At 45.5% G+C, this 144,179-nt stretch overlaps 2 long non-coding RNA genes and 1 other non-coding gene across 3 annotated transcripts; 2 read left to right on the forward strand and 1 right to left on the reverse strand.

Annotated features, from left to right (window-relative positions):
* Positions 1-35,683: 35,683 nt before the first annotated feature.
* Positions 35,684-38,228, reverse strand: LOC135968645 (uncharacterized). The gene is made up of 2 exons (XR_010583550.1): positions 38,100-38,228; positions 35,684-35,798 (listed from the first exon to the last, which is right to left on the reverse strand). It is a non-coding gene; the product is annotated as an uncharacterized lncRNA (long non-coding RNA).
* A 593-nt stretch (positions 38,229-38,821) lies between these two features.
* On the forward strand, positions 38,822-98,126 carry LOC123570276 (uncharacterized). Its single transcript, XR_010583548.2, has 4 exons — positions 38,822-39,207; positions 86,626-86,747; positions 92,655-92,706; positions 93,545-98,126. It is a non-coding gene; the product is annotated as an uncharacterized lncRNA (long non-coding RNA).
* On the forward strand, positions 87,489-87,591 carry LOC123570440 (small nucleolar RNA U13). Its single transcript, XR_006694618.2, has one exon. It is a non-coding gene; the product is annotated as a small nucleolar RNA U13 (small nucleolar RNA).
* Positions 98,127-144,179: the final 46,053 nt, after the last annotated feature.

A 144,179-nucleotide genomic window follows, 5' to 3' on the forward strand; every position in this document is an offset into this window, starting at 1 on the left:
CTGTGAACATTTATTGCCATCATGGGATTCCTTCACCAATAGGCCTTGAAATTCAGAAAAAGTTAAAGAAAGATTGGAGACTTGGTGGCATGTAGAACTTGAAATTCATGACCTTCAGGCCTGGTGCAGTAATTCCAGCACTTTTGGGAAATAAGGCAGGAAGATTGCTTGAGGTCAGGAGTTTGAGACCAGCCTCAGCAACATAGTGAGACCCCATCTCTACAAAAAATAAAAATAATTAGTCATAGAGGTGTGTGCCTGTAGTCCCAGCTACTTGGGAGGCTGAAGTGAGAGGATTACCTGAACCAAGGAGTTCAAAGCTTCAGTGAGCTAGGATCACACTACTGTACTCCAGCCTGGGTGACAGAGAAACACCCTGTCAAAAAAAAAAAAAAATCATGATCTTCAGAATTCCCAAGGATGGTTGGGAACTTGCTCAGAGAGATATGATTGCAATTTGCAATGCATCAGAGACTTGCCAAGGGATTGCTGCACACTGGCTCTAGGCCAGCCCCACACCAAGCCCTTGAGAGGGAAAACAAGATAGGCTTAGTCTATATTGGACACCAAGAGCTACCAGGAGCTCTCATTTTCCTTAATCTTCCCTGAACTCTTTGAGGCAGGGCCTGTTGTTACTTCTGGTTTACAAGAAGAAAACTGCGGCTTGGAGAGGTGAAGGAAATTGCCTGAGACTAATGAGCTGATAAATGGGAATGCCAGAGTTTGAACCCAGGCTTTGTGACTCAGCATCTTGAGAGCCTACTACTGTATTTGACTTCTTGTTACAATCTAGTATCTAAAGCAATTTGTGAACAAGGCCATATCTTCCTAGTTGATGGAATGCCGACTATAGGTGTAAAAAGCTTTGATTAACCAGAACACTTGTCAAGTGGACACTCCTAGTTAATGAAGACCTTCTGTTAAGAAAAATGAGGGGGAGAAGGAGGAGAGCAGATAGTGGTGATAAGGATAATAGCTTTTATGGTTTGAATATCTCCTCCAAAATTTATGCTGAAATTTAATTGTCATTGTGACAGTATTAGGGGTGAGTTCTTTAGGAGGTGATTAGGTCATGAGAGCAGAGCCCTCCAGAATTGATGAATGCTGTTATCTTGCACGTGGTTTAGTTATTAGTGGGGTGGGCTCCTGGTAAAAGAAGAAAGCTCAGCCCTTTTCCCTCTCTCACTCCTACCCTTGCTTGCCTTTCTGGTTTCCTTCAAGTTATGATGCAGCACAAAGGCCCACACCAGGTGTTGATGTCATGTTCTTGAACTTTCCAGCTTCTAGAACCATGAGCCAAAAAACAGTCTTAAAAAAATAAATTATCCACTCTGTGGTATTCTATCAAGGCAAAGGGACTAAAACAGTAGTCAACCTCCGTAAGGACCTACTAGGCTAAATGATGGCCCTGCAGAGATGTCCATGCCCTCTGATCCCCAGAACCTGTGATTATGTTACCTTACCCAGGCAATGAAAACTTTGCTGATTTAAGTTAAGGATCTCGAGATAGAAGAGCTTCTCTGAATTACTTAAGTGGGGAAGATATAATCACAATGGCCCTCAAAAGAGGGAGGCAGGAGGATCAGAGTCCGTGAAGGAGATGAGATGATGCTGTGCCACTTGCTGGCTTTGAAGATGTGGGAAGGGGTTGTGGGCCAAGGAATGACAAACAGAGGTAGGGAAACAGATCTCCCCTAGAGCCTCCAGAACAAGCCAGCCTTGTAGACACCTTGATGTTAGACTAATGACATGGATTTTGGACATCTGACCTCCATAACTAAGATAATACATGTGTGTTGTTTTAAACCAGGAAGTTTGAGATAATTTGTTACCACAGCAATAGAAACCAATACAATGTGCTATATATCAGTGCTTCTAAACCACAATGTGCAAACAAATCACCCAAGGTATTGTTAAAATGCAGGTTCCTGTACAGCAAGTCTGGAGTGGAACCTCAAAGTCATCATTTCTAACAAGCTTCTAGGGGTGCTGAAGATGCTACTGTATAAGTCATGCTTTCAGAAGCAGGGCTTTGCACAATAATATCTCCCTTAATTGTCATAACAACTATGAAGTAGCTTTTAATTTCCATTTTACAGTTGAGGAATTGAGACTACTACAGTTTAAATAACTGATCTAAGGCCAGAAAGATAGTAAATGGCAAAGCATGACATTGAATCCGGTTTAATCAGAGATCAAAACCAACATCCAAAATAACATGAACATCCAAAGAACACGAATAATGTAAATCAGGGAACAACATCATCATTTTCACGTGGACACTGGCAAACTTTCTCTTCTCTGGGATAAAAGTGGAGAAGGTTTGAGATGTGCATAGCAGTTATTGGTTGGTAGCAGCAGGCCATGATATGATTCACACATTTTCCTGCTCTCAGAGAAATGATCACTCCATTCACACATAAAAAGAGCCTGAGGCGCAGTGCTTTTAACTTACCTCCAGCAAAGGCAATGCTTAGTTTTTAATTGTGTGACTTCAAAGCCAACCTTTATGTTTGAGGGATTAAATTAGTTATAAAGAACACTGTAGTTTTGTTTTGTTTTGTTTTTTCCACTCTGCAATGTTTTACAATGAGACCTTTTGGAATTCTTCTTCAGATTGTTAAGAAACAATAGTACGTACGTGGAAACTCTTCAGCTAGAAAGCCCTTATTTATTTATTTATTTATTTTTGCTACCATCTTCGGGAGCTTTGCACCATGCCTGGAACTTATGCTCACTGTAGTTTTCACTATAGTTACATCAAAAGTTCCTTGAAAGTAGAGTTGCATTCTCATATTCATATCATCTGTACCTGGGTTTTCCATACATACAATTAAACATGAGCCATCGTTTGGGTTTAGAACATGCAGTAACTGTTTCTCCATATCTTTGCAGTCTTCTTTTGGAAACACCAGGTTGCGAACCTCTGCATTTGACAGCAGAAGTCCACAGTTTAAACCTTGGGTCTGTCACTTTCTTACTGAGTAGCCATAGCCATGAGGTTTCACTTCTCTGAGCCTCAGTATCCCCAGAGGCCAAACACAGAGGAGCAAAGGACCAGGGACATGTAAAAGTGCTTTGAAAGCTCTAAAGCAATAAAGAAGTTTGAGTTAAAACTCCCTCTAGTGTTTCGTCTGCAGTAAGGCGGCATCAAATGTGTGTATAAAAGTTGACCTTTTCAGGCCGGGCACAGTGGCTCACGCCTGTAATCCCAGCACTTTGGGAGGCCAAGGCAGGCAGATCACGAGGTCAGCAGATCGAGACCATCCTGCTAACACAGTGAAACCCCGTCTCTACTAAAAAAATTACAAAAGATTAGCCGGGCATGGTAGCGGGTGCATGGAGTCCCAGCTACTCTGGAGACTGAGGCAGGAGAATTGCTTGAACCCGGGAGGCGGAGGTTGCAATGAGCCGTTATCATTGCAAAGGTTGACCTTTTCCTGCTTGAGTTAGTGAAGCCCCATGAACACTCCTGGTTCTTTCTCTAACACCAGCATTTCTTACTAGGATCTCAGAGCTCCTGATATATTAGTTTTTCACAGTCCTGAATTGAAGGAGAAGTTGAGGGCAGCATTCCAGGGCAAAGTTAGGTCACCCAGATTTGCATCTTTCCACTGGTCTTTTCTAACCACGTGACCATTAAGAAAGTAACATGTGCTTTGAGCCTGGGTGCCGTCATCCACCTTATAAAGATAATATCAGTGCCAATCTTACCAGGCTATTTATATACAGTACACCATGGCTGGCAACAGACAGCAGTCAGCAAATGGTACTTACCAATGGTGGATCCCAACAACATTGACTTGATTAATTGAGGTCTAACTTTGTTTTTTTTGTTTTTTTTTTCTTTTTTTTTTAAATTTATTTATTATTATTATACTTTAAGTTGTAGGGTACATGTGCATAACGTGCAGGTTTGTTACATATGTATACTTGTGCCATGTTGGTGTGCTGCACCCATCAACTCGTCATTTACATCAGGTATAACTCCCAATGCAATCCCTCCCCCCTCCCCCCTCCCCATGATAGGCCCCTGTGTGTGATGTTCCCCTTCCTGAGTCCAAATGATCTCATTGTTCAGTTCCCACCTATGAGTGAGAACATGCAGTGTTTGGTTTTCTGTTCTTGTGATAGTTTGCTAAGAATGATGGTTTCCAGCTGCATCCATGTCCCTACAAAGGACACAAACTCATCCTTTTTTATGGCTGCATAGTATTCCATGGTGTATATGTGCCACATTTTCTTAATCCAATCTGTCACTGATGGACATTTGGGTTGATTCCAAGTCTTTCTATTGTGAATAGTGCTGCAATAAACATACGTGTGCATGTGTCTTTATAGCAGCATAATTTATAATCCTTTGGGTATATACCCAGTAATGGGATGGCTGGGTCGTATGGTACATCTAGTTCTAGATCCTTGAGGAATCGCCATACTGTTTTCCATAATGGTTGAACTAGTTTACAATCCCACCAACAGTGGAAAAGTGTTCCTATTTCTCCACATCCTCTCCAGCACCTGTTGTTTCCTGACTTTTTAATGATCGCCATTCTAACTGGTGTGAGATGGTATCTCATTGTGGTTTTGATTTGCATTTCTCTGATGGCCAGTGATGATGAGCATTTTTTCATGTGTCTGTTGGCTGTATGAATGTCTTCTTTTGAGAAATGTCTGTTCATTTCCTTTGCCCACTTTTTGATGGGGTTGTTTGTTTTTTTCTTGTAAATTTGTTTGAGTTCTTTGTAGGTTCTGGATATTAGCCCTTTGTCAGATGAGTAGATTGCACAAATTTTCTCCCATTCTGTAGGTTGCCTGTTCACTCTGATGGTAGTTTCTTTTGCTGTGCAGAAGCTCTTTAGTTTAATGAGATCCCATTTGTCAATTTTGGCTTTTGCTGCCGTTGCTTTTGGTGTTTTAGACATGAAGTCTTTGCCCATGCCTATGTCCTGAATGGTACTACCTAGGTTTTCCTCTAGGGTTTTTATGGTATTAGGTCTAACATTTAAGTCTCTAATCCATCTTGAATTAATTTTCATATAAGGAGTAAGGAAAGGATCCAGTTTCAGCTTTCTACTTATGGCTAGCCAATTTTCCCAGCACCATTTATTAAATAGGGAATCCTTTCCCAAATCAATGAATCCAGGAGTTGGTTTTTTGAAAAGATCAACAAAATTGACAGACCACTAGCAAGACTAATAAAGAAGAAAAGAGAGAAGAATCAAATCAACGCAATTAAAAATGATAAAGGGGATATCACCACTGACCCCACAGAAATACAAACTACCATCAGAGAATACTATAAACACCTCTACACAAATAAACTGGAAAATCTAGAAGAAATGGATAATTTCCTGGACACTTACACTCTTCCAAGACTAAACCAGGAAGAAGTTGAATCCCTGAATAGACCAATAGCAGGCTCTGAAATTGAGGCAATAATTAATAGCCTACCAACCAAAAAAAGCCCAGGACCAGATGGATTCACAGCTGAATTCTACCAGAGGTACAAGGAGGAGTTGGTACCATTCCTTCTGAAACTATTCCAATCAATAGAAAAAGAGGGAATCCTCCCTAACTCATTTTATGAGGCCAACATCATCCTGATACCAAAGCCTGGCAGAGACACAACAAAAAAAGAGAATTTTAGACCAATATCCCTGATGAACATCGATGCAAAAATCCTCAATAAAATACTGGCAAACCGGATTCAGCAACACATCAAAAAGCTTATCCACCATGATCAAGTGGGCTTCATCCCTGGGATGCAAGGCTGGTTCAACATTCGCAAATCAATAAACATAATCCAGCATATAAACAGAACCAAAGACAAGAACCACATGATTATCTCAATAGATGCAGAAAAGGCTTTTGACAAAATTCAACAGCCCTTCATGCTAAAAACGCTCAATAAATTCGGTATTGATGGAACGTACCTCAAAATAATGAGGTCTAACTTTGTTTCCGCATCTCTGTTGGATAGTTTCCTCATCTGGTCCACACTCAGCTTCCCTAAGAAAATTCAAGGTCCAGCATCTTCTGAAATTCTCTAGCACCTCATTTGCATAAACCAAGTGTAAGAATTATTTGGGCAGTGGGGGAAGACACAAAATGCTTACTTATATTTCTGCCTTAGTAGAACTGATGATGACAACAGGAAAACAGCCTTACTTTTTATTAATGCATAACAAATAATTAAAACATTGAAAACCAACCTTACAGGAAGTTTACAAATGTAGAAAAGAAATGAAGAGTACTCTGGAAATATAGGAGGTGATGTCCTAGTTTGTTTGTCTGAAACAAAAATGTTCTGTCTGTCTGCAATTCCCTATTAGCAAACCACGTGGAGAAAGATGACCAGGTGAGTTCTGACTATTGACTTCCTCCCGTTCCATTGAAAAGAAAGACATTTAGGTTTTTTGTTAATATTCACGATTGGACTTCTTATGGACTTGAAACCTCCCCAAGGGGATTAAAACCCCACCAACATTCCACATCTAAAGCAAACATTTGTTCTTCTATGAAGGGCTCTCAGAGGCATGTTTATTGTCGAGGTCAATATCTTCTGCCCTGACTTTCCCTTGCCAAAACATGCTTCCAAAGCATCAGATCTGACACTTTGTTGCAGCGTTTGCAATTTGACAGTTCTGCTGCTTTCATCCGTGGACAGCTAGCTTGCTAGTTTTATTTTGCACTTCGTCTTTTTTTTCCAATCAATAAAGCTGTATGAGCAGTGTTTAAGATACTACAGTAGATACTGAGGCTGCCAGATAGTACATGCTAATTAATTTTTAATTATGGCTTTAATTTTATATGATGCCATTTAATTTTATTAGATGTATTAAAGTGAAGCTGTCAGATCACAGGATATACTGCTTGGGCCAGGGTGAGAAATGTCCCAGGGGCTGCATGCAGGTGTGTGACATCATTAAGAATGTCGTAAGTGGGTGTCTGCTGGAACGTGCATATTGTGCACATAAATGTCACATATGCCTGAGCGGATGAAGCAGCTTCATCTCAGGTAACCTGTGAAGTGCTGGAGCCACTTTGCTCAGTGCAGTTCAAAGACTGCCTGGGACACTGAGCTGTAATGTGGCCTTGGTTAACTATGGTGTTTTGCTTTCCTGAGACTCAGATTCTCCGTCAGTAAACTGATCAGCCTTTGCTTTTGCTTTTTGGAAAAAATAAAAAGCAATACACTAGCTATGATTGTTAGCATTAACCTCCCTGCCCCTAGAAATTGAAAGGAAAGAGGGAGGGAGGGAAAGAGGGAGACAGGGAAAGAGGGAAGAAGGAAAGGAAGGAGAATGAGCTCTAAAGGCCAGTGTTGGTGCTTTGCTCCATCTCCTGGGATTCCTTCCCTTGGCTTTCATTCACTTTATCTTCCAACAGCCCAAACACTGCCTTCAGGTTAGGGCCACTTTACCTTCAAGAGCAGAGGGTGGAAGTGTGTTTGTACCACACCCACAAATTCCCAGGTGTAATTTATATCCCAGAGTCCTCCTCAGCATCAGGCTGCAGCTGTGACTTCAGAAGCACCATCTTTGCTGGGCTCCTCCTCTTTGAGTCCGCTCCCTGACGTCCTATGGGGTTCCCTAGAGCATATTTTCTTAGTAAATTCCCTGTATACAAATCCCTGACTCAATAAATGTGGGAAAGTGTGCCTAAGACAGGGAAAAAGAACTGGGAAGACAGATCAGGTCACAGGCCAAGAAAAACCTTTATCCAACCATGGCAGGAAAAGCAGAGACATTTTACACCAGACTTCTTCATTAATTGACGCGTGTGTGTGTGTGTGTGTGAGTGTGTAGATGTGCGTGTGTGTGCTGAATGCTGAACGCTGTTCTCTCATTATAGCAGGCTTTAAAGCTCCCAACAAAGGAATCAAGAGGGATGGAATGGCACTGAGATAACATCCGACTGTCTGATAGAAACGGTGCTGTCAGAGGGAATCTGTATTCCTGTGCAAGAACTGCTTGCCTGGATTTCCAGGACTGGCCACAAAAATGCCTCATGGAGTCAACCATAAATCAAACAGAAAGGACTCACCTGCATAGAAAATAGAATATGTAGCTTCCTATAGTGAAACATAAATCAACTGGGCAGAGCAATGGCATAACATTGTATTGCATGTGCTTCAAAATGGCAGAGAAACGTGCAAAGTTACTTACTATCTTAATTTCTGCCTTGCTTCATTTCCATGAGGCAGAAGCAACACACTCTTCAGACACATGGAATTTGGAAAGACTTCTGTCAAGAGATCTTTGATAGTCATACTTATGGCTTCCTGAGAGACATCCATTCAAGGAGGCTTATTTTGCTGCCTTCTTTCTGCTGATCTCTTTTGATTCAGATGGGTGATTCATGCTGTCTCCTCCAGGAAGCCCTTGATCTTCTGGATAGAATGAATGACTCTCCTGCCATGTGCCGTCCCACTTTGATTGCATTTTTCTTGAGGCATCGTGTCCTTACACTACTAGCTGGGTACACGTTTGTCTCTTAAAATAAAACTCTTCTCAATGCATGCATTCATTTAACAGACAGTTACCAAGCACACTGAATGGTAAACATGCAGACCATTCATTCAGACACGCTACTCTGTCAGCTGTGTGTCCACGCACCTTCCAAGCACGGGGTTATCAGAGGTGAACAAGGCACTGAGGCTCCTGCCTGGGGAAACCTATACTGAGGGGAGAAAGTCAGTAAATGAAATAATTCCTGTGGGTGATAAGAGCCACAGCAGAAATGAAATAATGATGTGATAGGAAGTAGCTATGAGGAATTTAATTGCTTGACAAGTTCTTCTTGCCCACTGCAGCCAGGAAACCATTCACCGAGACCGTGGTATTGCCGTAAAGAAAGCTTAGTAGACATGAAGCCAGCCACATGGAAGAGGGAGTTATCACTTAAATCATCCTCCCCAAAGCCTTGTGGAGGTTAGAGTTTCTCAATGATAGTGAGCAGGGGAGGGAAGTGGGAATGTTGATTGGTTGGGAATGCAATCATAGGGGTGTGAAAAACAGTCCTCATGCACTGAGTTCACCTCTGGGTGGGGCCACAGGACCAGTTGAGTCCTGAGTCAAGGGTCTAGGTGGAGTCAGTTGGTTGCCAAAACTGCAAAAGTCTGAAAAGGCATCTCAAAAGGCCAAACTTAGGTCCTTCAATAGTGATGTTATCTACAGGAGCAATTGGGTAGGTCACAAATGTGACCTCAGAAACAGTGGCTGGTTATTGTTACTATGCCTACATCTTAGCAGAATTCAGTGCCTCATAATCCTAATCTTGTGGGCTTTCACTTGTTTTAAAGGTGACTTCGTTTTAAGAAAGGTTATTATCATCCTTGCTTTAAACTATCAACTAAATTCCTTCCATGGTTAGCCTGGCGTATGCCCAGGAATGAGCGAGGACAGGCTGCAGATGAGAAGCAAGATGGAGTCAGCCATACTAAGTTTCTCTGATTGTCATATGCTTTGCAGAAGTGGTTACAGGAACTGGGGTTCAGAAACAGTTTAAGGAGGGGACATTTTAGCTGAGAATGAGGCAGCCACGAGAAGGGGGTGCAGGGGAGAGTGAGCCAGGGAGAGGGAAAACAATTGCAACTTCCTGGAACGGGGGAGGAACAGTATGGCTGAGGCCTGGGGGCTGGGTGAAAGTAGGCAGGAAATAAGGTCAGGAGGGTGGGCAGGGATCAGCCTGGCAGGACCTTGTGTCCCTGGGGAGCAGCTTAGCTTGCCTGTGCCAAATGACCAGACTGGACATCTTTTTTGTGTCCTTTGAATGATCTGTCCTTGAGAGATGACCAGAAAGATGTGGCCAAGTACCTGGATAGTTTCAAGTGCTGTCAGTTAACAGGTAAGGACATGTCAGAGAGTAGGCCACCCCTTCAAGCTGGCATCATTCCCTTGACTAAAGCTTTGAGTGGAGACCTATGATTTCCACAGTCAGAAGACACGCTAGACAAAGGGCGTCCATCCAGTCTCAGTCCAGGGTGTGTACTTTCCCCACAAGGCTCTCACTCCAGATCACACTCTCCAGACTCATATCCTAGCCTGATATTTTTTTTGTTGCTTCAACTCAGAAGTAGTGACTGCATCTTGCTGACTTCTATGCCAGGTGCACAGCAAACACTAAATCAGGAGGTGCAGACTCACATGCTCTGTGGGGCCAGGTAAGTGGCATGGACGAGCAGGACCTCAGCATCTGGGAGGAAGACCAAAGACCCAGGCAGAAGGAGGAGTCTTGCTGACCACTCAGACATGTCAACCCAGCACTGGCAAGACTTCTGACTTCTCATAGAAGCTGGAATCCCTGTGAGTATATACATTCCTTGGATTCATAAATATTGATAATTAGTTCACCTTCTTAACACTGTGTGTGTTAAATATGTCTATTCATCAAATAATAAGAACAAACAGAGTAGTAAGAAAATGCCGGGGGCGGAGCAAGATGGCCGAATAGGAACAGCTCCAGTCTCCAACTCCCAGCGCGAGCGACACAGAAGACTGGTGATTTCTGCATTTTCAACTGAGGTACTGGGTTCATCTCACTGGGGAGTGCTGGACGATCGGTGCTGGTCAGCTGCTGCAGCCTGACCAGCGAGAGCTGAAGCAGGGCGAGGCATTGCCTCACCTGGGAAGTGCAAGGGGGAAGGGAATCCCTTTTCCTAGCCAGGGGAACTGAGACACACAACACCTGGAAAATCAGGTAACTCTCACCCCAATACTGCGCTTTAAGCAAACAGGCACACCAGGAGATCATATCCCACACCTGGCCGGGAGGGTCCCACACCCACAGAGCCTCCCTCATTGCTAGCACAGCAGTCTGTGATCTACCGGCAAGGCAGCAGCGAGGCTGGGGGAGGGGCGCCCGCCATTGCTGAGGCTTAAGTAGGTAAACAAAGCTGCTGGGAAGCTCGAACTGGGTGGAGCTCACAGCAGCTCAAGGAAACCTGCCTGTCTCTATAGACTCCACCTCTGGGGACAGGGCACAGTAAACAATAACAAACGCAGCAGAAACCTCTGCAGACACAAACGACTCTGTCTGACAGCTTTGAAGAGAGCAGTGGATCTCCCAACACGGAGGTTGAGATCTGAGAAGGGACAGACTCCCTGCTCAAGTGGGTCCCTGACCCCTGAGTAGCCTAACTGGGAGACATCCCCCACTAGGGGCAGTCTGACACCCCACACCTCACAGGGTGGAGTACACCCCTGAGAGGAAGCTTCCAAAGCAAGAATCAGACAGGTACACTCGCTGTTCAGAAATATTCTATCTTCTGCAGCCTCTGCTGCTGATACCCAGGCAAACAGGGTCTGGAGTGGACGTCAAGCAATCTCCAACAGACCTACAGCTGAGGGTCCTGACTGTTAGAAGGAAAACTATCAAACAGGAAGGACACCTACACCAAAACCCCATCAGTACATCACCATCATCAAAGACCAGAGGCAGATAAAACCACAAAGATGGGGAAAAAGCAGGGCAGAAAAGCTGGAAATTCCAAAAATAAGAGCGCATCTCCCCCGGCAAAGGAGCGCAGCTCATCGCCAGCAACGATCAAAGCTGGACGGAGAATGACTTTGACGAGATGAGAGAAGAAGGCTTCAGTCCATCAAATTTCTCAGAGCTAAAGGAGGAATTACGTACCCAGTGCAAAGAAACTAAAAATCTTGAAAAAAAAGTGGAAGAATTGATGGCTAGAGTAATTAATGCAGAGAAGGTCATAAACGAAATGAAAGAGATGAAAACCATGACACGAGAAATACGTGACAAATGCACAAGCTTCAGTAACCGACTCGATCAACTGGAAGAAAGAGTATCAGCCATTGAGGATCAAATGAATGAAATGAAGCGAGAAGAGAAACCAAAAGAAAAAAGAAGAAAAAGAAATGAACAAAGCCTGCAAGAAGTATGGGATTATGTAAAAAGACCAAATCTACATCTGATTGGGGTGCCTGAAAGTGAGGGGGAAAATGGAACCAAGTTGAAAACACTCTTCAGGATATCATCCAGGAGAACTTCCCCAACCTAGAAGGGCAGGCCAACATTCAAATCCAGGAAATACACAGAACGCCACAAAGATACTCCTCGAGAAGAGCAACTCCAAGACACATAATTGCCAGATTCACCAAAGTTGAAATGAAGGAAAAAATCTTAAGGGCAGCCAGAGAGAAAGGTCGGGTTACCCACAAAGGGAAGCCCATCAGACTAACAGCAGATCTCTCGGCAGAAACTCTCCAAGCCAGAAGAGAGTGGGGGCCAATATTCAACATTCTTAAAGAAAAGAATTTTAAACCCAGAATTTCATATCCAGCCAAACTAAGTTTCATAAGTGAAGGAGAAATAAAATCCTTTACAGATAAGCAAATGCTTAGAGATTTTGTCACCACTAGGCCTGCCTTACAAGAGACCCTGAAGGAAGCACTAAACATGGAAAGGAACAACCGGTACCAGCCATTGCAAAAACATGCCAAAATGTAAAGACCATCAAGGCTAGGAAGAAACTGCATCAACTAACGAGCAAAATAACCAGTTAATATCACAATGGCAGGATCAAGTTCACACATAACAATCTTAACCTTAAATGTAAATGGACTAAATGGTCCAATTAAAAGACACAGACTGGCAAACTGGATAAAGAGTCAAGACCCATCAGTCTGCTGTATTCAGGAGACCCATCTCACACGCAGAGACATACATAGGCTCAAAATAAAGGGATGGAGGAAGATTTACCAAGCAAATGGAGAACAAAAAAAAGCGGGGGTTGCAATACTAGTCTCTGATAAAACAGACTTTAAACCATCAAAGATCAAAAGAGACAAAGAAGGCCATTACATAATGGTAAAGGGATCAATTCAACAGGAAGAGCTAACTATCCTAAATATATATGCACCCAATACAGGAGCACCCAGATTCATCAAGCAAGTCCTTAGAGACTTACAAAGAGACTTAGACTCCCATACAATAATAATGGGAGACTTCAACACTCCACTGTCAACATTAGACAGATCAACGAGACAGAAAGTTAACAAGGATATCCAGGAATTGAACTCATCTCTGCAGCAAGCAGACCTAATAGACATCTATAGAACTCTCCACCCCAAATCAACAGAATATACATTCTTCTCAGCACCATATCATACTTACTCCAAAATTGACCACGTAATTGGAAGTAAAGCACTCCTCAGCAAATGTACAAGAACAGAAATTATAACAAACTGTCTCTCAGACCACAGTGCAATCAAACTAGAACTCAGGACTAAGAAACTCAATCAAAACCGCTCAACTACATGGAAACTGAACAACCTGCTCCTGAATGACTACTGGGTACATAACGAAATGAAGGCAGAAATAAAGATGTTCTTTGAAACCAATGAGAACAAAGATACAACATACCAGAATCTCTGGGACACATTTAAAGCAGTATGTAGAGGGAAATTTATAGCACCAAATGCCCACAAGAGAAAGCAGGAAAGATCTAAAATTGACACTCTAACATCGCAATTAAAAGAACTAGAGAAGCAAGAGCAAACACATTCGAAAGCTAGCAGAAGGCAAGAAATAACTAAGATCAGAGCAGAACTGAAGGAGATAGAGACACAAAAAACCCTCCAAAAAATCAATGAATTCAGGAGTTGGTTTTTTGAAAAGATCAACAAAATTGACAGACCACTAGCAAGACTAATAAAGAAGAAAAGAGAGAAGAATCAAATCGACGCAATTAAAAATGATAAAGGGGATATCACCACCAACCCCACAGAAATACAAACTACCATCAGAGAATACTATAAACACCTCTACGCAAATAAACTGGAAAATCTAGAAGAAATGGATAATTTCCTGGACACTTACACTCTTCCAAGACTAAACCAGGAAGAAGTTGAATCCCTGAATAGACCAATAGCAGGCTCTGAAATTGAGGCAATAATTAATAGCCTACCAACCAAAAAAAGTCCAGGACCAGATGGATTCACAGCTGAATTCTACCAGAGGTACAAGGAGGAGCTGGTACCATTCCTTCTGAAACTATTCCAATCAATAGAAAAAGAGGGAATCCTCCCTAACTCATTTTATGAGGCCAACATCATCCTGATACCAAAGCCTGGCAGAGACACAACAAAAAAAGAGAATTTTAGACCAATATCCCTGATGAACATTGATGCAAAAATCCTCAATAAAATACTGGCAAACCGGATTCAGCAACACATCAAAAAGCTTATCCACCATGATCAAGTGGGCTTCATCCCTGGGATGCAAGGCTGGTTCAACATTCGCAAATGAATAAACATAATCCAGCATATAAACAGAACCAAAGACAAGAACCACATGATTATCTCAATAGATGCAGAAAAGGCTTTTGACAAAATTCAACAGCCCTTCATGCTAAAAACGCTCAAGAAATTCGGTATTGATGGAACGTACCTCAAAATAATAAGAGCTATTTATGACAAACCCACAGCCAATATCATACTGAATGGGCAAAAACTGGAAAAATTCCCTTTGAAAACTGGCACAAGACAGGGATGCCCTCTCTCACCACTCCTATTCAACATAGTGTTGGAAGTTCTGGCTAGGGCAATTAGGCAAGAGAAAGAAATCAAGGGTATTCAGTTAGGAAAAGAAGAAGTCAAATTGTCCCTGTTTGCAGATGACATGATTGTATATTTAGAAAACCCCATTGTCTCAGCCCAAAATCTCCTTAAGCTGATAAGCAACTTCAGCAAAGTCTCAGGATACAAAATTAATGTGCAAAAATCACAAGCATTCTTATACACCAGTAACAGACAAACAGAGAGCCAAATCAGGAATGATCTTCCATTCACAATTGCTTCAAAGAGAATAAAATACCTAGGAATCCAACTTACAAGGGATGTAAAGGACCTCTTCAAGGAGAACTACAAATCACTGCTCAGTGAAATAAAAGAGGACACAAACAAATGGAAGAACATACCATGCTCATGGATAGGAAGAATCAATATTGTGAAAATGGCCATACTGCCCAAGGTAATTTATAGATTCAATGCCATCCCCATCAAGCTACCAATGAGTTTCTTCACAGAATTGGAAAAAACTACTTTAAAGTTCATATGGAACCAAAAAAGAGCCCGCATCTCCAAGACAATCCTATGTCAAAAGAACAAAGCTGGAGGCATCACGCTACCTGACTTCAAACTATACTACAAGGCTACAGTAACCAAAACAGCATGGTACTGGTACCAAAACAGAGGTATAGACCAATGGAACAGAACAGAGTCCTCAGAAATAATACCACACATCTACAGCCATCTGATCTTTGACAAACCTGAGAGAAACAAGAAATGGGGAAAGGATTCCCTATTTAATAAATGGTGCTGGGAAAATTGGCTAGCCATAAGTAGAAAGCTGAAACTGGATCCTTTCCTTACTCCTTATACGAAAATTAATTCAAGATGGATTAGAGACTTAAATGTTAGACCTAATACCATAAAAATCCTAGAGGAAAACCTAGGTAGTACCATTCAGGACATAGGCATGGGCAAAGACTTCATGTCTAAAACACCAAAAGCAACAGCAGCAAAAGCCAAAATTGACAAATGGTATCTAATTAAACTAAAGAGCTTCTGCACAGCAAAAGAAACTACCATCAGAGTGAACAGGCAACCTACAGAATGGGAGAAAAAAATTTGTGCAATCTACTCATCTGACAAAGGGCTAATATCCAGAACCTACAAAGAACTCAAACAAATTTACAAGAAAAAAACAAACAACCCCATCAAAAAGTGGGCAAAGGAAATGAACAGACATTTCTCAAAAGAAGACATTCATACAGCCAACAGACACATGAAAAAATGCTCATCATCACTGGCCATCAGAGAAATGCAAATCAAAACCACAATGAGATACCATCTCACACCAGTTAGAATGGCGATCATTAAAAAGTCAGGAAACAACAGGTGCTGGAGAGGATGTGGAGAAATAGGAACACTTTTCCACTGTTGGTGGGATTGTAAACTAGTTCAACCATTATGGAAAACAGTATGGCGATTCCTCAAGGATCTAGAACTAGATGTACCATATGACCCAGCCATCCCATTACTGGGTATATACCCAAAGGATTATAAATTATGCTGCTATAAAGACACATGCACACGTATGTTTATTGCAGCACTATTCACAATAGCAAAGACTTGGAATCAACCCAAATTTCCATCAGTGACAGATTGGATTAAGAAAATGTGGCACATATACACCATGGAATACTATGCAGTCATCAAAAAGGATGAGTTTGTGTCCTTTGTAGGGACATGGATGCAGCTGGAAACCATCATTCTTAGCAAACTATCACAAGAACAGAAAACCAAACACCGCATGTTCTCACTCATAGGTGGGAACTGAACAATGAGATCACTTGGGCTCAGGAAGGGGAACATCACACACTGGGGCCTATCAGGGGGAGGGGGTAGGGGGGAGGGATTGCATTGGGAGTTATACCTGATGTAAATGACGAGTTGATGGGTGCAGCACACCAACATGGCACAAGTATACATATGTAACAAACCTGCACGTTATGCACATGTACCCTACAACTTAAAGTATAATAATAATAAATAAATTAAAAAAAAAAGTGCCAGGCATTCTTGGAAGCATTTCCACATATAGCAACCTAAATAACCCTGACAACTCTCGGAGGAGGCACCAAGAGTGCCTGGCACTTTTTAATAACTTTGTTTTCATGTTACTCTGGTGTTACTTAGGGCATAACATTTTCACTAGACTTTCTGGAGAATATAGCCAGTTATGAGTGATCCAACCCTCTGCATCACTATCTAGACAAACTGGATGCCCTCTCACACATGCACTAGTCTGCATGGAGAAGTACTAAAGTTTTAGGCTTGGACTCATGTTCCTAATTTCCTCTTTCTAGTGTATTAAGAGATGACAGGCATTTTAATTTTCCAAAAGCAATGCTAGTATTCAGCAGCCACAGGCTACGTCTATCACACGGTAGAATAAATAGCAGAACTACAGTGGTAGGAGGTGTAAGTGAATTCCTATTGGACCTCTCCAATAAGTTGTCTTTTTTGTGCCCTGGGCACGTCTCTTGCTTCACCTTAGCATCTCCCCTTCTGTAGAAAACAACCCTGCAAGGTGGAGATGATTGTGCTCATTTGCGGATGAGAGGATGAGCTTTGGAGAGTGGCTTAGCTTACCCGAGGACACCAAGTTAGATCCTGTGACCCTCTCCACCGTACAACCCTTTTGAGATGTCTTTTTAGACTTTTACAGTTTTGGCAACCAACTGACCCTACCACCCACACCCCAGACCAATGACTCAACTGGTCCTGTGGCCCCACCCAGAGGTTAACTCAGTGCGTGAGGACTGTTTTTCACACCCCTGTGGTTTCATTTCCAAGTAATCAACATTCTTCCTTCCCTCCTCTGCTCATCCAACTATTCTTGAAAAACTCTAACCTCCAGTGCCCCATTCACGTGGCATCTGGGCTGTTTCAGCAAGGCAGCATAGGCCATCATGAGCTCCATCATGCACCTGCAGAATGACCTTGGGTTGTACAGTGGTTAGGGATATAGGACTGGGAGGCTAACTCTAGGCTCTGCAACCTTTGTGTCCTTGGGTAAGCGAAGCCACTCTGCAAAGCTCATTTCCTCATCAGTAAATGAACATAAGCATCTCTACCTTGCAGGGATGTTTTCCATGGAAGGGGAGATGCTAAGGTGAGGCAAGAGAGGTGCCTGGGGCACAAAAACTGACAGTAGCCAGCCCTGCACTGGCAGAAGTCTAAGAGTGAGGGTCTCCTTACATTTCACGCCCAGGGCAGCACCCTTACCTTACCTCAGCAGGCCCTGAAAGTGGTGGATGGTGCAGGTGGAGGGCTTCACTCTGCTAGATTCCTAGGAAACACTTAATGATTGCTGGTTGCAGTTGGATGACCCTTAAGGATCTTATCTGCAAAACGAGAATGAGGCTGACAGTACAAAGCAACTGCCTCTGGGCTTGTGAGGACCCCATGGAATATCTGAGATAAGGCCACTTGGCATGGTGCGTGGCACACAGTGGGAACCTGCAAAGGGCATTCCCAACCCCCTGGGAAGCCCTGAGCCTCCCGCCTCATGAACCAGGCCAGACCGTCATCGGGCACTGTGAGTGCCTGGAGTTGATGGCAGCCATGGCTCCTTTCACAGTGCGCTGCCAGTACTGAGGATGCTGTCTGGATGTGTCCTTCAGCCTGAAAAATAGCTCTGAGTGATAAAACTTACTGCCCGATTTCTTGCAGTTGACACACAATGCTGCCAAAACAGCAGATTTTGAAAGGAGAGAATTATACAGGGATGTGTTTCCTCCCTCAGAGCATTCTGGGAAACGCCATGGTACCACTGCTTACCTAACAGGTTAGGGCAAAAGGGAATACAGGTGGGGGACTTGGGGGAATGGCTGTGATCAGTGCTGCCAATTCCCAGCTGCCGGGCTGCACCTCACCCAAAACTGCACACCCAGTACGTGGTGCTGTGCCCCGGAGAAAATACCCACATACACCACAGACACCTTTCCCCATCCATTTGGCCCGTATTTCTGGAGTGTGAGCTCTGCGTCAGGCAGTGGGCTAGGAGCAGAAACAGAATGGTACGGCCCTCGTCCCTGGGCAGCTCACAGATGAGACCAGCACTTAAATCAAGGCAGCACACGATTCACTGCTAAGAGGGAGAGACAGACAGGTGTGCCGCACAGGCTCTCCCCTGCCAGAGTCTAAACTTCCCAAAGCAAACACCTACTCTCTACATCTGTGCTTGAGTAACCAGAGCTGAGGGCTCAATTGATGGCCAACAAAAATCTGTCAATTAAAAATACAGTGAGCAACAATGCAAGGGACTCCAAATTTAGAAACCACAATGTAAACAGTCACCAGATAAAGAATCATTTATAGAAAGAAACTTTACAAGTTTCAAGTACTTGCCACATGGTCCCTGTAAATCCCTACCGCCCTCTCATGGTGTTTAAAAACAAAAGAGATGCTGGTGGCATCCATAGTCTTCCAGAGCCTGGAACCTGGCAAATCAAGTTGCCCTTCCATGTGGGGAGTCAAGGCCATGGCAAGATTTAGTGCAAATTCATACAAATTATCTTGCTGTGAGACAAAGAATTAGCCCTTCTCGGGAGAGCTGTGCCTCCTCAGGGGCTTTAAAAAACAAAAACAAAAACAAAAACAAAACAGTGGCCAGAATAGTGGTAGCAACCAAGACACTCTGGAGGTGACTGTGGCTCCAAAGTACAGTGGGGAGACCAGTGGGTGGGGAATGACCTTCTGGCTGGGTTGGGTCCAAGGCTGCTCATTTCCTAGGACTCCGTGCAGGTCATTCCAGCCACGAGCTTTGGGCACATTTCCAAAGCTGAAATCTCCATCGCGGCTTGGGAAAGAGGCCAGGCTCTTGGGCCTCCTCTGTCAAAACAAGGTTGTAAAATGAGTCTGCTGGTTTCATACTGGGATGAGAAGAGGAGCGTGCAGAAAGTGAAAAAACAAAAATTAAAGCTCTGAAGAACGTTGAAGAATTGAGCAATTACAAACATACGAATGGATGCATTAGGAATGACAGTCATAATTATTCCCTGAATTTATACAACCTAGACCACTTTGCATTTCACGCATATTATTTCATTAACTCTCATTTTAATAGTTTAAAATTGAGTTTGTGTGTGTGTGAGTTTTCCTGGAAGCTTCATAACCATGGTGGGTGATTTTCACAGTACCATGGAAGCCTTTGCATAGGTTTTATAAAGATTAGTCCTAATTCATGAAGCAAACAAACATCACAGAGGGAAAAACATTAGCCTACTGCTCCCTGTCCCCGGAAATCCATGTTGCCCGTTGGAGCTCCCACAGGCTCTGCTTGGACTTGCCTTCCCCAAACCCCCAACTTCCGCGCCAGGGCTGTGCGCCTCCTTCTCACATCCTCAGGAATCCCCGCAAGACCCATGCCTTGTCATTTATTTCTGAGCCTCTGTGGCCTAGTCCAATGCTCGTTAAATGTACACATGAATAGCTAATAAGCGAGCGAATATGAATGTAATGTATGCCATGGTGAGTGAACACTAAGGTAATGAATTCTGTGGCAGAAGTGAGTGGATACTAACGTCGTGAATGCTGCTGTATAATAAGAAATCTACTCGTGCTTTTTTCCAGTTCTCGTCTTAGAGTTCCTAAGACCCTTGAAAATTTCTGAGTGATAGGTGCATCTTTTCTTTTTCATAATCAGCCCCTTTCCATGACGCCTGAATTTATGCTAATGAAGGGACTTCCAGGGCACCTAGATCTTCTCAGGGTGGGGCTGGTCCCCAGAGAGGCCAAATGCGTTGAACCCTCAACCCCTTGAAGACCTCTGGGAAGGAGTAGGGGGCAGACTGGAGACTAAGCTCTGTAAAAAACTCTTCAGCAACAAGATTTGATGAACTTCTGGGTTGTTGAACACTTGGAGGTGCTGAGACGGGGGCACACCCAGAAAGGGCATGGAGGCTCCAACCTAAACCTTACCCTGTGACTCTCCTCCTCTGGCTGTCCATCTGTGTCCATGACGACATTCTTTATAATAAACCGGTAAACATGCTTCCGTGAGTTCTGTGAGCCGTCCCAGCAAATTAAGCAAACCCAAGGGAGTGGTGGGAATCCCAGCTTACAGCTAATGGGTCAGACGCAGAGATGGCAACTTACTACTTGCAATTGGTATCTGAAGTGGGAGCAGCCTTGTGAGACTGAGCCCTTAGACTGTGGGATCTGACTCTTAATTCCAAGTAGAAGGAGTCAGCACTGAATTAACATACAGGACACCCAGTTGGTGTTTGCTGGAGAATTGCTCGGTGTGTGGGAGGACGCCCATGCATGTGGCCACAGAAGTGGTCTGTGTTGAATGTGAGAGTAGAGGAAAAGAGAAGTTTGATTTTTTCCTTGACAAATGCCCTTTCCATATTTTCTTCGTTAGGCAGTTGTTTTACCTTTGAGGTGCTTAAGTCATACACTCCCAGCTAGAATGTCTCCCAAGAGCAGTAACTTTGTGTCATGCTTTCCTGTCTGGCTCTTTCTGCATTTGATAAAGTGATTGACAGATACTAGGTGCTCAATAAACGTCTGTTAAGTTAACTCTGATTTTCTCATGGTTGGAACAGCTATCATCAGAGAACACTGAGAGAGACATGTTTAGGAGCCTCCATCCTCTTGTATACAAAAGAGGATCTTAGTGTAGGTTCCCCAGAAGCAGATCTTGAGATGAAGATTTGAGGGCAAGTAGTTTATTTAGATGAAGTTAGGAAGAAAAGGGAAAATCACCAATCAGGTGTATGCTATGGAGCCAGCCACCATCATGGGCGGGTTCCCATGGGGAACTCTGGGAGGGCACACAGAGTTTTCCCAGTTGAAGGGCCAGCGAGCTGGGATATTTCTCCACTGGCCCCTATAGGTCATTTTCAGGCTGCTCCTAAGGGTGCTAATGCTCAATCACTTCAAACCTGGTAGGGTCCTAACAGCCAGGGAAAGGCTTCAGGTAAAAGAATGCAGGTCCTGGCTGTTGGAAGTCAGAGCAGAGAGCACCGGAATGAGGAGTCCTGTGGGAAGATGGGAGGACCCTGATGGCATCTGCTACAACTGCCTGTTAACTAGGACCCACGTGGTGCACGGGGCCCAGACCTTGACTGTGAGTCTAGGACTCCAGCTCAGGGTAAGAGCTGTCAGGATTTTGCCTCTCTCTTTCCTGCCCCAGGACAAACAGGGGACTCCTCATCTCTCTCTGGCTCCAGAGCTTCATGGCAGGAGTAAAAACTGTCTGCCAGGGCCCGGTGGTAGAAAGGGGAACACCAGCTCAGTATTCAGGGGTCCTGTTTGCGTCTCAGCTCTGCCTTTAATGAGCTGTATGGCTGGATCAATGGCTCACCCTCCCTGGGTAGAGACTGAAGGCAGTTGGTCCGGTTCATAAGAGCCCTTCCTTTTTGCCCTGGTCCTGGGCAGCAGACTGTATGGTTCCCCTCTCTGGATGGCCGTCTTTCTCCACGGATATTTTGTGTTATCATTATTATTAATGAAGCAAGGTCTTGCTCTGTTGCTCAGGCTGGAGTACAGTGGTGTGATCACTTGAGGTCAGGAGTTTGAGACCAACCTGGCCAACGTGGCAAAACCCCGTCTCTACTAAAAATGCAAAAATTAGCCAGGCATGGTGGTACATGCCTGTGGTCCCAGCTACTTGGGAGGCTGAGGCAGGAGGATCACTTCATCCCAGAAGGTGGAGGTCGCAGTGAGCCAAGATTGTGCCACTGCACTCCAGCCTGGGCAACAAAGTAAGACTCCATTTCAAAAAACAAATTACCCAGTCTCAGTTATTTTTTTATAGAAACAGGAGAACAAACTAATACCTTTAGGTTTTAAGATAAGCTGAAAATAAAATAACTCAAGTGGGATTCAAAGTAGTCTTTGGAAACTAAAGACAAAACTACCATTCGACCCAGCAGCCCCACTACTGGGTATATACCCAAAGGGAAATAATTCATTTTATCAAAAAGACACCTGCATTCATGTGTTCACTGAAGCACTATTCACAATAACAAAAACATGGAATCAATCTACGGTAAACTGGATAAAGACAGCGCAGTGTGGGACATATATGCCATGGAGTACCCTGCAGCCATAAAAAAGAATGAGATTATGTCCTCTGCTGTAACATGGATGGAAATGGATGCCATTATCCTAAGTGAATTAACACAGGAACAGAAAGCCAAATATTACATATTTTCACTTATAAGTGGGAGCTAAACATTGGTTACACATGGTCATAAAGATGAGAGCAACAGACACTGGGAACTACTAAATGGGGCAGGAAAAGAGGGGGGCTGAAAAATCATCCATTGAGTACCATGCTCACTATGTGGGTGACGGGATCATTTGTGGCACAAACCTCAGCATTGTGTAGTATACCCATGTAACAAACCTGCACCTGCACCCCTTAATCTAAAATAAAAGTTGAAATTATTTTTCTTAAATTAAAAATAAAATGGTCTTTGGCATTTGGGGCCTATTATATTAGTTTTTTATAATTTTTTTTTGCATCTCTACTTTCTTAAACCAAAAAATAGAGATCTATCTGCTGGTTGCCAAAATCCTGTTAAATATAAGGATAAACCAATTTAAAGGAACATTTAATCACTTAAAACTAGAAACCACCCTAGATTAAAATAGCAGGAGGAAGGGAAGTCTGATCTGCATACTTCAGTGAGGGGCCTGACCTGCCGTTTCTAAAGCACCACTTCCCCCGTCCCCACCACACCTCACTCTCAGGGACTTTTTCCTACAATTATTTGGTGGCTTCCTCAGTCTTCTGAAATGCTCCCTCCCTTAATATCTCAGGTCCTGGCTCGGGTAACAGCTTGGCAGTGAGGCCTTTCCTGACAAGTGTATATAAAACACACACACACAGAGGCACTCACAGGCGCTCACTCACACATGCACTCTCTCACACATACACACCCAACACGCACAGACATATGCACACTCACACACACGCATACATACACACTCAACACACTCACACTTAGAAATGCACAAGCACACACACAGTCACACACACGCACTCACACACGGTCTGTCTCTCACACACACACTTACACACATGCACTGTGTTCCCTGCTTGCCTCAAGGTTTTCCATGGTCTTTGTTTGGTTCCTCTCCCCGCAGGCTACACACTGCACATGGCCCAGTCTCAGGAATCAGGAACACTCTGGCACCCAAAGATGAGCTTTATTATTGTTGCCGGAGAATAGGTGTCTCAAGCCAGGAGACGGGGACCCATACTTTTCTGTATGGGGAACCCCGGAACCCTGGAAGCCCACCCTCCTCTGTGAGGGGAGGCATGGGAACCTACCCTTTTCTGTGAGGGGGACCCCAAGGACACGACCTCCTCTATGTAGGAAGCCCTGAAAACTCACCATTATCAGTGAGGGGAACCCTGGGGACAAGCCCTCTTTTGTGAGGTAAGACCTGCGGACCCGCTCTTTACTGCGAGGGGAACCGCTGGGATCTGCCCTCCTCTGTGAAGGGAGCCTCAGAGACCCAATCTTTTCTGTGATGGGAGCCCTGGGGACCTGCCCTCCTCTGTGAAGGAAGCCCTAAGGACACACCCTTTACTGTGAGGGGAGCCCTAGGGACCTGCCCTCCTCTGTGAAGGAAGCCCTAAGGACACACCCTTTACTGTGAGGGGAGCCCTAGGGACCTGCCTTCCTCTGTGAAGGAAGCCCTGGATCGGCCTTCTTTTGTGAGGGAAGCCCTAGGGATCCACCATCCTCTGTGAGGGGAACTGCAGAAACCTGCCCTCATCTGTGAGGGAAACTCTGAGGACCCGCCCTCCTCTGTCAGGGGAGGCCTGAGGACCCACGCATTTGTCTAAGGGGAAGCCCAAGACTCGACCTCTTCTGTGAAGAAAGGATTCACCATTTTCAGTGAGGGGAGCCCTGGAGACCAGCCGTCTTCTGTGAGGAAAGACCTGGGGACCCACCCTTTACTGGGAAAGGGACCCTGAAGACCCACCCACCTCTGTCAGGGGAGCCCTGGGGACCTGCTCTACGTTGTGAGTGGAACCCTGAGAACCCACCCTCCTCTGTGACAGGAGCCGTAGGGACCCACCAGTTTCTGTGAGGGGAACCCCAAGGACCTGACCTCCTCTGTGAAGAAAGCCCTAAGGACCCACCATTTTCTGTGAGAGGAACCCAGGGATAAGCTCTCTTTTGTGAGGAAAGACCTGGAGACCCACCCTTTTCTCTGAGGGAAATCCTGGGGACCCTCCCTCCTTTGTGTGGGGAACCCCAGAAATTCACCCTCTTCTGTGAGGGGAGCCCTGGGGACCTGTCCTTTTCTGTGAGGGGGAGCCCCTGGTTACCCGCCCTTCTCTGTCAGGTCCTCCTAGGGACCCGTTGTCCTCTGTGAGGGAAACCCCAGGACCTGGCCTTTTCTGTCAAGGGAACCCCAAGGACCTGCCCTTTTCTGTGAAGAGAACTTGGGAATGCGCCCTCATCTGTGATTGCCTCCGCCTGGCAATGAGCTTCCATAGAAGGGCAATTCCTCTTTGCCCTTCCTTATGACATGGCCCTCCCAGACGTTTTTAGGATTTACCCCATTTTTAGGATTTACCCTGGTCTTCTGCACGGCCCTTTCTATCTTGTCCTTCCCCTGGGCAGTCCCTCCTCAGTGACTGTCTGTCCCCCTTGAACTTTCCTGTCAGAATCTGCAGGGGTCAGCCGGGCGCGGTGGCTCACGCCTGTAATCCCAGCACTTTGGGAGGCCGAAGCGGGCGGATCACGAGGTCAGGAGATCGAGACCATCCTGGCTAACACGGTGAAAACCCGTCTCTACTAAAAATGCAAAAAATTAGCCGGGCGAGGCGGCGGGCGCCTGTAGTCCCAGCTACTCGGGAGGCTGAGACAGGAGAATAGCGTGAACCCGGGAGGCGGAGCTTGCAGTGAGCCAAGTTCGTGCCATTGCACTCCAGCCTGGGCGACTAAGCGAGACTCTGTCTCAAAAAAAAAAAAAAAAAAAAAGAATCTGCAGGGGTCACAGAAGGGGTGGACACCATCCTGCCTAAGGCCAGGACCATGACCCTTGAGTCCAGGAGTCTTACAGCTGACAGTGGGGTCAAGGGGGAAAAAAAACGAACAAAAAAAAACACCTCAGGCTTGGAACTTCCCATCATGGAGTTGTTAAAACCGCACGGGGACTTCTGGTGACAAATCCAGGAAGCAGCAACAGTCCTTCAGAGCCAGCAGTTGGCACACTAAAGAAATCCCGGGATCTCTGAGTGGCCTGGTATGGATTCCCCCTGAAGCCCCCGTTTCTATGTTGGACCTGTTTAAACCTCCACACTGAAACTCGTTTTTGCACTGATCATTATCAATATGGAACACAGGTGTGGGCTGAGCTGGGCGGGTTAAGGAGAGCTGAAGGGAGGATATGCCCACATGAGAAAGGTCTCTGAGATTAGAACAAGCCCCTGGTCCATCAGGAAAGGAAACAGAAATGCCAGAAAGGCAGGAAAATCTGGATTTGGAGAGGACTTATGCCAGTTTCTAGATCTGGATTCGGAGAGGACCTATGCCAGTTTCTAGATCTGGATTCAGAGAGGACCTATGCCAGTTTCTAGATCTGGATTCGGAGAGGACCTATGCCAGTTTCTAGATCTGGATTCGGAGAGGACCTATGCCAGTTTCTAGATCTGGATTCGGAGAGGACCTATGCCAGTTTCTAGATCTGGATTCGGAGAGGAACTATGCCAGTTTCTAGATGTGGATTCGGAGAGGAACTATGCCAGTTTCTAGATGTGGATTCGGAGAGGAACTATGCCAGTGTCTAGATCCGGATTTAGAGAGGAACTATGCCAGTGTCTAGATGTGGATTCAGAGAGGACCTATGCCAGTTTCTAGATCTGGATTCAGAGAGGACCTATGCCAATTTCTAGATCTGGATTCAGAGAGGAACTATGCCAGTTTCTAGTTCTGGAGTCGGAGAGGAACTATGCCAGTTTCTAGATGTGGATGCAGGGAGGAACTATGCTAGATTCTAGTTCTGGAGTCAGAGAGGACCTATGCCAGTTTCTAGATCTGGATTCAGACAGGACCTATGCTAGTTTCTCGATCTGGATTCAGAGAAGAACTATGCCAGTTTCTAGATCTGGAGTAGGATAGGACCTATTCCAGTTTTTAGATCTGGTTTCAGAGAGGAACTATGCTAGTTTCTAGATCTGGAGTTGGAGAGGACCTATGACAATTTCTAGATCTGGATTCAGAGAGGACCTAAGCCAGTTTCTAGATCTGGATTTGGAGAGGAATTATGCTAGTTTCCAGATAGACATGATGAAAACTGCAGGGTCTGCTTCTACATCTCTGGTGTTGGATCTCCACAAAACCTAGAACAGTGGTCTGGAACACTGGGATGGACATAGTCCCTCAGAGCTTAGGCTGGCAAGAACTGCACACACCAAATCGTCAATCGTCACTCCCAACTCAGGACTGGCAGGCACCACAGTCTCCAGTGCACAGGACAGTGCAAACACCACAGTCCCACACAGCCCAGGATGGTGCAGACACCACAGTCCCACACGGTCCAGGATGGTACAGAGGCCACAGTCCGACGAGGCCCAGGACGGTGCGGGCACCAGAGTCCCACAAGGCCCAGGATGGTACGGACGCCACAGTCCCACATGGCTCAGATGGTGTGGACATACCTTTCCCTTATTCTCCAGGACTGGGCAGACCCCACAGCACCTCACAGTCCAGGCCTGTGCACATGCTACATTCCCCACAGCCCAGGTCTATGCAGATGCTGCCTCTTCTCACAGCCAGGACCAGACAGACGCAGGAGTTCCTCTCAGTTCACGAGTGGGCATCATTGTAGTGTCTTCCAACTCAAGACTAGGGCCAGAGGGATAAGGAAGTGGCTGAAAGAGGCCTTGTGATCAGAACTGCGAGCATTCAGAGTGTGCAACGTAATGACTGAAGATCAGTCAGAACCCTGTAGCTCTGCAGATGTCACTGTGGACAGAGGATGCCCAAAGGATAAAATTGAGTCTTGCAAAATTAAATAATACTCTAGGGAAAATTTCTGGATTAATTTTATCTGGAATTAATTATGATGATCATTTTTGCAAAGACTGTTACAGAAAAAATAGATTTTTATCCTTGTGCACATTTGGATTTTAAGAAATTAGAAGAGCCAGGCTTCGACATCGTCCTGGGCTCCATAATCCCCTTGCATCCATGTTAGAAGTTCCCATCTGGAGCACATGGGGAAGGGTACCCTGAATGTGCCTCTCTGCCACCCACTCTGGGGACTGTCCCCATTGCCAGGAAACTTTGGGTTCTTTACCCCTCCATATGCAAAGGAAAACCTTACACAGAAATCAGCCTTCTGTCCCCACACAGAAGCCTCATCACAGGGCTTCCAGAGGCCCTCAGGCAGGTGGACGCTGGAGTTTCCCCTGGGCTGATCAGCAGCCCGCTTCCACCCCAAATCCAGTCCCCCGGCTGCCTGTGACAAGAGAGTCCTTCATGCTGAGTGCTGCTCTTGTTGCACGTTTTTCTCTCGGTGTTTAGACAGAGACCGTGGATTCAGGTTTGATTAAACAGTGTGGGCCCAGAAAAATCAATTAGCAAGCAGAGTGATCCACAGTAATCAGGATTAGTGCCATCTACTAAGCTCCCACGATGTGCGAGGTCCCCTATGAGGGCCTCACTGTATCATCTCCCTTCATCTTAATGAGATGAGATGGATATTATTATCTTTCTCACATTACAAATGAGTGAGAGGGTAGAGAGAGGTTAATGCAGAATTGCTAAGTATCTGATCAGGATTTGAAAGCAGGGGTTTGCAATTCCGTAGACCTTGCACTACACTTGTGGGGTGCAGCCAGGCATCCCTCACATCTTGGTGACCTCAGGGAGTTGCCAGGATTGAAGTCCAAGACCCACCCTTGTTGGGGTTGGGGGGCAGCTTGTGAGCAGCCTGGAATGAGCCCCACAATTGAACTGTGCACCTTCCTTCCCACAAGTGGGTAATTTTGGTCTCCTTCCTTGTTCCAGCTTTTGCTTTTGTTTTTTAATTTGAAATAACAACATCCAGTTGGCAAAGCCTGTGGGGAGAACCATTTTATTACTTTTTCTAAATATAATGGGAAAAACTTGCCGACCCAGAGCTCTGTGGCAGGAACAAATTGTGCAGGGTCTGTTAAGAAGAGGATAGATGTGCACCTGGGACTCCAGAGAGGGGCTCCCAGGATGGGCTTCTGCCAGAGGCTGATGTCCACATTGTGTTCTCTTCCGATGCAATCATCACGTTAGAGGAAGCATGAGAATTTTTCATCAGCTGTGTTTAAACTTCATGATGCTACTTGCAAAGGAGGGGCTCTGAGTCCTGACTCACATCACACTTCCTCCAGGAAGCGCTCCCTGAGTTCCAGCTGCCCAAGTACCAGCGTTCTGCATTCAGAGGTTCGGTATACACTACCTCACACACTGGCGCCGTCTTTAGCATCTAACTCTGTCTCTCCAAGTTGTTTTCCGGGGAGGCAGAAACTAGCTCTCACCTTCTTTTGCCCACCCCCTCAGCACCTAGCAGTGCCTGGCATGTTTCAGCCCTCAGCAGTCACTCGTTTGGTAGCAGTCATTTGTTTGGTAACAGTCACCTGAATCCCAAATCTTGCTCTGTAAATGGGAACGATAATACATATACACCCTTTAGGGCTGTTGGGAGGATGAGGGGCAAAGCACATAAAGCATTTATCACTTTGCCTGTATGTAGTAGGCAATTAATTAGTGTTGACTATTATAATGTGTTTCAGAAATGAATAGCTGCAAGCGGAGCTCAAGTTGTCTTCCCTCGGGGGGGGGATTATGTCTCCTGGAACTCTACGGAGGTCAGTCGTCTGTGTTATCATTTAACTTTCTTATCGATCTGAATCCACCTGCTGATGAGATGTTCTGGTGATGCTGCCCTGGAAGGTGTAATTAAAATTAAAGCAAAACCAAACAAATACATTAGAGAGGAGAGAAGCGAGGGCTGGGAGTGACAGGGAGGCAGGTTGGAAATGCAAACGAGGCTTTGCTAAAATAGTCTCCACGGCTGGGAGAAGGAAGAAACCACCCAGAATCTAAGGGTTTTCTAAGAGACGGTAACGGCAGTGAGGAGGGCCGCTGGGGAGGACTCACAGATCCAGGTGAGCTGGGTCTGTCAGGAGCCTTTGCTGTATCTAGTGGCCCAACTCGCTCGTAGCATAGAAGGCAGGAGGGGGTGGGAGAGATGGAGGGGATGGCAGGAGATCCTAGAAGAGGTGGCTGTGTTGTGTTTTTCTATCTTCAAGGTCACATATATGGTCTCCCAGAAAATCGACACCAACCCCTCGCTTAGTCCACATACTCCAAGTAGGCTCTGGGGCCCTCTGATTCAAGGGGCCTGGAGCAATCAGCCTTTCAGATAGCCCTGGAGATGGTGATTACTTCGTGGCACATCTTGTAACCCAAGCAGGTCCCATGAGAATGTCCCCAGGGTGAGCACAGGTGCTACTGGGAGCAATGACTTTTTCCCCGTGGACTGGATGCTGTGGGGATCGGGGAACGGTGGCCTTTTAAATCCTTTATCCAAAAGCCGAAGCCCAAGAGTCAGGCTGGGAAACCGGGTCAAGAGAGAGACATGAAGTTCCAGTGACTTTTTCTTTTCTGAGTCCCTGGATCAAACCACACCTGACAGTCACATATGTGTTTGGTTTTCTAGTTTTATGAAACAGTAAATCTGCTTTGTTCTTGATCAGGCTGTAGTGAATTTACTTTGGACACTAAGTGTTCTGAGGCCCCAGGCCCCAGGAGGGATAGAGTAGATTGGTTTGCCTGACATCTGTTCCAGTCTTTTTCTAGTGGGTGTTCCTTTACTGCAGGGGTGGGGGAAGCAAAAGCTCCAACTCCAAGGCCCCTCCCAGCTATAGGGCTCTGTATCTGATTGAGGTTCCACCAACCAGGTGTTGTCCTATGAGACTTGACTTGCAGCCAAGTTACATGAAAGAGGGGAGGCAGCCACTTCGCTGGTTTGTGTGCAGCGGGTGCAGGGGTGCCGCTTGATGCCCGTATCACTGCCGAGCTGGTGGAATCTGGAGCTGGTGCTTAGGATAAGACATGATGATTCACCTCCTGCCTGATTATAGCAAACGCAGCATGCAGGGTTCTGGACGGGCCAGTTCTGCAGTGAGGTCCTGGTTCCCAGTCCTACAGAGCCTGCCCCCGCAGGCCTTCCAGGGGTTTTGGAAGCACCTCATTTCCAGTATTCACCCCCTTTTCTTGAAATAGCTGGAGTGGTTTCTGATTCCTGCATCGGCATCCTGACTGATACAGCAGCAATTCTGCCGCTGGACATGGTGTTGGCCTTCCGTAGTCAGGTGTTAGCACGCCAGGGTCCGCGACCTAGGGCGTCTTACTGTTTCCAGGTGGCAGGAGGCTGGCAACTGCTCCCTGAACCCCCAGAAGTATAGATGGACTGTGTTTGTGATGTGTGGCTCCCAGCTGACCCAGATTTGGGGTGGAGGAAGGAGAGATAAGGAATGGAGGTGGGTGCAAAAGAATAAACTGACTGAACTTGAAAAGACAAAATGCTGCCATTAGCATGGACCATTCTCCCCGTGTGCCTCCTTGGGGTTTGGGAAGAACAGGAATTGAGTCGTTCTGAGTAGCCTCCACAGAGGCATCCTAAAGGCAGATGTATCCAGGGGTCCTTGGCCATGGTACAAGCCTGTCCCACTCCAGAGGAGGAAGACAGCAGGCTGGAGGTGGGTTTGGGCTGTTTCTCAGGAGTCACAATTTGGGATCACTGGTACAAAGCCAACTTCCTTACGATTTCACATGCAGTGATTGGCACCACCCATGCCCATATCAAACAGCTGAGAACACAGCCCCAGGTATGTCCCAGCTTTCTGGGTCTTCTCAGATATATGGGTTGTTCCTGAGATCACGAACAGGGCACTGTGTTCTCACAGGGTAGTTGGGCCCCGATATTTGACACTTCATTTACATTTGATTTCAAGCTCCAAATAAAATCCCTACATATAAAGGTTCTGCAGATTCACTGACTGGACGCACTCTTGACTCCCTGCTAGCGTGCCTTACTGTACAGTAGGACAATGGTCTCTGAGAGTGGGCTTTGAAACAGCAGGCTCAGCATCACCACGGAACTTTTTTTTTTTATTTTTATTTTTTTGAGACGGAGTCTCGCTCTGTCGCCCGGGCTGGAGTGCAGTGGCCGGATCTCAGCTCACTGCAAGCTCCGCCTCCCTGGTTTACGCCATTCTCCTGCCTCAGCCTCCCGAATAGCTGGGACTACAGGCGCCCGCCACCTCGCCCGGCTAGTTTTTTGTATTTTTTTTAGTAGAGACGGGGTTTCACCGTGTTAGCCAGGATGGTCTCGATCTCCTGACCTCGTGATCCGCCCACCTCGGCCTCCCAGAGTGCTGGGATTACAGGCTTGAGCCACCGCGCCCGGCCTGGAACTTATTAAAAATGCAAATATACGCCGGGCGCAGTGGGTTATTCCTGTAATCCCTGCACTTTGGAAGGTCAAGGGAGGTGGGCCATTTGAGGCCAGAAGTTTGAGACCAGCCTAGGCAACATGGAAAACCCCCATCTCTACACAAAAATTTAAAAATAAGCCGGGTGTGGTGGTGGGCACCTGTAGTCCCAACTACTCGGAGGAATCACTTGAGCCCGGGAGGCAGAGGTTGCAGTGAGCCGAGATCATGCACTCTAGCCTGGGCGACAAAGTGACACCTTGTCTCAAAAAAAAAAAAAAAAAAAAGCAGGTTCACAAGCCTCACCCCAAACCTTACGAAATGTTAGCTTTCTCATAGGGTTATTGCAGTGACTAAATTGAAACAAGATGTGTAACACATCTAGCCAAGAATCTGCAGTCACAGGGCTGACACTCTTCAGGTCTGTGTGTAAAGGTGCATGTGTGTGTATGTACATGTGTGTGTGCAAGTATTTACACACGTGGGTTAGTGTCTGTGTGTATGTGTGTGCATGTGTGCGTATCTGTGTGCGCAGTTATGTGAGTGTGTGTATTTAGGTCACTGCGCACACTGTCAGCTCTGTCTGCAATGGCTCTCTCTGTCCATGATGGACCTGTATTCATCTTTCAGATTTTTACTCAAGCATCCTTTGGTCTATTTGTCTCTGCACTCTTGTCTTGTCTTACTCCCCCCGGTACTAGCCCCTCTCCCAGAGCTTCCACCCTATCCACATTCGTTGTTTGCATGAGTAGAGTAATCCTTGTGGCTAGTCTGGGCCCCATTCACCCTTCTCCTGCTCATGGCATCCTGGTTTTATCTTGGGAAATGTCGTGCCCCCCAATCCTAAGCTGTGTGGTGCATTGGGACTGATCCTACAGCGTGTTGTCTGGGTTGATCAATCTTATCCTACTTCATGGCCACAGTGATTGATTCACAAGTGAGCATGGGACATGCGTGGGTCCAAGGAGGGTTGGTCTCGAGATTTGGGCTTGAAATATTGGCCCATTTTTGGTTGGGATGGGAGAAATCCTGCCCAAGCACAAAGCCAGTTTTGAATAAAGCAGAAGCAGGCAATGGAGACCAACTCCTGGCACTTTCTGAATGCCTGAATCTGTCAGTGACCACCTGTTAGACTCTGTAAGTGTATAGCTGTGTGAATTAACCAAGACCTTTTTTTTTTTTTTGTAAATTTTAGGGGATTTTTGTTCTTATGTTGTTTTCCCACATCACTCTGATTGTGGTTTCCACCACTTGCAAAAGAAACAGTTGGGTTTTGTGACCCTGTTAAGGGACCTGGCCTTACCAATGCCTGGTTCCTGCAAAATCCTTGGTCTATGGTAGATCCCCAGGAAATGCTGAATGATGGAACGAACGTCTACCAAAAGAGAAAGGCTGAGATCTTTTCCTTCAGCCTTTACTTCACCTCTTCAGCATGCATTCATACGGCACTGCCCATGCTCCAGGGCCCTCTCTGATGTGCAATTTGCCTGGCTGGCAAATTCCCCGGGCTACCTCAACCTGCACAGTATCTGTGACATCTCAGGGGATGAGCAGAAATGTCTGCACCCGAAGGCCAATCAAGGCCCCTCCACGACCCTCTGGGCTGAAAGCTGCTGAGCTCAGATGGCCGTGCCATGCAGCTGTCTGCTAACCATGCCCCACAGAGTGGAGCAGACACTTGTAAAAATGTCCCTCTGAAACTGGCTCTGTATGGCCCCAGCAGGAATTAATTTGCTATTGTAAATGAGATTAACCAGCCTGTCTTCCAAAACTCGTTTGTCCATCAGATGGCGAGGTGACTGGTGGCCAACCTACCAGGGGATGTTTTGGAGAGGGGGGAGCTCTCCACAGAAAATGGCCTTCTCTGTCCATTAACTTCCTTTTGAATTAGGATTCCTCTTGCTCACAGCAAACGTTGGCTCAAGCTTTGGGGCAGCTGCAGGACTGCTGTTAGTTAGGGGTAGGAGGCCTGCCTGGGATGGGCTTCTGGCCGCTCTCTGAAGGGTGGAGGGCATGACCCGGATGGTCCTGCCTGAGGAAGGAATCTCAGCCACAGACTGGGCCTTTTCTCTTGCGGCTGGTCAGGGGACTTAGAAGCCCTCCCCGAGTCTCTGGAAATCTTGGATCTGAACTCTGGGCTCTGGGCCTCTAAGCCGTGCTTCCCGCTCCACTGTCGCCTGGTGGGGAATATGGGATGAGGGAGAAGACAGGGTGAGGCTGGGACAATGGGGAGAGCATCGGAGGAAAGGAGGCCAGTGATGTTTCAGACCTTTTCTAAAACCATAGGTTGAATTATTGATTTCTGGCCAGGTGTGGTGGCTCAGGCCTGTAATTCTAGCATTTTGATAGGCCAAGGAGGGAGGATCTCTTGAAGTCAAGAGTTTGAGACCAACCTAGGCAACATGGTGAGACCCAGTCTCCATTTAAAAACAAAATAAAAAACTAAAGTGTTAAATTTCCAAAGCCATGTGTCTCTCTCAAACTCACTGGAGCAAACAGCACCTGGAGACTCAGTGCGGGAGCGCCTCTCCCCTCTACAGTTCCACAGACACCACTGCACTCCCAGCAGCATGGGCAGGAGCTTGCACCAGGAAAAGCTCAGGGATGTGCTGGCCCAGTCCTCTCTTTGACCCTTGAGGACCCAGGTCTAGGGGGGATTAAGAAATAGGCCATAGAAAAAATAAATGCAAGAGCTGAAGTGGAACTAGAATCTCTGTCTCTGGACTCCTAGCTCAGTCACTTTCAAGCTATTATTTAGGATTATCATTGGACTGCCCTGGGCCTCCAGTTTTCAGGAGTTTTTCACCCCACCCAGAGTTTTAAGGCACTCCTTGTGAATTACACAAATCATGGATGTGGCCCCGCTAGCGCTAAGCAATAAGTTGTCCTGCATCGCCCCCTGGTGGGCTTTTGAGCTATAGTCATATTGAATTTCTAGGAAGGACTGAAGTGGTTAGACCCTACCTCTATGATGCCTTAATTCCTCCAAGACTGTAAGATGGTCGGCTCCATCCGCGCACTCCCTCTCTCCCGCCTGTGTGGAGCGCCCTTCTCCTTTCTCAAACTGGATTTGATTATTATCCCAACCCTAGTTGCCTTTCTCAGGCACTCAGTTGTCTTTCACTGAACTCTCAGCAGAGTGTGGATCTAGGTGCACGGTGCTTCTGTTGGTCTCCATCCTAGCTGGGCTGCCTCCTGGGAAAAAGAACTTGACTGTTTGTTTAAAAAAATACATATATATACAGGCATGCAGTGTATAATAATCCCATCAGGGTAAGTGGGGTGTCCATCACCTCAAGCATTTACCTTTCATTGTGTTATAAGCAAAATACTCTTATTTTTAAATGTACAGTAAATGATTAACTGTAGTCACCCTATTGTGCTATCAAATACTAGATTTTATTCATTCTATCTATGTTTTTATACCCATTAACTATGCACACTCTCCCCTCCCCAACCCTTCGCAGCCCCTGTCACCATCCTTCTGCTCTCTATCTCTGTGAATTCAATTGTTCTACATTTTTAGCCCCAACAAATAAGTGAGAGCATGCAAACTTTGTCTTTCTGTGCCTGGCTTATTTCACTCCACATAATGACCTCCAGTTCCATCCGTGTGGTTACAGATGACAGGATCTCATTCTTTTTAATGGCTGAGTAGTAAGTACTCCATTGTGTCCATGGACCACATGTTTTTTTATCCATTCATCTGTTGGTGGCAGGTTGTTTCCAAATCTGGGCTCTTGTGAACAGTGCTGCAATAAACATGGGAGTGCAGAGATCTCATCAATAGCCTGATTTTCTTTCTTTGGGGTCTATGCCCAGCAGTGGGATTGCTGGATCATATGGTAGCTCTATTTTTAGTTTTTTGAGGAACCTCCAAACTGTTCTCCATACTGATTGGAAGTTTGTTGTTTTAACCTTATCACTGGATACTTAGCACTGGACACAGTGCTAGGGGGTAGATAAGGCACTCAAATATTTCAAGGGAGGGAGCAAGGAAGGCAAGGAGGCCAGAACACTCGGCTTGGACATCCTTGAGCCCTCCCCACACCTGGTGTACAGCCTGGAAGAATAGCATTAAAGCATGGATGGACAAGCAGATGGATGAAGAAATGACTTTCTCCTGGGGCTCCCTCCTGTCAGACTCACTCTTCTAATCTCCAGTGGCACAGGCCCCCCTTCTAATCTCCAGTGTCCTGCCCTAGTGCCTGTCCAGGACTAAAGTGGCAATCCTGGGACCCCATTGCCTCTGGTTTCCTGATGTGTCTTTTGCATATATTTTTTAAGACAAAGGATCCCAGAGATTGGGTATCCTATTTTTTTGGTTTAAAACGGTCAGAGGTGTTTGAACCAGAGTGACTCCATCTTGAATACGGGCTGGATAAACAGACACCGAAATCTGCTGGGCTGTTCCCAGGAGATTAGGCATTCTTAGCCACATGAGGTTCATGGTTAAAGGAATAGTTGAATTCATGCTGAGCAAACAGACCCAAGACTTAACAGACGCAGGAAATGTCCTAATGTCCCGATGTCTTAAGTACAAAAGCATTCTTAGTTTAAGAATAAGTTTCGCTTTAAAGATACAGATTCTTGTGAAGATGGTAGTTACACAAAGATGAGCAATCCTTTGACACAGCCCTGGAGTGGAGCACATCCCCCATGGCTTTTGCTTTGTTATTCTATATATAAACAAGCACTTCAGGTAAGATGGATGCGTTCCTCCTCTTGCCTTTGGGAGCGCCCTGCTCTGTCTATGAAGTAGCCCTTGCTTTATTCCTATACTTTCTTAATAAACTGGCTTTTGCTTTTACTCTGTGGACTTGCCCCCAATTTTTTCTTGTGCAAGATCCAAGAACCCTCTCTTGGGGTCTGGATTGAAACCCCTTTCAAGTAACAAAACCACAGTGGCCCTGATTTTCTTAAAGAGAGTTCCTGAGAGTTCATAAGAAAAGATTTGAGTTCTGATTGTATCCAGATCAACCAGCCTGACCTGGACATGTTGACAATTGTCTGTGCCATTAGAGGGACGTCTCCATCCAGGAGAGGTGGGAGAGAGCCAGTGCCCATTTGCCTTCTAAGCAAATGCATCAGAGCCTGTTCTAATAGGGAAAGAAAGTATAACTAATGAAATTAAATTCAGGGAAGGAAGATGAGCTCCACTAATGATTAATGTTCAACTTAATAGATCAGCAAGACACGCTGAGTTGAGAAGCTGCCCAGAGGGTTCCAGTCCGCTGCCCAAGCACAGGAGGAACAATGAGAGGAGCAACTTCGGTTCCCCACACCCGCGGCTTGTCTCTGGGGAAACACAGTTATTAATTGCTTTAAAATGTCAGTCGCTTTGCTTCAAAGTAGCCACTTCCCCTGCTGCTTTCTGATCGCCCCCTTGAAAATGACTTCCAGTGTGGACATTGACTCTAGCTTGTGTTTAAAACAGAATTTGGGGCTGGGCTCAGTGGCTCACGCCTCTTTGGAAGGCCAAGGCGGACAGGTCAGCTGAGGTTAGGAGTTCGAGACCAGCCTGGCCAACATGGTAAAACCTCATCTCTACTAAAAATACAAAAATTAGCTGAACACGATGGCGAGCGCCTGTAATCCCAGCTACTCAGGAGGCTGAGGCAGAAGAATCGCTTGAACCTGGGAGATGGAGGTTGCAATGAACCAAGATCACACCACTGCACTCCAGCCTGGGTGACAGAGGGAGACTCTGTCTCAAAAAACAAACTTGCGGGCCACCTACCTATCAATGCATTAGCCTTTTACATCTTTTTTTCTTTTAAAGACAGGGTCCCACTCTGTGACCTGGACTGAAGTGCAGTGGTGCAATCATGGCTCACCACAGCCTCCATTTCCTGGACTCAAGTGATCTTCCTGCCTCAGCCTCTCAAGTAGCTGGGACCACAGGCCCAACACCAAGCCTGCCCAACACAAGCCTTTTATAAAGTGACAAATCAGCTCAGTTCAACACGTGGGTGGGATCCTGCTGTTCTGCCCCTGCCCTGCCCCTGTGCCTGCACCCTCAGAAGGCAAATACTCACAGGGAACAGACTCACCCAGAACAGTGTGAGGCAGGGTCCTCAGGGGCTTCCAGAGAAGAAGACAGCTGGAAGGGGCCTCAGCGGAGACAGTGCCTGTGGGCCAATGGTGGCCGCACTGTCTTCCTTCATGAAGGGACAGGCTCTGGGCTCAGAGCCATGTGCCAGCTGGGGCTGGGATCTTCTGCTCTCGCTTTACTAGGCACCAGTGACAGATAGGAAAGGACCACTCCCCCAGGGTTCCTCTTTGGGACACCTGGCCTCCTTCCCTCTCCATCCCTTCCCTCCTGGGATTTCATGGAGCCCCCACTGTGTGCTGGGCCCTGTGGCCGCTAAGGTCACCAGGCTCCAAGCCCTGCTCTTGCAAGAGATCCAGACAAGCTGCCTGGGAAGTGGACAGTGGGAGGCGACACACGAGGAGAACTGGAGCAGGCAGGCGCCATGGTGCAGTGCGGGGAGGGGTGGACATCTGTGTGACAACAAAATCCTCCCTCTGTTTTGAACCTCGCTGTATTGAACTCTGCAGTCTTTAAAATAATGTAATCTCTAGGACTCTGCGGCTTCCCAAATCCTATTGACCTGTGATTCGGATAAGAACTGATCTCATTTGTGTCTGAATGAGTGAATGTTGTCTGTGCAAGCAGCTGACTTCAGGACTAGGCTGGTATCCAGCATCACAAGAGCAAAGGCATGCTTTGTGGTTACAGATTGGCACTGGAGCGGCCCTCCCTCCCTAGCTTGTGGGGCCCTCGAGGGTCCAGGGGCGAGGAGAGCCAGTGCCGGCAGCCTGCCTCAGTGCATGTTTTCTGAGCACCTCATGACCTTGCTGGGAGTGTGTCTGATCAGCCGTTTCCCTTGGGACTAAAGATTTGGTCATGGCAGCAGGAGAGAATTCCATCAGTGGACAGCTCTATTTTTAAGGCTCCGGCTTTGTTTTCTCTTTCCCGAGAGGCAGTCCCTGCAGCAGGCTTAAGCCTGTCTCACTGACAGCCTGCCCGCATGTTAAGCAGGCACCGGACACTTGCTGGAAGGCAGGGAATTGCAGTGAAAGAGGACGGAGGTGAGAGGCTGTGCTCCTTGGGGTGAAGGCAGCTTCTGTGCTCCTGGAATCTACCGTCAAGCCAAGGTGATGCCTGCTTGCATGCTTCCTGAGGGGTGTGTGTGCGCGCGCGTTACGTGTGCACGCATATTCTATGATGATAGCATCCTGTTTGCTTATCCCTGCCTGAAGCATCCCTTCCTGCAACCCCACTAATCAGCTCATTCGCTCACCTTCCCATAGGAATGTATCTCTTTGCCCATCCCTTTGCCTGGGACAGCTTGCCCATTTCCAGCCTTCCTCTCTTTCCTTCTCTTTTCTGCAAAAACTCGTGGGATGCTACATGAGTCTGTTTTATGTTGCCATAAAGAAATATCTGATCTCTACTTAAAAAATACAAAAAACTAGCCGGGCGAGGTGGCGGGCGCCTGTAGTCCCAGCTACTTGGGAGGCTGAGGCAGGAGAATGGCGTAAACCCGGGAGGCGGAGCTTGCAGTGAGCTGAGATCCGGCCACTGCACTCCAGCCTGGGCGACAGAGCGAGACTCCGTCTCAACAACAACAACAAAAAAAGAAATATCTGAGACTGGGCAATTTATATACAAAAAGAAAGTATAAGTGGCTCATGGTTCTGCAGGGTGTACCGTAAGCGTGGTGCCTTCATCTGCTTCTGGGGAGGCCTCAGGAAGCTTTTACTCATGGCAGAAGGGAAGGGAAACTGGCATCTCACATGGCGAGACAGGGAGCAAGAGAGGTGCCCGGCTCTTTTATTTTATGATTTATTGTATTTTTTGTGTGATTATTTTTAACTTTTATTTTAGGATCAGGAGCACATGTGCAAGTTAGTTATATAGGTAAACTGCGTGTCATGGAAGTTTGATGTAGATTATTTCATCACTCAGATAATGAGCATAGTACCCTATGGACATTCTTCCTGATCCTCTCTCTCCTCCCACCTTCCGCCCTCAAGCAGGCCTCGGTGTCTGTTGTTCTCCTCTTTGTGCCCATTGGTTCTTATCCTTTAGCTCCCATATATAAGGAAGAACATGTGGGGTTTTGTTTTCTATTTCTGCACTAATTCACATTGGATAATGACCTCCAGCTCCATCCATGTTCCTGCAAAAGACATGATCTCATTTTTTATGGCTGCATAATATTCTATGGTGCATATGTACCATGTTTTCTTTATTCAGTCCACTGTTGATGGGCACCTGGGTTGATTCTATGTCTTTGCTATTGTGAATAGTGCTGCGGTGAACATATGTGTGCATTTGTCTTTATGGTAGAATGATTTATTTTCCTTTGGGAATATACCCAGTAATGGGATTTCCAGGTCAAATGGTAATTCTGTTTAAGTTCGTTGAGGAATTGCCGCACTGCTTTCCACAACGGCTGAGTTAGTTCATCCTTCTACCAACAGTGTACAGGAATTCCCTTTTCCATGCAATCTTGCGCCAGGCTCTTTTAAACTACCAGCTCTTACATGAACTCATTGCTGCCGAGAGGGCACCAAGCCATTCATGAGGGACACGCCCCCATGACCCAAACATCTCGCACCAGGCCCTACCTCCAACATTGGGATCAAATTTCGACATGACATTTGGAAAGGACAAATATCCAAACCATGTCAAGGACCCTTTAACCTAATAGCTCAATCTCAGCTCTCCTGTAAGCTGGCCCTGTGGTTTTTGCACACGTGCTTCATCAGTCCAGGGCTCCTTTCTCCTTTGTGATAATGTGACCTCTCACAGGAGACATGCTGCCTGCCCAGAGCCCCATCAGAGGCTTAGCTGCTCTTGCTGTCCAGTCTCTCCAGAGACATTGCAACCCTCCTCTTACGTACCTGCTGCTCATGCCCTGAGTGATAGACGGTGTTGTGTGGGCAGTGCTCCTGTTACACACCTGCCATTTGTGCCCTGAAGAATAGGTGGCATTGTGTAGGCAATGCTCCTGGTTTCTGCTGCAGAATTGCCTCCTGCCATTTTGGTCCATTTTGACCTTCCCTGCCCCCACAGTTTTTACCTCTCTAGGACTGGTGCAGGGGAGCCTGGCTGGAGGCCAGCCAGGTAGACGTTAATTCTTGGTCTGTTCACCCCTTGGGAAATGCTCCTTCCAGCAGCGCCTCTAGGAGAACTTCCCCTAATGCATAGGGTCCCACTCTTTAGGCTTTCCTACCGCCTACTCCTGGACACAACGGTTGATCCACACGCGAGCACTGGAGCCATTTGGGGCAATCATGGAATCCCCCAGCGATGTTTTGAATGGAGTTGATGGTGAAAAACACAGTCTCTGTGCTGTCAATAAATATCCTCCTGTTCTGGCTGGAGCCATCCTGGGAGAATAGGGCTGTCATGCGGGGAGGCAGATAGTGGGCTCCTGGTGATGCCTGAACCTTGAGCACTTCTCCACTGCCATTTGCTTCTGTTGGCACATCCACATCCCTCTTGTACCACAGCAACCAGGAGGAGGCCAGGCAAAGACCCTGAGAGGGAAGTGAAGTGGGGCATAGTTGAAAAAACAACATGATTTGGTAACACACTTCAGCATTGAGCCCAAGGGAAGGTGGATTTTGAAAAAAAACACATAAGAACATGACCTTTGCCACTGCTCTTGTAGAAATGGAAGAACAGGAGAACGGGGCCGAGTGAGAGGTCACCTTATCCATGGGTAGTGCCTGCAAGGCGTCTCTGCAACATTGACCCGGGGCTCTCCCCACTGTGGGTGTGTTCCCTGTGGGTTCAGGGTTAGTGAAAAAGAAAACAGCAAAGCAAGGTCATGTTAACTGGAAAATGTGATTATCTTAGAAAAGACAAGACACCACGAGGGCTTCTCCAGCTCCCCTCCAAAGAAGACACATTTATTCAGATTTGCCTGGATCCCACAAAGCCCCTTTTTGTAAAGGTTAACAGGAAGAAAAGTCTTTGATGCACCTTAGTTCTGGATTCCAGAATAGTTTTGACATTTGGGCTATATGGCACGTCTGGATGTTTTTCTACTTCCTCAGACTTCCTGGATCGAAATCAAGCTTCTCGCCTTTAAAGATCTCAAATATCTAACTTTCACCAGCCAATGGTAATAGGGCGTTTTCAGGGTCTAAGACAAAAATAAACAAACCCTGAAAGTAAACAAGATAAAGGCGGTAGCAGGGACACCCCTACAATCATTGTGCAGGCACAGTCACAAAGCAGAGGCCCCTGTGGGGTCCAGGCCCACAGCACTGCAAAGTGACCCCAAAGTGGCACGTCTTGATGGAATCGAGGTTTCCGTGACCAGGCTGAGGGTACACCCCGAAAGAAGAGACACAAGTCCCAGTAGGATCTGTGGCCTGTGTTTTTTCTAAAGAGAGTTTCACGAGCTTCAATATTTAAAGGGGAAAGATCAAGTGGGAGGGGAAGAAAAAATGAAAAAAAAAAAAGGAAGGAAGGTAGGCAATGAGGGCAGTGTTACCTTCTTGAAAAGCCTGGATCTGTGCTCAGTGAACATGCATTTCGCACGTGAAAGGGAAGGCACGGGGTGGCGGCGGGGGGGCGGGGCAGTCAATGATGCTTTTGTCTGAAGCCCAGTAAATCCACATTTTACATAAACAAGCATGTGAAATGACAGTTATCTGGGAACAAAAGGAAGGTAGTTTTTGCATGACTGGGTTCCCAAGCTTAACCTTCCCTTTGGCTTGGTGAGTTTCAGGTCCTGAGATTAGGTTTTTCTTTCACAGCATTAGAAAAGGAAGATGGATTTCAACGTATTTAGATAAGGCAAGCTGGTCTAATTCCACCCATACTACACTTCTCTCTGCTGTCTTGGTCTGGTAGCTACACTCAGCAACATTTTCTTTTGGCTTGTGCAAATACTTGAATATTAAAGTATTGAAAATTTAAATACAAGTGTCAGGTATTCACTTGAGCATAAATTAATATCTGAATATCTGGAGGTGGACATAGGGTGTAGGGTTAAGGGAAATTCTACTGTATTCTCATATCCCTGGTCACCTTCAAAGTTCATTCAAAGTTATTTATTTATTTATTTATTTTGAGACAGAGTCTCGCTCTGTCACCCAGACTGGAGTGTAATGGCGCGATCTCAGCTCACTGCAACCTGTGACTCCTGGTTTCAAGTGATTCTCCTGCCTCAGCCTCCCAAGTAACTGGGATTACAGGCACGCACCACCATGCCCAGCTAATTTTTTTTGTATTTTAATAGAGATGAGATTTTGCCATGTTGGCCAGGCTGGTCTCAAACTCCTGGTATCAAGTGATCCACCCACCTCGGCCTCCCAAAGTGCTGGGATTACGGGTGTGAGCCACTTAATGTAATTTAAATAGTAGTTTCTATAATACTGATTCATGGGAATAACCCCATTTTACTGATGGGAAAACCGAGGCCCTGAGATGCTGAAGCTATCTACAAGTGGTGATCTGACTCCTATAACAGTGCTCCTTGTTCATTTAAAAACATAATAGGCACCTTTTCTGTGAAGAAGGTGGAAAAATGCTTTGAAAGGGCTTTGAAATCTACTACGTAAAGTGCCTTGGAGAAAAGGCCGCTAGAATACAATGTGAAATGCAGTGAGTTTTGTATTTAAATTGACTCAAAGGTTTATACTTGTCAAGGTGGGGAAATAGCAAGTCAATGACTGTACTGCACACAGAAATTACACAACTTCTGAAAATAAATTGTGTTGCTCTAATGGATTTTACCTATGAATTAAAAATTGAAAATTCAATTTTCTCTTTGGCCAGCTGTGAGCTTTTGCCTGATAGAAACTGAGTTCCAGCTCACACAGAACCCCACGGCTCCCTCAGGACCCTGGGCAGAGTCCAGCTCACGGAGGAACCCTTGTCTCCCTCAGGACCTGGGCAGAGTTCCGGCTCACACAGGACCCCTGGCTCCCTCAGGATGCTGAGCGCAGAGTCCCGGCTCACACAGGACCCCTGGCTCCCTCAGGACGCTGGGCAGAGTCCCGGCTCACACAGGACCCCTGGCTCCCTCAGGACGCTGGGCAGAGTCCCGGCTCACACAGGACACCCCTGCTCTCTCAGGACCCTGGACAGAGTCTTAGCTCACACAGGACCCCTGGCTCCCTCAGGACACTGGGCACAGAGTCCCAGTTCAACATGACCCCCGTCTCTCCCACACCTGCTGACTGATGAATTCCTGTGTGTTTTGTATCCATGACCCAAATCAGGTAAAAGTTGCATAGAGAAATGGGAGGCGGTGAGCACAAGGATCGTGTGACGCCCTGCTGTGGGTGTGGGACCTGCGGCCTCAGGGGCATGTGGGCTGGCAGCCGCTGTCTCCATGCCGGGTATGTAGGTACTGCCATCACCTTGGGGTCAGCATCTAGGGCCCTACTGGAGTTCACACTCAGCTCTGTTTGGCATCAGATTCTGTCTGGGATGTACAGCAGAAATCAGAGATGTGGGTTGGAAGTGGGGCTCAGAGATCAGAGACAGATATGGCCAACTGAAAATTAGGCTAGGCTCCAGCTCTGGCTGCAGATGGGTGGAAAAGTCAGAGGCGCAGCAGCTGTTCCCCAGCTGCGAACAGCTGGTGGAACAGGGGAATCCGATGGAAAGAGGCTGCACGGTGCTCACCTGAGTGGCCAGGCCTCCAGGCCCGGCGAGGGGAACAACGAGGTGAGCAGGTCAGAGGTGCTCCTGGTTTTCCCATCACCACCGGCCAGTGTCTGGGGGATGCCCGGGAGGGGCAGCAGAAGCCCTGGGTCCCTGCTACCCATGGAGTCTAGAGGGCCAGGCCTTTGCCCTGGGATCGGGGAGCCAGAGCATCATAGACACCTCCCGTCTCATGCTGTCCCTGAGCCCCGGGGCATCACTCAGAGACTCCCTCATGGCAAGGGCACTCTATCCCGTGCAAGCCAGGAGCCACGGGAAGATTCGATTAGGAGACTGTGGGTGCCTTCGCAGGCTTTTAGGAAACTCTGATGGACTCATAAGGCCTCTCTTTCCTGGCACTGGTCAGGGGCACTGAAGTGTGTGGCTGGTGTATGCCATATCTATCTTGTCTTCCAGGGGAACTCCCTGGATCAGAGTTAGGCAGGGACACACCACCTGTTTCTGGGATCCCCAATCACTGCCACTGGAATCTAAGGGGACTCACCCAAACCCACCCACATCACAAAGTGATGTTCCAAATGCGTTTTTCCAGCAGAGCACACAGAGACCCTCTTCAATAACTGCTTAATAGCTGTCATAGGTCTTATTCGTGTTTTCTAAGATAGAGTCCCATTGAGAAGGCCGGCTGAGCTCCCGCGTGTCTGGCATCTGGCTCGGCAGAAGGGATTTCCACGTCTGCTTGCAGGCCAGGGCCCAGTCTGGCTCTGGATGGAATGCTGGCCTTGCACAAAGGAAGGGAGCCACAGAAGGCGGGATTCGGTGGCTGAGTCCCCCAGGGATGGAAGACACAGGATGTGGAATGCAGGTGTCCTCTGGGCAGGGGCAGGGAACACGGAAGAGGGTGGTCTCAGGCTGTGCAGAAGGAAAGGTGGCAGCAGCTGCCCCTAGGCTTTCTGGGTGAAACCCTTGGCTTTAGAAAGACCCATCTCTTGAGTGGCATTTGGGGTGAGGCAGGGTGGAGAGGCCTTGGAGTAATGATGTCAGGGCATGTGAAGGAAGAGAAGTGGTTCTCTGTGCTGGGTTTTGGCAGAGAAGACTTGGAAAGGATTTGGATTAATACATTTTAAACAATGAGTTTTCAAAGGTTGTTCCAGGCAGTCTCTGTAGAAGCCTCTCGTGGGAGGAAGACATCTCCAACCACATTTCAGGAGCCAGCCCTGCAGCTTTATCCATGCCAACAGCTGAAAAGCACCAAGCAGCAAATGTGCAAAGAAGTGTGTGGAGATGCCGTGGGGATTCAGGCCTTCAGCCTCGCCCTCCAGGAGATGACCACACTGGAAAGTTCTGCTCCACCGAGCTTTTGTAGGCATTGTCAGAGAGCAGAGCGGTTCCACACCCTGCATTGCAACGGGGGCTTAATGCAGTGGCTGTGACTGTTCCCTCCACTGGGGAGCTCAGCGCAGAACTCCCTGCTACAAGGCTCTGTCTCTAAGCACCCGCCTCCCCGGAACAAGTCATCACGACAACCAAGAGAGCTTGCAACCAAGACTACACAGCCCTCAACCTTGTAAGGAAAAAAAGTGACAGGTATTAAATGGTGGCTATTTGAGGAAATAATAATAAATATATTTGGCAGAGTGAGGCTACTTGAATCTCGATGGCTGAGACTCTGTCGGCCTTCCCATTATGAAACCCATTTTTCAGGGTTTATAACTTGAAAGTAAAAATGTGCTCCAGGCAGAAGAAACCTGGCACACAAGGTCTTTGTCCAGAAAGAGGGAACTGAACAGATTAGTTCAGATCAATTTGAGATTGTAAAGAAAAACTGTCCTGAGTACGCAGATGGGTCTGGCACTGGAACAAATCACCCAATTTTGTTTGTAAGCAAGTTAACAGTAGGGGAATGTTCATGGAAATATTGCCCAGAAAGTACCTGCCTGATGTTTAACTGGAAGTGCCTATAGGTGGGTCAGATTCTGGGGGCAAAGAACATTGGCCCAGCGGCTGCAGGAGAGTAGAGGAGAGGGCACCTTTCCCCCTAGAAAGAGCTCAGATAGCATCTGAGGCTCTAGGAACTGTGCCTGGTTTCCTGACCTTTCTGAGGGAATTCATCGAACCTGCCGTCTAAAGGCTGTTCAGTGCTGACTGTCCTCCCGATGTCATAAGTCAAATTCCTGCTTCTAGGTCATGCAGGTCCCAAAAGAATTACTTTGCCTAATAAATGAGGACCCAAATGGGGAATGCTGGTTCTCCATCATCGGATGGCTCCGCTCCATTTCCCAAAGCCTTTAACAAACAAGGTAACTAGATTCCTGTCCAAATGCAATGTTCAAGGTCTAGAAAATAATCAAATGAAATGAAACCTCATCCTGGGCAGCAACGAAGAGCCTTTAGACCATCAGTATTGCTAGTAGGCCGTGGTGTCTTCCTGACAGAACTGTGGATTCAGCAGTGGGCACGCATGCATTTGCATCGATTATTTATCATTCCAGGGTGAAGATAAGTGAGCTGCGGCAGCGCTCATGCTTCCTGGGAATTCTCAGTTCCAGGCCCGCGGTCCAAACTCTTAGCTGGGTTTGGTTGGGAACCTCCACAGTTGAAGCATCCCATGGACCAGCTTAGCAGTTTAAAAACATTCTTCTATTTTATTATTTTTGTATTTTTTTAGTGAGTAGTGAGTAGGGACGGGCTTTACCTTGTTGGCCAGGCGCTCTCGAACTACTGACTTCAAGTGATCCGCCTGCTTTGGCCTCCCAAAGTGCTGGGATTACAGGCGTGAGCTGCCGCACCTGGCCTAAAATAATTCTATTTTTTTTTCCTGTGGGAAATTTAGAAAGTATAGAAAAAAATAGATAGGAAAAATTAAATACCCATGCTGCATCATCTGTCCATAACTATAGCTAGCCAGTGTTAACATTTTAAACTTCCATCCAATCATTCATTTCTCGGTGATACAGAGCCATATGCTTCACAAAAGTGAGATTCTATTGTATATTTTTACATTCTGATTTATGTACTTAGCACTGTATTAGGTGCATTTATCTGTCTCCATAGATATTCTTAGAAAAATACCATTTAAAAATTAAGTCCATAATCGTCCCTTGTATGGATTTTAAATATTATCTTTATGGACATATTGTTGTTCTTATTTTTTGCTATTACAAAAAAATGCCTTGATGGACATCTTTAAACATAAATACTTTTATGCTTCTGATTATTTCTTTAAAATATGCTCCTGGAAGCTCCTAAAAATGACTGCATCAAAGAATGAACCTATTACAAATTGTTCTGATACAAAGTAAGACACCCGCCCCACCGCATACAGCATAAAATGCTTCTGCTTTCCTGAAGGCAGAGGGTTTCCAAAACAAAGCTGAAATTCTTGGATAGGTTAATATGGCCATGCCTCTTTTTGCTTTTTTTTTTTTTCTGTTGTGGAGGTAAAAATACCAAAATAATATTAGTCCACTTTTCTGTGTTGGTTGGTAATATTTCTTCATTATTCCTCCTTCCCTCCCTCTCCTAGTTTTGGTACATTGAGAGTAGTTCACAGCCCCACCCTCCTGCCTTTGACCATGACCATATAACTTGCTTGGCCAATGTGACATGAACAGACATGTGCCAGAAGCTTTAAATGTATGTATGGAGTTTCTGCCCATCCTTTTTCCCTCCCGCCCTCCGCCATGATGAGAGCATGCCCAGCTCGTCACTGGGCCCAGAATGAAGAGCTGTATGGAACACACCTAAGCCCAAATGTCACTCTGGAGCCCAGCCAGCCAAGCAGTAGCTGATGAACAGTAGCTCATCCATGAATGAGGTCTAAATGAATGTAATTTCAGCCACAGAAATTTGGGAGATGTTTGTTACATAGTATTATCACAACAAAACCTGATTTGAAGAGCTTTGTTTGTCAGACGAGGAATATGAAGCTTAGAAAGATAAAGCAGGCCGGGCGCGGTGGCTCACGCCTGTAATCCCTGCACTTTGGGAGGCCGAGGCGGGCGGATCACGAGGTCAGTAGATCGAGACCATCCTGGCTAACACGGTGAAACCCCGTCTCTACTAAAATACAAAAAGTAAGCCGGGCGCGGTGGCGGGCGCCTGTAGTCCCAGCTACTCTGGAGGCTGAGGCAGGAGAATGGCGCGAACCCGGGAGGGGGAGCTTGCAGTGAGCGGAGATGGTGCCACTGCACTCCAGCCTGGGCGACAGAGTGAAGACTCCGCCTCAAAAAAAAAAAAAAAAAAAGAAAGATAAAGCAATTTGACCAAAGTTACCCAGGAATCAATGGAAGAGTCCTGTTGAAACTCAAGTCTGCCCTAGTTCTCGAGGCAGTATTGCAACGTGGTTGGTGCACACAAGCACGGCCTTATAATTTCCTGTATGCTGGCTGGAGTTCTAGGGGTTTCCACTGATGCCTATGGCAGCTGTAGGCCTGAGATTCTGCCCCACTTAGGAAGACAGTAGCTATCGTAGACGAGGTGATGGACTGGGCTAGAGCAGGGCCTGGGGAAGGCGGCAGCAAAATAGCCAGTGTGAAATGACTGGCCTGTTTGAGTCACTTATTACAATGAATAATTCATTTAGAATTTGAGAAAACGAATGTCAGAATGTAGTGCTTCACACACACGTGGATTCATATGTATGAACATGAGCTGGGGAGTCACACCGGTCAGTGTTAAATTCCAGTTCCCTTGCTCCCTAGTTTTCTGACTTATAAGTTATTGGAACATCTGTGTATTTCGCTTCCTCCTCTGTAACATGAGATGACAGGAGTGTTTTCCTCATACAAATGATGTGATGATTAAATAAAATAATACTTATAAATACATGGAAAAGTGCCTGGCATATAGTAGGCACTCAATAAATATTAACTCCTGCCTCAGCCTACCGAGTGGCTGGGACTACAGGCGCCTGCCACCACACCCGGCTAATTTTTTGTATTTTTAGTAGAGACGGGGTTTCACTGTGTTAGCCAGGATGGTGTCGATCTCCCGACCTCGTGATCCACCTGCCTCAGCCTCCCAAAGTGCTGGGATTACAGGTGTGAGCCATCACACCTGGCCCAAAGTCAGGCAATAATTTATACTACAAGAAGGAAATAAAAACCTCAAGGGGTGGTAATGACAATGATTGTCTGAAACAGACACGCCTGGATCACCCACAGGATGTGAGGAGAGCCAGGTGACCAGCACTGGCCCTCTCGCTTCTGGGCAGCCTCTCCTTCTCATTCGGCTCCTGGTTCCTCACCCCTTTTCCACTGTCCCGCCTTTCTTCCCTCCCCCACCCTTTCTCCTCACGTCCCTTTCCCCTGCTGCAACTTTTGCTGGTATTAGCCATAATGTGACCTGAAAGGTTTCCTTTTTTTAGGTATACCTCATTTAATAAATAGGTGATGAGCGAAATGGTAAAAAACAAACAAACAAACAACAACAACAAAAAACTAATTACTAGTTTTAGTATCTGCCCTTCATAGCCCATTGAACTTGCTCTAAAGCACTGGCCACCTTAGCTTACTTTTTCTGCTAATTGAACCAATTAACAGTCCATGGTTAAGATATGAGAGTTTCTGAACATAAAATCAGCCCTGATTATTTGGAGTTGTGTTCCTTTGATCATTAGTAAGGTTGGATGTGCATATTGGCAAGGGGTGCAGTTGAGGACTTTGCCCACAAGCAAGATGTTTAAAATCGTATTTCAATCTCATCTCCAATTTCGTCTTTATCAAAATCCTCTGATTATAATCCAGTTGCACAAAGCATGAGACTGATGTGCGTTAGGAATCCCATTGGCCCTGAAATCTCTAAAGCCTCTTTCTCTTTGGACTCCACACGTGAACACATGCCATTTGTATGTTTCTAATATTGAGTGTCAGCTCCTTCAAAACCAGTAGGTAAATAAATGAACAGAAAAGAAAAGATATATATCTGGGCCTGGAGATTATAGGTGATATGAATTTATGGCTGTGGCCAGATTGCCGGAGTCATCTAGGATTTAGCACAGTCGTCAGCAGAAGGTTAGCTCGCAGGGAGCCTTCTGGATTCTGGGATCCAGCCAAAGGCCAGCAAGACAACTGGGGAACAGAGGTGGAAAAATTGGCTAGCTTCTGCTGATCGGTCAGATGCTCGGCCCCACCGAAAGTTAGTTTTGTTACTTTGAATGGATGATGCTGCTTCCTGCTGACTGAGCTCAGCCTGGTGCCTTTCTCCTCCTCCCTGCAAACTCAATTAACTGCTGGAGGTTGAGGCCTGGGCCTCTCCTTGGACCAAACCCGCATGTGCTCCTGTTGATACATGAAACAGGAGAAGTGGGGTGGAGGTGCAGAAAGTAAAGAGTCCTAGACGTCAAGTGGAAACTTGGCGCCACTAACCTTCTTTTTTTTTTTTTTTCCTGCCACATCGACCAAAGCCAGGACATTCTTTTCCTTGTGGAATCTGCTTTTCCAATGGAGTTTCCTATACGACTAAACACTTTGATTTTATATATATATATAGTTTGTTTGTTTTGTTTTGTTTTGTTTTTGATGGAGTCTCGCTCTGTTGCCCAGGCTGGAGTGCAGTGGCACGGTCTCGGCTCACTGAAATCTCCACCTCCTAGGTTCAAGTAATTCTCCTGCCTCAGCCTCCCGAGTAGCTGGGATTACAGGTGCCTGCCATCACACTGGGCTAATTTTTTGTATTTTTAGTAGAGTTGGGGTTTTGCCATGTTGGCCAGGCTGGTCTCTAACTCCTTACCTCAGGTGATCCACCCACCTCGGCCTCCCAAAGTGTTGGGATTGCAGGCATGAGCCACCGTGCCCGACCCAATTAACCTTCTTATCAAGAGGAAAGGAAAATCTCCCAGTCAGTTGCCATCCTCTTGAAACCTGGAGGTGTCTGCTCTGTGTAACCATTTCCCCTGCCTGTACCTATTATAGTGCTTACTGTACAACGAGTCCCCAATCATTGTTTACTTTTATCCTTTTCCAGGACTGATAAGTGTGTTGTGTTCAATAATACTTAGAAAGAATTAAATAATCACATAATCTCTGAGTGAAGAGGGACTTCGGAGGCAGCTATTGCCTGTCTTCCGTGATGTATTTAACTGGCCTCTAATGCAGTTAATTCCACTGATGGGCAGTCGTGATGCTCAGATGCTTTTTATTATACTGACTGGAAACGAACCTATTTTTTAGCAGAGTGAGGGGAGAAGGAGTCCCAGGCCTTGTAGCCATATCCTTTACCCCCTGCTCTATCTTCTCTCATTGCAGATGAGTCCTTGGCTCAGCAGAATGGGCCTAGGTGGAGCTTGAAATTAATGAAGAGATGCTGCTTCCAGCTTTTTGAGCAAGGAGAAGTTTGGCCTCTAGTTATTACACCTTGAGGTCAGCGGGTATTTCAAGTCTGAGTAGCTATAAAAGTGAGCTGATGTAGTAACACTACCAAAGCAATGTTTTCTCTAAATATTTCAGACCCCCCATTATAAATCATTTATTATGATTACCCTTTTGGTATCATGGAATGAGATGATGAGCTTTTCTTAATGAACTATTTCAGAGACATATTTTTTCCATTTATCTTGGTGTTGGATGCTAGGTGACCTAAATGGCAAATGAGGAAATACTTGTGCAAATCCTGAAATGCACACATCTCCCCATGCCAGAGTGCAGAAGCAGACAGGACTTTCCCTGGCAGCAATAGGAGCCTGGTCCTGAGAAGGGCCTCTCCAGCCTGACTACACCATAGCAGTCAGGTGATATCGGACTTGGGGTGTGCCATGTTCCCAGAACCCCTTTGTCAAGGAGTTCGGTGGGAGCTGGAGGAAGCATCCACATCTTTAAAAGCCAACCTTAACTGGTGAGAAGAAAAGTGATAAACATTCAAACACAATTTGAACTTTTAACTTAGCCTTTTGAGTTCATCTATATCCATTTCCACAAAAGGTCATGGGCTGAGGTGGTGCTTCACTGACATAAATGCACTTTGGAGTTGACAGTAACCCGGCAAGTCCAGGGACCCTGAAGAGACCCCTCCCCACACTTGTAATCATCAAACATGCTACATCTTAGAAATTGGATCCACAGGCTTATGGCAACTTGACGCAAAATGTATCTCAGGTCAGGCTGATCTGATTTAAATATCTTAGTGTTAGACAATCTCTACTTGACATTGTGAAGACGCATGTAATGGAACCAAGATTAAAATATCAAGATGACAAGAAGGATTGTACCATGAAGATAGTAAAAGTCACATGCATTCTGGGGTTACACATTCAATTTAAAATAGTTGTATTCCCTGTTCCTAGGGTCCTTGTAACTCTCTTGTCTGCTATATTTATATTAAATAAGTAATTTTAAATGAGTCAAAGTGTCTTGCTCCTCGGCCCACTATAGAATGTCAGTGTTCCTTTTTAACATTTCTACTTCTTAGATCCTGCCTTCACTGCAATGGGAATTCATATAGGGTTGGAGTAGGTTGTTCTTCTCACCAAGTTCCCAGGCCCACATAAAATGGCAGCTTCATGTTTCACTGGACCCAGCTCTACAGAAAGCAGTGGACAAAAAAAGGTCTGTGATGGACTTAGGACCCAAGGAGGCAAAACAGAGTTTGACTTTTCCCTTGGGGCTCTGCAAATGTCAAAGAGGGCCACACACGGGGCCAAATGACGTGCATATTGCACCTGGGTGATGCTGCCCCAGCTTCTCCCCACCATGGATGGGATCAACAAATGTTTCCCAGCTGAGAGGCAGTCACAGCACCAGGATGATCACGAAGTTGCCCAGTTGGATACAGACTATCCAGAAACTGGAGGATAACCTCACCCGCTCTCAGTTACCAGTAGGGTCAATAGTAAGCCAGAAGTGACAGCCCTTCTTTCCACCGCCTCTTACTTTGTTTCCCCATGTCACAGTCAGCTATACCTTCCTTAGCTGTAACTCTGATCATGGCCCCTTCTGTTTCAGACCTTTCACTTTGTCCCTGGAATGGACTGGAGCATCCGCTTCTCGTCCTCTGAGGTCCCACGTGCGCTGCACCCACCCTTCCTCAGCCTCCCCATCACACGGTGCTCTCCAAGCCCATGGGCTGGGCCTGCTCCCAGGGCCTCCACGTGCCACCCTCTGCCCAGCTGCAGCGTTTCCATGTGTCTTAGCCTGTTCTGTGCTGCGTTAACAGAATACCTGAGACTGGGTGGTTTATAAATAATGGAAATGTATTTCTTACCGTTCTAGAGGCTGGAAAATCTAAGATCAAAATGCCAGCAGGTTTGGTGTCTGGCGAGGACCCACTCTCCACTTCCAAGATGATGCCTTGAACACTGCATCCTCCAGCGTGGAGGAAACACAGTTCCTCACATGGTAGAAGAACAAAAGCAGAAAGAGAGAGTCCGCTCTCAAAAGCCCTTTTATTTAAGGTATTAAACCGACCTATGGGGGAAGAGCCTTCATGGCCTTACCACCTCTTAAAGGCTTCACCTCCCAAGACCATTACATTGGCAATTACATTTCAACATAAGTTTTGGAAATGTACATTTGGAAAGAAACATTCAAAACATAGAAACGTGTTGCCCTTTCGGCCTGGAACCAGGTCCTCATTCTTGTCTTTGTCATTACGGATCAACCTTCAGGCCTCCACTTAAGCAAGTTCTGAAGTCAGTGAATACTTCTGCAGCATGGAAGTGCCAGGACCCTCGTTGGCCCCGATGGCCAAATAGCCTCACTCTCCATTAGAAGAGAAAGCCTCACTCTCCATTAGAAGAGAAAGCCTCACTCTCCATTAGAAGGCCAGGAGAGCAAAATCAGGGATTGCTTTAAAAACAAACAGTGTGGCAATAAAGAATTTCAGAAGAAAATAAAGAATTTACCACTGCTCCATCATGAATGCTCATAACAGGCTGGGGAGTAGGCACTACAGTTATCACAGCCCCTTTTTGATAGAGAAGGGAAATTGTCCAGAATTATGCAAAGCGTAAGTGGCCAAGTCAGCATGTGAACTCGGGCCCCTACTTTCCTGTGCTGTCTCTCATGCCTTCTGCAGGGAAGTGTCCTTGGATAACCTTCACCCATCTTCATACCTCTCCCCTCCACCTAGACCAGGACTACACGCTGTAATAGACCCAGCTCCTGTTGCTTCATAATGCACAGACTGCAATGTCTTAATCATCATGACAATGACCGTTTCAAGTGCTTCTCACCTGCTGAGTGGTTAAGTTCTTGTGGGCAGAGCCTTGTCTGTTCTCCCCGCTGTGTGTGTCTCATCACTTGGCAGAGCCTCTGCCCTGCAGTCACTGACTGGGCTAGCATTTTTTCTACCACTGGGTGAGCATCTCAGCTGTCCGGCTAGCTGGGGGCGGGCTGAGGGAGTGCTACTTCCAGATGTCTTGTCTGAACGTTTTTTTTTTCTTTTTCTTGAGACAGGGTTTCACTCTGTTACCCAAGCTGGAATGCAGTGGTACAATTACGGCTCACTGCAGCCTAGATCTCCCAGGCTCAAGTGATTCTCCCACCTCAGCCTCCCAAGTACCCGGGACCCAGGGCCTGCCCCAAGGGCCTCAACCTTTTCTAGCTAATTTTTGTAATTTTTGTGTGTGTGTGTGGAAACAGGGTTTTCCCATGTTTGCAAGGTTGGTCTCGAACTCCTGGCCTTAAGCAATCTGCCTTCCTCAGCCTCTCAAAGTATTGGGATTACAGGCTGAGCCATGAGCTACCACCCCCAGCCTTGTCTGCACTTTTGAATGGCTCCCTTGACAGGGTTCTGTGCATGATGGCAGTGGGGCACAGAAGACAGGACTCCTGCCTCAGAGGTTATCTGGGAGTATGGAGTATGGGAAGAGAGGTGCTAATCCCACACAGTGGGCATGAGCGGCACCAGCTCTGCTCAGAGGGCCTCCCTGTGCACATCGAACTGCTGAGTCTTCTCTCTGAGGATCACACAGATGTGAGCAGAGCAGTGAGGAGGCACAGGAAAAAAGGGAAAACTGGGTTCCTTCTGAGATTCTTTATTGCTACACTGTTTGTTTTTAAAACAATCCCTGATTTTGCTCTCCTGGCCTTCTAATGGAGAGTGAGGCTGTTTTGCCACAATATGGGCTGTCGGGGGACAAATAAGCCATTTCTGTTTGCTGACACTGAAAAAAGCTTCCCTGCTGAGGAGGTGCTAATGCAGCTGGCAGCAGCTCTGTGATGGGCATGGTGGGTAAGCTATTAGGCTGCCAGGAGCAGGCAGCAATCTCCCTGTGTAGACATTTCAGAGAAGGCCTTCCAGAGGCCCTGGGTTCAAATCCCAGTTCCACCTCTTCCTAGCTCTGTGAGCTGAGGGCGAATCTCTATGTCCTCACAGACAAATTGTGGGAAATGACATTTTTCCCTGTTCCTTTTACAGGTAGGTGTGGTGGTTTGAATGTTTGTGTTCCTTTCAAAATTCATGCTAAAATTTAATAGCCAGTGTAACAGGATTAAAAGTTGGGATGCCCAGAAGGGTGTGATTAAGTCATGAGAGTGGAGCCGTCGTGGATGGGATTAGATGTCCTTATAAAAGGGACTGATAGAAGGAGTCTGTCCCCTTTGCATTTCTGCCCTCTGCCATGTGAGGACACAGCTTTCCTCCATTCAGAATGATGCAGCAGTCAGGAGGGCCCCTTCGAGGCAGACACTAGGCAGCCAACCTGCCAGGCTGTGGTCTTGGACCTCCCAGCCTCTAGAACCATGAGAAATAAATGTATATTTTTTAAACAAATTACCCAGTCTGTGGTATTTTGTTATAGCAGTTTATGAACTAGATGGCAAGTTAACTGAGTCTGAACTTGGGAAACAGTTTAACACATGGTTCACTCATTTTCTTACTAAGTTTCATCCACTAGGCTGAGTATTGAAGATATGCTTGGTAGACATGAGGCAAATCTTACTCTAAGACAGTCTCCTTCTAGGACAGTTCAGATACCTACGAGGCCAGATCCTTCTTTTCACCCTTGCATAAGCCCTTTTGAGCAACTTGCTGGGTCCCAACTCCAATTCCTTTCTCCTGTGGGAGACATCTGGCATTTTCACTGGTGAGCATCCATCCTCCCTCTGCAATACTTTCTTTCTTGAACTAGTGAAACTAAGGAAACATTACATTTTTTACGTCTCCAATTCATGTGCACAAACATGGCATCCATGGTGAAGGATACATTATGGGTGCTTTTCTAAATTATTTCACATGACTGGTAACACATGGAGAAGACTGCTGGGCCCATGGTGGGCCTCCCTGCTTACCTAGACTGAGCCACTCAAAGCAGAGCTCCACTTCCCTGCATCATTATAACAACCTTTTAACTGATCCTTGGGCAAGTAACAGAGTCAGGTCCTTCAAACTGGCAGAAATCACTGGAAAGTGTTCTGTCTCTTCTACTGGAGGCTTCTTAGCTGGTGAATTGGAGACCTGGTACTGCTGGATGCCACCATGTGACCAGAGCCAGCCTGAGAAAGAAGCCACAGAAGGAAGCAGAGGGAGAGGTGGAGATATGGCATTTGGGGTCCTGGTGTTAGACCCGCCTCTCAACTTCACAGCTACATGAGCACCTAGATTGCCTTGTTTGATTAGGTAGTTTCAGGTTGATGTTTAACTTTTAACCCAAAGTGTTCTAACACATCTTTTTCACTCATTCCTTTGTTGCTTAATTAGTAAGTTTTACTCTCTCCAAGAGTCTATCCTGGATGTATGTGAAAGTCAGGGAGGATGAAGACCCTGCCCTGCCCTTGGGGAACTTGTTTTCTAGTGGATAAGGCATGGTCAGGCCCCAATCAGCATAGCAGAAAGCACCATGAGTAAGTGTCCTGGGACTAATGTAGAAAATAATGAATCTGGGAGGCCAAACATGTGAATGGATGAGAGCCTTTCAGACTGCGGAGTGAAGGAGGGCCTGTGCAGGAGATCACAGTGGAGCAGAGGCTCCTTCCAGAGCCCTCAGCTGGGCCAATTCAGTGCCTGTGCACTGCTCAACTGAGATGTTACCACATCCTCCTTCTCCCAGCCCTGGGACCCAGGAACCCAACACCCAGTAGTTCCAGGAATCTGATGGCAATCAGCTAGGCGAGGAATTACTCAGTTCCAGAAACAGGCAGCATCAAAAAGAAGATTCAGGCTAGGCACGGTGGCTCACGCCTATAATCCCAGCACTTTGGAGTGGGCAAGGCAGGCAGATTGCTTGAGCCCAGGAGTTTGAGACCAGCCTGGGCAACTTGGTAAAATTCCATCTCCACAAAAATTAGCCGGGCATGGTGGCTCATGTGTGAAGATTCAGTTTTAGAACAGCAAGTTAAACTTCGATGGTAGTTCTGGATGTTTGCCTCCCACTTCTGCTCCAATAGGAATGTAGTCAAGATTGCATGGGGCAGACTTTTAATTAGACAGTAAGCTATCTGAGGACAGGGCCAGTTCCTTCTCCTTTCTCTCCTGTGTGCCTAACATTAGGACATATACATGTGCATGCGCTAAAAATATTTAATAAAGATTCGCTGACTCATTTTCTAAAAACTCCTTTGTGATATTTCTCAAAATATTATAAACCAGAGAAATATCGTAAATCAGAGATATGAAATGAAAAAGAAAATACTCTTTCAGTGTATTTCCAGATGTGGATTGTTAGAATAGAGATAGTATAGCATATTGGCTCAATCTGGTGCCAGATGTTCTGGGTTTAAATTCTCACTTCTTTGTTTACTTGATATGTGACCTTAGGCAAGTTACTGCATCTCTCTGAGCCTACGTTTCCCCCTTGCTAGCATGGGGACAGTCAATAGGCCCTGTCTGGTGGAATTGCAGTGTGGATCATGAGGCAATGTGCAAAGTGCTGAGAGCGGTGTCTGGTCCATGATAACCATTGCTCATGCGCCAGTTGTTGCTGTCATTATTGCTATTGAAAGAGAGAGGGAGAGTGTGTTATTAAAGATGGAGCCCAGGAGCACCAAGATTCCATGTTCTAAATAACAGCTCTCATTGACTGAGGGATGCTTTAATTCATAGAATGAAACTAGGAAGTCTCTCTGATCAACCTTTTACAGTGAGAAAACTGAGGCACAGAGAGGGAAAGTGTCTTACCCAAAGACACACGGCAAAATAGCAGTTGACCCTAAGAAAATGCCAGAGCTCCTCATTTCCAGTCTAGAATTATTTCTGCTTCTGTTCTTCTTCTTCTTTTTTTCCTGAGATGGAGTCTCAATCTGTCACTCAGGCTGGAGTGCCGTGGTGTGATCTCGGCTCATTGCAACCTCTGTCTCCCTGGTTCAGGCAATTCTCCTGCCTCAGCCTCCCCAGTAGTTGGGATTATAGGTGTGTACCATCACACCAAACTAATTTTTTGTATTTTTAGTAGAGACAAGGTTTCACCATCTTGGCCAGGCTGGTCTCGAACGCCCGACCTCAGGTGATCTGCCTCCCAAAGTGCTGGGATTAAACGCCTGAGCCACTGTGCCCGGCCCCTGCTTCTATTCTTAGCTCTTGTGTCTGACTATTGACCAAATGTGTGTAGATGCAAAAACCACACCTCCCACTGGAAATCTGGACCTAAATCCCACAGCGGGCTCTTTTCCTAGGAGGGTGACATGCGCAAGAGACAGACCAAGAAAAGCACCAGGGCTGCAGCAGGCGAGGGAGAAATTTCCAGCAGCAGATAAATCTGCCCGTTGCTGAGGGTCATTCCCGCGTTCCCTTGGAAAATGTGCACTTCGTGTTTATGCAGCTTTGAGGCAATTATTTCACAAGAAAGAAAATCTCTTGATCACATTACTTAATGTTCTCTAAGTGAATATTTGGTATTTAGTGGCTAAGCAAATTTACTTTTCTATAATGAACAGAGTGGATGATTGAAAAACATTTAATATACTGAGGTGTGGGTACTGCTGTCTAAAGGATTACTTAACTCACAGTTTAAACTCTCATTCTTTTTTTGAAAGGCAAACAGATTTCCTTTATACTGGAGAGTTTGGGATTAACTGTTTTGTTCCCATTAAAATCTGACTAAATACATGAATCGGGTGTTCTTGCTTATGGGCTCTAGGGGGATATATGGATATACTTTTGTCAATATTGAATAGCCTTAGCATTTTGCCAGGATTTCCCATTGGTACATACCTGCTGGATGGAGAGTCAGTTGGTGCTATTGATTCAGACAAAAACCTAGACTGCTAGAATTGCATTCAGGTTATACGAGTTTTCAACATTGAGCCTACATAAATGCATATTAACATTATATTCATGGAAAGCAACAGATTCTCTTCACAACTTCACAACCATGATTCTCTTCACAACTAATAAATAAAGAATTTATTCAAAGAAGATCTTGAACAAGCAGGAAGGTGAGGGAACAGGGACAGGACAGCAGTGAGACTCTCAGCCATCAAAAGTTTATGGACTTTCTGTGAGATTCACGTACAGTGACTTTAAGTCCTTGTGTCTCTTTGTTTCAAATTTCAAATTCATGGGAGAGAAAGTTGGAGTGGCCCAGCTAGAAGCAGGAACTTGCCAATGAATTGATGAGCTAAGACCAGAGAGGCAGTGCCATGCAACAGTGTAATCGCTGGGGCCATTTCAAGGAGGGAAGTTGATTGTGAGTTAGGCAGCAATCCCCAACATGCATTCATTGAGCCAGGATGGAAATGTGACCAAAAACCAAGTTGTTTTCTTTCTTTGACAGACACTGTCAGTGTCTCATCAACGCCTCCCGCCCATCACCCCTCTGCACTCCCTATTCCAGGCAAGCCCATGACTCCCTGCTTGCTTCTTTCCTTGGAGATCAACATTTAGATTTCTCACCTCCCAGATGCAAAGACCCCAAGTGGTTTCTACATCATGTCCCATAATTCCCCAGGGCAGTGAAGCCCCCACTTCCTTAGTAGTCCCCAGCAGTAACCTGCCCCTTAGTGCCTTTCCTTTCTTCTTCCACTTCCCCATCCCCTACGGGTGCTGTCTGGGATCACATCCCAAGCAAACCACCTGCCGGCTAATCCTTGTTTCAGGATCTGCTCCTGGGAGAGTCCAGCCTAAGACACATTCTCTCTGGAGGCAAACACCAATGTACTTAAAACTGATGGCTGCTCTCTTTTAATGGACTTAACAGTAGCCTCACTGGAGAGGAAGTCTGGCTGTACCCTGGTTTTCCAGCTTCAGCATGACTAGGGAAGGGTCTGGCGGTGAAGAAATGCCCATGCGCCATGCCTGGCCAGGGAGAGGGTCACAATTTTTCTGATTTGGAAAAAGGCCGACTGCGCTGCTCACAGCCAGCTTTTCAGCTTAGCATCAGCTTGGCGGGTTGTTTTGGGTCTGTGGATGTGGAGTTGCCTCTCCAACTGCATAATGAGCTGCTTGAAGCCAGGGATCACATCTTCCCTTCGGTTTGTTTCTCCCACTGGACAAAACAGAGGGCGGATGCACTGAAGGTGCTCACAAGAGATGTGTTGCTTGATTAAAGAACAGAAAGAGGAACAGGCATAATCATTTCATTTTCTACAGGCCGGGGATGGGGGCTTTGCTCTTCGAGTGTGGTGATGGTCCATGGAGCTTTGAGTGGGCTGTTGCAGGCACCATCAGAGACCGTCCCTTTTCCCTTTAGCACTCACTGTTTGTGTGCAAACCAAAGGCTTCTTCCTGCAAATACCAGTGGTTCCACACTCAATCTTGTGCACAGGGCAGACGACAAGAGGCAGGGAGTAAATGCACCTTGAAACAGCTCTCCATCAGCCACCACTGGGATATGGCGAGTGAACACTCCAGCTTCCTTGCCTCGCGGCTAAAACAATTCTAAAATGTGTTTCACAGCATGCACCAAATCCGACAGGATTAAACTCCAGTTTCCCGCAAGGCAAACTGCTCTAACACACCCTGCATTGGTTTTCTTTCCTCTCCGTCTCCCAGCTCCCTGCTCTTCTCTCAGTGCTCCCTGGAGTTGCTCCTGGCCCCCACATCTTCATCACGAGGTCTGCTCGTGATGAAGATAAAGGGAAACTGGTTTCTGCAGGAGCGGAAAGTTCTTTCAGAGTCCAGGAAATAATTAAGGGAGACTTAGTGTCAATGTCCGTTTACTTTAGGTTAAATTCTTTTCCTATGTGGACCAACTTCTGATAGAAGCCTCTCCTTTTTTGTCGTTGATTTTGTTTGTTTCTCGTCTTCCAGTACGTGCATGCTTCCCTTCATGCAGAACATTATTTTGCAAGATAGACAGTATTTCCCCAGGCTGGTATAAATTATTATCGAACAATGAAGCCCCTTCTCTAGTCATCATTCCGGTGCCACCTGGCTAGGCTCAGATAAATGGCCTATTCTGGAGGTGCAGGAAACCGGAAGAATCATGACGTTATCCCAGGAATATGGCAGCCCGGTGCCCAGGGGATGGAGTATCTATAAGTGTGGCCCTGTGGAAGCTCCTGCAGGAGAGGGCTTTGCCATGATTAAAATCCATCCTATTGCCGAGACTGGGAAACACTGTAGGCACAGGACCAGTGGCCCAGGTCTGGGTTTAGATGATAACGTTTTCCTCATGGCCTCTTTCCAAGTACCTAAGTTTCATGATGAACAAGCCATCCGGAATCCAGTTAGTGGGGGAACGAGTGGCTTACGTTTCCTAATTGTACATTTAGTCTGTTGGTATTAAAACTCATACTGAACTGGGCATTGCTGCTATTAACCTCTTTCTCAAGTTGGGATTAGATCAGTTTTCAAATGGAGACTCTATTTGGAGATGGTCTTGGATATGTTTGGGTTATTTTACAGCCACGAAGCCTCAAATGGCTTCACTTAACAGGAGTTCTTAAACTTTGGAGGTAACTGAGATTTGATAAAAGGCTGGTAGGCTTCCCCCAGACCAATATCATTAGGTCCACACTCAACATTTTGCATACAGATAGGGTGGGTAGACCCTCAGAGCCCATCCATTGAATCACTAGGGACCTCTGGATCTCCAGCAAAGATAGCTGTTGGTTGTGACTGGTTAGTGACTGTGGCAATCTTGGGGGTGAAGCTCCAGCCTGAGTCATCCTTCTGATGATCGGGACACATAGTCTGTCTGATGATAAGCATTGCATGTATGAGGATACTGTGTGAAGAATACCATACACTGGTCTATAGGAAAATCCATCATGAAGTGTTTGGGGATAGATACTACACTTGAACAGAGCATCTAATGCATCTTCATTCTGACCACATGGACTGCTTAAAAACGTTAAATTCAAGAAATGGAATTTTAAATTTAATAGTTGTAGGTATTAACGTTTCCTAAGTTAGAAGAATGTTGGTACCACCAATTGCATTTAATTGTCTTCTGCAGTTGCTGTTACAATTTATGTTTATTTTTCTTCAAAAGTGATAATGTAATACAATAGTAAGTTGTATATACCTTGAATACATTGGACAGTATAGATTGTTATATAAAATAACATTAAATTGATCTATAACCCCCATTCGGAGGCTAACACTTCAGATAGTTTGATATGTTTCTTCTCATTTCCTCTGCATGTACGTATATAGTTTTATTACTTTGCTTAATATATTATTTGTTTTTACCTATCATCAGATGTCATTTTTAAAGTCATCTTTGAAGATTAAGTGAATTCTCTGACTGGATTGTTGGAACTTTGGAAGTTCACAATTTCTCACTCTTTTTGTTTTTTTTTTTGAGACTGAGTTTCGCTCTGTCACCTGGGCTCACTGCAACCTCCGCCTCCAGGGTTCAAGCAATTCCCCCACCTCAGCCTCCCAAGTAGCTGGGATTACAGGCACTGGCCATCATGCCCGGCTAATGTTTGTATTTTTTTTTTTTTGTAGAGACAGGGTTTCACCATGTTGGTCAGGCTGGTCTCAAACTCCTAACCTCAGGTGATCCACACTCCCTCGGCCTCCCAAAGTGCTGTGATTACAGGCTTGAGCCACCGCACCTGGCCACAATTTCCCACTTTTTCTATTACCCTTGATACTCAAACTCTTTTCAGTTCCTCCACGATGCTCTGACATGATCCTAAGCTTCCTGAGGTCACCTCCCAAGAAAATCACCTGCCCTCAAATCCTGGGCAATCCAGTGGCTGATCAGAGAATGTATTTTTTTCCCCCCAAACAAACATGGTCTTTCCCTGGAAAGACTGCTGGTGAGTAATTTTCTCTTGCTCCTTGCAAATGCTCTGTTTCATTTAATCTTCACAGCAGCCCAGGGAGGCAGGTGCCACTTTCCCCATGTGGCAAGTGAGGAAGCTGAGCTCAGAGGGGTCACTGCCTTTCCCGTGGCCACATGCGGAGTGAGCGGGATTTGCTCTCAGCTCCGCCTTGGCTGAGTCCTGTCTTCTCACCAGCGCTTCTTGAGTGCCCTGGCCTGGGTGCGCCACCGCCACCCTCTGTGAGTCCGTGGGTAGTCGATGTCTTTCCTCAGGGCTCTCCTTTCTCAGTGCCCCATCCACGTGGAAGTTTTAGAAACCCTGGGCCACCTTAAACGAAGAGCAGCTGGCTGACTGCTCCCTGCCAGGAGGGCAAATCCCATCTTCTGAGTTGAGATAGACAATTATGTAAAATGAATTCTGGGTGCACCCAGTTGTCTAATTAATGACACATTACCTATGTGGGAGAAAATGGGTCTTTTAGGGCTCAGAGCGCTCAGACTCTACATCTCTCCTCCTGGGCCTCCTTGATGAAACTAAATGGAGTAGGCGGGGGAAATTGACATTTTAGAAGCCAGTTTTCATTCTTGGACTGAAAGAAACTGTTTCAGTGCCTATTTACCTGGGCTGCAACACACACACATGCACAAACACACACACACACACATACAGATGATATGAGCCCCTGAGTTTGCTGTCATCTAGGAGGCCACAGTCCAGAGCAACAGCATTGAAAGCAGCTACCCATTTCAACATTGCAGCCGACGAGAGTGAAATCGGGGAACACATTCCAGGTCCAGGCAATGAAGGAGAAAAAGTGCCAGCTTTTGCCACAGTCATTACTTACACAGGTTTACCACCTGTAATATATTTCCCAATGCTGTGTTTCTCTGACACTGGCTCTGCCTACACCCACAAAGCAAGATAAGAGAGAAGGTCATGACCAGACACAGTGGCTCACACCTATAATCTCGACACTTTGAGAGGCTGAGGCGGGAGGATGCCTTGAGCCCAAGAGTTAGACAATATAACAAGACCCCATCTCTACAAGATATTTAAAAATTATCTGGACATAGTGGCGTGCGTCTGTAGTCTCAGTTACTTGAGAGGCTGAGGTGGGAAGATCCCTTGAGCTGGGGAGGTTGAAGCTGCAGTGAGCCAAGATTACGCCATTGCACTACAGCCTGGGTGACAAAGTGAGACCTTGTCTGTATTTAATAAAGAAAAAAGGAAAGCAGAGCCTTGGACATGGCTTGGCCTAGTTCACAACTGTCTCTTTGCTATCTCCTAAGGACCCACAGCCAGGGGGCCTTGAACTGTGAACTCGTGAGGGTTGGACCGAGACCTCAGGCTTCTGCTGCTTTACTGTGAATACAACTTGCATTACTAGATTATGCTCCAGGCATTGTTACAACTACTTGCAGATATCAACTCATTTAATCCTCACTGATGTCCACATCCTGCTTTATAAATGAGGAGACAGCCATGGGTAGGTTAAGTAGTGTGCTGGGGTCACATTATCTGGGCGTGGTGGGGTCATCAGTGAGCATCTTGCTCTGACTTGGAAAGGAAGTAAGGCGTTTCCTGAGGTTTCTCTTGCTCCATCTGCACCCTCCCTCACCGCTCACCTCTCAAGGGCTCCAATTTACCAACAGATGCCCTCAGGGCACAGCTTGGGAGTCATTTAGACAAATGGTGGCCTGCTCAACTGAGAAATGGGTAGAAACACCCAATATATGCTGAATACCAGCTCTATGCAGATATTGAGCTAGATGCTTCTCTCAACACGGCTTATGTAGCCCTGCTAAAAACACAGCGGGAAGGGGAAAGAATGAAAGTAATGCATATTGAGCATGCCACGCATTCCACCTTATATAAGCGAACTAATCCCTTAACCTACGCTAGGGTTGGTAAACCACGACCTACGGGCCATGTCTGGCCTGTCACCTGTCATGTGAGTAAAGCTTCATTGGAATCCAGCCACAGCTGCTCAGTTATGGTTGTCTATGACTGCTTTCACACTGCAGTATGGAATAGAGACCTCACAGACAGCAAAACCTGAAACATTGACTGTTTGGCTCTTTACAATAAAATGACCCCTGATTTATGCAGTCCTTATAACAACTTCGCAAGGTGGGTATAATTTTGGAGATGGGAAAACTGAAATTCTGGGAATTCGAAGGGTTAGTTTGAGACCACCCAGACCATGGTAAAACCGTGACTTACACCTGTGAGTGGTTGCTTCTCTTGCTGAATGATAGGGTGACACGGCAGCCAGTGTCTCTCAGGGAGTTGGGGGGATGGCCCTGCTGTGTTCCAGGGAGAGAGAGGGACCCTGGAGCTGCTGCACTCTGCTCTTCCTGCTCCCTCAGCTCGGATGGCTCGGCCACTGTGGCTTGTCTTGCTATCTCCAAGAGCACAGCTGCCCTTCCCCGTAGCTGGCTTGCTAAGACCATCTGACGCGGGAACAGCAATACATTCTATCACATTCAGCGCAAGAAATGACATGCCACACAATTGCTTCAGGAATGACCAAGAAGAAAAGAGTGATTACATTTTTGGCCTCCACTTTTTTTCCTCCCTGGAGATGATGGCATTGATTTCAAGTTATCTCCCTAAACGGCTCATTTGTGGGAACTTCCCCAGGCTGATCTGAAGAAGGGCGATGATTGCAGGCAGAAGCGAGTCCTTGCCCTGCAGCAAGATCTCACACCTCACTTACTGAAGCGGGTCGCAGGGAGTCCCAGCATCTCTGAGACCATGGGCACGAAGCTCAACTCCTCCATCACCTGCCCCTCTTGCCGGACACAGGAAAATTCCCCAAATGGGCTTCTTTCTCCGCTGTCTCTGATTCAGCTTTAATCAGCTGAGCGTTGTAATCAGTTATGATATGATTTGTTACTAAAAATAGCACCACAGTATAGAAGTGTAGACATTTACAAATTGTTTACTTTCCTTTCTTTTTTTCTTTTGAACTTTTGCTGAAGTATAACATGGGTACAGAAAAATCCACACATTGCAAGCCTAAAGCTTGAGGAATTTTCACAGACTTAGCATATCTGCATAAGCAGCATTCAGACTAAGGAACGGGACATGCCCCACCCCATGAAGCCTGTCTGGGCTCCCTCTCTGGCCTCCACCCACATGGGGAACGGCTGTGCTGACTTTCTTTTGCTGCTCTTTATCTTCATGGATCTGGAGTCATTAGAGCTTCCATGTCTGGCTTTTTCCCCTTGACATAATGTTGGTGAGATTCAGCCAGATTTTGGGACACAGTCATGAAGCATTTATTTGCATTGTGTTCTAGTGTGAATACATTAGTTTGTGTCTCCATTCTCTGGTTGATGGGCATTTGAGTAGTTTCCAGATTTTGTCCTTATAAATCATGTTGCCAATAAATTAATTATGCAACCTTTTGTTACACATAAGTACACATTTCTATCAGGCATATATCTAAGAATGTAATGGCTGGGTCACGGTATAGGCATAAGTGTGGCTTTAGGAGATATTGATGAATGGTTTTTTAAAGTGGTTGCACCAATACACACTCCCACCAGCACGGCATGGGAGTGTAGTGTGTTCCACATTCTCACTAACACTTGGCAATTTCAGTCCTTTAAAATTATTATTTTAGAAAGATTCAAGGTCTTTCTCATAATAATACCTTTCATGCTACTTTTCTCTATCTAATTTTTAGAAGAAAAGAAAGTCGGATTTAGCGAAAGTTCTCCAGGGTATGCACTGTTTTGGGAAGCACTCTCCCACACCCAGATATGGCCCCCGGTGCAGATCTATTTGTTCCTATTGACAAAGTAACAAGTCACAGCAGTATTCTCCCTCCGACCTTTGAACGTCACCAAAACACGGCTGCCTGCAAGTGTCCCTGTTGTGAACGCCAGCCCCAAGCTCCTCATCAGCCTCCTGCCTTGCATCTTCCTTCCAGACACCCTGGCCTAGGACAGACACAAGCTGAGTGGCTAGCTCCCTGCCTCCCCGCCCCAGTGCTTCACACTTGTGCCCCTTCACAGCTGGTGTCATGATTGCCTTCCAGCTGTGTGCTGATTTATCTGCGCTGTCTACATAAAGTCTGCATTATCATAGGTGTGGTATGTTGGATTCCCATTTTTCTAGGATACAGGAAAACAAGCGTGCAGCCTCTGATGTGTCTGTGTCATATCAGATGCCATCTCTGGGCTGCCCACGTGGCCCCTGGCCACGGAGCTGTCACCACTTCCTCCACAGGTTGAGGCCTTCTAATACAGCTGTTCTGGGCCCTCGGTGGCTCGCAAGCCCACCCTAAGAGCATCTCGCCCCCTCCTGCTGTGCGTATCTCTGGCTCCTACCCTGGGGTTTCCCTGTTGCTGTGGAAGTGTGAGATGCTGAGAAGTCCACCCACAGTGCCCACACCAGCCCTCAGGGATGGGGTGTTGGGATGTTACACCCCATAGAATGAAATTTGGATGAGTGGGAAAGAGGGGCTTATGGCTGAATCCTTCCCCTCCTATCCCACTCCCCAGCCTCTATGCTGTGTTGGGGCCCAGCAGTTCCCCTGGCCTCCCTAAAGACATGCTAAGATATTGAGCAGTCCACTTGTAACAAAGCCTCACCCTTCTCATGATATTCTCACCAAACACAAGCAAGGCAGACACAGCTCCCCTCTGCCTGCCTCACTCTGCTTTCCTGGGACCGCACTCGACAGCAAACTGTCAGCAAAGTCAGCTTCTGCCTCATGTTCTGTTTTCTAAGGAACCCAGGCTACAACAAGTGCACTGCCTGAAATCATCTTTTGGCCCACCAGGGTACATACCACCCTTCACCAAGTGCACCCGTGGCCTTTTCCATTGCCTCACGGTATTACCCCATCAAGGCTGCCACCCTGGGGGCCACCGTTCCCAGACCTGCAGCTCCTCTCTTCCACGTTCCTGAGGTGGCTCTCGAGCCTCCTTCCCTCCAGCCTGGAAGGGACCCACCTCAGTGTCCCTGTGGTCCCGACCCTGCACTTCCCTAGGGGCCTCAGCCCTTTCTTTCTTGTGTGTAGATAGTCACAGTCCATGCCAACCTCCTCTGATAGATGTGGTCCTCTCTATGGCAGGGACTCTTTGAGCCTCATTGCTTTCTGCTCCGCAGACATTGGTAGAGGAAGAAATGAGTTACCAAGAGGAGAAAAGTGTTCACAATGTATAACAAGGGGCCAAGTGATTTAAAACCACATCCGCCTATCCAGGAAGATGGGTTCTCTCAACTGGATTAGAATGCGATGGATGTTGATCTGCCCAGATGAGCCTAAGCCAATCTTGAGAGCAGCTGTCTCAGACCAGGCTGCCCCGGGAGCAGACCTCAAACAAGGGAGGAGTGTAGTTGGTTTACCTGGAAGGTGATCCCCGGAAGTACCATTAGGGTTCTGGGAACAGGAGAAACAGGGACAAAGAGCTAATTGGAATTGAGTTGTCAGCATGTTTGGGTTAGGGCATGGGCCCCTGGCCTGAATCCCACTGGAGAATGTTGAGAGTCAGTGTGGAACACAGCACAGGATGGTCACAGCCAAGGAGTGAGGATTCTCGGGGTATCCACCTGTCGGCTTTCCTCCAGCACTGGTGAGGGCTGCTTCTGACATGTGCAAGAATGGTCAGAAACAAAAGCCCCTGGGAGTTGGAGCTGCCGATGTTGACTGTCGGCAGACTCTGGCTTCATGGAGGTGCAGTGGGACACCAACAATCTCTGCCTCATTAGGGCTGCATCTCCATCATTGCCATCTCATGGTGCACACAGAGTCCAGCAAAGGAGAACCCTAGCTCTCAGAAGCCTCGCTGCATACCCAAGAGAACCACTGTAGGTATCCAGGGTGCAAACACTTCTCTGCTTGATGCTGAACTAGGTCGCCTTAGGAGCAGCCCGGCGTGAAACCCCCTCCTTTGCTGAGACAGGCTCACACGTTCTTCCACTGCATATGCCCGCTGCCTTTTCTTCAGCTCCAGGGAGCATGCTCTGGGCACCAAGGCCTAACTTCTCAGCCTCAGCTGACAGAAGGCATATGTGGTTTTGCTAATTTCTAAAGAAGAAAAACTACCCCGCTTCCCTTGGAGCCCTAATAGCACCAAGGCCTGGCGAGATGAAGGCCCCCTGTCTCTCTGCAGATCTGCCATCCCCTGCTGGGCTGTGCAGTGACAGTGGCAGTTGGGCAAATCTCCTCCTTGCTGTTCTGAAACAGAAATTCATTCTGTCTCCAGGCCAAGCACTCAGCTCACTCACCCAGACTGAACACCAAGCCCCGCTGCAAGAGCTCAGAAGTCAGAATTGCATTTAGCTTAAGGTGTCAAAGCCCTGCCCTGAACCTTGGAACACTTCAATTTCCTCCTCTCAGGAGAGAGCACCAGGGAAAGAAGAAGGGTCCCCAGAGGTCGGAAACTGGGGCTGATCTGAGCTTTCAGGGAAACAGGCTTGAGAGTCTGGAGTTTGTGTAGGATGTTTCAGGAAAGCAGTTCCTGCGTGCACAGCTTCCGGGGTTGCCTGGCATTTCATATGACAATCACCGTGTTGGGGCTAAAATGATGTCCCTGCCCCTTCTTAACTATAGGCAGCCAGGAGGACCATGCTGACCAGGTTATGCCAGACATTACCTGTAGAATAGACTAATGCGTTTTTCTCAGGGTTGTACTGGGCCCTACCCTCAGGCTAAAGAGGTTTCAGAAATGATGATCAGATGGCTTAGGCCCAGGGTTGGAGACACATGACACAGGTGCAGCTACCACCTTGCTGTTCCCCAGGGCAGACATCACTACTCAGTCTTGAGCCCGGAAATGGCCTTTCCAGCTCACCCTTCCGGGCAACCATGAGCATAAGTCAGGTTACGCACACAAGCTCAGCTGGGTCCCTGGTGTGTTTCTCATTGAAACTGGCACCTGAAGTGGGCGCCACAGGACCTGCACAGCGCCCCTGCCCTGCACAGCCTCTTTCCCACGTATGCCACACATGTGTATTCATGAGAATTCACTCTCTGGTTCATTGGATAAATGCAGTTTATTAAACAGTTACTGTGTGCCAGGGATTGTGCTCAAATGATAAGGATTCAAAGGAAGTAAACACAAGACCGGAGCTGCTCCATGGGAGAAACCTGCACAGACCAGCCTCATGACTGGAGCTGCAGAAAGTGCTCTATCTACAGGCCCAGGACACCCCAGGCATGTCACAGCCACCCTCTGAGCAAGCAGAAGCCCAGAGGAAGAGAGAGGGCAGGGCATGAGTGCAGAGAGGAGAAAGGAGAAAGCCAGCAGAGATGGATTGAGCCAAATCATGTGTTCTTCATGACATCTCGTTTCCCAGCCACTTCCAAGGCAAGCTCCAAGATCTTCAAGGAGGAAAAGGACAAACTGGCCCTTGTTGGGAGAAGTGAGCAGGCTGGCCACACCTGTCTCCTCAGCCCACCCTCACTCTTGGGGGAGCAGCACAAGTCTATTCATACATGGGGTGATGTGATCTCTGGATCAAGGGCCAACACCTGCACAAGGGCAGCCATCCAGAGGCCGGCACCCTAGGAAGGGGCCCCCACCAGGGGCTCTGACCAACTCAGGGAGGAGCTGATCCATCCGCAGTTCTGGGGCCTGCACCTGAGCTTACAAAAAGGACCTGCCAGCTGGAGGATGACAGGCATATACCAGCCATGAGAGAGGAAGAGTGAGCAGCTGCACCCAAAACGAGGCCGCTCCTGAAGGTCTTGAGCACTCCAGTGGGCCTGTGTCCTCCTAATTACCTTCTTACTTTCTTCTTCTTCTCCTTCTCCTTCTCCTTCTCCTTCTTCTTCTTCTTCTCCTTCTCCTTCTTCTTCTTTTTTGACATAGTCTTGCTCTGTCACCAGGCTAGCGTGCAGTGGTGCGATCTTGGCTCACTGCAACCTCTGTCTCCGGGTTCAAGTGATTCCCTTGTCTCAGCCTCCCAAGTAGCTGGGACTACAGGTATGCACCACCATCCCCGGCTAATTTTTTGTATTTTAGTAGGGTTTTACCACGTTGGCCAAGGTGGTCTTGATCTCCTGACCTCGTGATCTGCCCGCCTTGGCCTCCCAAAGTGCTGGGATTACAGGTGTGAGCCACTGCACCCAGTCATTTTCTTCTTAAAGAGTCTCACTCACTGTTGCCATAGGACTCTCCCAGTCACTAGGATGATGAGCCCAGGAACCAATTCACAGGGGTCACTGCTGAAGGATCCACGACTTTTACTCAGGACAGGAGGGTGGCAACCTGGCACCTAGCAAAGGAAACAAATGAGATGAATGGAGAGAAAAGGAGGGGTCAGTGCATAAACTGCACACTGGGCTGGGCTCTCTACACCCATCCCCTCACAGTATTCTGAAAATAGGCTTGCAAAGTGGGCGTAGATAAGTGCTATTCCTTTACTTCGAGAAATGAGGCTTAGAGAGCCACATCATTTATTCATGCTCCGTGGCTGATCTGGGATGCAAATTCAGCAGATGGCTTCAGATCAGAAGGAACCCAGCTGCTGTGGTTCAATGCTCTCCCAGAGTCCCTGAAACCAAGCCTCGTGTCTAGAAGATGCTCTGTAAATGTCCAAGCAAAGGAAGAAGGAAGAAGAGGCAAGCGCTTAGGGTAGAGAAAAGCCAGAGGGAAGGAAGAGCAGACAGCCCAGAACCTGGGGCCTGTTCTCATGGCAAGAGTGGGTTCCCAGGGAGCTTTACCTTGTCCTGTGGAGAGGCCCGCCATCGGGGCTCCCCCCACATTCCTTGCCCCTGTCACCCTCTGGAGCACACCCACTCTGTGTGTGCCCACTCCCCTCAGCCTCCCCTGGTCTCTGTGCCAGCTGCCCTGACTGACCTTGTCCGCCTGCACTGAGGGCTGAAAATGCCTCAGGAGTTGCATCTCCCCCAGGATCAGCCCCCACTAACAATGGGTGGGGAGGTGTAAATGTCCCCTTGCTTCTTTTTAATTGTTTTCTTTTTTCATTGTTGTTTGTTTTTGTTTGCTTTTGTTTGCTTGTTCTTGAGACAGGGTCTCACACTGTCACCCAGGCTAGAGTGCAGTGGCGTTATCACAGCTCATTGCAGCCTTGGCCTCCTGGGCTGAAGTAATCCCCCACTTCAGCCTCTCCAACTACAGGTGCATGTCGCCAGCCTGGCTAATTTAAAAAAAATTTTTTTGGTAGAGACAGGGTCTTGCCATATTGCCCAGGCTGGTCTCAAACTCCTGTCCTCAAGTGATCCTATTAGTCATTTCTGAATAAATTGTGTTCACACAGATTCACATTTTCAGCTCTTTTTTCTAGGAAATCCATCCTAAGATGAGAATCTCATCAGAAACTTCCCTTCCAGGCCTGAAGCCTTCCAGTAACCTCTTTGTGGACATGTCAGAGCTTTGGTAGGGTCTGAGGCTCACGTTCAAATCCTGAGCAAGGTCCTAAAGATTCCTGCTCAGCCGGATTCAGTCTTCACCCTTTGGGATGTGAGTACCAGAGGTAACTCTTGAAGTTTTAAAGGATTTTGCTCAAAATCTTTTTAGGGAGTTGCCAAAATGCCCAACCAAAGCACCTTATTACCTGCCTTGGAAAATTCCAGTCAGGGAGGTTTGGGATAAAGTAGACATCAAATAGAACTTTTATGAGTAGAAGAATTATAACAGAATTCAGCATTGATTTTGCCCTTCCAGAATGCCAGACACTGTGAAGTTCTATTTGTGAGCTACCATTTATTCCTCCTGCAACCCTGTGAAGAACGAATGATATTTCTCTTCCCTTTCACAAATGAGGAGGAGACTGGAGTCAAAGCCTTAAGAAATCCATGTTAGCACACTTAGAGTCCAGTGACAGACAGAGGCTGGGGACTGGCATGGTCTCTTTTCCTGGAGTGGGCAGTGGCCAATTAGCAAGACCTGGAAGAAGTTAGCAAATTCTCCCAGAAGTGGCTGGTCTGGATGCCCTGCCTTTCAGGCCAGGCTGAAGCAAGAGGCAGAAGCACTGGTTGATGAGGAGTCAGGGACTGCCATTCACCAACCAGTGCAAAACTCCGTGTGCTCAGAAGTCCTTCCTGGGACCTGACCTTCCACCTCCGTAAGGACAGAAACAATTTGGTAAGGTACCTTGGAGAAGGCTGGATATGCTTACTTGAAACCAGTAGAGCAATTCCAGTTTGAGCAAAGAGGACCACCTGAGTGGGGTGAGGAATAAATGCGAGCCAGCACCGAGTGAGCGCCAACAGCATGCAGGAAGCTCAGGTAACTCTATTTCCTGGCACTGACTGTATGCCAGGTGTCATGCTCTGTCCTTTCTCTCATCTAATCCTCGGGATGGCCCTAAGGGGAGGTTCTGCTCTCGTCCCTGTTGGAGTGTCAGGAAGGGTTAGGGAAGGCGAGGCCCTTGCCCAAGGTCACGGGCTCCTAAGTGGAGGTTGTGGGATGGGACCTCAGCTGCCCCTGACTGGACTCTCAGCCACTGTGCTGCACCAGGTGTGACAGTTTTCCGGGAGCCCACAGAACCTCAGTTGGGGAAGGGGCTCTCTCGGGGTGGGGACTGTGATGCCCTTGACCCTGTCTGCAGAGAAGAGGAAGGCGGGAGAGGCGCGACTCATCCTCTGCTGGTGTGACCGGACTCACAGGCAGCCTTGCCTCTCCAGCTCTCTTGGGACGGGCCACTGTCATGGTGTTAGGATTGCCACTTTCCCGTCCTCATCACTGCTGCTATTAATAACACACGAATAATTCAAGCAGTAAACTTTGAGGCACCGGCTCCTCTCTGGCCTTGGGGAAGCTGCCAAAGATAGCTCAGGCCCGGCAGCCCCACAGCATGGGGAGAGCAAGAGAAGTGCGTGAGGGAAGCACTTGTCCCTCCAGGCTGGGCTCTCTCGGTGCCTCCAGACCACTCAGGGCCTCCTTTCCTCCAGGGCAAGGCCCCTTGTGCCGTCAGCCCGTGGGCAGGAGAAACAGCGCTGGGTGGCACTGATGTCTGTGTTAAAGCCTAGAAGAGGAGCTCCCTTCCTTTTTCTTGCCATACAGCATCTATCTGGGGAGCAATGCTTGGTCTTGGAGGGATCTCTGGGGATGCCCTTCCTCACAAGGTGGGCATAGAAGACCAGGTGTTCACCAGAGAAGGAAAGCTCTGGCAGCAATCCTGGGTGGTGCTGGGTGGTCCCTGTGGCTGCTCCTGGCCAGCTCTGAGAGAAAGCATTTAGCAGAAATGGTGCCTCTTCCACCCAGAATGTTGTGGGGGCTCCAGGATGGGCTAAATCTCCAACTCGACCACTGCTAGACCAAGAGGCCCTCCAAAGAGGCGTGGGTTTTTTGTGCTCCCAGTGAACAGTCTGTTGCTGGGTGACGAGCCAGCTGGGCTTCCAGGACTACTCCAGGTTGTATCCCTGACAGTTCCACATTTTAGGAGACTTCTCTGACTCAGACAAAGCAGGATGGGGAGCCCAGAGCCAGTGGGGACTCAGGAATGAGACGTCCAGAAAAGAGCTGCTCTTCAAGAAAGATTTTAACTTTAATTAATTAATTTATTTATTCATTCATTTTTTCAAGACAGTCTTTCTTTGTTGCCCAGACTGGAGTGCAGTGGTGCAATCTCGGCTCACTGCAATCTCTGCCTCCTGGGTTCAAGCGGTTCTCCAGTCTCAGCCTCCCGAGTAGCTGGGATTATAAGCCCATGCCACCACGCCAGGTTAATATTTGTATTTTTAGTAGAGATCAGGTTTCACCATGTTGGCCAGGCTGGTCCCGAACTCCTGACCTCGTGATCTGCCCACCTCGGCCTCCTAAAGTGCTGGGATTGCAGGCATGAGCCACCATGCCCAGCAGATTTTAATTTTAAATCTTGAAACACGACGAACCCCAGCCATCCTCTATGCCTGTGGGGTGCATGAGGTGGATCCTCACACACTGCGCCAGGAGCATGATTGATACGCAACAGGCAGCTTAGAAATGTCTGATCATTTCACCCAGAAACTTTCTCCTGCGGCCTCTTAAGAAGTTATCAGAAACTGTGGCACAAATCTTATTATTACAATGTTCTCCTCTTCCTCACATATATAAAAATAAAAATTAAAATTAAAAACCAGGGAAACAGATCACCGATCAAAATACACACTGATTAAAATCATTGTCCTTTGGCAGGCTCACTGGCTGATGCCTGGAGTCCCAGCACTTTGGAAGGCAGAGGTAGGAGGATCGCTTGAGGCCAGGAGTTTGAGACCAGTCTGGGCAACATAGCAAGACCCTGTCTTTACAAAAAACATGTTTAAATAGCTGGGTGTGGTGGTGTGCACCTGTAGTCGCTGTTACTTGGGAGGCTGAGGTAGGAGAGTCTCTTGAGCCTAGGAGTTTGAGGCTGCAATGAGTCATGATCTCATCACTGTACTCCAGCTTGGGTGACAGAGCAAGACCTTATCTCAAAAATAAGGGAAGAAATAGATCTAAGTCTTTCATTCACGGGCAATATTTTCCAGCAAAGAATTACCTTGTTTTGTATGCCTGTATCTTTTCTTTTTCCAGTCACTGAATCAACTGTACATATAGTATAATCCTAAATTTGTAAACAAATGTTAAAAATATGCATATACACATGTTTATATGTCAGAAAAAAGACTAGAACAAAATATACAAAAAAGAGATGACTTTGACATTTTAAGAGACATCACACCTTTTTTTTTTTTTTTTTTTTTTTTTTTTTTTTTTTTTTTTTTTTTTGAGATGGAGTTTCACTCTGTCGCCTGGGCTGGAGTACAGTGGTGCAATCTCGGCTCACTGCAACCTCCGCCTCCCAGGTTCAAGCGATTCTCCTGCCTCAGCCTACAGGCACCCACCACCACACCCCAGCTAATTTTTGTATTTTTAGTAGAGACAAGGTTTCACCATGTTGGCCAGGCTGGTCTCAAATTCCTGACCTCAGGTGATCCGCCTGCCTCGGCCTCACAAAGTGCTGGGATCACAGGTGTGAGCCACTGTGCCCAGTCCCTTTTTCTGTTTCGTAATGTAAGCAATATTGAAATTCCAGTAGGAAAACATTCTTTTTAAAGTTAAATAATTTCAAGCTAAAGAAAACTGAGAACAATAACGAATATCAATACCACCAAAAATTTCTAAAACAATGACAGTTTCTGGAGTGCTATGGCTCATGTGAGGGTGGGAGGAGAAGAAGCAGGCGCTATTATCTCCAATTTACAAAGGAAGAAACCCAGAGGCCATGTGGCTGCCTCTGTGGACAGCTCACAGGTGAGACCTACCTCATGGGCTGACCTCAGGCCTCCTGGCATCTAGGTGCCTGCTCTCTGAAATCTGAGTTGCCTTTTTAGACTTTGAGGGCAGTCGCTCCTTCTCTAAAAATCAACTGGAATCTCCCCTGAGTGATACCGGGTCGAGTTTGCCTAGCGCAGTCCTAATTTTTGCCTATTTTTCTGGCATACTTATTAGTAGTACCCTTTTTACTCTCAGAAATAGTCCAACGTGGAAAATAAAATGCCTGGCCTCCTTTTCAAGGCATATTAACCTCTTCAAGTTTCCATCGGAATTTCACAAAGCCACCCTCCTGGGGCCAGGCATGGAGGCCCGCGAGCTTCCGCCCCACGCCTGGTGGATGCAGTTTCCACCTTCGCGCTTTGTTTGTCATTCTGAACAGCTCTGCTCCCATCAGCTGGGGCTCTGTGAATCAGAGACGCTGCAAAGAGCAGCACTCCCAGGAGCTCAGATAAAATGTGACTGGGGGCAACTCCTCCCAGCCACAGACAGCTGCTCTGTAGGGAGGCTCAGCAGCGCCCAGCAAAGTGCCTGCTGTGCACTGAAAGATCCTCAATGGGCCCTGATTTTCCCTTTGTCCTTTCAGCAGTCACACATTCAACACATTGTTGAGGAGCAGCTAAGTGCCAGTCTTGGGCACAGATTAAGGAACAAGAAAGAAAATGCCGCTGTGCTTATGGTACTAATATTCTAGTGGGGATGCAGGCAACGCACAAGAAATACACATGAATAAATACAAAAATAGACAGGTGCTCTGATAACACAGAATGGTGGTAGGTAAGCTTCAAATGGTGCAGTCAGGGAAGTACCCTGGGGAGGGGATTCTCTGGTGAACTCCAAAAGAGAGGAAAAGGTGGGCCTGGAAAGATCTGGGCTGGAAGAGAGCCCCACCCTCTCAAGAATGTCAAGGGCAAAGGCCCTGGGGTGGGAACGGCTTCTGGACATTTGAGGAGGATGGAAAGGAAGCTGGGTGGCTGGTCTGTGGAGCGAGGGGCTGGTGAGTCAGGCCAGGCGGCGCACAAGGGGAATTGTAAGGATTTGGGACTCAGTTCTGAGTGCAGTTAAGAAATATTTGAGCTGCTGAGTGATAAGCCTTGGCGTCATCCACGCAGCGTTAAGTCTGCAGGTGTGCAGATCTCAAGAGTGGTGGGGGCTTTCCTCCACCCAGATTTCAGAGGATGCTCTGGAAAGCCTGGGTCCCAGGCAGAAACCTGCTGCAACGGTGGAGCCCCTCACAGAAAGCCCCTTCTAGGGCAATTCCAAACAGAAAGGTGGGGTCACAGAGTCCCCACTAGGGTAATGCCTAGTGGAGCCATGTGAGGGGGGCCACTTCAGGGACCCCAAGACTGTAGAGCAGCCAGCTTGCAGCATCTCCTGGGAAAGATTCTAGCCCATGGGCACAGAAGCATGGAGTCCAGCAAAGCCATGACAGGGTGCAGAGTGCTGCCCGAGGCCTTGGGGGCCCAAAACTCCCAATGTACATGGGATGCTGGACTGGGAGTGAAAAGAGGTGATTGTCCAGCTTCGAGATTTACTGTCTGCCCTGCTGGGTTTCGGACTTGCTTGGGCTTGTCACTCCCTTCTTCTTGCCTTTTGGGGTGGGAATGCCTGCCCTATTCCCGTCCCAGCATTGTATCTTGGAAGCAGATGCCTTGTTTGATTTCACAGGCTCACGGTAGGAGGATTTGCGTCAGGATGAATTGCACCTTGAGTCTTGCACACATCAGATTCAGACGGGACTCCGGACTTAGGACTTTCAAGTTGATGATGGAACAAGTTAGGACTTTTAGGCCGGCTGCCATGGCTCATACCTATAACCCCAGCACTTTGGGAAGCCAAGGTGGGAGGATCACTTCAGCCTAGGGGTTCAGCATCAACTTGGGCAGCAGAGTGAGACCCTGTCTCTACCAAAAAAAAAAAAATAGTGGGGTGTAGTGACATGTTTCTGTAATCCCAGCTGCTTAGGAGCCCAAGGGAGGAGGATCGCTTGAGCCCAGGTGTTTGAGGTTACAATGAGCTATGATTGTGACACTGCATTCTAGCCTGGGCAACAGAGTGAGAACACTTTTTTTGCTTGTTTGCTTGCTTTTGTTTGTTTTGTTTTGTTTTGGCTTTGGAAGTACTGGGATGGAATGAATCTATTTTGTATGTGAGAAGGACATGAGCTGTTGGGGGCCGGGGCAGAAGGCTGTCATTTGAATGCCCCCTCCGAGTCTCAGGCGCACACATAATCCTCACTGTAACCGTGCTGAGAGGCAGGACCTCTGAGTGGCAGTTAGGACTAGATGAGGTTATCAGGGTAGAGCCCCTGTGAGGGGTCTGGGGCTTTATAAGACGAGGAAGAGAAGTCTAAGCTGGCACACTCAGTCCTCTCACCGTGTGAAGGCCTGTGCCACCTCAGGACTCTGCAGAGAGGCCCCACCAGCACGAAGATCCTCCCCAGAGGCCGCCCCTCCGCCTTGGACTTCCCAGCTTCCAGAAATAGAAGAAACACATCTCTTTTCTTTATTCAAAGAAAGAAATATTTGCAGTGCTGAGTGCCACGAGCAGGTCCCCTGGTTCTTCTGGGGAGGACACACAGAAGGAGAGAAGGTGTGAGTGTGGCAGAAGATGACGGGGGGAAGAATGCAGGGGCTGGGGGTGTCTTACGCAAGAGGGGGTGCAGTCTAGATAGAGAAGTGTGGTGTCAAGGCTAAGTTTGAAATCTGAATACAGTTTGCACATTAAAACAAAAAAGACAGGGCTGTCTAGGCTGCTGGAAATTGGGAGGGAGAAGCAGAAAAAAAATAACCAAGGAGTACATTTCACCGTTAGTTCAAGTGAATGGTAGATGGTGTGCCATTCTCTGAGATGTGATAAGAAGGGAGGTAAAAGTTTGGGGGTTGGGGAGTCCTGGCACTGAGGGAGGGATTACAGAAGCTGTGTTTCAGACATGGTATTCTGAGATGCCTCTAAAACATCTGAGTAGAGATGTCAAAGAGACAGTCGGGTATGCAAAGCTGGAGCTCACTGCCGAGGTTTTGGTTAGAGGCATAAATGTGAAAAGCATTTGCATATATTGAAGGCAAGATGGCAAAACTCCTTAAGAATAAGAAAGTAGTCACTAGTGTCAAAAATTTGCAGAGGGAATGAAATATAAGGCCATTTTTATTTTTGTCCATAGATTTGGCCAAAGTAAAGGTGATTGGTGATATTGATGAAGCAGTTTTCATGGAGCTGTAGGGTAAAGTTCACATTGTGGACACGGAGAGCCCTTTATCAGCATGGCGGCCAGCTAAATAAATAAAAATTATGTCTAAGGCCTATTCCAAAACAAACTCCCAATAATGCTGGATAAAATGCATAAAACAAACCAAGTTTTCAAATGCATAAATTAGCACACAACAATAAGACAAATACTCTGAAAATAAAACCAGGACAGAAACTAAAACTAAAGTTATAACCATGACCTGCCAGTCTCCCCAGCCAGGGAGCTTGGGTTTTCATGGCTTCAGGGAGATGAAGCCATGGGCCTGACAGAGCTGGGCAGTTGGAGTGAAGATTTTCTCCTCCCCACCCTACAGAAAGCCAGGAGCTCTGGAGGGCTGCCTCCCCCATGCAAGAATGGCTAGAAACACTGAGGCCACCACACAGAGAGAGAATAGAGAAGCCTATCCTCTTTGACTTAGGCTCCAGGACATGGTTCCATTTTAAAGTGGTATCCACTATATGGTTAAGGAAAATGGCCACTGGACCCCAGCCGCAACACCATGTAATATATATGGCTTCTTTCTTGGTTCCTCCCTTCTCTATCAGATCTCCCCTGGCAACACAGAATTATTGTCTCTGAATCACATGAGACCTTTCCACTCTCCAAAGCTATGGAGAAAGCTACCTCAAATGTCAATGTCCGCATATCCAGTGTCAGAGTCCAGGCTCACCCCTCCTTCAAGGCGTCCAGCTGAACAAACAGCCTTTCACGCCAATACTTTCATCCCAAACCAGGGCATTGTGAATATAATTTTTGAAAAAGCAAGCCAAGCCCAAACAAACTCTATGTTTATACCTTCCTCCTTTTTTGGTTAACCTCTACTAACGGACCCAATAGTGTTACTTCTGCGTGAGAATCTGAGTTTATAATGAAATAGTTATGCTATGCTCACAGTCTTTCTAGTCTTTGTAGTTCTAAATTATGAATCCCGGAGGAGCTTGGCTGGGAGATAATCTATATAACAGACAGCACACTCCATCAGAATTTCTCCTATAAAACAACCAAGAACACAGTGTTCTTACTGAATGATTTTGCTATGCCTGGCTCCCTCTCCCCTATAGTGGGGACTCTAGCACAAAGATTCTTGGAACCTTGAAAAATGGCCACACAGGGAGCCTGGCTACCAGTTTATCTGTTGTACCGTGGTTGCAGCTATGCACAGTGCTTAGGCTCAGGCCCCGTTCATACTAAGAATTCCTTTATTCCATCATATAGGGTATCAAGAGCGCATTTAAGTTTATTTTATTCATTTACAATTTGTATTCTACTTATTTATTTTGAGATGAAGTCTCGTTCTGTTGCCCAGGTTGGAGTGCAGTGGCATGATCTCGGCTCACTGTAGCCTCCACCTCCCAGATTCAAGCAATTATCCTGCCTCAGCCTTTCGAATAGCTGGGATTACAGGCGTTCGCCACCATGCCAGGCTAATTTTTGTATTTTTAATAGAGACAGAGTTTCATCATACTGGGCAGGCTGGTCTCGAACACCTGACCTCATGATCTGCCTGCCTTGGCCTCCCAAAGTGCTGGGATAACAAGTGTAAGCCACCATACTCGACCTGTATTCTACTTATTTTTTAAAAGATGAGATTAAGTAGAAATTACATAAATGTATTAAATGTGCTTTTAATCTCTCAAAGTAATGACATATGCTATGTATACTATATATATGTATGTCATTGGTATAAGAGATTAAATATATTTAAAAGCAGAATACAGTTGAGAGATTGAAATCATTTCTGTAATTGTACACTAAATATAACACAGGACTTCCTGATAGCCAAAGCAAAATCAGAAACAAGTTCAGTTGCCTGGCTCTTTTTTTATCTTATCAAAGGAAGCATACCTGTTGTTTAAAAGAAAGACTTGATAATAATTATGAAAAAATTAACATCACCGGAGAAAATAAAGCAATTTTTAAAGGTAGTACTTGTTAAAGATAAAGGCATTTTTATGTATATAAAATGTGTTATTTTTGTGTATGTTGCTTATGCCTGGAACTGCAATGACAATCTTCCAGTTGTGTTGATGAATTGTTCCAGTCACATTTTGTAGCTTCAGGTTTCCAGTGGGAGAATGCGAATATTCATTTATTTATGACTTCCTTGGAACACTGCTAAAATAAAAATTATCTGTTGAAAAGGGAGTAAACAGCAAAGAGAAAAAGGAAATCACAAATAAAATTATCATCAAATTTTAGAAGACAATAGTTTTAAGGGACAAGTTCATGAATGAAATGGACAGAGAAAGCCGCATTTTAGAAAAGCGACTGGACTGTAGAGGAGATGAAAGCCAGTCTGTCCTCCAGCCCCCCAGACAAGACTGGGCTCAGGGTCCTTCAGGAGTGGCTGGAATCAAGAGAATTCTTAGAAGTCTGCAACAGTACACCAGCAGGTCACCATCCCCACCCACTGGTCCCCAGAGGAGGACACTCAGTAGGACAGCTTGCTTCTAGCAAAGTCCAACATGGCTTTTCTCTAAAAACATTGAAAAGATACGTGGTGGATGCAAAGGCATTTGGGGTGGACAATGGCAGCCCAGAGTGACACCCTCCTCAGTCTGGCAAGGAGAGGGATGGACAGTGGCCTGACACTAGACTCTAACGTTCTCCCCAACCCTACACAGAGCTCCTAGTCAGACACTGTGTAAGTGCGGGTCCGCCCAGGCATCACCAACTGTAGAAGGAGAATTGGCAAGCAGGAAGGGAAGGATCAAAATGCACAAATAGAAAACATGACCCCAGAGAAAATAGTCAATTAAAGGAATAGGAAAGAATTTAAAAGAAAAGAGAACATGATTCCTAATATACTCAACAAGATTCAAAACATGTATTAACTATGAAACAAAGAGAATAACTGAAATTGGTAAATCAAATACAGATAATGAGAAGGAATGAAAAATATGGGAAGTAAAGTTGGAAGAATCTTCCAGAATAAAGATCAAAAAGTAAAAAATAAATAAATAGGGAGAGAAAACTGTGCAGAATATCCCATATCTAATAAAAACCCCAGAAGAAAAGAGACAATGGATGGGAGAAAATGATCAAATAAACATCAGAAAAGACTTTTCTAGAGCTGAAACACTTGATTTTCAGATTGAAGGCAGGAGGATCATTTAGCCTGGGAGCTGGAAGTTGCAGTGAGCTATGATTGTGCCACTGCACTCCAGGCTGGGCAGCAGAGCAAGACTCTGTCTCTAAAAAAAAGTTAAAAAGGGTCTACCGAGGTCCCATGTCTGGACACATTTTCATGAAAGATAAGGAGACTAGCTTAAAAGCTTTCTGAGAGACAAAAATAAATTCACCTATGAAGAGTGGGAATGAAAAAGCAGTATTTCTCATGAGTAACCTTAGATGTTAGAAAAGTTAAAAAGAGGCTGGGCATGGTGGGTTATGCCTGTAATCCCAACACCTTGTGAAGCCAAGGAGTTTGAGACAAGACTGGGCAACATAGGAAGACTCAATCTCTACAAAAATTAAAAAATTAGCAGTGTGTGGTGGTGCATGCCTGTGGTCCCAGCTACTCAGGAAGCTGAGACAGGAGGATCTCCTGAGCCCAGGAGTTCAAGGCTGTTAGGGAAAAAAAAAAAATAGAGTGGGATAGAGATTTTTTATTGTTATTGTTCATTTTTCTGTAAGTTTTTAATTTCCTGTTAAAATACATCTGTGACTTTAAGTACAAATATGAAACAAACCAAATGAAGCATAATTTTAAGCAATTAATAAAGAGGAAGAAGGAAGCCCATTTGAACTTGGTGTTGGGAACAGCCAGTTGTGGTCCAGGAGTGAGGTAGCTGGACCCAGGGAGAGTGAGATGCAGCCTTACCCTCCATAGCACAACACTTCTTTAAACCATTGCGTGATCCCCTAGTCTTTTCACTTACTGCCTGCATCTCACCCCTCACTCCCAGGGGACTCCTCCTGTCTGTTTGTCACAGTAACTTCAGCAGCTGGAGCACCACCTGGCACTTTTCAATGCATAAATGAGTGCTCATACAGCCTTAATATTACAAACATTGTTTATTAGGTTTCAATTATAGAAACACTGTTGGGCAAAGAATGGGAGACTTAACTGAGGTGGAAGGATGTATTAAGGCTGGGCGCGGTGGCTCACACCTATAATCCTAGCACTTTGAGAGGCTGAGGAGAGCAGATTGCCTGAGCTCAGGAGTTCTAGGCCAGCCTGGGCAACACAGTGAAAACTTGCCTCTACTAAAATACAAAAAATTCTCCAGGCGTGGCGGCATGCACCTGTAGTCCCAGCTACTCAGGAGGCTAAGGCAGGAGAATTGCTTGAACCCCAGAGGCAGAGGTTGTAGGGAGCCGAGATGGCACCACTGCACTCCAGCCTAGATGACAGTGTGAGACTCCGTCTCCAAAAAAACAAAAAAGTATTTAAGTATGAGTAACCTTCAGATGTAAAAGTAGAAACATGGCTGATGGAGGGTGGATCCTGGATGGGGAGGCTGAAGTAGATGGAAAAGATAGAGAAAGGGTTAGAGGTGTCAAGATTCTCATCCAGAAAGTGGAGGGCAGAGAGCTCCTGGAGCAAGCAATAATGCTAAATTATATTTAAAGTTAAATTAATTCAAGCTGCTGGCCATTACGAATAATACTGCTATGGACATTTACTTACATGTCTTTTTGTAGACATGTGTTTTAATTTTCTTGGGTAAATTCCTGTAGATGGAAATGTCTAGAAAAGGCAAATGTATGGAGACAGAAAGCAGAGTGGTGTTTGGCTACTGCTCAGACGGGAGTGATGTTGGTTTTAAATGGGTAGGAGAACATTTCTAGGATGATGGGAATGTTCTGAAACTAGATTGTGGTGATGGTTGCACAGCTCTACAAATTACCAACACCATTCAATTGCACACTTACAATTTTTGGCATACAAATTATATCTCAATATTATATTTTAAAAATATAATAAGTAAAACTTCTAGAAGAAAATTATAGAATAACCTTATGACTTGGGAATAGGCAGACACTTCACTTCACACATACACATGCACACACACACACACAACACAAGTGCCAATGAACACACAAAAAAACACTTAACATCATTAGTCATCAGGGAACTGCAAATTAAAACTATAATAAGACACAACTACCAGAACAGTGAAATATCAGCAAAGATATTGAGGAACTAGAATTCTGAAGCATTATTGGTGGGAACATAAAGTGGTACATTCACTTTGGAAAATTGTTCTGGTGGTTTCTTATAAAGCTAAATACACACAACAGTTCTGCTTCTAGGTGCATATCTGCAAGAAATAAAAACATATGTCTGCAAATAACATACTTGTACAAGTATGTTTATAACAGCTTTATTTATGATGAGCAAAAACTCATGGAAACAGGCCATCAATAAACAATCAGAGAGACAACTGACATAGGCAGTGGCATGAACCATCTCAAAAAACATTATGCTGAGTGAAAAAGAAACGCTGTTTATAAAACATTATTTATTATATGGATTCTTTCCGTATCAGTTACAGAACAAGGAAAACGAATCTACCATGGAACAAATCTGAACAGTCATTGTCTCTGTGCTGCGGACAGTGCAGGGACGTGGAGAAAACCCTGGGACAGTGGTAATGTTTAGTACCTATTTGGCTACACAGGAGTATGCATATGTCAAAACTCATTTGAGAGTACACTTAAGATCCATGTATTGAATTTTATATACATTTCATTTCAAAAAGATAAAGAAAGAAAAGGATTGGGCTGAGAGTTGTATCGACTATAAATGGGTATCAGAAATTTTTGTTTTGTTTTGTTTTGAGACAGAGTCTCGCTCTGTCACCAGGCTGGAGTGCAGTGGCGCGATCTCGGCTCACTGCAGTCTTCATTTCCCAGGTTCCAGCAATTTCCCTGCCTCAGCGTGGGGTGGTGGAATATTCTAAGACTGGATTGTGGTGATGACTGCATGGCTGACCCTGAACTCTGGATCAGTATTGCAAGCTGAAGTGTTGACAGGTGGAGTGCACTGATGTCTCCAACTTACTTTGAAACACATCAAAAAATAAGATGGACTGATGACAGTTGGAGGCACAGACAAATGAACAGATATGTGATAAAGCAAGTAGAGTAAGATGTTGATGAAATAATCTATGTGGTATGAATATGGGTGTTCTCTGTGAAATTCTATGAACTTTGTGTGTGTTTGAAAAGAGTCATAATAAAATGTTGGGAACAATGTAATCAATGGAAGAGTTAAAAATAATACAACTATTAAACATGAAGAAGAGAAACAGAGGAAGAGGTACTGGTGAGCTAAGTCCTTATTTCTTATTTTAGAGAGTCAATAGATATTGTCCAAATTTAATACATCTTTTAAATTATTTTTATTTTTTTCTTTTTTCTTAGAGTCAGGGTCTCACTGTCACCCAGACTGGAGTACAGTGGTGTCATCAGAGTTCACTGCAGCCTCAACCTCCCAGGCTCAAACAATCCTCCTGCCTCAGCCTCTTGAGTCATTAGAACTACAGGTGTGTATCATCTTGCCTAGTCAATGTTAAAAAATATTTTCTTTCCTTTGGGAAATTTTGAGATAGGGACTTCCTATATTGCCTAGTCTGGTCTTGAACTCCTAGCTCCAAGCGGTCCTCCAGCCCCAGCCTCCCAAAGTGCTGGGATTATAAGTGTAAGCCACTGTGCCTGGCCTCAATTTAATAAATCAATACAGATATACATTCATATTATTTCACACAATGGAGGTAAAAAACAAATGAAATAAGACAGAAACTACCTGAAGAAATTATCTCTGAGACATGAGATGGAGGAAGCGCATTAAACTAGGCTTTCATAATAACCTATTCCTTTACCTTTTGAATTTTTTTTTACCATTCAATGTATTACTTTGATTAAAGAAAAAAAAAAAGAACACAGAAAATGTCTCTAAGCCTACAGACACATTCATCAGCTAAAGGACTGCTGAGGACCTTAGCCCAAAGCTCTCTGCCCACTCTCTGGGTCTGAGTGATTGATGATGTCGGGAAGTGTCACTGCTGGAAGGAATTCAGGATCAGAACCACTTTCATCTTGTGTCAGGAGTCTGTACTCCATGGCTGTCTGGTGTCTACCAGGTGAAGTGGACAGCTAAATGTATTCAGATTATTCCAGAATGGGTCATTCTTAGAGTGGGGAAAACAAGTGCCCACAGACAGTTGAAGCACATGCTCAGTTTTTACTGATTCCCAAAATTATTCCCTTCCTTCCAAAATAGGTTGATCCCTCTATAGTTTATAAGTATGGTGATTGGGCTTCATACTCATGTGTGAGATGTGCCTCCCTCAAACTGTCTCATAGCACCAATATGTGACCCATCCCATGTGAAGTAGAATAAGACAGGTTGCACAACACAGCAATTTGAAAGTTAGTCATCATCTCAATGTAAGCAGACGGGAGAAACTAAGGTGCCTTGCACTTGACCCTACTAGCAGATTTAATCTCATTGCAATGGAAGAAGCTGGCTTTCATCTGAATTGTCTGCTTCTATACTTGGTGGTAGTCTGTGCTGAGAAACCTGTTTCTTGCCAAGGACTCTGTGGCTCTAAGAGCTGGAGATTCTTTGATTTCAAAATTTCCTAAACAGCTTCTGGTTGAGGTTGGCTGCTTTCCATAGCATCTAGGAACTACATTGCCTTGGACAATCACCATTTATCCATCCAGCCACTTATCTAACAAATACTAACAGAATACGGAACATGGCGCTCATTCTAGGAGCTCAAAAAACTGCTGTGGACAAGGATGGACAAGATCCCTGCCCTTGCAAAGCTGACTTTCAGTTATTTAGAGCCACTGTGGATACATGTTTGAATGTCATGAGTAATTTAGCAGAGTTGCCTAGGTTAAAAACTGATTGAGGTGGAGAAGATAAGGTGGCAAGAGAAGAACTCTTTGAGGAGGTGACATTTTAGCTGGGACAGAAGGTTGAGAATTCAGTTATAAGAAAAGTATGAAAGAGTATATTCCAGGTGACAGGGACCATAAGAACAAAGCCATAGGGTCAGAAGGAGCTTGATGTGTTTGGAAACAAAATAAAGGCCACTGTAGCTGAATTTGAGTCACATGAGATAAGATAGAGGAGGAGGTTTGGGACAAGTCTTTTAGTGTCCAACAGGCCTTGATAAGGAATTTGGATTTTACCCTCATTTTAATGAGAAGTCATCAGAGGATTTTAAGCAGGAAAGGGACTTAACAGAATGTATATTTTAAAAAGATGATTCTGGATGCACTGTGGAGAACGGCAGATAGGAGGATATGGATGAAAACTGAGGACTGTTTTAGACTTTCAGGGCAAGGCAACAACGGCCTGAATGCCCGTGGTGGTGATAGAGATAGAGAGATGTGGAATAATTTGAGATGCCATGACACTGTTTTCCAATTATTTTTGCCAAATCTGCCATTACTGCACCTTTGGGATGGAAGTTTCTCAGTGTGGTGCTTTCTTCAGTGAATCCTGTCTAGTATTCCCCGAGACCACTCTGGAAGGAGGTATTAGTCTGCCATGCTTTTGGGAACCAGATAGCTTGCTTGGTATTAGTCTGCCATGCTTTTGGGAACCAGATAGCTTGCTTGGGGCTACAGCTTAGCTGGAGGATACTTCCTCATTACCTATGAACTGTCTTCATTACTTAGAAACTGTCTCATCAGACAAACCACCTGGAGCCTTTCCCCAGCTCTAATCAGACCCTGCCCCCGCTCCATCTCCTGGTTCTACTTTTGCTACTTGACCACACTCTTGGGGAGTCCACCCCAGAAGCCTTACTGCACAGTCCCTAAGACAAGAGAATTTCCCTTTTCCCAGTTCTAGAAAAATGTGTGGGATTGCTCCATAGTAGACTGACCTATTTAAAATGCACACTCCTGAACCGGTCACAAGGGTCGGGGATGGCACAGCTGTCATCTTGAGTCAGCTGTCAACTGCTCAAGCTGGTGTGTACAGGAAGGAGCTGGGCACCAGACCCACATTGTCTGAGACCAACAGAAGGACGATTCTTCAAGGCAACTTGAGATGCTGGCAGCAGCAGAAGGGAGAATGGATGGCCGGAGGGCAAACACAATGGGATCTCTGACGTATCTTTCAAGTTGCAGCTCCTAAGCTCTCTCTTCCAGGAACCTTTCTATATCTAGTCTGCCTTGGAGAAACAGTTTCGTCATGCAGTGGACTTTCTTGTCAAGGGGAAATGCAGACAAATGTTGTCAGTGATCAGGTCCGATCTTTCAGGGAAGTCTTGCAAGAGCCTAACCCACGGTCCACAGGTTTCTGTGCTTGCCCTGCGAACAACCTCCCACTGGTAATGACTGCAGCCGGTGTTGTTGTTTCAAAAAGTTCCAGGAAGAATCTCAGCCCTGTAAAAACAAAAATGGGTTTGACCCAGAGATGCCTGAGTTGGAGAGGAACTTTGGAGAACTCCCCTTGTTAGTGTACTAAAATCCCTGCCCAGGGAGGAGCTCATTCACCATTTTCCGTGCATGTGAGGTATGTGGAACATGATCAGTGACGGGCTTTACTCCAGCTCCACATTCGATGACTCAGCTCACCAGCCCAATCAAAGCCAGGCTTTCACCTTTGTTTTGGGAGGCGCTGCTTGGGAACTATCCCCGATGTCCTCCTTACTTGCTGCAAGGCATCAAATCCCCTTGTTAAACCCGCCTTGGTTGTGGTACTGGACGTCACCCGCCAAGCCATTGAACCCAGCTGTCATGTGAGTAACAAAATGAGAAAGAGAACCTTAAGCATTGGGTCTGATTGACTGATCATCTGAAGACATGGTATGGAGACATTTATTCAACACATAATTGTAGGTGTATACCCTGGGCCAGGAGCTGTCCAAGGTGTGTGAGCCCCAAAGGTCTTTCACACCCACATGACCTCAGAAAGACACTGTACCCGCCTCATGGACAGAGCACAGCACAGGCACAGATGGGTGCTCAGTGGAAGTTGTGAGTAAATAAATGACAGCTTAGCACATGCGTTGGTCTAGAAGAGGCGGTGAAGTTAAGTGACGGATAGAAAGTGCTGTTCTCAGAGCCCTCACAAATGCTCTTCTCACAGCCATGCCTCCAATCAGTCACTGTAGGCTCCTTCTGCCCACAGAAATGAAGCCTGGTTTCTTCACCTGGGAACACACCACCAGTGGAAGTCTCTTGGCATCACTGGCATCAATCACCTTGCCCGGTGTAGCTCCCTGGTCTGTCCAAATCCTACTCACTTTTTAAGACACAGCTGCAGGAAGCCTTGTTCCCTGCACCAAGTTCCACTGAGTTGCCTCCTGCCTGTGCACTTCCACTGCGTGTGCTCCTGCCTGTGCCTCCTGCCTTGTGTTCCTGCTGACACCCCCTGTAACTCTCCCTGCCGCCTGCATTACTGTGGTCCCAGTACTCACCTGCCTTTCACCTAGGATTTCAAGCACTTGAAAGCTGGCCTCTTGCAGCCGTGGCCAAGACCCTCCCACCCAAGACACAGATGATGCTCTCACCAGGTCCCTGCTGGGTTTGATTTCTTTATTTTACTCTTAGAAACAGCTTCTTAATGTGTTAGACCTAAACAGCCAAGACACTAGGGGAGGTCATGGTCTCTTAGCAAAAAGGCTTCCTTGTGCCACAACTCTCTTAGGCATAGAAAACTGTCTCATCAAACTCAGTGGCAAATCTTCCTGCAACTACTGGTTGTCAGCCTATTAATTCATCAGCAACTCGCAATGGCCTGTAAGGTACTTGCTGGCTCTGTCTTGTTGCCACTCATGCTCAGAGACCACTACAGCCACCAACATGCTGGTTGTGGGCAAGACAGGACCGGAGACCAGAGGTTTCACACACTCACCATTGCCATCTGTCACTGTGTGGGGTAGGGAGAGTGGAAAGGGAGGGGAAAGAGGGTGTCTGGCTTTTCTTTCCCACTGCAATGCAAACATTTCTGTAATTTCTGCAGAGTTATTAGTTAATGTGATATTGTCACTTTGTGTTACCTTTAAAATGCCCAAATTGGGTCAGTTGATGCAGTCTTTCAAATGCGATTGTGCTGAATATATGGTAGCAGCAAATACTCAGGCTCTAATTTGAAAAGTCATCATTATCATGAATGCCTGTTCTTAATCAGTATGAACTGGGCCAAATGGCTCTGCAGAGTTTTCTGGATGTTAAGGGTAAGCTCCTGGTCTGCTGGGGAGAGGATTGGGCAAAGGAGAGGGTAACGAAGAGTCCAGCTATGCTTCAGTGATTCACTTCACTGTTACTTGGTTCATTTAGGTTTTATTGGGGAAACACTTATCATCGACAGCCAGAGAAGCTTCTGGAAAAAACATTCAAGTAATTGATGAATTTTCAAAAAGAAAAAAAACAGGAGTATGATGAAGAAAATGACACCAGGATGTGCATCCTTGCTTGCAGGAGGTCTAAGGTTTTAACTCACACACCAGATCTTACTGACTGAAAACAGCAAATACGCCAGGCGCAGTGTCTCATGCCTGTAATCCCAGCACTTTGGGAGGCTAAGGCGGGTGGATCACTTGAGGTCAGGAGTTTGAGACCAGCCTGGCCAATATGGTGAAACCCTGTCTCTACTACTAATAAAAAATTAGCCAAGCATGGTGGCACCTGCCTGTAATCCCAGCTACTTGGAGACTGAGGCCTGAGGCAGGAAAATCGCCTGAACTCAGGAGACAGAGGTTGCAGTGAGAAGAGATCACACCACTGCACTCCAGCCTGGGCTACAGAACTAGACTCTATCTCAAAAAAAAAAAAAAAAAAAAAAAAAAGAAAACAGCAAGAAAATATATTCCATGACTGACTGGTGATGTCTGCCATGGGTGTGGAATGGACAAATGAAGACCAAAAGAAATTCAACTACATCATTAAACAACAAAGAGTCTCAATCCATCAAAAAAGCCTATGAGAAAAAATAAACAAACAAACAAAAAACAGCCTTCACTTACAAATTCTTCTCTAAAACCAAGTATGTTTTATGTTGGAGAGCAGCACATGGTTTCTATTGAGGTTACTCCGATGAAGAGAGAACTCTGAAGCTGCTGGTGGCCATCTTGCCCCCAAGAGGCGAGAAGCTAGCTGAAAATGAAGACAAATCAAGAAAATCAGAGCCAAGACACAGAGAGAGACTAATTTCTAATGAGGTCCTTTCCAAACCTGGACCTAGCTATCCTTTTGGTCAAAAAGATCTACCCTTGGTCTTTAGTTACATAAGCTTATTTTTTCTGTTTACTTAAACTAATATGAATTGGGTTTATGTTATTTGCTACCCAAAGAATCTTAACAAATTTATTAAAAGAGCCGAGAGGGTAATATCTTGTGGGAAGGTCACTTAATTTCTTTTGACTTTGAGTGGTCTTATCTGTCAATGGAAAATAATGAACTTGTCTGTATTTGTTTAATAGGATTGCAGTAGAAACCAGAGAAGATGAAAGATGTCAGAGTTCCTTGAAAAATGTATGTGAAATTTCAAAAATTAAATTCCAACGGGATATGTGAATATGTGTATGTGTGAGTGTGATTCGTGTGTATTCTAAGGAAGAGGACTAGGTGATGTGTATTTCAGATAATGAGGTAAATAATCCACTACCTTCTGTTTTTGATTTAGGGTTTGGAAACCCTGGTCCATAGAAACATACTGCTATGTATGTTGTTCCTGCCACATCCACCAAAGCCAGGAAATTCTTTTCTTTGTGGAATCCACTTTTCCAATGGAGTTTCCAATATGATTGAACACTTTGATTATATATGTATTTTTTTTTTTATGTTGTCTCACTCAGCCTGGTATGCCCAGGCTGGAGTGCAGTGGCGTGATCTCAGCTCACTGCAACCTCCACCTTCCGGGTTCAAGTGATTCTCCCCACTCAGTCTCCAGAGTAGCTGGGATTACAGGCACCTGCCACCATGCCTGGCTAATTTTTGGATTTTTAGTAGAGACAGGCTTTCACTGTGTTGGCCAGGCTGGTCTCAAACTCTTGACCACAGGTGATCCAGCCGCCTCAGCCTCCCAAAGTGCTGGGATTTCAGGCTTGATCTCGTGTACCCAACCAGATTATATATGTATTTTTGATTATGTATTTTCTTACAGCATTCTGAAATTTTGAACTTAGTGATTTATTCATGTTGCCTGCAATACCCCCTATTTAGCACTGCAATGCTCTGGCAACATTATGGACTATCCCCAAAAAATTCATATCAACATGTGACTGCATTGGGAGACAGTATCTTTAAAGAGGTAAGCTGAAATGACATTACTAGGGTGGACCCTAATCCATTATGAATGGTGTCTTTATAGGAAGAGAAAATTTGGACACACAGGGAGAAGACCACAGGGAGGAGATGGCCATCTACAATTCCAGAAAAGCAGCCTCAGAAGAAACCAATCTGCCAACATCTTTATCTGCAACTCTCAACCTCCAAAACCGTGAGAAAATTAATTTCTGTTGTTTAAACCAACCAGACTGCAGGACTTCATTATGGCAGCCCCAGAAAATTAATACAGACAGCAAACGGCCAGACGTCCCACTTGAAAAAATGGATCCAGGAACAGAAAAGTAAATGTTGTGGGAATGACGTTTGATGGCAGGGTTTTATTCTGCAGCTGCCTACAGGAATGACAACAGAAAACTGTAAGATGGTGTGTTTCAAAATAAGCTCTGCAGGAAACCAGTATGAATGCTGCTTTAAAGAAAAAATTGAGGAGTGTTTTCCTTCCAATTATGTGACCAATTTTAGAATAAGTGTGATGTGGTGCTGAGAAGAATGTATACTCTGTTGATTTGGGGTGGAAAGTTCTGTAGATGTCTATTAGGTTCACTTGGTCCAGAACTGAGCTCAAGTCCTGAATATTCTTGTTAATTTTCTGTCTCTTTGATCTGTCTAATATTGACAGTGAGGTGTTAAAGTCTCCCACTATTATTATGTGGGAGTCTAAGTCTCTTTGTAGGTCTCTAAGAACTTGCTGTATGAATCGGGGTGTTCCTGTATTGGGTACATATGTATTTAGGATAGTTACCTCTTTTTGTTGCATTGATCCCTTTACCATTATGCAATGGCCTTCTTTGTCTCTTTTGATCTTTGTTGGTTTAAAGTCTGTTTTATCAGAGACTAGGACTGCAACTCCTGCTTTTTTTTTTTTTTTTTTTTTTTTGCTTTCCATTTGCTTGGTAAATATTCCTTCATCCCTTTACTTTGAGCCTACATGTGTCTTTGCACATGAGATGGGTCTCCTGAATACAGCACACAGATGGGTTTTGACTCTTTATCCAATTTGCCAGTCTGTGTCTTTTAATTGGGGCATTTAGCCCATTTACATTTAAGGTTAATATTGTAATGTGTGAATTTGATCCTGCCATTATGATGCTAGCTGGTTGTTTTGCCTGTTAGTTGATGCAGTTTCTTCATAGTGTCAATGTTCTTTACAATTTGGTATGTTTTTGCAGTGACTGGTGCCAGTTGTTCCTTTCTATGTTTAGTGCTTCCTTCAGGAGCCCTTGTAAGGCAGGCCTCGTGGTGACAAAATATCTCAACATTTGCTTGTCTGTGAAGGATTTTATTTCTCCTTCGCTTATGAAGCTTAGTTTGGCTGGGTATGAAACTCTGGGTTGAAAATTGTTTTCTTTAAGAATGTTGAATATTCGCCCCCACTCTCTTCTGGCTTGCAGGGTTTCTGCCAAGAGATCCACTGTTAGTCCGATGAGCTTCCCTTTGTGGGGAAAGATGATTAGGTGTCTTGGGGCTGCTCTTCTCAAGGAGTATCTTTGTGATGTTCTCTATATTTCCTGAATTTGAATGTTGGCCTGTCTTGCTAGGTTGGGGAAGTTCTCCTGATTAATGTCCTGAAGAGTGTTTTCCAACTTGGTTCCATTCTGCCCGTCACTTTCAGGTACACCAATCAAATGCAGATCTGGTCTTTTCACATAGTCCCATATTTCTTGAAGGCCTTGTTCGTTTCTTTTCATTCTTTTTTCTCTAATCTTGTCTTCTCACTTTATTTCATTGAGTTGATCTTTGTTCTCTGATATCCTTTCTTCCACTTGATCAATTTGGCTATTGATTCTTGTGTATGTTTCATGAAGTTCTTGTGCTGTGTTTTTCAGCTCCTTCAGGTCATTTATGTTCTCTAAGCTGGTTATTCTAGTTAGCAGTTCGTCTAACCTTTTTTTCAAGTTCCTAGCTTCATTGCATTGGGTTAGAACATGCTCCTTTAGCTCGGAGGAGTTTGTTATTACCCACCTCCTGAAGCCTACTTCTGTCAATTCATCAAACTCATTCTCCATCCAGTTTTGTTCCCTTGCCAGCGAGGAGTTGTGATCCTTGGGAGGAGAAGAGGCCTTCTGGCTTTTGGAATTTTTAGCCTTTTTGTGCTGGTTTCTCTCCATCTTTGTGGATTTATCGACCTTTGGTCTCTGATGTTGGTGACCTTTGGATGAGGCCATGAATGGACGTCCTTTTTGTTGATGTTGATGCTATTCCTTTGTGTTTGTTAGTTTTCCTTCTAACAGTCAGGCCCCTCTGCTGCAGGTCTGCTGGAGTTTGCTGGAGGTCCGCTCCAGACCTTGTTTGCCTGGGTATCACCAGCGAAGGCTGTAGAACAGCAAAGTTTGGGAAAGTTTGCATACTCTAATGCCCTCCTACCCAGCCTTTAAAAACTGATTTAAGGATTTTAGGAATCGTAGAGAAAAACAAACCAGTAGTCTCTTATTACAAAGAGAGAAAAATGAATAACCCTTGGCCTCAATAAACAGTCTTTAGTCTGCAGCTGAACTGGCATTCTGTGGAGTATACTTTCTGACATGCATACTTAGTGGTGCCTCCAATGTTCAGAAAGTCAGCTGGAAGGGGAGTTGAGTTTAGATGAGAAGTGAAGCATGTCATGCTTGGGCAGCCAGCAGGACCCCATCAGTCTGCATGAAAATGCTGCTCAGAGCAGAATTTGCAATTGCAAATATGTGGAACCAACCCAAATGTCCATCAATCGACAAGTGGATAAAGAAAATGTGGTATATATATACACACACACATATATGTACGTACATACGTACACACACACATACACACGCACACACACACACCATGGAGTACTACTCAGCCATAAAAAGGAATGAAATAATAGCATTTGCAGCAATCTAGATGGAATTGGAGACTATTATTCTAAGTGAAGTAACTCAGGAAAGGAAAAGCAAACATTGCATGTTCTCGCAAGTGGGAGCTAAGCTATGAGGACACAAAGGCATAAGAATGACACATTGGACTTTGGGGACTCAGGAGAAAGGGTAGAAGGGGTTGAGGGATAAAAGACTACACACTGGGTACAGTGTACACTGCTTGGGTGATGGGTGAACCTAAATCTCAGAAATCACTGTTAAATAACTTATTCACGTAACCACATACCACTTAGTCTCTAAAAACCTATTGAAATAAAAACTAAATTAAAAAAAGAAAAATAATATTTTCCAGAATGGAGAGGGCACATTTCATTAATTAACACACACCTTAACAGCCGCTCATATCTGCCACACAGACAGGAAATTGTAACTTCTGTGTACTGGGGCTTTGCTCATAGCTGTTGTCAGGGTTAACAAAGTACCTGCTTAATTATTAGTAGTTGAGAATACCTGGGGTTGTGCTCACGTGTTCATAGGTCTTACGTTCCTCAGAGCTCAGAAACGGCCATGCTCACGTGAGAAAGGGCACGGCGTGTTGGTAGAGGGGAGCAAAGAGGGAGGCTGGGGGAGCAGGTTGAGGCCAGATGCTGCAAAGACAGGAATCACCCTCAAGAGACCGGACTTGCTCTGGCAGGGAGTTGGGAGATGATGAAGGGCACTGAGGTGTGAGGGTGGCCTTTGGTTTTAATTAAAAAGAAGCCCATGCCAGCATCTAACTAAGATCTTAGCACCCAGGGAAGGAATGGGAAGCAGAGGAACTAGAAAGCAGGTGCATTAGGAGAAAGTTCTGACCCAAAGGCTTTGGCCAGGTTTGGGGAATGCGGAGAAATTCAGGGATGAACAGATTCTTCATGGTTTGGTGGGACAGAGAGGAGGATGTCTGTCAAGTGCCTGTCACTTGTACAGGGAGTCAAAGGGGAGCAGAGTTTGGACCAAGAGAGGTTCTGCGTTAAACACCAAGTGTTTATGAATCAGAGTAAGAGTTCCCCTTGCTGAATCTGCCTCTTTTATCTTGGCTGTTCCACAACATAGATTCCATTGTACAAATGATCATATGGACATTGTGTGATGTTCTAAGCCAAAAAGTGACTCTGGCAATTCCAGCCTATGAGTATCTTTTGGCAAAGTTCTAGTGTGAGAAGGAGTTCCTGCGTAGCTCTGTCTGTGGACTCAGCTCTGCAGGAAAGGCTGGAACCGCAGAGCCCATGAGGGTACACTGCTCACAGGCAGGGCTCACACGTGCTCTGCCCCCACCTTCCATGCCCAAGCAGGTCACACCGACTTTGAGGCACTTCCCTGGCCCTAACATGTTTTAAAATTTGAATCATGCTTCAAGTGATTCTTTTGAGATTGGCAGTGTTGGAAAGAGTCTAAGGAAGGGAACTTAGTTTTAAAATGGTTTTAATTATAGAGATAACAATTGGTACAGATATGTCAGGAAAACATGTTAGAATGTCCTGAGTGACAATGATGATTCCGTGAGCTCAGTTCACATTTCAGATGCTCTGGCCTCTGACTTCCGGCGTTTAGGAACCTGTGAAACATACGAATCTATGCACACGAAAAATCCAGGCACTAAGAACTCAGCCTTGATTAGCCATAAGTGTGCTCTCTGTAGATGGGGAAAATAACATTGTAAGAAATATGTTTAACCTATGTAAGAAAATGCATGGTTTTAACATGAAATATAAAAATTGGTGGTGGCACTAATTGTAGTCCTTTTTTCAGTTCGTTGAAGTTGGCTCAGCAGGCTCTGTTTCTCCCACTCTTCTCTGGCACCACATTTAACTGTTCTGTGGTGTAAGGTCTGCAGAATGAAGCAGCACTTCTTTTCAAATAGTGTCTCATGTGAACCTCAGTGATCCAGACCGGCCTCTGAGAAGTTTGAAGAGTTTTCGAGGACAACGATGTCTTGAACAAACCACGAGGAACACTCCAACTTTGTTTTTAGATGAATTTCCACATGTTTTTTTTCTGCAAGGGTTTTGGAGGGGTAGCATGACGGACTTCTTTGTACGGAATATTTTCAGAAGTTGTGTTAATGGAGAAATTTCTTTTGGGGCTTAAGTTTCTATTTGCCTTTTGTGACATGGTTTTTAAAAAACAACAAAAAAACCTCATTATCTTCCTCTCCCACAATTGTAGCCGTAGAAAGGAGATAAGGCAGGTCCCACGTGGACCGGTGGCTGGGTGTGCTGCCAGGATAGCTAAGGCGCCCCTTTTACAAACAGTCTTTAACATGCAGTCACACCCTCCATCTCCGTGCTGGGTGATAAGAAGGATTGTATTCATTACACCGTTGAATACAGAAACATATTTCCGAAATAATTTTTCTTGTCTAGAATTACACAGAATTCCGCTGAGTGGCACATTCAAAAGAATTTTTATTAGGAGGGTTCCAATGAACTGCTCAGCAGCAGAGGGACTTTATATTTAATTTGATTTCTCAGAACCAGGTATTGTGGAGAAAGGCATCAGATAACCACGGAGTGCTGGTTAAGGGAGGGAAGCCTCACTAAGCAGGGTTCATGCATTCAAGCCCCGCAGCCAACAAGCATTCACTGAGACTCTCATTCTGGAGTGGAGACCAAGGTGCCTCGAGATCCCAGTGAGTTCATGAGGCTTCCTGCCGCTTGTCTGCTTACATTTGGTTACAGAGGTGGCACAGTCTTTGTTACTGAGGCTGGATGACAATCAGCTCTGCCCAGACCTTCACAACTCATGTATGTGGGCACAGGACTTGGGCATAGAGAGAAACCAAGTGAAAATTTTGTAGTAAAAATTTTGCCACTGTGGAGAATTCCCCTTTTCTCATTTTGCTTTGGCATAAACAAAGATCTTAAAAACAGTTTAACAGCACGTTGGGAGGCCGAGGTGGGCAGATTGCTCGAGGTCAGGAGTTCGAGACCAGCCTGGTCAACATGACGAAACCCTGTCTCTACTAAAAATACAAAAGTTAGCTGGGGGTGGTGGCATGTGCCTGTAATCTCAGCTACTCAGGAGGCTGAGGCAGGAGAATCGCTTGAAACCTGGAGATGGGGGCTGCAGTGAGCTGAGATCGTGCCACTGCATTCCAGCCTGGATGACAGAGTGAGACTCCATCTTGAAAACAACAACAAAAAAGTTTAAAATACTAGAAAGTCGTATGAGACTATCGTGAGCACCTTTGCAGAAAAACAATCTAGTGGTAGACTCTGAGGCTGGTCAGCAGTGGGTTAATGGTGTCCCCTAAAACAATATGCCCATGTCCTAATCTCTAGCATCTGTGAGTGTGATCTTATTTGCAAAAAGAAGTCTTTGCAGATGTAACTGAGTTAAGGGTCTTGAGAGAAGCAGATCATCTTGGTTTAATTTATGGGCCATAAATCCAAGGATAACAGACACAGAGAGAAGAAATGAGGGTCATTGAAAGTGGAGGCAGAGACTGGAGAGAAACTGCCCTGAGCTAAGGGGCACCTGAAGCCACCAGAATCTGAAAGAGGAAAGAATAGTTCTTTTCTAGAGCCTTGGGAGGGAGCATGGCCCTGCCAACATCCAGCTTCTGGTGTCTAGAGCTTTGATAGATCATACTCTGTTATTAAAGCCACCAAGTATGTAAGAATTACCCAACAACAATCTCCAAGGGTGCAATGGTTGAGTCTGCAAATCACATTTGAGACTTAGAGGATGTCAGAGCTGGAAGGGGTCTCAGTCTCCTCTTAAAGAGAAGATGTTGGACAAGCTACTCCCTTGGACCTGAATTCTAGACCTGCCCCGACACCCAGAGGCTGAGTGCCTTTTCAAGAAGCAAGTGGATCCTTTTTTCCAGGTTGCTCTAGCTTGGTCTAGAAAGCTCTCAGGATCTGACCTCAATTGCCTCCTTCCATAACTTCACCTTCCACCCCCATCTTCTGGCCCTCTAGCCACAGGAACTTTTCTGAACATGTTCTGATCCTGCTGTTCATATGCTTTTCTCCACACCAGGCTGAGAGAGGGACAAGGCATCCTTTAAACCCAGATCCCTGTCTACTGGCCGTTCCCTGATCCTCCAGGTGGGGTTGCTCTTCCGCCTGCTCCCTCTGTGCATTGTACACACTGTGTGGATTCTGACCACACTCTCAGGCTACTCACAAGGCCCAGCAGACCTGCAGGGTCTGTCCCCAACCTTCCTCCTAGAGTGACCTCTCATCACTCCCACTGCAGCCCCTCAGATGCACCAGGACCCCTCCTGCCACAGGGCCTTTGCACACGCTGTGCTTTCCCTAAAGTCCTCTACTCCTCTTTGCAATGGCCTTGGATTATAGTGAAAATGGTCTACATCTTTGTTGGGATTATTTGTTCAATATCTGTGTCTTCACTGGGCAGCAAGCCCTGTGGGGTATAGATTATGACTGATTTTCTCCCAGTGTGGAGCCCAGCATGTAGCAGATCTAACAAGCAAAGACTGTGGGTGACTATATGTTAAATCTATAAAGATGATCCTCCATGACTTTAGGAGCTCCTCAAGGGTAGAGACTTGTTAATTTTATATCTCTGAGATATAAAGATATATAGAGAGGCTTTGTAGAAACCATAAACTTTGATGCACTAAAGTCTCTAGAGGCCAGGCATGGTGGCTCACACTTGTCATCCCAACACTTGGGGAGGCCGAGGTGGGAGGATGGCTTGAGGCCAGGAGTTGGAGACCAGCCTGGGCAACATAATGAGACTCCATCTCTACAATTTTTTTAAAATTATTCGGGCATGGTAGTGTGTGCTTGTAGCCCCAGCTACTCAGAGGTTGAAGTAGGAGGATTGCTTGAACCCAGGAGTTCAAGGCTGCAGTGAGTTATAATTGTGCCCCTGCTTTACAGCCTGGGCAACAGAGCAAGGCTCTGTCTCTTTAAAAATAAAAACAAAACAAAAAAACAAAAAAAAGAAGTCACCATCCGTGAAGAGCTTCTCCTTGCCCTTTAGATATGACACCAACTTCTACTGCGTCTGTAAACCTTCATGTTCCCTCTGCTCCCTTGGTTTCCAACCTCATCTCTTGCACTTCCCCTTCTGCCAGCCCTGCTTGGCAAAGCCTTCAGCCTTTCACACACTGGCCTCTGCCCTGCTTGAGGCCTTGAGCAGGTTCTTCCCTTCCCTTGGAACTCTTCTCCATCCCCTTCCCTGCTTCTTTGTGTCCTGGTTGATTTCCAGCTGTCTTTTCAGGCTTTGAATGTCACTTCCTCAGAGAAAGCTTTGCTGACCTTCCAGTCTAGCTTCCAGTGGCTAGTGACCACCTTCTAGTTTTCCTGCATGGTTTACTGAACTCCTAGCATGCTTTGGCATGTATGTCTTCTGTTGAATGCATGCCTTCCATAAGCTCACAAAGCCAGGCAGAGCTGAATGGTGGCTGTCTGATTTCAAAGATCTCTACTCTTGGCACGTCACTACCCAACGCTCCCTGAAGGAAGGGAAGTGAAAGAAACAGAAAAGCAGAAAGTGTGCATGAAGCCTATGTGGAAGAGGGCCACTGTATGACTTCCGAAGCCCCTGTGGGCCTCTCCCTACCTGGCAGGAGAAGCACACTGTGTCCCAGAGAGCTCAGGGAGGAGGCAGGACACTAGGCATGGCTTTGGTGTGACCCTGGGTTGTCTCCCAGCCTCCTCCCCGACCCATCGACAGCCCCTGCTTGCCATAGAGCCAAGTAGCTTCCGTATGCGGTAGGAACTCTTATACCCATTTACCAGAGAAGCAAACCAAGGTGAGAAATGGACAGACCTGGAGCTGCCAGCATGATCGTGTGATTGCAAAGCTCCTTCCAATAACCCTGCGTCGTATAAATTAAGGTGATGGTGTGAGCTGTGTCCAGCACCACTGAAAAACAAAATGCCCTAGAGACAGTGCTGTCAAATGGAGCGACAGACAGGTAGACAGACAGACAGGAAATCATCCCTTTGCTACCACCCAGGACGTTGCTTCCTCTCAGTCCATTTCCCAAATCCTCCTCTCCCGCACCCTATAATCTTGTCAGGGCTTACCTCCTCCCTACGCTCTGCGCTTTCATTAATTTCTTATCACCTATCCCTCAGCTGTAATCTAGGACATTGTAAGGACAATTAATTAAAGTGAGAAGGTTCTTAAAAAAAGGTATTGACTTGCAATTCAGCCCTTTCTCTCAGCAACATCAATCTTCAGATTACAGGTCAAGAGGAGACAGCTTTAACAACGTGTCCAGCCAATCGGTTCTTCAGATGCGTTCATGAAGTCGCACCAGCTGTGTATGAACCTGATTGCATATCCTGCTTTCTGCCTAAGAAAAGCACACCTGACTGAGTACACATGGGAATGCAGCTTGTTTGAAGAATCTGTTGCTATAGAAAGACGGAAGAAAAAGATAAAATATGTATAAAAGGAAAAAGCATCCATTGATTTATCTATCTATCCATTATATATATACACACACTTCTGGTCGTCAATCCTGAGCAGGGTGTCTGCTGTCAGAGATGGGCAAGGATGGGCGCCAGCCATTGGGGAGCTGTTCCAGGGAGGGAGCCCGACCACTCTCTGGTCTTAGCCAGCCCAGTCAGCACTGGAAAAAGACCTCATCCAATGCTGAAATAGAAGGTGCTAATGTATGCATTACAATAGCAGGCAAGTAAGACTGTCTGTTGTACACATGCTGATGTAGGAGCTTTGCGATTATCTAGCCTAATGTGCAGATAAGGAAATCGGGGCCCTGGCAGGTACATGACTTGCTCAGTCTTGCTGTATGTGGTCCATGCCCAAAACTGAAATTCAGGACCTCTGACACCCAGGCTGGGCTCTGTTCAAGACAAGCTGCCATTTCTCAGGGGAGAAATTAAGAGAAGCAGTCAGGCATCCTCCTGTCTGACCCCAACACTGGGGTTCTAATCTCCCCTAAACTCACACAGCATCTCCCCAACCGCTTTTGCAGAGAGAACAAAAAGAAAGATGTTGATTTACCCGGAGAGTGTCTGTCACTAATAGTAACACGCAGCTTTCAGTGAGGGTTAACTGTATCCAGGTGCGGTTCTTATCTTCTTACAAGTATTAGTGCATTTACAAATAAAGTGTGGGAGGCTTAGAAAGGTCGAGTGGCTTGTCTAAGCTCACAGAGCAAGTCAAAGCTGGAACCAGAATTCTGGGATTAGTCCTGTGTTACAAACAATTCTTTATTGCCTCAACAGACAAGGTGCACATTAATTTGAATTACTTGAGCTAAGCTGAGTGACTTGATTCCTGTTCCTTACATTGATGAGGATGCCAGGCCTGTGCCTGACCACATTGCCAGGAGCTTGAGGGCAGAGATAATGGAACAAAGAGAAGTGTACGGCAGCAGAGTACCGTGAACAAAATCTCCGACTTAGGTCAAACAGAGGCACTGTTGTGTTCTGCTGCATCTCGAGAAAAGTTACTTAGGCTCCGTGATCATCAGTTTTCTTATCTCTAAAATGGGCATAGTAGGATTAATCTCTTAGGGTTCCCAGGGACCTTGGGTTGCTCTGCACACATTTCCGGCAACACGCCAGGCACCTGGGGAGCAGTACAGCTCCTTCACGAGGTCCTCCATCATCATGAACAGATGTTAGTAATCATGACTGACACAGATGCTGCCTAAGGGATGATGATGGTGGTGATGGTGATGATGAAGGTGTGGTTACACTGCTGCTGTGATGATGGGATGACAGCGAGAACGCAGAAGAAAGAACATGGTACATGTCAGGACCATTTAGGTCAGTGGTTCCCAACTAGGAGAGATTTCACCCACAGGGGATGTTTGGCAATGTCTGGAGACACTTTTAGTTGTTCACACTGTTGAGGAAGGTGCCACTGGAATCCAGTGGGTGGGGGCCAGGCATCTTGTTAATCAACCCTACAATGCATAGGAATACCCCCACAAAAAAGAATGATCCAGCCAAAATGTCAGTGCGGCCCAGGTCAAAAAGCCCTGGTCTAGGAGGATGGGAAATCTGAACACTGGAGGTAAGTGATGAAGCTTCCAAGGGCTTTGTTGACTGCTTAACACACCTCTTTCAGCTACTGCTTTTAACTGTACAGGAATCTGCACCTAAAAGGAAGAGGTCAGAGTCCTCGACAGTTGGGAAGACCATAGCGAAGCCATTCCACGCGACCTCCTCCCTACACTCACAGGGCAGCCTGGTGCAGATGCGCCTCCGGCCCCTCCAAGTCCGCGTGGAAACTGTCCGCTGGTTTTCTGGATGTGCAAGAAGGCGTCTGCTGGAGCAATCTTGCTCTCCCAAGCCTCTGATGCTGTCATGGGTGCAGAGAAGCAGCAGGGGAGGAGGAGGTCAGGGGACGAGGAGAGCCACCCATAAATGAAAGAACACTGGAACATCGATGAGCACTTTTTCACAGCGGGTGAGCTGTTTTGCTGAGCCCCAGCACTGTCAGGCAGACCCTTGATTAAACCTGCGCAACTGCACGGATGGATGGTCCTACTTAGCTCCCATCAGCAACTCTGCCATAAAGGAAGAGGCGCCACCGAAGTTGTGAAGGGGGCCCACGGCTGGCGGCTGGGTATCTGGAGGGCTGGCACCCTCTTCCTTCCCCCAGTGCTGGCTCCAAATTCCAGACTCAGAGCAGAAAGTTTATTCTATATTTTTCCAGGAGATGGGGCCGGTTGGAGATGAGAGCAAGGGGAAGGCAAGATTCCCCGGGAACGTCCTGTTGTTTTCCACTCTGGGAGGCCTAGGGGTGCAGGTTCCAGACACTGCCCTGGTTCTTGTTATAGGGACATGGTGAGTCCTCACCAAATTCCAAATGCCTCCACAGAGAGGGAGGCTCTGTGTGGTAATGAAACCTGCTCTATTCATTTCGTCATTTGGAATTCTCTTGAATGGCTTGTGAGTTTTCTGTTACAGAATCAAAACCACTTTTCTTAAAATGTGAGAGGCGGTAGTCTATTCTGGCCAAGACTCCCATATGATGCCAGAGGAGCCACAACTCACAGGCCCTGTGTCACCTACTGCTGTGTGCAGATGAGAAAGTCTGTCTTCCTGGAGGGGGTTCTTATGAGCACAGACAGTGATGAACGACATAAAATGCATGATGACAAACTAAGCCACCACTGAGCTGGCTGCTCACCCCACAGAGGGAGAGCACTTTGTGGACAAGACCTCTTCCTTCCTTCCTTCCTTCCTTCCTTCCTTCCTTCCTTCCTTCCTTCCTTCCTTCCTTCCTTCCTTTCTCTCTTTCTTTCTCTCTTTCTTTCTTTCTCTTTCTTTCTTTTCTTTTCTTCCTTCCTTCCTTCCTTCCTTCCTTTCCTTCCTTCCTTCCTTCCTTCCTTCCTTCCTTCCTTCCTTCCTTCCTTCCTTTCTTTCTTTCTTTCTTTCTTTCTTTCTTTCTTTCTTTCTTTCTTTCTTTCTTTCTTTCTTTCTTTCTCTTTCTTTCTTTCTTTCTCTTTCTTTTCTTTCTTTCTTTCTTTCTTCCCCTTCCTTTCTTCCTTCCTTCTTTTCTTTCTTTCTTTCTTTCTCTCTATCTTTTTCTTTCTCTTTATCTTTTTCTTTCTTTCTCTCTTTCTTTCCTTCTTTCTTTCTATTTCTTTCTTCTTGCTTTCTTTCTTCTTTCTTTTTCTTTATTTCTTCTTTCTTTCTTTCTTTTCTTCTTTCACTTTCTTTCCTTCTTTCTTTCTCTTTCTTTCTTTCTTTTTCTTTCTCTCTTTATCTTTTTCTTTCTTTCTTTCTCTCTTTCTTTCCTTCTTTCTTTCAGCAAAATCTCACTATCACTCAGGCTAGAGTGCAGTGGTGAGATCACAGCTCACTGCAACCTCGACCTCCTAGGCTCAAGCAGTTCTTCTGCCTCAGCCTTCTGAGTAGCTGGGAGTACAGGTGCACACCACCACACGAAGTTTATTTTTTAAAATGTTTGGTAGAGACAGGGTCTTGCTGTGCTGTCCAGTCTGGTCTTGACCTCCTGGCATCAAGCAATTATCCCACCTTGGTCTCCAAAAGTGTTGGGATTACAGGTGTGACCACCATGCCTGGCCAAGACCTGCTTCTTAATCATTGCTGGAGTCATAGAGCCTCACACTGTGCCATCCACAGTACCATAGAGAGAAAGGAAAGCACTTGTAAATGTGTATGTTACCATCCCCCCTGCCTCCCAGGGAGGTGAATCCTCCTGAGATTCATCTCCATACCCATCACCCACTCAGGGCCTCTGCTGAGTGGGTGATGGGTATGGAGATTGGGGGAGGGGAATCCTTCATCAGGGCCCTCTGCTGAGTGGGTGATGGGTATAGAGATGTGGGGGAGGGGATCCCTCATCGGGGCCTCTGTTGAGTGGGTGATGGGTATGGAGATGGGGGGAGGGGAATCCCTCATCAGGGCCCTCTGCTGAGTGGGTGATGGGTATGGAGATGGGAGGGAGGTGAATCCCTCGTCAGAGGCCCTCTTCTGAGTGGGTGATGGCTATGGAGATGCAGGAGAGGAGGAGTTGGTACAGAGTTGAATTTTCCAACACACCACAGAAAAATAAATGAAAAGTAAGGCAGTGGCTAACACAGGGATGGGGTAGGGCCAGGGAAACTTGAGTGACTGGCAAGCAGGTAGCAGGAAAGGGGAATGACGGGGGCTGCAAAATTACAGAGCAGGTTCTGAAGTTGTCTGACAGGTGGTGAGTGATAGAGACCTTTTTCTGGGTCTCCCAGTGAAATTTTCAGTAAACACGTGACTACCAGTTTTGTAAAAGGAGCTTGCATTTGGGGGCTGCAAGGTTGCCACAAGGTTAGATCTGAGGGTGCCCGTGGGAAGCCTGCCACAGCCAGGCTGCTGGCGAGAAGGCACTTGCTTCTTCCCACAGTTGCACTGGTACATGGCAGCCCCTGACTCAGGTCCACAGTCTGACGCTGCCAGGTTCAAGGTCAGACTTTACACCTGGCCCAGATCTCCCACGGGCTATTTATTCTTATCTTCTTTCAAATTCAGCAACGTATTATACCACCTTGAAGAAGATGGGGCAGAGCGGAGGGGAGGCTAGAGGGACAATCCCAAACAGAGCCCTAAATCTACATCAGATTTTCCTTTTAACCAAAACCTACTTGGTATTCAGCAGAAATTTTGAGTCTAGTGTTTGACATAATTTAATAGTGTGCGTTAATGACTATAATTTTCCCCTGTAGTCGAGATACTAAGAAAATGAGAAGTGCTTTATCTACACCACACACAACAGTAACCGGGACAGACTTGGAAATGACAGTGAAGAACAAAGTCTGTGAGGGCCAACAGCTTGTGGAGAACTTCAGAGACACGGAGCACTCCATGCAGAAAGCACATTCCACTCCAGATATAAGAGGGTGGGAGACTCCCTGATATTTGTTATTTTCTTTTATGCTGACCATATTGCCATGTGGTGGGTAATACAGTTTCCACTGCAAAGGTACCAAAGCTGAGGCCAGAGGGGTTAAGAGATGGTCTATATCCGGGAACAAAATTCAGATGTTGTAAGTTCAATTTATTTTATTTTATTTTTTATAGACAGAGTCTTGCTCTGTTGCCAAGGCAGGAGTGCAGTGGTGCAATTACAGCTCACTGCAGCCTCGAATTCCTGACCTCAAGCAATTCTTTTGCTAAGCCTCCTCAGTAGCTAGGACTACAAGCATGCACCACCACACCTGGTTATTTTTTCATTTGTTGTAGGAACAGGGTCTTGCTATGTTGACCAGGCTGATCTCAAACTTCTGGCCTCAAGCAATCCTTCCACCTCAGCCTCCTGAAACACTGGGATTACAGGCCTGAGCCACCATGCCAAGCTATCAAGTTTTATTTTAAGTTTCTAGATGTGGGGATTTCTTTCTTTTTTTTTTTTTTTTTTTGAGACGGAGTCTCGCTCTGTCGCCCAGGCTGGAGTGCAGTGGCCGGATCTCAGCTCACTGCAAGCTCCGCCTCCCGGGTTTAGGCCGTTCACCTGCCTCAGCCTCCTGAGTAGCTGGGACTACAGGTGCCCGCCACCTCGCCCGGCTAGTTTTTTGTATTTTTTGGTAGAGACGGGGTTTCACCGTGTTAGCCAGGATGGTCTCAATCTCCTGACCTCGTGATCCGTCCGTCTGCGCCTCCCAAAGTGCTGAGATTGCAGGCTTGAGCCACCGTGCCTGGCTGGGGATTTCTTTTTTAAAGCAGCAAGTACTACCTGAACTGAAACAGGTGGTTTTGCAACTTGCTACGGATTATGGAAATAGTTGATATCTATATTGGTGAGGTTCTTACCAAAACTCAAACAGAAGGAATGCCATTTTGTAGAACAAATCTCAACTTTAAACTTCTTTCATCCATGGGTAAGCCCTGCATTTAAAAAATATATAAATAATAATAATTTATTTAGGGTAAGAATACATATTACCTATCAGCAAAGATTTCCTTCTGTATGTTAGCTTACCCAGGCAAATGAAAATCTTAGTAAGAACATTTACACCGATGTCCATCTTCTAAACTACACCTGTGTGTGTGTGTGTGTGTGTGTGTGTGTTGTGGGGGGTGGGGAGTCCCACTTTCTAATGTACAAGACTCTGAGGCCTGAATTGTTTATTGTCATGAATTAAGTTACTTCTTCTTCTGGAAAAAATGCAAATGTTATGATTACAGTCTTCTTTAACTTTCATGTGTTTGACTTGCATTAATTGTATACTGGTAGAATTAAATGTTTCACAGTCTGAATTTGGACTTTTGCACATCAGTTGACAAGTGTTAGAAGCTTTCTCAGGTGCAGCAATGCCTGCCTCCGAAAGGTCCAGCTCCGTAAGCCAATGTTTGTACCACTATTTATGTGTTTGTTATTTTATGCTTCAAAAAATAAATTAGAAGAGAAAAATGAAGCTGCTGATACTAGTAACAAAGATGTTGGTCCCATCACTGTAATATAATTAAGGCCGAGATGGAATTGATCAATGAGCTGCATGCGTAAGTCTCCATCTCAAATAGACTTTCAAATGGTTGCATTATAAAGGAAAAAAACTAGATTCAATGAAATGTGTTAAATATTGTGCCTAAAAGGCACAATGTGTTCAGATATTTTATACTAGTTTTCAGTTTCTGGCAACAGAACACATCCACCCAGCTGCCACCACAGCTAAAACTACAATACTATTTGTTCTGAAATGTCTTTTATGCATGCTTTCAAGAACACATTATATACAAAATAGGTGTTTCTAAAGTGCTTCACTCTTCCTGTAGCCTCCCAGAGGCCGAATGCCACATTTGTAGCCCAGCTTTCATGACTGTAAAGGCTCTGAGGGCCTGAGTGTCATCTCTTCCCCACTGCTTGCTCCTTTAACTGGTGTTATATCCCAACTCTACTCAACATTTCCTTTGGCCCAAATGTTTTAGAACTCCACTGTCTTGGTTCAGTATAAATTTGTGATCTGCGTCAAATCCTCTTGTTGCGTAGTGAGGTGGGAACAGGCGAAGGCATGGGAAGATGCTGAGCATGCATCAGGTGCTGTGCGAGTGACCGTGAATGCTGGGAGGACGCTCCTGCCCATTCTACCACAATGGCGGAGGTGGACAAGCAGGCATGGGTGTGCAGTGAGACCACGTCTACAGTGTAGGCATGCACGAGGTGTCTGGAGACTTGCGAGAAGGATGTGTAAACCAGCAGCTAGTCAAGTGTTCCCAGATAGCAAAACTCAAAGTATCCCTTCAGAATGGAATATCATCTATCTAAGAAGTAAAAATTTTCAGTTGAATTTAGTGTCTGGTTCAGCTGACAGAGCCAGCACGTATTTATTTCCTGCAGTGGGCTGAATCTGCCTTTCTAAAATTCATATGTTGAAATCCCAAACCCCCATGTGATGGCAGTAGTAGGTACGGCCTTTGGAAGTTAATGAGATCAGGAGGATGGAGCCTTCGTGAATGGATTAGTGCCGTTATCAAAGGGACCCCAGAGCACTCTCTTGCCTGCTTTCTATTATATAAGGATCCAATGGTAGCTCAGCAGTCTGCGGCCTGGAAGAGGCCCTCACCAGAACCTGAATGTGCTGGCTCCCTGCTTTCAGGCTTCCTGCCTCCAGAACTGAGAGAAATGCATATCTGTTGAGTAAGCCACAATAATTTATTATTTATTATTACTGCTATTATTTATTTATTTATTATGCATTTCCAAATGAGCTAAGACATTTTCTCTTTCTCTAAAAAAACAGGAGTAAAGAGACAAAAAAGGGAATGAATTTCCAAGAAGATCAGAGTAGAATGGAAAAATATCAGAGGAGGGAGAATTATTAAGGATTTCTGGCATCTCAAGTGTGGATGCTGTTCTGAGCCAACCCAGGACAAGGCTCTGGAAAGGTTGGAGCGCTCTTTTCGGGGAATAAGAGAAGAATCCCATTCCTGAATCAGCAGGTACAGACACTTGCAATATAAGAGGCACACACAGAAATGTTTACCTGAAGAACTGCCTGGTGGATGGCTAAGAAAGCGGCCCTGCTTAACACACACACACGGAGAGACGGACTTTGCAGCAAGACAGTGAATGATCTGCTTCTCAGCGGTGGCGGGGCCCTGTGAGTAGAATCCTTACATGCCCTCTTCCATGGGCTTGTGGGATAAGAGCAGAGCAGCCTGCAGGCCTGTCCACCCCCAGCCTTGAGGTAAATTCCACCAGCGAACCAGATCCACCCATCCATCCAGAGCTCACAGTCAGCCTTGTGAGAGAATGGCCAGAAATAAAACAGAAACTCCTTTATTCGTAAATCCCTAATTTATAAATACTTTGAAACAATGAAGAATCGCCAGCTACTGTGGTAAACAGAGCACAGAAGAGAGACGAGTAAAGGTTCTAGTTAGTACTTGCTGAGCACTTTGTGCCAGCACTTTTCTAAAGATTTTGCAAATGTTAACTGATGTAATCCTCACATCCACTCTCTGGGGTGGTTTTCTTTTCTCTTTTCTTTTTTTTCGAGACGGAGTCTCAGTCTGTTGCCCAGGCTGGAGTGCAGTGGCATGATCTTGGCTCACTACAAGCTCCGCTTCCTGGGTTCACACCATTCTCCTGCCTCAGCCTCCCAAGTAGCTGGGAATACAGGTGGCCGCCACCACGCCTGTCTAATTTTTTGTATTTTTAATAGAGAAGGGGTTTCACCGTGTTAACCAGGATGGTCTCGATCTCCTGACCTCGTGATCTTCCCACCTCAGCCGCCCAATGTTCTGGGATTACAGGCATAAGCTACCACGCCTGGCCTCTGGGGTTGTTTTCACAAAGGAAGAAACCAAAGCACAAAGACTAGATGGCTTGCTCTAGGTCAAAAAACGAGTGAATGCCAGAGCCAGGATGAAAACCCAGGTTCTCTGTCTGTCATGAACATACACTGTGTGGCTCTGAAGAGAAAAGAGAAAGTTAAAAGGAGATAATCTCTTATAGATTTTAAATAATTTTTCCAGTGAAATTCAAGAAAATGTCACATCCATAGAAATAAAACAAAGCCAAGCTGCTATATAAAAGAAACAATATGTAAATAAGAACAAATCATTGGAAATTTAAAATATGAAAAAATAAAATAAAAATGCAGTTAAAAAGTTGTAGAAGTAATCAAGTCTTTCAAAGTATAGAGCAAAACACAAAGCAATAAAAAAGAAAAATAAAATTTGAGGAGCATTGGCAATCAATTTATTGAGAAGGCAGTCGCCATCTAATAAATGTTCTAGAAAAAGAAAAGTGGAAAAAAATGAGGGAGGCTATCAAGACTGTTTCGTAGAACTGAAGTGTATCTGAGGTTTTAGATTTAAAATGTCCACTGATTTCTTGGTAGCATGAATACAAATATTCATGCTTATTCCCAGGAACTAGATATAAACTTATTCCCAGGAAATTTCAAAGTACCAAGTGTCAAGAGAAGTTTATTCACTTCCAGAAGTGAACCAGAAACTTCAGACTGGTGCTGAAATATTTCACTGCCACTAGTAGGCATGAGAAGGCAGAGACATGATGTCTCAGACGTTGTGAAGAAAAATTATTTGAGCTTGGCTATTTCCAGCCTTCCCTGTTCTTGCCATCCTGCTTTGTGCCCCGGGAGACCAGCAGCTATGTGCTACCTTGCCCTCCAGCTTTCAGTTGGGTTGTGAGGATGAGAGATACCAGCAGAAGACTGAGAGGAGAAAGAGAATGAAGTCAAAAGTATGTATCCCCTCATTGTGTTCCTGCCAGAGAGTTGCAGATTGGCTGCATCTCTTTACTCAAGACCACAGGTCAAACAAGGAAGCCCTCCCTGTTCATCTGCTCTCTCTTTGGGCTTGCAGTGGATCTGCCACGATCCCTTTGATTTTCCTAAATGTTACCCATATCTTGTAATACCTGTATCTTTCCTTATCCAAATTTGCCCAATTACATAGTTAGGGGAACTACCTGAGACAGATAAACTCTGATAGAGAGTATGGAATTTCAAATCTAGAAATTCATACTCTCTAAACTATTAACAGAATAAGAAACAGAGATGCATGTATATTACCTATAGTTATAAAAATAACTAAAAGGATAACTAAGCATAAAATCATAATGTCAAGAAAATGTATGAGGGAGACATTAGAGGGAACTAGAGTAGTGTAAAGAAGTAAGTTATTTGTCTCCCACATTCAAGTGAGGAAAGAAAAGAAGTTTTATCTGAGGAATGCGAGCCCTTTCAAATGATGAGGCCTAGAGAGACATGAAATGAGACAGCAATCACATCCTACTTCTGCCTTTAAGCTACATATTCACCTATTGAAACAGCTTGCTATTGTCACAGATAACTATTAATTCACCCAATCATGCTTCACCCCATCGTGTAAAGAATGTATAGCTGGTCAGTGATCAGTTTTATTTCTGTAAACCAATAAGAATTCCTCACAGAACCTTGCATCACCACACTGTCTGTCTCTCTCTCTCTCTCTTTTTTTTTTTTCCTTTAAAAGCCTGCCATAACAAAGGCCAAATACAGCTCATATCCAAGGTTACTTGGACCTGAGCCTCCTGGGCAGTTGTTCTTATTCTAGCATGTGCGCTAAAGACTCACAAGGCTCACAACTTTGGAAAGGAGATCTTTATTTATCATGAAGGGCTGCAGCCTTCCATGGGCTGGGAAGTGTAGCCTCCAACTGAAGCCCAAAGCAAGCACATTGAGGAATTTAGGCTGAACAGGTTGGCTAAGTATATGTATTTAACAAGCTATAGGAGACATCATGAATGTCTGTGAAAGGAGAAACAAGCACACTTGCAATTGAGCTTCATGCTTCTTCATGGGTCACATGTTAAAAAAAATGGTGACATTGGCATGATCTGAGGGTGGATATCTGGGCCCTCAGATATCCAAAAGGCGACACAGAGAAGGACACAAAAACTCCCATTGAGCATCCTCCACAAGTTGTCCAAAGCTAGTCCAGAGACAGTCAGTTTTTAGGAGGGGAAGCATCGTGAAACTGCTAAGCTGTTGGGTCAAACGTGTCTATGTCAAGTGAATCCAGTTGTGGCCTCAGATGACTGGCTAAAGGTGATTAAAAAATAAGTTGTCTGTTTCTTGCTTTCTAGAGCTGGTTTCTGTTTACTCCTTAGGAAAGAGTTCTGGTTAAAGGTTAATGAGGAAAGGACTTGCTGAGGCGTGTCTGACCTCCAACCCATCATGGCCAGGAATTCTGTTTTTAAGGTTTATCTGGGATCCTCCTGGCCAACAGGGGAATCCGTTTAGTCCACTGAGGGACTTAGGATTTTTATTTCTCAATCTCAGGTAAACTCTTTAAATCTCATTTTGTGTTTCATTGTCTTCTTTTCAGGTGGAAAAAAGAAAAAAAGTAGGAGAATTCCTAGAATTTACATTTAGAGTAAGTGAGCAGCATTGTCAATGCTAAAAAATTATACAGTAATCCTAAAAAGTTCATTTCTGCGAAGCTGTGGTTGAGTTGGTAATAAATTATTAACCACTGGAAATGACAAGATATGTAAAACCACCCTCTGTTTTTTAAATATTTGGCTAGTTCACTTCTCCCATAAGCTTCCTTTGTCCCAAGATTAATTATTCTAAAATGGTTGGGTCATTTCTCCAGAATATAGAATGCATTAGCTGTCATTATTGCAGACTTGTGAAATGGTAGCATTTGAATCTCTTCTCTGAGAATGGCTGTGAGAGGTATTCAGAGGATGTTGTGGGCAGGTAATGTTTTGGTTTCATGAGCAAGAACAAAAATCTGAAGACTTTCACACCTCAGTGCATCCCAAGGCACCCCTATTGAGTATTGTATAGAGGATCTTAAAAGCTAGCAGCCACCTGAGGAAGGAAAGCAGCTCATAGCAGACAGAGCTGTGTGAGGTCTGCAAAATTTATCAGACCCAGAGAGCCATGAGCTTCGGACTTCAGTCCTTCTCCTGCATCCATGCCCAGGAGCAATTGTTTTAAGACATTTTTGCTCCTGAGTAGCTGCCCAGCCCATTATCTTCATGTTCCTGTAATTTATGATGCAAAGAACAATGAATAGACAATTAATAACTTATATTATTTTAGTGTAAGCTCTAGAAACTATCTCTTTTTTTCCCTAAAAACTCACTTGTAACTGCTACTAATGAGAGTGTATATTCAAGGCAACTTGAATCTATGCTCCCAGGTGGCCATCTTCAAGCTCAAATAAACTCTATACTTCATCTTAATTTCTGAATCTTGTTGTTTAAGGTTGGTACACCACAACGGCCTAACATCCTCCTGTTTCATGAGCAATAGACACCATTCAAAGGGCTCTTCCTCCAATCTCTAAACTCTCTTTGTACCAGCAATGTTAACTGTTGAGCAATTCTTTGGTAATTAAACAATCATTGCAGCATTATTCACTCCACGCTCTGAATGACATCTTTAAGCCTCTCTCATGTGTTAAGCATGTCTAATGTGTTTTTCCACTTTTGGATAACTTAAGAGACCAAAATATACCACCTTAAAATATGCCTCTTTAGCATATGCATTATTTTGAGCCAATTATTTTTGAGAAACAGCAGACACCGGAGAAACAGAGTAGAAGTTACTCTTTTGCAAGGAAGACTTACTTCTATAATGAAAATCTCCTTCTGTAAGGATGCCTTCCTTTCAGTACCAGGAAGGAAAGGATGGCTAAATTGCAAAAGACTCATCCACGGAGAAGGCACCAATTTAAATCTGCATAACAAACCTCACCCTTTTCTATCATGCTTTCCCTGGTCACCTCCCCAGGACTGGCCTCCCCCACAGTCTTCTTTCTTTGTTTTAGATGAAGATGGTATTTAAGCCTAAATTCAAAGTCATTTCTTTTATATTTCCCCTTTTTTCCTGAGTATCTCCCATGCATACATAAAGAATGCATGTTAATAAACTTGTTTGTTTTGTCCTTTTTTTTTTTTTTTTTTTTTTTTTAACAGGGGATCCTAGCTAAAACCTTAGAAGAGCAGAGGAAAAACTACTGTTTCAACCCTTACCCTAATCAACTTTATTGTGAGAAAGATTCACATTTATTGCAATATATCTTATCTTTATGGAAATTAAAAAATCCAATCACAGAATCAAAACTTCAGAAATATAGCCAAATATAAGTGGAAATTTAGTATACAATAAATGCAACATCTCAAATTAGTGGAGAAAAACAGAATTATTAAAAAGTAGTACTGGAAAAACCACATATCTATATGGAACAAGATAAAATTGGATCTATTGATTATATTCAATACCAAAATGTTCTAAATATACCAGATATTTAAATGTAAAAAAAAGCAACAAAATAATTTTTAAAACTTGGGTGAATATTTCTATTATCTAGGAGTAAAGAAATGTTTTCCTAGCTAACATAAAATTTTAAAACATAAGAGAAATGTTTAGTAAATTTAAATAAAATATTTAAGATCTTAGTATGATCATGTCAGAGGCATTTGAACCAGTGACTCCATCTTGAGTAGGGGCTAGGTAAAATAAGGCTGAGACCTACTGGGCTGCATTCCCAGGAGGCTAGGCATTCTTAGTCACAGGATGAGATAGGAGGCCAGCACAAGATACAGGTCACAAAACCTTGCTGATAAAACAGGTTGAAGTAAAGAAGTCAGCCAAATTCCACCAAAACCAAGATGGCAATAAAAGTGAGCTCTGGGCATCCTCTCTGCTCATTACACACTAATTATAATGCATTAGCAGTCTAAAGGACACTCCCACCAGTGCCATGACAGTTTACAAATGCCATGGCAGTATCAGGAAGCTACCGTATATTGTCTAAAATGGGAAGGAACCCTCAGTTCCAGGAACTGCCCACCCCTTTCCTGGAAAACTCATGAATAATCCACCCCTTTTTAGCATATAATCAAAAAATAACTGTAAGTATCCTTAGTCCAGCAGCCTAAGCTGCTGCTCTGCCTATGGAGTAGCCATTCTTTATTCCTTTACTTCCTTAATCAATGTGCTTTCACTTTACTCTGTGGATTTGCCTCAAATTCTTTCTTGCTTGAGAGCCAAGAACCCTCTCTTGGGATCTGGATCAGGACCCCTTTCTGGTAGCAATAGAAAAAATAAGCACATAGTCAAATGGCAAAACAGGATAAAATATTTGCAATGTATATTTCAGGCAATGAGTTGATATACTTACTACATAAAGGACGGTTTAAAATGTTGGGGTGGGGAACCAATTACTTTATAACAGACTAGAATTATGAACACACATTCCATAGAAACATAAACACAAATATCTCTTTAAAATATTTTGAAAAGTTAAACTCATAACTTGGAAATGCAGATTAAAAGTGTACTGAGTTTTGTGTCATCAGACAAAAAAAAAGTCTAAAAGTTTGATGACATATTTGGTTGGTGATTCTATGAGAAATGGGCCCTGTGATAAATTGGCAGTGTAAGTGCAACATGGTACAACCCAGGAAAGGAAAATTTGACAATATATAATAAAACCATGTATGTAGTTATCTTTTGACCCAGCACTTCTAAAGACCTAGCCCAAAGATGTACTGGGAAAGAAAAAAACAAACAAACGTGAAAAGCCATGTTAAAAGGCTATTCACTGTAGCACTATTAGAAATAGCAAAAACCCAGATGCTCACCAGTAGGGAGTCAGTTGAACAGAGTACAGTGCACAACACAATTGAATACCATGCAGCTGTGAAAAGGAAGGAGGGATCTCTTCATACACTATATGCAGTGACTTCCAGGATACTGTCAAGAGATACTTAAAAAGGAAAGTCATGTGCTAGTATGCTGTCATGTACTAAAACAGAAAAATACAGAAACCAAAAAGGGGTGATATGTATGTATTCATCACCCCTTTTTAATATATAGATATATATCAATGTATGTGTGTATATATATATACACACATAGATAATGCATGTGTGATTTCCTTATATTAAAAAAGGAAAGATAAGAATGGTTACTGTATCTGCCAACTATATCTACAATAATGTTATGTGACAAACTACCCTAAACTCAGTGCTTAAAAGAATAGCCATTTACTCCCAAGTTCCCAGGCTTGTGGGTCACACTGGGTTTGTCTTCTTTCTTTGAGATGTGAGTCTGGGGTCAGCAGGGGAAGCTCTGCTTTAGGCAGTGGGTCTTCAAGGCAATGGGTGGAGCTCTGCTCAGGTATCTCACTTAGGGACCCAGCTGAAAGACAGGGCTACCAGAAATGAAACTGCCTTTGCAAAGATGATGACAGTGAGAGAAGTCTAGCATGACTGCCTCCATCTTGCTTCCAGCCTCACAGATTGGTTGTCTTCACTCATTCCTACAGAGGTCAAGCTAACCACAGGAAGAATTTAGTTTATAGTTTAACTTTGTGGGGAGGATAAAAATAGTCTCTCCCTAAAACTGATCCCCGCCTTGTTTAGGGGCTGAAACCACCTTTGTAAGACTAACAGAAGGCCACAAGATTGTGGGAGAAGCCTGAATTCTGCTAGAATGTATTTGTAGTTTCTATAATTCCTTACTGCTCAGGAGTCATGTGGCCAGAGGGCACCAGATTTGTGACTTCCCCAGTAGCTCCTACAACGCCACTATTATGGAACCTAAAATTGGTCTCTTGATATATTTTTTAGTCTTTTGCATTCTGGCGACAGACTGACCCCACCTGGACTTGTGACTCATCACTCAACCAGTCCTATGGCCCCTACCCAGAGGCAGACACAGCACATGAGGACTGTTTCCCACACCCCTGTGATTTCACCCCCAGTCAGCAGCACCCATTCCCCAGCCCCTGCCCAATAAACCTCTGAGCCTTCAGAATGATTTAAGTAGTAACTTCAGTTCTCCCATGTGGTCAACCTCATGTTAATTACACACTATCTTTACTGCAACATCATGGTCTCAGTGGACTAGTTTTGTCTGTGCACTGGGCAGGAAGAACTCATTGGGCAATTACAGAAACATAGTCTTCCTCATGGCAGAGGAAGCTCCTGGAGGGATTAATAGAAGCATGACACACTTACTAAGGACTGGGTTTAGAATGAATGCAGTCACCTCTGCGTGAATTCCACTGGCAAAATCAAGTTGTCAGGCCTGGCTCAACATTAGCAGGGTGGGGAGTACCATTCTTCCATGAAGGTAGGGTAGGGGAAGGGGGTGAATATTTGCATAATGATAATATAATATAATATAAATAGATATAAGGAAGGTAGAAGATTGAAAGCAAAATCAATGTTCTTAATTGTAAATTCAATGATTGGTATAATCCAGGGGTGGTAAACTGTGACCTGCAGGCTAAATCCATCCCAGGCCTCTTTTTATACTGCACATGAGCTAAGAAGTTTTATATTTTTTAAAGGCTTTGTGGAAAAGGAGGAAAAGGAGAAGAAATAGAGACTATTTGTGGTTCACAAGGCCTAAAATATCAACTGTCTGACTCTTTACAAGAAACTATTTGATGAGTCCTGGCATAATCACACACAGAGGAAATATTCTAAATGCTTTTGAACACAATAATTTGATTGCATATTCCTGGTGGAATCTACTTTCTGATAAAAAGAACTTTAAAAAAGAATATTAAACTGTTTTCTGTCATACTTTTGGTATTAGCAATGGTATTGTTATGAGAGTATCATATATGTAATATAGAATTAAGCAAATGATTAATCATGTAGTTTTTGTTGGAAATTTGCATTTTTATCATTGGAAAAAAATACAGATATAAGATCAATAAGGTAAAGTCATATAGTCTTGAATTTGACTAAATTCAATAAACTAAAATCATATAGTCTTGAATTTGAGTTAAAAGTAGCAGTGTGACCTCATTTTATATTTTATCTTAACTTTTTTTTTTCCTGGATCCTTGAAAATAATGACAAAGCAAGCATCCTAGACGAATAGAAAGATAGCCCATGTTCCTGGTTTGGAAGACTCAATTATGGTTAACATGCCGTTTCTCCCCAAATTTATCCAAAACTCAGTCAGTCCAATTCTAGAATCAGGAATTTGCAGAAATTGACAATCAGATTCTAAAATTGATACAAAAATGCCAAATGCCAAATACCTGAAATATTCAAAATAATTTTTTTAAAAAAGAAACATTTAGAGGATTGACATCTGATTTGAAGACATATATAATATGTGTTGATACAAAGCTGTATTAATCAAGAAAGGTGGTATTTGTATAAAAGAAAAAACAAATAAATCTATGGAACAGAATAAACTATCCAGAAATAGATCCATATATGAATGATCCAATGATGTTCAACCAGGATGCTAAGGTTATTCAATGGAGGAAAGACAGTCTTAACAACAATTGGTGCCAGAAGAACTATATATCCATATAGAAAAACAATTAATGTTAATCTTTCCCTTACACCATTTAAAGATAACTCAATGCATCATAGACACTAATTTAAAAACTAAAACTGTAAACTTCTGGAAGAAAACATAGGGAAAAAATCTTTGCAACTTTGGAGTTGGAAAGTTTTTTTTGGTAGGAAACAAAATGTATACTTTTTAAAAATATGCTTTTTGAAAGACACCTATGATATTGGTCTTCAATCCGGTTTTCTGACATACAACTCTTTTTGAAGATTAGAATCTCCAAAATGATGTCTTTTGTATGCTAATGAGTTGACTGGTAGCTGGGGGACCCTAGGTAGCTTCAGAATGGGAACAGGTATCAGAAAGACCAAGGCAGGATTTCAGGGTCAGGACTTTAAGCCACACTCCACAACAGCTGGGAAGAGAAGAGACACTGAGGGTTAAGTTCATCACCAATAGCCAATGATTTAATTAATCATGTCTATGTAATGAGGCTTCCATTGAAACCCAAAAGAACAAGGTTTGGAGAGCTTCTGGATAGCAGAACATGTGGAGGTTGCTGGAGGGCGGTGTGCCCAGGGAGAAAGTGGAAGCTCCATGCCTCTTCCTTACTACCTTGCCCCATGCATCTCTTCTTTTGTGTTCTTTGTAATATCCTTTATAATAAACTGATAAATGTAAGTGTTTCCCTGAGTTCTGTGATCCACTCTAGCAAATTTTTTTTTGGTCTTTTTTTTTTTTTTTCCTTTTTGTGGAGTACGGGGTCTCGCTATATTACCCAGGCAGGTCTCGAACTCCTGGGCTCAAGCTATCCTCCTGCCTCTGCCTCCCTGAGAGCTGGGATTACAGGCGTGAGCCACTGCGCCCGGCCCACTCTAGCAAATTAATTGAACCCAAAAAGGGGGTTGTTGGAGTCCTGATTTATATAACTAGTCGTTCAGAAGTTCTGAAGGCCTGAACTTGCAACTGGTGACTGAAGGGTGCAGTGGTCCCCCTCACAGGCTCAGTGACTGAGCTCTTAACCCGTGAGATTTAAACTGTCTCTAGGTAAACAGCGTTGAATGGGAGGAGGCTCAGCTCCTGTCCACTGCAGGCTTCATTGCTTGTTCATTGGTAGGGAGAAATTCCCACACGTTTGGTCACAGAAGTCTTCTGTGTTGATTATTGTGTGGAATGACAGCAAAGGAGAAACAGATTGAGTTTTTCCACCTTCAACACCATGAAGAAAATTAAAAGGAAAGACCCAGTTCAGGAGAAAATATTCTTTAAATGTTCATTTGATAAGGAACTTGTCTTAAGAATATATGAAGAACTTTTACAACTCAATAAAAAAAACAAAACTGATGGTTTTTTTTTTGTTGTTGTTTGTTTTTTTGAGATGGGGTCTTGCTCCATCACCTAGGCTGGAGTGCAGTGATGCCATCTCAGTTCACTGAAACCTCTGCCTCCCGGGTTCAAGCAATTCTTCCCCTTCAGCCTGCCAAGTAGCTGGGACTACAGGTACATGCCACCATGCCTGGCTAATTTTTGTGCTTTTAGTAGGGACAGAGTTTTGCCATGTTGCCTAGGCTGGTCTCAAACTCCTGTGCTCAGGTGATCCACACTGATCCAGCACTCCTGTGCTCAGGCCTCCTGTAGTGCTGGGATTATAGGTGTGAGCCACTGTGCCCAGCCAAACTCTAATTTTTTTAATGGGCAATGGATTTGAATAGATACTTTACTAAGTAATGTAATAAAAGGCAAGTAAGCACATTAAAAACCTATAATCAGATGATCTTCAATGGGTGAACAGATTATTGGCACATGATGGTGCATCCATACCATGAAATTCTACCTACCAATAACAAGAAATGAATTATTGACAAATGTGGTAACTTAGATGAATCTCCAGGTAATGCTGCTAAGTGAGAAAAGCCAATCCCTAAAGGTCATATACTATATAATTCCTTTTGTTACACATTCATAAAATGACAAAATTATAGAAATGGAGAACGGATTGGTGGTTTCCAGGGATTAGAGACTGGCAGGCAGAAATCAGGGAAGCGTGGCTATGAAAGGGCAGCAGGAGGGAGCCTTGTGGTGATGGACATGTTTGGAATCTCGGCTGTGCTAATGTCAGCTTTCTGGCTGGTTATTGTGCTATGGCTTTGTAATATGGTACCATGAGGGGTAAGCAGGGTAAAGGGTGCACAGAACCTTTCTGTGTTTATTTTCTAACACTTCATGTGAATCTACAATTATCTTGAAATTAAACATTTAATTTAAAAATCCTTGCAAATAAAGGAGAAAAACCAAAGCCTGTGTAATGCCTTTCCTGTATGCATGCTTTCTCAGTGGAACCACAAAACTGATAAGGGAAAGTTTCTTTTTATGAACATATTTCAGCTGACAAATGAAGAAGGTGCGATACGGCTAGACTATCCCCATGTGTAACCTTCTGTGAGGTGACAGATTATGATGTGATCATCGATGGCTGTGAACATCACACAATAAGGCCTTATGAACCTCAGGCAGCACCACCTCTAAAGCAGTCTTGCCACAAAATCTTAAACCTGGACCTGATCAAGCATCTGGACTGGCTTATGGATATAGAGAAAATGTAGGGGACAGATGAGTATGGGAAATGTCTCCGTGGGGCAAAATTCACAAAATTCAGATTGTTGGAAACTCTCCAGGACCAAAGGTCTAGATTGTTCAAAAACAACAACAATGAAAAAAAAAAACTGCCAGAAAGAAAAAATACAGAGGGAGAAGGTAAATTAAGAGAAACATCAGAGTTATACCCATCAATTACAATGAGTAGGTCTGTTTTGGCCCCAGGTTCAAACAAACCATGTAAAAATTTTAAGAGCATCCATATGACAATTGGGAAAATGTGAACACTGACTCCATGTTTGATGTTATTAAAGAATTATTAACATCTTAGGTGTAAAAAATTGTATTATGTGTATAACTTTTTAAAATCAGGTATTTGTACCTGATTTGTACATTTGTACAATTGTACATTTTGTACAATTGTACAAAAAACATTTGTATAGATACATACTGAAATATTTATAGATTAAATTATAAAAATCGGAACTGGCCATTCATCTGTAATTGTTGAAGCTGGGTGATTAGTACATGGGTAGGGGGCCACTATACTAGTCTCTCTGCTTTTGCACATATTTGAAATCTGTAGTAAAATTTTTATTTTAGGAAATATAAACAAAGTAATTTAATATTCCCCATATTGGCCTCTGCAAAACTAATATCTCCTGTAACTTGGGGATCTTGGAGCTTTTTATGCATGGCATAAAAATGACAATGTACATCCCTCTCCCCGCAGGACACAGAACACATTTATGAGTCTTTTCACCCCCATCTCATTGGAGATTTTATTGGGTGAAGAACCCTCAGTAGGCACGAAATTCATTCTCACAAGCAGAAAGATGCATTATGCTCCATTTATTGCTCATCCTAAATTATAAACATTTCCAGTGAATGTAAAGGAAGATATGATTGAAAAGGACTCTATGAAGACAGGATGTTTCTGTACAGTCTTTGCATCTGCTCATCTATTCCAAACTTTCCAGGGATTTTACCAGAGGTTTAAGACATTCTCCCGAGGGTTTGCTGTAGAGGGATTTTTCTTAACTAAGGAGTGCAAGTAGCAAGCAATTGGAGACCAAAAAGAAGGGTGTCAGTGTTGCCAGTGTTAAAAAACAAAAAAGACATCACCCTGGACACCTCTGAGAATTATACAAGGGGATGTACACAGCCCCCGTCTTATTTGAGTTCAAAAGGAAGGTGGGTTTTGAAAGAACAGGGAGAGTAGATCTCTCTGGATCTTCTGATGCTCACAACAAAGAGCTCAAGGTATCTGAGTCAACTCTTGAGGCTTCTTTGAATAGAGGCATGAAGAGAGCATATGACAAGCTTGCCAACAGGTCCCAGAAGTTTTAAGAGAAAAGAACAGATTGCTCTTTGCCAAACAAACCCAGCTGGGTGCATGGAGCCCCAGTAGATAGAAAGTGAAGAAAACATCAACGTTCTGAAATTTTAGACAGGTGCACCATCCCTTATGGATAGTAATCTGTGCTCCTCATAAAATTCTGTGCCCAGGGTCAACTGGCCAGGGACAACTGGCTCACCAGGAGGCCTATATATCATCTTCTCCAGGCCCTAATTACAGCTCTATGCAATAGGACTCAGCCAAGGAGGTGGTTCGGTTCCTACACGTGGTTTTGTCCACTGGGTCCCTTGAGGTCCATGGTAACCTCTTCCTCATTCTCTGTAGGCAGATCACACTTTATAATAAGATCAGAGGCAGAGAACTTTGACAACTACCCCCTTGCCCTCTGGCCCTGGGGTCAGGGCTACTCAAACAACACCTGCTGTCCCAAACCCGGAGAAGTGTAGATTTTGGCACTGGTAGAGGAATAACAGCTATTGTTGACACTTGATCTTGTGGGCCTGGAATTCCCAGTATGTTTTCACAACTCAGAGCCTATTCCTGCCACCTCTATCAGGGAAGATAAATGGGCATGAATAATGGGCAGACGAGTTTCCCAAAAGCCCAGACAGGCTGCAGGGTACACGTAATGAGCAGACAGTGCGGTTCATGCCGGGGAGCCCAGGTTTATCCAGGCCTCATCCTCACTCCCTTTCTCTACTGATAATTGGACCCAACAGGACCATTCCGAATCATTTTTCTCTCTTCAGTTATTCTTCAGTTCTACTCTAAGGGTCAGTTTAGGGCATAATTAAAGTCAATTACTTTCTGAAAGGCCATCAGGACAACCGTTAGAGAAAACGATAGCAGCCCTGGACTTGCTGTAGGAATTATTAGCTTGTCAGCCTCCAGGCTCATGGAGACAAATGATCAAAAAGTTAGAGAGATCCAGGTGTTCACCTATTTGTTCACTTATTCTTTCATTGTGAGTGTGCATGTGTGGGTGTGTGTGACATTTATGAGCCAGAGGGCAGGAGCCAGCGACACAGTGATGCAGAGAATAATCGTATTCCCTGCCTTCATGGGGCATACAGCTTGGTGGAGGACACAGATGTGAATTCAGTAATTGCCCCAATAAATTCTTATTCTCCTACAGTGAAGAAATATGATATGATGTGATGGACAACAGAGACTTATATGGTGGGGTCTGGACTGGTCTTTCTGAAGCTAAGACTGACAGGATAAGCAGGAGTTTACCAGACAAAGAGGAGTGGAGGGGTTTCCAAACACATCTCAGCACAAACTGTTGTCTTTGCTGGGAGCTGAAAAAAGATAGTGTGGCCAGAGACCATTAGGTGAGACGCTGGACATGAGATACAACCTCAACAGGTGGAAGAAGGTTGTGAGAGATGAACAGAGGAATATAGTACAGCAGAGAGGATGCAGAAGCTGACGTCAGGGTGTCTCAGTTTGAAACCAGTAGCCATCCTGTTCCTCTCCCATGTGGTCCCATCATAGGCCTCTCGGGTCTGGGATAAGAGGTTAATGTATATCTTATACCCTAAGCAGGGGTGGTTCCTGCACTTTAGCAAAAAGCTAAGGAAGTAGTTAAAAGAGATGGAAATAATAAAGAAATAGGACAAAGACTTTGAAGATCAAAGCCCTCGGGCTATTCTCTTTTTAAAATTTTTTTATTTAAATTTTCTTTTATTTTTATCAAGAAGGGTCTCACTATGTTGCCCAGGTTGGTCTCCAACTTCTGACCTAAAGCAGTCCTCCCACCTTGGCCTCCCAACGTGCTGATATTACACTGTGAGCCACCACATCCGGCCTTCTGGGATGTTTCTCAATGAAATGTTGAATGCCAAGATTGGTTTTGTGCCACATGCCAACTTCACAGAAGCCAGCCTATGAGCCACCAGCTCCACTTAGCAATTACATCTTCTGGAGCTTTAGCTCAATTCCTGTAGATTCACCACTGCTTGTGGCCTGACTCTTTGCCACCCAAGTGTACTCAGCCCCCGCTGGGGAGTCTGCCAGGCTTGCATGGCTCCCACTGCACTTGCTGTGCTGGGACCGAAAACAGTTTTTGTTCTCCTAGCTTAACTCTACTGGATTCATGGAGGCTCTGGCCTCCTCAATGGTTGTCCTGGGACAGGGAAGCTGTTTAGCACAATTAACGAAACCTGGTCATGCAAGACACTGATGGTCCGTAATGTGAACTTTGACCAGTAGGAGACAGAGAATGGAAAAAAGCCAGCAGAAAAATCATCTGGCCTTCCTCTCCTATGACGGACTGTTCTGAGCCACAGTGTTTCACATGTCTTCCCTAGAGATGTCCCACATGACTTCAGCAATCAGCTGGAGTTCTGGAGAAACCGTGGCCATTCTGGTAACATATGACCTTGTATTTTCTTTCTCTCCTTCCTGCTTTATCTCCCTGCGTCCCTTACTTTCGTTGTTGGGATTGCACCTCCCAATAAAGCATTAGCATGTCAGCTCTGCTTGGGGCTCTGTTTCCTGGGTTAAGATTCTGACTCCTGAATGCTGAGGCAGTGAGTTGAGAAGGATGAGTCCAGGCTGGACTCACACCTGGTGAACAAGAGTGCCGTGGTGCATGAATGAGTTCTTCCACAGGTGTGAGAAAAGATACTTAGTACATGCCACCCCGAGCTATCCTTCTGTGGCAAATGTGTGCTTAAAGTCAGCAGTTCCCTAAATACACTTGAGATCACAGATGAAGCAAAATCAGACTAGCTCCCCACATAGAAAGGCACAATAGGAAAGAAATATTTGGTGGTGAGAAGTTCATAGCTATGAGCAAATTAGGCAATCCCTCTGTGAGACCCAGCATGCACTGTGGGAGAAGTTGAAAACAAAAACATGGATAAAATTGCTTAATGGATTATAATAATATGCATGACTGTGTGCCAGGCAGTGTACTAAGACTTTCTTGTTTCATCCCATTTGCTTATTATAACAGTACTATAAGACATACACTCCTACAAACCCTTATTTCACAGAGGAAGAAACAGGCCCAGAGAAGTTGGGTAACTCATCCAAGGTCACAGAGCTGAGTGGCAGAGTCAGGCTTGGACCCCAGGAAGGCTGGTTTTGAATTTCATGCTTCTAACCTGAGTACTGACTGTACTGCTTGGTGGAGTTCTCTGCTAGTCCCAACTTTCAGGCAGAGATGAGCACTACTGAGATCACATGCCTGTTTTGAGGGACTAATACCAGGACGGAGATTAGACTTTTCTGTCTAATCTGTAGTTTGTCTCTTCCATGAGTCTTGGGATTAGAACCCCGAATCAGAGAGAGACAGATACTGGCCAAGGTAGATGTGATGGTCTGAATGTGTTTCCCACACAGCATGTATTAGAATTCCCAACTCAGCAGTGTCAGGAGGTGGGGCTTAATGGGAAGTGTCTAGGTCATGGGGGTTCCACACTCATGAATGAATTAGTGTCCATTATAAAAGGACCTGAGGCTGTGAATTCCATCTCTTGCTCTTTCTCCGTCTTTCTCCCTCTTGCCTTCTGCCATGGGTAATGCAGCGAGAAAGTTGCCACCAGATGCAGCCACTTGATCTTGGACTGCCCAGTTTTTAGAACTATGAGCCAATTAAATGTTTTCTTTGTAAATTACCTGGTCTCTGGTATTCTGTTATAGCAGCACAAACATGCTAAGATCGTAAGACAGGAGGGAAACAAGCTCCAGATGTACTTGAAGTCTCTTATTCTTAATTTAAGAGTTAAAGAGCAATCCCCTCCGGTTTCCATTAGAAATGCTTCTTCCATATCAAATATTGTGGGATAGCCTAAAACACCTTTCAACACTTCTCCAAAATTCAACAGATATGATTTCCACAGACTTTACTCACAGGGGCTCCAGTACAAGAGGAAGAGGCTTGGGTTTAATTGAAGGTGGACTCAGACATCTGTGAGGAACAGCCCTTTTAGAGACATATCCCTCAAAGAAAGCATCAGAATTATTATCCTAATACGTGAGCATCCACGGTTCCTTCAGCACCATGGAAATGCAGAGACGATGGGGAGATGCAGGGAGAAGGCTCTGCACAGTGCGGCCAACGTGCCAGGTTGAAGACAGACAACCTCCATGGAGCAGGGACTTCAATTAGTTAATTCCCCACCCCCATTGTCACTTACTAACATGGGACATTGATTAAAAATTAGATTCTCTGCACGAGGCTTAACTTATAATTTAAGAACTTTTGCTGTACAACCATTGCAAAAACAATTACATAAAGATTAATTAGCAAATTCCCAAAACAGTAGTAAACAGCAAAGTAGTTTAATTAAAACCATTATCTCCAAAATCTGAACGTTAATAACAGTTGTAGCCCAGGGAGAAATAAGAGGCACACTGGCACAGAGTGGGGTAAAGGGAGGATGTCCTTCGACACCAGCCCAAGTGTTGGCCCAAGTCTCCACGGCTGCTGTGCTGTTAATTACACTCCAGAACTCTCTGGCCACCGTGTCTTGAGAGGCCCCAGACTCCTCCTATGAGCCTCTGCATCTGTAGCCTTGACAAACGCGTCATTGCTGGCCTGCCTCCAACAAGAGGCCTTTAGCCCTCAGAAGAGAGGTAGGCAGCAGGGGGCACGAACAAGACTTTTTAGTGGGGAATTCATAAAATTTGGATTTGTCAGAAAACATCTGTAATGATGACTCTTGTCCTTCAGAAGACACTGATAAATTTAACCCAACCCAGACCCCTTAACACAAACTCTGAAATAAAAGTTTGGCAAAGGAAGCCAGTGAGAATGAAATGTAACCATAGCAACTATGCAGTCAGCACACACACTGTACGATCACAGGGTCACAAGATCCTTACGAAGCCACACTGTCTTCATTCTGTTATTATTTACTTATTTATTTACTTATTACAACAGGGTCTGGCTCTGTTGCCCCAGTTGGAGTCAGTGACACAAGGTAGTGTGCGGTGCTCAGTGCAGCCTCTAACTCCTGGCTCAAGTGATCCTCCTACCCCACAGTCCCCAGGGGCTGGGACTACAAGCACACGCCACTAAGCTCAGTTAATTTTTTTAAAAAATTTTTTGTAGAGATAGGGTCTGACTACATTGCCCAGGCTGGTCTCAAACTCCAAGCCTCAAAGGATCTTCCTGCCTCAGCCTCTCAAAGTGCTGGGATTACAGGCATGAGCCACTGCACGCTGCCATATTACCTTTATTCTTAAGCCAAAGTCACTCACTTAGCCTCGTGCATGGGGAGTCTTCTCTTTTCAACTCTAAAGCCCGTTTGTTCACCTTGATACCACACAGATGCCCTTTGTGGTGCAACATTTAGCCCAATGAAGGCTAATTGTGTGAGTCTCACCATTTTGTGAGTCTGGCGTGAAGTATGGCCTAGACTTGACAATGATTGATTTCTCCAAAGAACCCCTTCAGCAGGGAGATCCCAAATCAGAGAGACCTTACCTTCACCTGGGACAGCCAATGTCTGCACAGCTCCACACGAAGCACCAGTTACTGTGGAGGGGTTGACCTGGCCCTGGAGTCCAGGACAGACTGAGGACTGCCCCTCTTCCAGTCCCCTCCCTGAGTGTCAGTCCCTGAGTTAGACACTGTCACAGGGGAAGGCTAGGAAGCCACCTTCTGACTCACCACACCCATTCCAGCCATGCCCTCTCGCCCTGGCAAGCACCCAGGGACTGTATGTTGATTTGTCTCTCCCCTAATACAAGGCCCTGCCCTCCACCAGCAGAGCCAGACTGTCTGCCTGTAAGCCTGGCTTTTTATTCTGCTGCACTCCAGAAATTATGCAAATCACGGCTATTAGTATAACAGCTTTGCAGAATTCAGAAGAAAAAGGCAAAAAAAAAAAAAAACAACCACGATTCCAAAATCCCTGTGCTTGGTTAAAAGACCATGAATTTCCCCATTGTCCTCACTCACTCTCTCGTCAATATGAGATGTGTGCATCTGAAGCCTGCTTTTCAGTCATATGAACATCTATAAAAGAGACATCAGTCAGCAGAAACCTCTGGAACTGCAACATGAAAGAGAATGAGGGAAAAGCCCAACTCCAGCCAGGATGGAGAAGAGACAAAAGGCGAGATGTAGGAGGTGGCCCCGGAAGGCCCAGGCGGGGGTCTCTAGAGGAACCTAGGAAGACTCTGGTGTGGGACAAAGCTCCAGTGTGCTCTGAGCACTCTTGCTGTCCTTCCAGAGGGCCTCATTCCCCTTCTCATTCATCTCACTCACCACACTGGAAGCCTCCGGAGGGCAGGAGCTGCACACCTGTGCCCCGTGCCTTCCACACCCCTGAGCAATAAGCAGGCACAGAGGTGGGGCCGGGGGAAGGCATGGAGAAATTGAGCTCCTTTGCTCACTCATTTCAGGGAGACCGCAGTGGTCTTGTTCCCTGTGAATGGACTGAGTTGCTTCTATCACTCAGAATCCCCAAAGGAACAGGTGGCGCATAGACATCAGAGGATTCAATAACCTGACAATTTGCAAAGATTTCGGTGGAACAGTGACAGCAGAGGGACGAGGGAGCATGTGATCCCAGGTGCTCAGAAGAAGGAAGCTGCCTTGAAAACAGGGACTCAGCCAGCCCAAGGTGGCCCTGCAGGGAGGACGCAGGAGAAATGAAGGCCCTGTCTCCTTCTGCCCTCCTCCCAAGGGCCCCCCAGGAGCTGAGGGAGCAGAGGCAAGGAAGCCAACTGGGTCACCCCTCCACGTCACTTCCCGAGGCCCAGAGCAAGGCAGAAATGCTTCTGGGCCAGGCTCTGGCAGCACCACTTGGATATCTTCTGTAAGATGAAGACGATGGTCCTGGGAGAGCACAGCCGAACACCTGGCACCCTGGCCCACATCGCCTCCCAGCTTCCCTCTCATCAGAAGTCCATGGCAGCTCCTGCACCTGGCTCTGATGCTGTCCCACCTTGGGGTCATTCCACTTTCTGCTACGGGGCCCTGTCTGATTTCACGAGAGACCTCTAGGTCCGCACTAAGACAGCCCAGAGGTATGGGCTTATCATCCCTGGGGATAGGCAGTAGCAGATGGTGGATATACAATCCTGCTTTTCATCTTTCAGGTGGAGAATTCTGGAAGACATCCTGTCCATGTCTTGGTGGGTCCTGGTGGACTTGAACCCCTGCTGTCCATGGCAGCAACTTTATTCATGTGCCTTCCCTGTCTCACTGTCCTTATACCCTCACTCTCATTTCCTGCAGTCACCTTCAAATAAGCAACCTGCACCCAAGACATTTTCTGGGGCTCTGCTTTTTGAGGAACTCAACTAAGACAAGTGAAAGCCAATAAATGGCACTGAGAGAGTTGATTACCAATATAAAAAATTATAATGTCAGATTGCTACCTCGTGCCATACATACAAACCAATTCTTGATGGAGTAAAAAGTTCATTGTAAAAACCCAAAGCCTAAAATGTTTAGGAGCATATATTTATGAGTTTGGAGTAGGGTAGGATGTTTTAAATAAGACATAAAAACTGCTAACCACTCAAAAATTGATCATGATTATGACCTCGTAATTAAGAGCTTCTGTTTATCAAATGATACCATGAAGAAACTGAAAAGCAAGCTATGAACTAGAGAAGGTATTTGCAACCCTCCAATAAGGGAGGGTTATTTAGTATATCCTAAGAAAAATCAAAAAGGAGAAAGATTTTTAAATTGTAGGTCACAGAAGAGGGTAAATATATAAAAAACTCAAAATTAGTCATCAGATAAATGCAAACTAAGACCCAAAGTAACCATCAAGAAAGGCAATAAAATGTGGCAGTTGAGAGCAAAGTCATTATGTCTGGTGGAGTTGAGCCCTGGCTTAAACCCGTGGGTGCCAGCTATGTGATCTTGCTGGAATCGCTTCCCCACTCTGTGGACAATAGCTTTCCATGCATTAAACAGGAATAACAGTAGTTCCTGCCTCCTTAGGTTGCTGTGTTACATGGAAGAAGGCATGCAAAGCTCTTAGCACAGGTGCTTCACAAACAGTAAACATGCAAACTATTTTGAAAAACCATTTCCAGGCGACTCAGAGATTATGTAATGGATGCTTAATGGGAGCACAACAGTACAGGTTTTTTATTTCGTGTGATCCAAAATATTGCACTTAAATAACATGTGGGTGACCTCACAGGAAGGAATGGGTTCTGCCAGCAGTAGGTCTATGTACCGTACTGCAGCCTCAAACACAGAGGAATCCATTAAGCTACATGTGAGCCCTCATGATAAAAGAGATCTGAAAATAAATTGTGTGTTTAATTCAGAGGGACTCCAGAGCTGCTGCTCTGGGATTGCAGCAGAAATCCTGGAGAAAGCTTAAGATTTGGGATTTTAGATCTTTATGCATCACTTACATCCACACAGAAAGGGCGTTCCAGGGACTGTGCACCCACAGAGCAGTGCAAACTGGCCCACCCTGCGGCAGCCAAGACCTCCCGGAGCAGGTAGCCGTGCTGAAGGGGAACGTCAGCTCCCAGATGGCCTCCAAAGGACTCAAAACGGAAAGTGAAGATACATCAATGGCCTGAGACAATTCTGGCAATGATATTCATATGGACATTACGTTCCTGAACAGCAAGGGAACCCTGTGAGAGGAGGGAACAGTGAACTGGGGACCTAGATTCCAGCCCTCTCTACTCTGAGGAGTATCTGTGACACCTTTCAATGAGGGAGAATCATTTCTAGACTTCCTGGCGTTGGACTGAGGATCTCCAGAAGCAACCAACTTATATTCAGCATACACCAGATGCCAGACACGGCGTGAAATTATTTGTATACATTTTCTGGTTCGATCCAAAGAACTGCTCTATAAACAAAGCTACCAGCACCTGCAGAGGATCTGGGTTAGGAAATGGTGAAGCTGGTATTAGACCAAGCCTAGGTGAAGTCATGTTTGAGAAAGCACTGAAAGCTGAGTACAGTCAGAGGATTGTTTCCAAAGTTAGGCCCAAGTGGGCTTGTGAGAGCAGGCATCACCGCCAAAACATAACAGTGACCCTCAAGGCATTGGAGGCAGACCCCAAGCAAACCTGCACATGCTGGGAAAGGCCCGAGGCTGGGAGGAGGAGGTATTCTCTGCAGCTGCTCAGTCTGTTCATTCTGCACAAGGAGTAGCGCTAGCTGCTAGGATATCCTAACAGCTCGGGGGCACACAGGGCATTTACTCCAGGCTCTGCAGCAGGAACGCCCATCATGGGGAACGCCCACTATGCATAGCCATCCGGGGCCTCATGCTTCAAGCCACAAGCCTGCCCCACCTGGGCCCTCAACCCCACCTGTAAGGTACGAGCAAGTGTTCACTCTTACCCCCCATAAAAAGAAGTGAGGAAGAAAATCGCCCATGGTGTGTAGGGGTTTGTGTGTCTGTGCATGCGTGTGTCTGCGCAAGCATGTGTGTGTGTGCATGTGTGTGTTTCTGCATGTGTGTGTGTGTATGTGTGGCTTTAGTTGACAGTGGCAGTCTAGGTCTGCAAGTTCTAAGGTGCAGGCCCACATCTCTCTAGAGAGGACAGTCAGAACCACATTAATTGTTGCGTTGCAAGTACTCCATGCCTCGCACTGTTCTCAGCACTTCACATAAACTAATTCACTTACTTCTCCCAATAACCCTATGAAGCAGGTGCTATTTTTATCCCGGTGTGGCTTACGGAAAAATGAAGGTGCATAGAGATTTCATCTTTATCCAAGATTACCCAACTAACAAGTGGCAGCACTGAGATCTGAGCGCGAAGAGCCAGGCTCCAGGGCGCTTTACCTGAGATGGAGACACGCTGAACTTCTGCCCCCTACTCTCATATGCCTGGGTGACGGAGGAAACACAGGAGGTTGATTTTAATTGTACTTCCTGTGAACGCACAATTCGCCAAAATCATAAGAATTCCATCCAATGTGAAAAGCACACATTTGCAACTCACTGGGGTGTCATACATCATGAAAATAAACAGAGATGCTGCCTTCGGGAGGTTCAGGATAGGGGCGCAGTCAGGGTTGCATGAGGGCTCCAGGAACCCTCCTGAGGACTGAAGGCACCCCTGGCTCCCAGGCCCCAGACTTCAAAAGCCCAGAGTGTTCTGTCTCCTGACAAGCCACTGGGGATCCAGGGACAGGTTCTTTACTTGGGAACTGGCTGAAGGCCAGCTCCACTCATGCCACTGCCAGGTACACACTCTGCTTGTTGCCAGGAATATCTCAGAACAGGAAGCTCCCCCTGGAGGGGAGGGAGGAGACGCTACAGTCCAAAGACAGCATGGAAAGGACAGGGGGCATGGCAGAGAGAGGCGAGGAGAGGTGCAAAAGGGCTGGAGCCTCAGCTCTGAGAAGAGCTTGGGAACCGCCTTTGTTTCTGTGTACGTTCAATTGGCCAACTCACTACTAAACACCACTGTGTTCTAAGGTCTGGGGAGAAAGTGGATTAAAAAAGGCAAGCTTCCTGCTTGCATGAAGCTAACATTCTAGAAAAGAAGACAGGCCACAGGTGGACCGTCCCACTGGCCTGTCCACCTTCCTCATCTACTCTCTCTGAAGGTGAAATACGGCCACCCTCAGAGTGCAGCACAAGGAGAGGGGAAGAGACAGGCACCCCCAGATCACCAGACATAAGCTAAAACTGAGAGAAATGGGCACACTAGAAGTCCAGTCCCCAATGTGCAATGTTCCCATGGAGCAAGCATGCATCTGAAATATAACAGTATTTTTAAAATGGAGAAAGAGACAGGAATAGCACCAGGAACACACTCTGCAGAGAAGTGGGCCCTGGCATGCGCTACGTTGTTCAAAGAAACATCGCCGCCCTACCTGACATTCTTAGGTATCCCCTGGCTTCTAGGAAAACCTGTCACCAGTGAGCAGACATCAGGGCATAGACTGGGCCCGGTGTCACAGTCACTGTGGCCAGGGCTTCTGGCTACAATGGTTAAGTGAGTCCAGGAATCTGTTCTGGCCCCATCTAAATGGTGCTATTTTAATGCTAGATTTCCTTGAGGTAATGAAACAAAAACAGGGAAACGGAGGGAAAGGATAATAGTCATAAGTCACTAACCTAGGAGTCCGAACCCCTATTTAAAAGTAACTCGGAAGGTTAAAATAAAAAGGCAGATGTAGAAGCAGTGTTGAAATCCACAAAATAAAAAACTTTGCTGTGCCAAAGAAAGACTCAAATCCACTGATTGCCAGGGTCTCTGGAGCCCCAGCTAAAATGAATGAGGAAAGGCCACCACTTCCACCAGGGAGGGCAAATATGTGCCCCTTCCTGGGCCAGTTCTCCCGGAGAGCTGCTGGGAACCTTGGACACATCTTCCCTGGAAGAAAAGAGGCTGTGGTCAGCTCAGTGCCCACAGAGAGGACGGTGGCCACCGCTACAGGTGGCATTCTAGACCTCGTCGATGTTTTGGAATCTCAGGGAAAATGAAAATGCCCATAGACATCTACACAGGAAAAGAAATAAGAAGAAAATAAGAATTGTAAAAGAAATAGAAATCTTTCTGACCTCAGACCTCTCTGCAGCGTTAAGTGTTGGAAGCAACAGAGTCCTGTCCCGGGAAAATTGGGAGGAAGAGATGTAGCAAGCTGTTTGTCACGTCTGAGAGGAACAGAAAGGGCAGTTCGAGAAGTGGAGGAAGTTAGATAAGACCAGTCAGTGGAAATCATGAGAAACGACAGAGATTAGATCAGAACACATTTGGAAAGAAAACCGTTAACATGATTTGGTAAGTTGGAGAGTTGACCCTTTGAAGAACCCAATGAAGTACAAAACTTTAACAAATCTAATTAAGAAAAAATAGAAATAAAGAAAATTGGAACTAAGGAAAGAGACATAACATATGCTGATAAAAGTAATTATAGTTATGAGATAATATTATGCACAGTTATACGCTAATAAATTCCATCAACATGTAAAAATGTAACACTTAGTGAAAATAATGAATTAAGAAAAATAGCTCAAGAGGAAGTAACACCCTAGAACGAAGCCATAGCCACGAAGAGATAGCAAAGTATTGTCAGGACACTGCCTTGGAAAGTATTTGGAGGTGATGAGACCTTATTATTAGTGCATGTTGTCTGGACTTCATGGAATAGATAAATTGCATACTATAAAATTTACAGCAGAATATAGAAGACAATGAAAGGCAAATCCATTTACTTTATGAAGAAATTCTATTAACCAAATTTGGCAAAAATAGCATGAAAAATGGACTCGTCAGCACTTCCCAAAATACAGTGGTGGGGAGGCTTTTCTTAACAATAACGGCAAAGGAAGAAATCATTAGGAACAAGATGGATAAATGTAATTAAGTTTAAATGTAAAACCTCGTATCGGAAAACACTGTAGTAAAATTCCAAGGGAAATGGCAAACCAAAAACCATTTGTAAGAAATACAAGAAAGGATTAGTTATTAACACATTAAAAAAATCCTCTCACAATTACAAAAACACTATATAACCATAATAGACAACGACACTGAGACAATTATACAAGCAACAGAAATGAGCAATAAGCATGGAAAATAAAGGCTCAAACTCACTAGAAAGGCAAAGAATTACAAGTTAAAATCAGGATGTCACGTTTTTGACTATTAAATTGGCAACCATGTAAGGGTTCTCTGCCATGGGCAAGACCGTGCACTGATAATGGAAATATAAATTGATGTGACATTTTTGGAAAAGGATGTGACAACATTTTGCAAGAGTTTTAAATGTGTTCAGATGCCCTTTGGCCTGGTAATTCTACTGCTGGGAATCTATTCTAAAGAAATGGTCAAAGATAAACAGAAAATGCATGTTCTTCCCTAGCGCAGCTGTGAGTTCTCCTAACTCAGGGGCCTTCCCATCGTCCTGTGGACTCCTCCTCTATCCGATCTCTAAACACTTGGGACCCAGGACTTATTACCTGGGACTGTTTTTGGCCACACTCTCCCTAAGGGATCTATTACTGTTCCATAGTTTGAAAAAGTCATCCGCACCCTGATGACTTCTAGATTTCCATATCCGGTCCTAATTTCTCTGAGTTCTAGCCTTGTCCATCCAGCAGTCTAGTAGACATCACTACTTGAATATTTAATAAGCACCCCAACACAACAGGTTCCAAATTTTAAACTGCTGGTCCCCTCCCAAGCCTTCCTCTCCTGTGTCTTATCTATTTCAGTAAATGACACCACTGTTTACACAATTGCTTAGATGAAAGACCCACAGTTTATAACTGAGTTATCTCTTGCCCTGCCACTTCACCTCCAACCCACCAGGGAATCCACATTGTGCTCCCTTCAACATCAATTCTGAATGCAGCCATCCCTTGCCAACTCTTCTGTGACTGTTCACATCCAAGACATTGACATGCACCTGAAACGCTGCTCTAAGCTCCTACCTGGCCTCCCTGCTTCCAATCCAGCCGGCCCTCCCAAGTCATGCGATTCTCCGTCTGCAGTCAGAGTGAGCTGCTTAAAAACCTGTGACTCTCAAGTTTCCTTCACACTTAGAATAAACTCTGAATTCTTTACCTTGGCCCTCAAGACCTTGATTGTGTCGTCTCTGCTCACTTTCCTAGACTCCTGCTCTCTGCTCTCTCTGGCTCTCTCTAAAGCAACCACACTGTCCCACCACTGTCCTCCAGTGCCCAAGTTCATTCCTGCCTCAGGTCAAGTTGCACTTGCCTGCAACAATCCACACCTAGATTTAACCAGATTTCGCCTGCTCTGGAAGGACGTTCCTGGCCCTGGATGAAAATGACTTCTTCCTTTTGCTCCTGTTTCCATCACCCTCTAGTCCCTAATTCCATCTCAATTTTCCTCACAACGCTGATCGCAGCCTGAAATGATAGGTTTGATGCATTTCCTTCCTATTGCCTGTCTGACTCCCCTGGGGATGGGATCTCATCAAACCCCATCATCCTCACTGCTGTCTCCAGTGCCTGACACGGAAGAGACAGCAAATACTTGCTGACTGAGACTAACAGTGGTGAAAACTGAAAACTGCCTGCATGTCCAAAACTAGTGCCATATTTTTTAGAAATACGGTGGAATCTCCGCAAACCCATTAAAATTGTGTTTTCACAAAAAAAATTTTAAGGAAAATTTTCATTGTTAAACAAGGTCATGTGATAAAAAGTAAGATGCAAAATTATATATTTTGGTGATTCCAATTTTGTAAAATTATTTATCTCGCTAGGTATTTAAAAATAAAGAAATACACTAAAACAGTAACAATGTTTGGATCTGTATAATAGAATAACAGGAGACTTAATTTCATTATTTATACTTTTGAATTTTGCAAATTTTATTTAAAAGAAAGTGACATTGATTGACATTTTTTCTATTTGTGTTTTTTGTGATATTTTGATCTATGTATACATTGTAGAAAAATTCAATCAAGCTAATTAACATATCCATCACCTCACCAAGTTACCATATTTTTGTGTTGAGAGTATAAAAAATCTATTTTTAGCAATTTTGAAGTATACAATACATTCTTATTAACTGTGGTCCCCACACATCGAAATACATCAGTAAAACTTCCTCTTGCAGTAAACTTCGCACCTTTTCATCAGCATCTCCCCTCACCCCGCCCCTCACCTGCCCCACCTCTGGTCACCACTGTTTTGCCGTCTATTTCTACGCAGTCAACTTTCTCAGATTCCACATATGCGTGAAGCCATGCAGGATTTACCTTCTGTGCCTGGCTTGTTTCATAGCATAACGTCCTCCCGTGCCAGCCACTTTTATAGAAAAAAAAAATTGCATACTCTGAAGTGAGAGAGAAAAATGACTCCTTCCTGGCTAACGGCCAGGAGGGAGGAAGGTGAAGGAGGCGGGTGAGCCAGTTCTAGGGCTGGTCCAGAAGGTGGCCGCTCTTGACCAAGAGATGGATGGGAGTGAGGTAGGGGACCTCGGGCTGGGCTCGGGCTGGAGGAGCCTGTGCCGTTCTCAGGAGCCATCACAGGGACAGGAGGTACACATACATCACTGGTCCCTGACAAATGAACAAGTGAACTCCTCAATGGTGAGTCCACGTAGTCCCTAAAGGAGGACATTCTGGGACGCGAGCTTGGCAGAAACAGCAAACATGGCCTTTGCACTCTGCCCCTGTGCAGGTGTTTTGACCACAGGCTCCTCACAGCCAGCCTGTGAGCAAATGCTGCCTCATGTACTGTGCACAGAGAGGCCGCAGATGGGACTGTGGTCTCTGCTGATTCCCTTGGAATTAAAAACATCATGAGCCCAGGTCTGGAAACACAGAGGCCTTTTGTGCCAGTTAGGCACCTTCTGGAGAAAGGAGAGGAAGAGGAGGAGGAAGAAGATGGGGAGGAAGAGAAGAGAAGGAGGAGATGAAGGAAGGAAAGGAGAGGGAGGAGAAGGAAGAAGGCAGGTGAGGAGGAGAGAAGCAGGGGGCGAGAAGAAGGGAAAGGGGGAGAGAGAGGGGTAGAGAAAGGGTGGACGGAGGAGAGAGGAGGAGGATGGATTTGGAGATGGAGGCAAAACCCCTGCGCCCTGGCCCTGTGGACACTGATCCTAAAAGCTGGAGCCGTTTATTATCTGAATGAAGGAAACATATTTGGGGGGCATTAAGGACAAATGAGTAGAAGAAATTGTGCTCTAGAGAGAGGAAGACAGACAGAAACTTCAGACCCATCCACTAAAGGCTGAGGACACTTGGGAGGGCCAGGCCCTGGATGTGTCTCAAGAATCAGGGGTGTGCGCTGAGACGACCAGCTGGACACCCAGAGTCCCTGGCTTCCCCTGTGCCATCTACTGGTGGACCAGCTTATTCTAGAGCAATGTGGAAAGGAAGGATGATGGAGGCAGAAATAAAAGAAGAAAGAGGAGAGAAAGGAAAAATGGACAGAGAAGGGGAGGTAGAGAAAGAGAGAGGCAGAAAGACTGAAAGATTTCAAAGGCAAACTACAGCTGGGCATGGTGGCGCATGCCTGTAGCGGCAGCTATTCGGGGGATGAGGCAGGAAGACCAAGTGAACCCAGGAGGTGGAGGCTGCGGTGGGCTGTGACTGCACCACTGCATTCCAGCCCAGGCAACAGAGTGAGGCCATGTCTCCAACCACCACCACCACCAACAACAACAAATTGTTTAAAGTAAACCACCTCAGTACGGCTTAAAAGGAAGTAAAGAGGGCCGGGCGCGGTAGCTCAAGCCTGTAATCCCAGCACTTTGGGAGGCCGAGACGGGCGGATCACGAGGTCAGGAGATCGAGACCATCCTGGCTAACACGGTGAAATCCCGTCTCTACTAAAAAATACAAAAAATTAGCCGGATGTGCTGGCGGGCGCCTGTAGTCCCAGCTACTCGGGAGGCTGAAGCAGGAGAATGGCGTAAACCCGGGAGGCGGAGCTTGTAGTGAGCTGAGATCCGGCCACTGCACTCCAGCTGGGGCAACAGAGCGAGACTTTATCTCAAAAAAAAAAAAAAAAAAGAAGAAGAAGAAGAAGTAAAGAGGATAGGTCAAGCCATGCAGGGTCCTCATCTGGTTATCAGAGAGAAATGGACAGGAGGAGGGGCTTCTCCGAAGTACATCTCCCAACCTGTGCACACTCAGGCCGTGCACAGCGGAGGCTTTCACAAGCATGGATCCGTGTGACCCCCACAGTCCTACAGGGTGTATGGAACATCCCAGCCCATTTGTCAGGTGAGAACTGAGGGTTTGGAGAGGACAGAGGAGTCACAGAGCTGCAGCGGGTAGCCTCTGGTCCTGCACAAGCCCACAGGTGTGCAGAAGGAGATGGAGGTAAAGCACCTGCCGGGACAGGAAGGGCCTCTATGAACTAGGGATGTTCCCAAAGCTGGTCAGAGACCTAGGGCCAGAGTGGGAGGGCTGCAGTTGGAAGGTGGTGTATAATAGGCTTTGGGTATTTGTGTCCGTGGTTGGGCGGGTGAGGTTTCCAGGTTCCAGAGTGCACTGCAGCCTTTGCCCACACGTCACTGCAGAAACCCCGCCATTTGGAAGGTGTTCTGTGCAGACACCTAAACGTCATTATCCCAAAACACCAAGCCAGCCAGCCAAGGCTTCGGAAAGTACCTGAACAGCTGAGCTTGCTGTTTTGATGAAACACTGTTTGACAGAAAAACAGGCCGCCCCCGGTAATATGCAGAGAATGATAGGATTCATGAATATGCATGAAGTCCTCTTTCTAGAGACAATTGCCGCAGTGGTTATTGGAGCAGAACAGGCCGGGTGGGAAGACGGCTTATTCCCAAAGGCACTCTGCCTCCCTGCTGGGAGTATATGGAACTTAAGATCATTTCCTGGGGCCCCATGGTGTGGTCTCAGCACTAGCTAGGCCCACAGAGGCCCTCTGAGGGCCACATGATGAGGGCCACCTCACCCCAGCCCACCTCACACTGATCAGAGCAGAAAATAGAGCTGAAAGGGAAGAATGGGTTTGCCCAAGGTCACACAGCAGCTCCTGAGGGTCAGGGCCTCTGCACCAGGTCAAGTGGCCCCCACATTATAGGCCCTTGGGAGGACACAGACACAGACCAGAATGTCCTGAGGGCAGAATGTCCTGAGACCAGCTGTCCTGAGGGCAGGACAGCTCAGCTGGCATGCCCACCCTGCAGGGGAAGGACTGCCTATGCCCACACTGATACAGGGGAACTACAGTGAGGAGCTGGGTGAAGACCCCCACAGAGCTAGGCCCAGGACCCCCAGTGGGAGAGTGTGGATGGGTATCCGCCTCCACCCCGAGCTGTCTGCAATTTCTTTCCATGAAAAGGATAAGGTCTGACCAACACAGTCACAGCAAGGCATGAGTGATTCTCAGGTTAACTCTACTTTTTAAGAAGAAGAGCCCACAAAGAATTCAAAACGGAACTGCCATTCAACCCACCTATCCCATGACTGGGTATCTACCCAAAGGAAAGTCAATTGTTCCACCAAAGGGACATCTGCACCCATATGTTGATCACAACACTATTCACAATAGCAAAGGTGTGGAATCAACCCAGGTGTCCATCAACAGTGGGCTGGAGAAAGAAAATGTGGTACATATACACTGTGGAATACTATGCAGTTGTAAAAAATAACCAAATCGTGTTCTTTGCAGCAACATAGATGTAGCTAGAGACTATTATCCTAAGAGAATTAATGCAGAAACAGAAAACCTGTTTTCTCTTACAAGTGAAAGCCACACCTTGGTTCCCCATGCACATAAAGATGGCAATAATAGATGGGGGGACCACGAGATGGGGGAGGGTGGGACAAGTATGTGGGTTGAAAAACAACCCATTGAGTACCATGTTCACTGCCTGGGGGATGGGGTCATTTGAGCCCAAACCTCATTGTCATTTAGTATACCCAGGTCACAAACCTGCACATGCAGCTGCCAAATCTGAAATAAAAGGCAAAATTCTAAAAAGAAAAAGGAGAAGAGGAAGAGGAACCTAGAAAGGCAAAGGGAAGAAGCAGCAATAGTAGATGATGCTCAGGTATTCCATAGATTACCCCAGTCACACCCCTAGTCCACTGGGAGCAACATAGCCCAAAGCCCGAGGTGGCTGTGGCAAGAGCCACACCACTGGTCTGAGTCCTCCTGCAGCCTCCACACCTCATCAGCAGGAGCAAGGTGGGAAGTCGGACATTTTCCAAAGAAAGCCAGGCGTGCTTGAACAGCAGGATCTGGCCACTGTCAGTCTCCAACGCCTAGTGCTCTGAAGCCCCAGGAGAGTGCAGGGCAGGACGAGCCGGCTGTCGGGTGCATCCCACATGAAGAGGCAGGGGACAGCGGTTCCCTTTGATGGAGCTGGGCAGATCTGAGGTTTGCCAGAAGCAGCAATCCCCGTTTCATCTGCTTTTGAAGGAGTCTGAGGTAGATGGCTGGTGGGAATGCCATGCCATACTGAGCACAAGGGCCACTCACTTGCAGAGCCTGCTATAAAGAGGGAATCCAAACCCACTTTGCTGGTGCAAAGCTCTGCAAGCCCAGGGCGAGGTGAGGCCATCTGGAGTTCGCAGGCATTTAGGAAGCAGAGTGGATACATGAGGAGCACTTCTGGAAACCTGTTTTGTAGCATGGCACCCCAGAGACCTAGGAGTGATCTGAAGCTCTGCCACTTTGGACAACGTTTTTGTCAGCTCTCTGGGCCTCATTCTCCTTCTCTGCAGCTGGTTTCATGCCATGTGTCCTGCCAACTCACTGCCTCATTCACACTGGCCAGTGTTCTCTGCCCAAGAGCTTCTCTGCTTCATGTACCATTCCAGAGATGTCAGGGATCGCGCACCTTACATGACAATGCTGGACTGATGGGGACGGAGCCAGTGGATAGATGTGCCCCCATGTTCACTTTCCCTCATTCTCTCTTCCTGTCTTCTCAGTTCCCTATCCCAAATTCTCTAAAATCACTTCCAAAAATCAACCTTCTACACACAGGTCCTCATCCCGGGTTCTTGGGTCCTGGGAGGAATCCAAGCTAAGACAGAAAGACCTGCAGACCCACAGGAGTTCCAGCCATGGCATGCATGACCCTCCTCTGCTGAAAGCAGGCTGGGGTTTTACTTCCCCTTCTTGTCTGTGGGTGGGCACAGGTGGGGAGAGGTGCGAGCTCAGGAGCTGGGCTATTCCATGGCCTCGCCCCTGCCTGGGAGTTATGTCATGGATTCCGGGGTGGGTCTTCCAGGAAGAGAAACGGATCCGGAACTGTGGACACAGGGTCAACTCTCTGAAATCCCTTCTGGGGGCTTTGGAACTTGTGGTCCCTTAATGCTTCAGTCTCAGCAATGCCTTGACAATCATGCCGCTGGCCTTCCCAAGACCTCTCCTCAGTACAATGAAAGGTCTATGCTCTCCCAGCATCTCCTCCAACCAAAATGGTCTCTGCCTCTGAGATGTGGCAATACAGAGACCACGCATCATGGGGTAAATGAACAGAAGGGAGTAACCATGGAGAACCAGCTGGTTCAGGGATGGGGCAGAGAAGATAGAGGAAGAGCCTGGAGTATCTTGTGGCCACTAGATAGTAAGAAAGTATTAAAAACAGCCAGGAGGTCAGACAGCCTGGGCAACATAGCCAGACTCCGTCTCAACAAAAAAGTAAAATAAAAAATAGCCAGCTATTTGGGAGGCTGGGGCAGGAAGATGACTTGAGCCCAAGAGTTTGAGACTGCAGTGAGCTATGATTGTGCCACTGCACTACAGCCTGA

Source organism: Macaca fascicularis, chromosome 19 (genome assembly GCF_037993035.2).
Source record: "Macaca fascicularis isolate 582-1 chromosome 19, T2T-MFA8v1.1".
NCBI lineage: Eukaryota > Metazoa > Chordata > Mammalia > Primates > Cercopithecidae > Macaca > Macaca fascicularis.